The sequence below is a fragment of the Hemicordylus capensis genome, chromosome 3 (genome assembly GCF_027244095.1).
Source record: "Hemicordylus capensis ecotype Gifberg chromosome 3, rHemCap1.1.pri, whole genome shotgun sequence".
NCBI classification, from domain to species: Eukaryota; Metazoa; Chordata; class Lepidosauria; order Squamata; family Cordylidae; genus Hemicordylus; species Hemicordylus capensis.
The window spans coordinates 192,166,854-192,291,864 of NC_069659.1; the positions used below are offsets into that span (position 1 = coordinate 192,166,854).

The window sequence follows — 125,011 nt, forward strand, 5'->3', positions numbered from 1 at the left end:
ACAGAATGAAAAGAAAAAGAGACAGGGACACACACACACACACACACACACACACACACACACAAAAGGTCAAAAGATATGAAGAACACTTAAAGGGGGGGGAAGCTAGCACCCCGTTATTATAACGGGCTTAAAAATACTGGTTTATATATAAGATCCTACAAATGCTCTTTGTTATTAGAGTTTCAAATTCTGTCAGGTCTCTCAACTTTCCACCTTGCTTCCATACTTCTTCTTGAATTATACTGTTAATCTGTGAGTACAATAGCCAGGAAGGATGTTCATCCCACTCTTGATTTAAACATTAAATGGATTTCATTTTTGATCTTCCTGCCATTAGACTTTGCAAATTGTATGCTCTCCATTGATCAAATTGTTTTTCATGTTCTTCTCCATGGAAATACATATTTGATATCAAGGCTATAGGTGACAATGCTGGACTTATCCTTTGTTTATACTTGCCTCATACCTTTAATTGGCTGTGCCTAATGGAATGATTTTTTATTTCTACATCCACTTTCTTTACCTCTGTGCACAAATATCTGTGTAGACCATTAGTCATGTTTGATCCTTCCATATTTGTAATCCATCCATATGGGGCTTTCATCCACTCTGCAATCCATGTTAAACAACTGGCATGGTAATACAGTTTCAAGTTTGGGGTGGCTAATTCTCCATGTTATTTTGTGTCTTGCGTAATCTTAAATTTCACTCTGGACTTTTTATTCACCCAAATACAAGAGTTCACCTGACTTTGCCTTTCATTTAAAGTCTTCTCTTCAATTCTTATTGGTAGCATTTGAAATAAAAAAATTAATCCTAGGCAAGGCATTCATCTTAATTGCTGAAATTCTGCCTAGCCATGAAAGATTTAATGTTAGCCATCTGTTCAGATCAGCCAGTATTTTCTTCCATACCAGTAAATAATTATTTTTGAATAAGTCTTTGTTGCTGTTACATTAATCCCCAAATATTTTACTGTAAACTGTGCTTTCATTGGTGAAGTTTCAAAACTGGACCTGAAAGCCTGGCTCTGCTCTCACTGAGATCTTCTGATAGCACAACAACTTTTGTTCATAGGAATCCTCCAACAAGTAATTCCCAATGAATATGTCATGGAGGACAGACTTTACATGAGCAGCCCTGCTTGGGCTTCCAGAGCCCTACCTGGGTAGGGCTGCTTGTGTGGAGCACCATGTAGCCCGAGTTTCATCCCTGGGCTTTTACTGAGGTAGGAAGGGTGTGAGCATGCCCTTGCACCCCACTCCCCAGCTGTGTGACTGCTCAAGCCTGAGCCTGCCACATGAGCAGCTAAAAAGCCAGGCGTCTAGAGTACCCAGAGACGGGAAAATTCTTCGGTATACCACACACCTCATGTAGTGCATTGTGGGATTTCTGAAGGCTGGGCTGCATTTCCACAGCCTCCAGATGGCCATGCCACTCCCAGCAGTGCTGTTCATGTGGGCACATGAGTAGATGCCAAGAAGGTGAGGACTGTCTGGGGGAAAGCTAGGTGTGATCCTGCCTCTCCCCTCCCTCCCCAGCCCCAAACACTTAGGTCATGTGAATCAGTGTTTTTCAACGTTTTTGGAGTCATGAACCGGTACATTCTTTGTGTGAAGTTTCCTGGACCAGCAGTTAGTAAAGGGGTCACCCTGCCCCCCTCTCCCCCACCCCCAGGCACCCCCTAAAACAATTTCACGTGGGCGGCGCCACTGCTGGGAGCTCTCCAGAGCTCATTTCTAGGCAAGCAGACCTCATTGCTGGGATAACACTCTTTTAGCTTCCTTGAAATGAACCTTATCCCAGTAGTGAGGGCTGCCTGCCTAGAAATGAGCTCTGGAGAGCTCCCAGCAGTGGTGGCCCCTACCAGCTTGAAATTGTTTTGTGAGGGGATTAATTCCTCATGGGCCTACACAGAACAACACTCAACTCCTCACAGACCGCCACCGGTCCACGGACCAGTGGTTGAGAAACACTGATGTAAATGACCATTTATACTAATGTCTTGGGAGTCAGACTGTAACAATCAGCCCTCCCCCCCCCAAAGAGTGAACCAAAAGTGAATCCTGTCTTGACTGACTGACAGTGACCTCTAGGGATCAGCACAGAGTGGGTGGGACCTTGAGGGCCTTGAGGCAGGAAGAGAAGTGTGTCTTTGTTCAGAAGAAGCTAGGCGGGAGGTGAGAGAGAACAGGCGGAAGGCTTAGTGAGGAGCAATGGAGTTTTGCTGCCTCATGATCAACAGCTAGCCTGGAGAATTCGGTCATGGAAGGACATCTGCAGATCCTTGAGAGACAGGATTGCAGGAAGTTTGAATTCTCTCCTGGAGTTTGGGGTGAGTTTAAGGGAGAAGGAAGCCAGGGCTTTTGGCTTATGGAAGTTTAGCCTAGGAACAGTTTGCTAGTTAGTTTCTGTCAGGAACTTGTTTTCCTTTTGTGTGCTTTGCAAATCCTTACAAGTGTTCTATTGTGTTTTATCTGTAATGTAACAAGCTAAGAAATGTTGAGGCTGTGCCCAAATATCCATCCAGGGCTCTGCAAAAGTCTCTGTAACCTTTAAGGGTGCTTTTAAAGGTTTCTATATCCCAGTTGCTTGCATCTGGGGTGCTTTTTGAAGTATTCTTGCAACTACTGAGTGTTTCTTTTACCTGTAACTAAAAGCTGAGAGACCCTCAGACTGAAGCAGTCTGTGGTATTTCAAATAAAGTTTCTTTTTCTTTTTCTTTTCTTTCTTTCTTTCTTTTTGTTCTTTGCAATTTTGATAAGCCTCTGAGTGGATTTTTAACTCAGGAAAGGAGGGCTGAAAAGGGGTTTACTCTGGTGCAACACACATCTCAATTTTGTTTGCTCAGCAACTCTACCAAAGTTTTATTACCACCTGTAAGCTACATGTGGAGGGTTTTTGTACTTTTCCACTAGTAAAGAAAAATAGAGTCTCCCTGGACATTCACCCAAATGGGGGGGGGGGTTTAAGCTCTGTAATTAGGGTGTGGTGGCAGCGATTAAGCAACCAAAGAAACAGTTTAAGTTTAAAGGAACAGCCTTTGTGGATGAAAGCAAGAGAGAGGATGGTTCCTCATTTTTCTTCACCTCACATGAGCTTGCTTTGAGACAAAGGCTGGGTTATATCTGCTACACAGACTCCCAGAAACATAGAAATGTTTCTGGGATTCTCAATAAGCCAATTCCTTTTCCATATGTTCTTCATTGTGGTGATAATTTACAGGACTGCTGTTGTGCACAAAAAAATGTGACATCAGAAATGATCATCTATTATATTAATTCTCATAGACATGCCTCTGTGGGGATGCGTCCCGGCAACCCAGCGGATTGGCTGGGCGGTGGAGGCGCCGAATTGGCTGGTTGGCTGCGTAGGGAAGTGGCCGTTTGGGGAGGAAAAGAAAGGAAGGAAAGCGGGCAAGTGGAGAAGAGAACTGAACGGACAGGGGCAGAAGGGAGGGGAGAGAAAGCGGGGGAGCCTGGCTGGGCAGAGACAAACAGTTGGCCGCTTCAGAAAATGCTCTCTAGAGGGAGGGCTGCAGGAAGGAGCTGGCTGAACGCTTGGCGGCCTGACACCAGGGACTGGAGGAAGGAGGATGCAGCAAAAGCCAGCAGGGAAAACACAAGCAGGCTAAAAAGCGGAGGCAGGGGGGAGCACGAATGAGAGAGAGAAAAAGAGAGAGAAAGAGTTGGAAACGGAGGAGGGAGCAAGCTGGGGCAGAAGGATTGGGGGAGGGGACTGGGGCAGAAGGATTGGGGGAGGGGACTGAGGCAGAAGGCTTCGGGGGAGGGGAGTAGGAGAATTGGCCGGCCCACGCTGGCGGGCCTGGCCTGGCAACTGGTGGTGGCTGTAGACTCTAGCGATTGAGAAAGGCAGGTGGCGGGGGAGACAGAGTGAGCGAGAGAGGCACGCGCGGGGGAGAGACAGAGCGAGCGAGAGAGGCGTGCAGGTGGAGAGACAGAGAGTGAGAGAGGCGCGCGGGGAGGGGGAGACAGAGCGAGCGAGAGAGGCGCGCAGGGAGTGACAGCATGAGCGAGAGAGGTGCGCGGGGGAGCGACAGCGCGAGCGAGAGAGGCGCGGGGGGAGAGAGCGCGAGTGAGAGAGGTGCGCGGGGGAGCGACAGCGCGAGCGAGAGAGGCGTGGGGGGAGACAGAGCGAGTGAGAGAGGCGCGCAGGGAGCAACAGCGCGAGTGAGAGACGCGCGCGGGGGAGAGACAGCGCGAGCGAGAGAGGTGCGCGGGGGAGAGACAGCGCATGCGAGAGAGGCTTGTGGTGGAGTGACAGCGCGAGCGAGAGAGGCGCACGGGGGAGTGACTGCGTGAGCGAGAGAGGTGAGTGGGGGAGAGACAGCGCGAGCGAGAGAGGCGCGGGGGAGAGACATAGCGAGCGAGAGAGGCTCTGGGGAGAGACAGAGCGAGCGAGAGAGGCGGTGGGGGGGGCAGAGCGAGCAAGAGAGCTGTTGTGGGTGGGACAGAACGAGTGAGAGAGCTGTGGGAGGACCAGCCAAACAAATTCTCCCAACTAACCCCAAAAAGGAAGTGAACTACCGCACAGATGCTCTGTGCGGGTTCAGCTAGTTCTATTGATATATACAAAGAAGTTAGCGCTATCACTTAGACTGTCACTAATAAGGGGACAATCAGGATTAAAGAGCACACATCATCGTTTGTCATTTGAGGGATACATCCTAGGGCTTACTGGGCTGTGTTGAATCACACCGGAACGTAGATTCATCCCACTGACCACCCAAATAAGTCTAACCAAGTGCTGCACTCCAGCAAACAATGAGCTGCATTGTACTCTGAAATTTGTGCAAAATGTCTTTCACCATATTATGTGTTAGACACAGGATGCCCATTCACCTGGAGGCATCACATTACAAATTCTGAATTTTTTTAAAGAATTTTTTTAAACTTTATTTCTACTATTGGAGGGAGTAGAGAACAGTGAAAAATGTTCCCTCCTCCCCTTCTGCCTTCATTTCCCTGCTTGGCTACATGCCACACAGAGCTTTGATGCAGTTCCTGTTACACTGTGCAGGATGTCATCAAGTATTCCTCCACAGGTGAGGTTAGATCCTGGTAAGTCATAATGTGGTTTCTCAGCATGGCAGAAGTTGCAGTGGCAGGATAATAAATTCAAAGATAGAGACTGGGACATTTCTGGGGTCTGTGGAATGAAAATTTTGTGGACTATATGGTAAGTTCCTGGCTGTTAAGAGTCTGGATCTCTAATTCAGCTGAGAAACTTCTGAGTGGATCTTCGTAGACTGTGAAATTGTTAGTTAATGGACAGATTTATTTATCTGATATGGTTTCATGTCCTCCTGACAAGAGTCTATTACCTGGGGCGACGTGACAAGGATTTTACTTTCAGTAATCAGTAGTTACTTTCAGTAATTAGTTCCATCTAATGTCTTGAGGCTGGATCTATTACATTTAATGTCAGAGATAAACGAACATTTGCTAAAGGACACGGAATTGAATGTTGATTACAAACTGCTGCCCTCTGCTGAGAACAACAAAGAAAGATACTAGCATGGGATCCATATTATGAGAGACAGCCCAATATTTATTTAATTTATTTACATCTCTGGGCAGTTCACAACATAAAAAAATTAAATAAAACAAGAATTAAAACAGTTTAAACCACAATTCTAGTTAAAGGCTTGGGTGAATAAATGTGTCTTTAAAGACTGTGAGAATAAATAAAGAATGTGTCTTTTTAAAACTGTCAGATATGGGGAGGCTCTTAGTTCAGCAGGGAGCACAGTTCAAAGTCTCTAGGCAGCAACAAAGAAGGCCCATTCCCAAGTGGCCACCAGATGAGCTGGTGGCAACCGCAGATGAACCTCTCCAAAGGGAGATGGGGCTCGTAGTGAAGAAGACATTTTCTTAATTACCCAGGGCTTACGCTGTTTAGGGCTTTATAGGTTATAACCAGCACATTGTATTTTGCCCGGTAACATACTGGTAGCCACTGCAGTTCTTTTAATATAGAAGTAATATGGTCTCTTTGAGATGACCTGGAGATCAAACTGGCTGCCGCATTTGGCACCAACTGCAGTTTCCGGACTACATACAAAGGCAAACATATAAATACTAGTATTTTTAAGCCCATTAAAATAATGGCGCTAGTACCTTTTGTTGTTGTTGTTTCCTTTATTCCTTCTCCCTCTCTCTCGCCCTCCTTTCCTTCCTTTTTTTCTTTCTCTCTCTCTCTCTTGCATTCCTTCCTTTTCTCTCCCTCTTCCACTCTTTCCTTTCCTTACTTTCTTCTCTCCCCCTCTCCCTCTCTCTCCTTTCCTTCCTTTCTTCCACCTCTTCTCACTCCCATCTTTCTGTTTTCTTTCTCTTTTCCTCTTTTCTTTCTTTAACGGGCTCGCTCTTTGGGGCTGGCTGCTCCTCCATCCCTTCTGTGGTTTTTTTTGTCCTTCTCCCTCACTCCTTTCTCCTTTTTATTTCTTCTTCCTTCCTTCATTACTTCTCTCTTTCTTTCTTTTCCTCCCTCCCTCCTTGTTTCTTTTGTCCTTTTCCCTCCCTTCTCTCTCTTTTCTCTCCTTCCTTCTTTCCTTCTTTCCGTCTTTCTATTGTCCTGTCTCCCTCCCTCCCTCCCTCACTTCTCTCTCTGTCTGTCTTTGCCTTCCTCCCTCAGTCCTCCCGATCCCCCTGCTGCCGTCTCTGCCTTCTCCATAGTCCGTTCTGCGCCCGCTGTTTTTCTCCTCTCTGTGGTCGGCGCTAGAAGGAGGAGGAGCCCGCCCGGGAGTAGCTCTCTCTCGGAGCCGCCCGCTTCATCGTCAGTCTGCCTGCTGCGCTTCCTCCTTTTGGGCACGCTTTTAGCTCCTCCAGCTGTTGCCTGCTCCTGGGACCTCCATGGCTGGCCGTGGTGGGTTCCCTCTCTTCCCGCCACCCACTTCCTCCTCCCATGCCGCCACCCATCGTCACCCCGCTGGTCCTCCTTCCCCCGCTCGGCTTCGCCTCCCATTCCCTCCATCTCTGGCGGGGCCACCACCAGTGGGCCCAGTCCACCACCAGCGGGCCAGGCCCAGTCCTCTCCCCGCCGCCGCCATTGGCCCCAGTCACCCTGTAGCGGCCACCGCCGCCAGCAGCCGCCAGCGGGCTCAGTTCCCCCGCTGCCAGTGGGCCCAGTCTCGCGGCCGCTCAGCCGTACCCTCTGCCGCTGCCTCTGCCCTCCCCGATCCCAGCTTCTCCCTCCCCGTAGTTCCTTCTTGGCCCGCTGCTCCCTCAACATGGCCGCCCGTGTCCCTGCGGCCGTATCTTTCTTGGACGTTCTGGGCATGTGCTCCGTGCATGCCCAGAACGGCCGAGAAAGACACGGGCAGGGACACGGGATCAGACTCAAGCTCTTTATTATAGAGGATATTGCAAGAGACCTGCCACTTTGTATCATTCATCATTCCCAGATCAGGTGGGTATGCAGTCACTAGTGCAGCATTCAAATAGTTATCATTCATGTTGGCTAAGCAATAGAAATAATGCAGCACAGTGGAGAGTCAGAAACTTTCCCACAGTTTCTCCAAAGCACATTGGAGAGTCAAACATTAAAGCAGTATGGCAGCAAAGAATAGCTACCTGTTTACTTAAATGGACACAACAGAAATTGAAACAAGAAATCATTTTTACCTTGGTGCAAATCAGCTGTGAAGGCAATGTTGAACATTGTACTACTTTCTGTAATGATGTTGCACAATGTCACAAATTTGCTCACTTACAACTTGCCTTTGTGGCACCCATATGAACAATGCAAGGCATCTTTGCAGGTGCTAGGCACTATCGAAGTCCTATGGTTTGTGAAAAGGAAATTCATCATTACAGTGTTAGCAATCCCTGATGTCACATTTAGTGTTGATTTTAATGAACACTGTATAATATAATGCAGTGGATTGCATTGCATTATATCTCTATATACAATTCTCTAAGGTGTATCTGTGGTTAATTCCATGTGTGGCAGCTCTCGTGAGAGTTTGTGAGCAGAAGCATTGTGGTGATTGGGCAGTGGGGATTCCATATGCAGATAGGGAAGAGGAGCCTGTGAGAGCAGAAGCACCATGGTGATTGGGCAGTGGGGATTTCATATGCATATAGGGAGGAGAAGCCTGTGATGATTAAGGTCAGTTGGGATGGAACAGTTACTGGTCGGAAGATGTTCTTGATTGTAGAGGAGAGGAATCTGTATATATAAAAGGATAGTGGGCAGGGGACTGTGAAGAGAGGGATCATGAGGGAGGAAAGAGCCCCTTCAGGAGAAGGAGGCTGTCATTGTGTGAATTAGATGAGGAAACAAGATCTGTTAATTCAGGAAGGGAGAGAGAGGGGGAAAAAGAAGGGAGGGGAATAAAGACATGGGAAGAGCGAGTGGAGAGAGGAAGAGAGAAAAAGAAGGGAGGGGAAGAGAGAAAGAAGGAAGAGTGAGTGATGGGCCCAAGCCTGTCAGTGGCCTGAGGGGAATGAGTGGCCATGGCAGTGGCAGCAGCGAGGAAGGGCCTGGTCAACTGCTGCCGCCGCCGCTTCTCCTGTGGGGAGGAGCAGGAATGGGGTTCAGGTGAGGGTTGGGAGGTCTCTGGGGAAAGGGGGCTGCAGCTTGGCCAATAGGTGCCACAACACTGCAGCTGCAACTAAGATGGGTGAGGGGGATGGAATAAAGGGGTGGAGGCTCAGATGAGGGTGGAGATATATCTGAGGTGAGGGGGGCTATGTCAGGGAGTAAGGGGAGCAAACAAGTACTAGCATGCAGATGCTTTGCATGGGTTAAGCTAGAAAAATATATTTCCTTACTGCATCAAGTGCCATTGAGTTCCACAGATCACTTTGCAAAATACATGGCAATGGCTATACAGTCTTTTCTGTTTAACATGCTATTTATATATCACTTTTCACATCTGAATGAAGTTCCTCTTAAATGCTTGGATAATCAAATATCAAGATGCAGCTGTCTTCAGTTCCTCAGATGCTGTTACCAGTTGTGGTTGAGATGAGAGGAATTGGTGTCAGCCTGAACAACATTAGAGTCTGCCTATTGAATTCAGAGCAGGTGATCTGAAGACTAACACTGTATAGGAGAAGCACTGGGCCTTGTAGAGATGCATCAAGCGAAATCCATCAGGGGCATCCCTAGGAAGTGATTGGGGAACCTGCACCTGTTGATTTTATGCCTGGATGCATTCCTCCCTAGCCCAATATCCAGCTGAAAGAGCAAGACAAAGGGTACATGAAACCTTATTTTTAAAGTCACCATCAACAAACCAGATTGAACAAAGTGCAGAAGTTAAGTGGGGAACATTGTTGCAATTTCCATGCTTTTTACAGCACTCTCATCTTAAACCCAGTAGTGGTCAAGTGAGTGCCTCTCCGGGAGGTAGGGGGTGTGGCAGGCAGTGAAGACAGGGCAATAGAACTTTGCAGAAGATTCGGTTTAAGTTTCTTACAGTCCGAGAGCAGAAAAGAAACTGAAAAAAGGAAAAATGTAGAGTTAAAGAAAAACCTTATAGCTTACATCATATCTGTTTACAATATTACAGATACAGTAAATCAATACTCATCGATTATCGCTTTCCCTGGGAATCAAATTACAGATTTAACCATCTGACTCCTAATGGAGCAGGCCTTGGAGCAAAATTTTGCTACATTAAGGATAATGTCCAAGTAGGAGTCTGAAAGAAGAAGAGAGGTATATAATTTATTGGACCTGCCTGGAAATTTCTTTAAATTTTGGCTTATTAATTTGCTAATTTGGCAAAGAGGCATCTTTTTAACATGGTGATTCTCTTTATTCAGGGGGAGAGTAACTGGCCCTATCCATTCCCAGCACTGTACCTCTAGTGACTGTTGCTGGTGTCATTTGGGGACAGGGATCCATCTTATTTATTTATTTATTTATTTATTTATTTATTTATTTATTTATTCCTCTGTGTAAACTGCTCTGGGAACTTTTGTTGAAAAGTGGTATATAAATATTTGTTGTTATAAAAAGAAAATGAATGTCTCTATAAAAACTGGCAATATAATACAACATGGTCCACAGTTTCAACCCCTGCCATTGATCTGGCAGAGACAAATCCAATCTGCATAAGGAATTCGGAGGTATCTCCCCTCCAGTACAGCTGATGGCAGCGCATTAAGCTGGGTGAAGGTGAAAACACTCTGGTACTTCCATGTTACAAGATCTGCAAAGATATTTTGCTGGGGAGAAATCTTTACTAAGGTTTCCAATCTCCAAACAAAGGAAGGCCAGACTCCTGCCCATTTGCAGATCCATGTCCCAATCCATGTGTTGTTTCATGGTCTCCTTTGCATTAGAATAGCCCATATACAGCAGGGCTGGGGGACAGAGTCTTCAGCTCTGGAGTTTCTCCTCTAAAACTCTCATCCGACCTGAATGGAAGCTGTCAACCAGAGTTAAAGGGGCTAGTCTCATAGGGCAAGACATTAGTTTGAGCTAGAAATGGATCTTATTTAACTAGACTCATGCCTCTAACAGAATGACTCCGACTCTATACAGAAAGCAGCATTGGGAACAAAGCGTGATACTCCCAAGATAGCTTTCTGGATCACCTCCAGGGGGGGCAAAAATCTTTATAAACATAGGACTATGATCCATACAACAATTGAACAATTATCTTACCCTGGAACACTCTAACTACAAAAGGATTAAATAACCCTCCACTTGAAAAACAGAACCTGATAACTGCTGCTACATTTCTTTGAGCAGTCTCAGTGACATGGACAATCTGGGCTCTCCAGGAGCCAGAGGCCTGGAAGACAACTCCAAGATATTTATACAGCCTAACCTATTCTATGTCATGGCCATTTATCTGCCATCTATGTTTAGTTAAGATCTTCGTAAAGATAATGACTTTTGTTTTAGAATAACTGATGGTCGACCTTTCCTCTGAGCAATAGGTGGCAAAAGCCCTACTGACGAAAAAGAGAGAACAGCAGTATCATCTCCATATAACAGGGCGGAAATGGGCCTGTTCGCCAATCTCAGAGGGTGAAGCTAGGATCAGTAAGCGCCCAGGCCAATTGATATAACAATTAAACAGAAAGAGAGCCAATATGCAGTCCTGCTTCACTCCCCTGTTAGAAGGAACTAAGCACATGACAGATGACCAAGTAGATTAAAATGTACCCTTAGATGTAGGGGTATGCATGGAATCGACTGGCCCGGTTCAGTCCAGCCCCCATCGAACCCTCCTGGTCCAGTTCCAGACTGGTCTGCAAATTTTTTGTTTTTGTTTTTTAAAATTAAAGTATAATTTAAATACCTTTATCCCCTTCGGGGGGCTTGCTGAGGCCATGGGGGTGTGTGTCCACGCAGATCCCCTCTACCCCTGCCAGCCTTCTTCATCACTGCTGCGGCCCGCTGCGGCCAGGTATCTTAGTATTTTCGGCCCTTTCGGGCCTCCGTACGAGCGCACAGCCACAATTTTGGCGGCTGCTGTGCATGCGCCAATGCCCTCTGTGAGGCCGTGGACTGGTCCGAACCGGACCCGGTGGTCCGGTTCCAGTCCAACGGAAGCGGGGGTGGTTCAGTTCGACCCCGAACCTCCAAACCCCCAGACTGGACCACCGGACCACCAGACCGCTGGACCGCCAGACCAGTCCGCACACCCCTACTTAGATGGTTGTTTTAATGCAATCTGTAAATGAGCACAAAGAACCACCAGTCTATTGTAGAGGATTCCAGCTTCTCCCACAGTCTGTCCCTCGATATGGAATTAAATACCGATTTGAAGTCAACAAATGAAGTCGACAAATGAAGTCGACACACATAAAGCTACTCAGGGCTTAGAACTATATTTCTCAGCCAAGTGCTATAAAATTAGATATTGGTCTGCAGTGGACCTACCCACCCTAAAACCTGCCTGTTCTTCAACCAAGATGTTCTTAAGATCCACCCAATCCCACAGCTTCCAACAATGGTGTCTTGCATAAAGCTTGCCAACTTTACTTAACAAGCTAATTGGCCAATAGTTGGTAGGATCTGATTGGATCCCCTTTTTATATAAGGGGATAATAATTGCAAGGCCCTAATCTTTGTGGATCTGCATAGATTGGTTAATATAGGTGAAAAGCACAGCCAACACTGGGGCCCACCATTCACTGTTATTTTTAATCCATTTTAGGGGGATATAATCACCTCCAGGAGCATTTTTGAGGATTCATCTGGGCTTAATTTTTGTCGTAGTGGGGGCCATACAGGGAGGTCTAACAAATAGGGGTCTGGGAGAGAGCCCTGAGTGGAATGTTCTGTATACAATAATCAAAAACATGACTCACTGGTGTCAGAACACAATAATCTGGCCTAGCAGTATCCTGCTGAAGCCCTCTCACTACGATCTGCCAAAACACCGCTGAATCATTGGATTTAGTGGCCTGGATTAGCAGGGACTCTCTTTCCCTTTGGGCATATCCCTTTTTCTCCTTCAACAAAGCCTTGTATTGTCTTGTCTGATAATACAATTCATGGGGAAATGTCTGACAATTATGTGCTTTGTACAATTTGACCTGAGTTATAAGAGAGGTCTTAGCCTTAACACAGTCCTTATCAAACCAGGATTTTGATTTGTGCCCCAAATGGACAGAGACTTGTAGGTCTATGGTCCCAAGACAGAAATTAGTGATGTGCCCAGACCATTCTGGAGGCCATTCTACAGGCCTGTGGACCAGTCTGGACATGGGCGGTTCGGATTCGAGTGGATGGGGGGGGGTTCCTTTAAGGGTGGGGGAGGGTTTAATTACCCCTCCCACCACTTTCCCTTGTCCAGCGCCCATATTTTCTTTAGTAATTGGGGCGGCAGGATACCTCCCTGCTGCCCCTTCTCCCGCTTCACTGCAAAAAGCTTCCCCTGCTGCAGTCAATGCAAAAGGCTTTTAGAAGCCTTTTGCGCCCGCCTGTACTTTCTTCAGTAATCAGGGCGGCAGGTGGGAGAAGGGGCGGCAGTGAGGTATTCTGCTGCCCCAATTACTGAAGAAATTGCATGCGCGCGCACAGACACAAAAGGCTTCTAAAAGCCTTTTGGACTGCAGTGCAGCCAAGTGCCAGGAGAAGGGGTGGCAGGGAGGTATCCTGCCACCCCAATTACTAAAGAAAATACAGGCACCGGACAGGGGAAAGTGGCGGGAGGGGTAAGTAAACCCTCCCCCGCCCTTAAATGAACCCCCCCACCCCAGTGCCGGACCGCAGCTCTGCGGTTCCGTGCACACCCCTAACAGAAATTCCTGTAGATCTGAAGTCAACTTCTGAAACAATTCAATGGTTCACTCTGATGTTTCATCTGACATGATGTCAGAACGGAGGTAGAGGGTGTTCTCTGTACAAAGGAAACCTGGAGTTTCTTTCTCCATTCTTTCCGACCAACTTACTCTCAGGTGGCTCAAGTACATTGAGGAATCAGCCTCAAATTTTCTATTAATGTGAACCTCTTGTTCATTTAACATCAATGACAGGACCACCAGTAGGTGGGTACTGCCCACATGAGGCTCCACCGCAGTCACAAAAATGCAGGAGACTATTACAATATAAACTTTACACTTGATTCCAATATAGACCAATATGTGAGTTCTCCTGGGTAGTCATCATTAACTGTCCAATTTAAAACAAAGAAATCTATTCTACTTGCAAATTGGGCTAGGCAAAAGCCAGCAAAATTGGATCTCACATCTTTAGACTGGCAGGTCAATAGGAGGTTCTCAGCCTCCAATTCTGAGGGAACAGATCTAAAACATGAATATAAAACCTCATCACACGGGCCCAACCTTGCTATTACAACCCTGGCAGCTGGGTACATTTCAATCAAATTGGAAATGTATACTTCCAGTTTTGACAAGGAATCTTGATTTTGGGCCCACTCTCTTTGAAGAGGAAAATAAACATTTACAATCAAAAGACTATCAATCAACCTTTATTACGTTCAGAGACCAGCATGAAATTATATGAATACATATTAATATTAAAAGTGAATACAAGTTAAAAATTGCATGTTATATGATGATGATATGATGATACATATCATGAAAGGCTAAAATTAAGGATGATTGCAATTTAAAAAGAGACAAGTTAAAATTGGCATGTAAATACATATTAGTACTAAAAGTGAATACAAGTTAAAAGTTATGATGGTGATATGATTATACATATCATGAAAAGGCTAAAATTAAGGATGATTGCAATTTGAAAAGAGACAAGTTAAAATAGATAAAAATCATTACATAAACCTGTTACTTCTATAAATGTTGCCAAGTTTTGTTTTGTTGCATCCAAACTTTGTAGAGCTTGTATTAGCAATCTGAATATTTTGTAAATTATAAATGTATTATTTTAAATGTTAAGCTGGTCTAAGGACTGTAATAAATTTACTTACTTACTATTACATAAATACATGTTAATTCTAAAAAACCTAAAACTACTAAAAATAAGAGATAAAATAATGTTATTTCTAATATAAAAATGCACAGAAAAGATTAAAAGGGGAGTATAAAATGGTAAAAATCCAGATTAACATTATAAAAAGCAATAGAAAAGCAATAAAATGCAATAAAAACAATGAGAAGAGAGGCATGGGCAAGTGCGAGGTCAATCCAGAGTAATCAAGAATCAGATTAAGGCTAAAGGGGCTCACAGCCTATCATCCTATGACAGATGACGACTGCAGCCACACAGTACCCGGTAATGCTATACGTAATGGCAGGCTTAGTGTCAGAGAGTAACAAGAAGCTGTAGAATTTAGGGATGTGCACGGAACTGCACAGCTGCAATCTGGCACTGGTGTGTGGGTTCCTTTAAGGGCGGGGGGAGGGTTACTTACCCCTCCCACCACTTTTCCCCTGCCGGTGCGTGTTTTTTGGTAAGCATTTGGATGTAAGCATTTGGACTTCAGAAAGCCTTTTGCTGCTGAGAGGGGGAAGGGGCGGCAGGGAGGTATCCTGCCACCCCAAATGCTTACAAAAAAATGTGCACCTTTGGGGGGAAAGTGGCGGGAGGGGTAAGTACACCCTCCTCTGCCCTTAAAGGAACCCATGCCCCGGTGTTCAAACCGCTAAACCGCCCCAAGATCACACTGGTCTGGAGGCCTGTAGAATGGCCTCCGGACCAATCCATGCACATCACTGGTAGAATTGTCTCAGCTGTCCCAGGCTTAACAATGGGAGAATGAGAGAGGAACGAATGTCTCCATAGAACGGGCAGTATAGGAGGACATGCTCAGTAGTTTTGATCTGTCCTGAGCCACAGGGGCATAGTCACTCTGCTAATGGGATCCTTCTGTAATGGTCTTCTAGCACTGCTGAGGGGAGACCATGGCAGCGGGCTAAGGTGAATGCCCTTCTGTGATTTGGGTCCTCCAGTTAAGTAAGATATGCTGCAGGAGAGGCAATATGTCTAAGCCCCTCACTGATATAAAATTTTGAGACACTGCTGAGATCAGTTTGGAGCTCAATGTCTGTAATGTGCTGTTTAATGGTTGCTTTTGCCTGATTGTAAACAGAGATCTGGTTGGTGCAGACTAGAGACAGGGCCTTTTCAGTTGTGGCCCCTTGGCTCTGGAACCCTCTCCCTGAAGAATTTTGCCATGCTCCTCCCTCAGTTTTTTTAAAAAAATCTCAAAACACACCTTTTTAAGGAGCCTTTTTAATGCTCCATTATTGTTTTGTTATATCTGGTAGGTTCTTTAGCTTATTTAGCTTTTTATAATTTTCAGTTTTAATTTGAACCTAATAATTGTGGTTTTTAATCTGACAAAAAAATTAGTTAATTTTATTACTTTTATTGTATCTGTGTTTATCTTATTGTTGTGGGCCGCCCTGAGCAGTAGTGCACTGGAGGGGCAGGGTATAAATATTTTAAATAAATAATAAACAATATCATAGCCCATGTTGAGCAGAGTCAGTGGGGAGAGGCCCAGGGTAGCTAATTTTGCCTCAACTGTCTGAGCCCAACAAGACTGGTAATCGTTGTGGAGGGTTATATGGGCAAGACCAACTGGGCAAAAGGATAGTCTGAGCCAAAAGCAGAGAGTGGCCATCCACACCCTAGTCTCAATCTTGATCTGGCCTGTCTTCAGGTGCAGAGTGGCATTGGAGACATATCTTGGTACATGGAGCACTGCCCTTGTGATCCAGGGTCACAATATTGGGAAAAGGACCCAGTTGAGCACCAAAGAGTAGTTGAGCTAATAACTTGGCTTTGAACAGTTTGAGAGCTGCGGGTAACTATTGGCCTCCTCCTATATGCATGAATTGGAGAATGGCAGAGGAACGTCTCTGAGCATTTAAAGTCACGTGTTTTCCATGGGCTTTTCTAGAGCCACTGGATTGAAAAACTATGTCCAAGTACTTGAAGTGTGCCACTTGTTCGATCTTATGTCCCTCGATCCTCCAGGAGTGGATTTTGGGCCTCTTAGCAAAGGCCATGATTTTAGTTTTGTGATCATTAATTTCCAGGCAGTCTTCCTTGCAGTGCAACATCAGGGCCTCAGTGCTCTTCTAAGGCCAATGGGAGTCCTTGAGAGGATGGCTGCATCGTCCGCATATAACAGGATGGCAGTATGTCTCCCTGCAAGCTTTGGAGGGTGAAAATCTGTATTGCTGAGCTGGCCCACCATTGAGTTGATGTAGAAATTGAATAAGAGCGGGGCCAGAATGCATCCTTGTTTAACGCCCTTCTGTGTTAGAACCGCACTTGTGAGGTGACCTTGTGGGCTACATCTCACCTTGAGTGAAGTGTCTAGATGCAGGATTTGAAGAAGATATAGCAGGTGCCGATCAATGGAGGAGGCCTCCAGCTTCTCTCATAATTTGACACATGAGATGGAGTTGAATGCTGCCTTGAGATCAATGAAGGCAGCATATAGAGAGGTTGCCCTACAGGAGGAGCATTTCCCAATGAGGTGCTGTAATACTAAGCACTGATCAATAGTGGAGCGCCCCTCCCTAAAGCCTGCTTGTTCCTCAGCAAGGAGATTTTCCTGTTCTAGCCAATCCCTAAGTTTCCCATAAAGTTGTCTTACATAAAGTTTGCTGATAGTATTGAGCAGACTGATTGGTCTATAATTGGCAGGATCATCCTTCTTGCCCATTTTAAAGATGGGGACAATGATTGCTACCCCCCAATCCTTGGGAATTTGTCCATTCGTGTTGATGTAGATAAAGGGTGGTGCCAGGATAAGGGCCCACCAGTCCCGATTGTTTTTAACAGCCTCTGGTGGAATAAGGTCCTCACCTGGAGCCTTTCCTGGCCTCATTTGGGTGGCAAGACTGTGGATCTCTGAGGTTGAAACTGGAGCCCATGCTGGAGTATCCTCAATGTAACAAAGAAAAAAATACCACCCAATACAAGAAATATAAACACATACAAAAGACACCAATGCCAATACTCATATAAATGTAACTTAATAAATCACTTAATTTACATAAATCACTTGATATATGAATCACTGTATATACATAAATCACTTCATTTGACAAGGTTTCGCCATAAGTCCTTGTTTCACAATGAGCTTCCTCAGAAATATGTGAACAATTATTATATCACAAACGAGATAACTTCCCATCTGCTAAATATAAGTCACTCCTCCCTGATGTATGGAGTTCTTCATAATATCCTCCAAAAGTCTTTCTTCAATTCCTCCAAAAGGAGTGTAAGTTGTTTCCAAATGTTCTTAGATTTCTCCAAGGGAGTAAGAAAGAGTCCTTATAGATACAAAGCAGAAACCATACATTAAAGAAAACATTAGTACAACATGAGAGAAAACATTTATACAACATAATAAAATTCATATGTACACATCAAAGATAGTTACCCAAAAGGTGCAACGGTTCACAAGTTGCTGCCAAACTTGACACCCAGTCTTATCACGCCAGCTTGAATAAACTGACCAAACTATCTTACTCCATTTATAACACTCTCAATTATTCAGAGCTGTTAAACCTCCTAATCTGCCACTATCTGGCAATCATCATGCTTAATTAGGACACCACAGTTACAAAAAGCAAGATAAATCTAAATTCGTGTTTAAACCATAAGGTGACAGGGAATTTAATCTATGTATATAAAAAGATTCTTGTCTGTTTAGCCATCTTACTGCACCAACGTTAAAATATCTAAATTTTTATTTCTTAAAAGTGGAGATTACCACAAATTTAAAGTCATCAGGCTGATGATTAGCTAGCAAAAAATGTTCTGTAAGTGGTGCCTCTAATACTCCATTCTTTATTCTGTAGTAATGTTCTAGAATACGTTTTTTAACTGGACGTATAGTGCAGCCAACATGCAGCTTTAAACATGGGCACAAAATGACATATATGGCATAAGCAGAATTACAGTTGGAGAAATCTTCCAAAGGCTTAACATAATTGTCAGTAGGATGTTGAAATATTTTAGTGGGCAATGAAAACTTGCACACAGCGCAAGTACCACATTTGAAATGGCCCTTGACCCTTGACATAGCTGAGCTATCCTGTGGCATATCCGAGTGTATCAAATAGTTAAAGAGACTTTTATTTTTTCTGCAGCCAATCAACGGTGGTTCCTCACAACCTGGAATAATATTAACCAATGGCCAATATTTGAGAACCACTTTTTAAATTTTATTACTTATTGAAATTTTATTACTTAATTCAGTCCCCATGTGATCCTGTGTGGTGTAAACTTATCTTTGATCTGAAATAAACATCTTCTCTGCATACTATCAGCACGTTGTCTCGCTCTCTTAATAATATGGCAAGGATAATCCCTATTCAACAATTGTACCTCAAGTTTCCTGGCAGATTTCTTATAATCAGAGTCCAGTGTTGTTTCTTTTTAGTCTAAGGAACTGCCCATAAGGTAAATTATCCTTTAAATGAGATGGATGAAATGACCTATAATGTAAATATGTATTACGGTCAGTCTCCTTAGTATAAAGTGATACAAAAATACAATGATCTAATCCAATGTGTACATAAACATCCAGAAATGAAACTCTGGATAGACTTATATGACTCTCAAATTTAATCGTTTCATGAATGAGAGTGATCCATTCAATAAATGCCTGAACCTTCTCTTTATCAGAAAAAATAATAAAAATGTCATCAATGAAACGCATATACAAAAGCAAATTATCAAAAAATGGATTGTTATGCTTATTGCAAATAATATGGGATTCCAGTCTTCCCATAAAAAGATTGGCCAAAGATGGGGCAATAGGACTACCCATCACCACACCCTGAATCTGCATTAAAAATTGTTGATTGAATCTAAAGTAATTCTTCTCCAAAACTATATCCAATAACTGTAACAAAAACCAAGTGGGAGGATTTTTAACATGTCTAGAGTCAAAAGTGTCTTCTGCTACTGACCTAGCCTCGTCATGAGGTATGTTAGTATATAATGATGCAACACCCATTGTTAGAAGCACAGATCCTGCTGGCACTAACTTATTCTCAACCGAACTAATGAAGTCTGTGGTGTCTCTAATGTATGAAGGAATTTGTTTAACAAAGGGTCGGAGTATATTGTCCAAATATTGAGCTAAAGGTTCAAGCAACGAGTTATTTCCTGATATTATGGGCCGTCCTGGTGAAGGAAAACCTATCTTATGAATTTTAGACAGAATATAAAAGATGGGCACCCTAGGATAATCATTTAGTTAATGTCTGAACAGGTTCATATCTATATATCCCATATTCAACCCCTCTTGTAAAGTTATTTTAATAATATTATGAATGTGATTAGTTGGATCATGGGGTATCAATAAATATGCTACATGATCTGACCGTAGCCTTTGAACCTCCTGCAAATAGTCCTGTACATTCATAATAACTAGAGCTCCACCTTTATCTGCCTTTTTAAAAATAAGCGTTCTATCCTCCATCAATTCTTTAAGCAGGCCCCATTGTTTCTTGGTAAAATTATAATACGATGCCTGTCGTGCTTTTTCCAATTGTGCTACTTCTCTGAGCACTGTCTGACTAAAGACATTAATGGAAGGTATATCAATATTGGGATTAAATTTGGATTTAGATTTGAACAATGAATCCTATCTAGGACTCTGAGAATTACCAAAAAAAGCTTTAAGTTTAATCATTCTTATCAATTCAAATATATCAATTCTAGTTTGAAAAGACTCATATTTAGCCATAGGTACATAACCTATGCCATAATTAAGCACTTCTATATGTTCCCGAGACAGATGTCTATTTGATAAGTTAATCACTAAACTTTTCTCCTTCCCCTTTGGGGACGCCACCGAAAATCCTATGTTGTACTTCTTTTCACTGCGCTGTCCAGTCTACCCCTTCCTCGAAACTCCTCCCCTGAAGTGGCTGCCGATTTCTCAGTGGAATCATACTCAGATGTACTGGGGGTCTGGTCCTGCCAAGACACTGATTTTCTATATGGTCGCAATCTGCCATTATTCTTATTGTTAACCATCCACTTATAAACATATCCACTGGAATAATCCTGCGCATCCCTGGAAAATTTCTTCTTCTTAAATTCCTTTAATTGTTCCGTATACTGTTTTAATTCTGTATCTATATCCTTAATACGTGTATCAAAATCCTCCTTAACCATCTCTTCTTCCAACTGATTAACCGTATTAACTATCGTGTTGTCGGTTGATGCCACTTCTTCTCTAGATTTCTCTATTATTAACAGAATCAAATCTAGTGAACATTTATTTAATATGGAGGCCCATTTTCTATGAAATTCTTCATTATCAATGAATAAAGCTGGAGGTTTTTGAATTCTTAAACCTCTTGGGATTCTATTGGATTTGCAATACTCATTCAGAAACATAGCATGTAACTGATATTTAGTTCTTTTCTTCCTTAAATTGATTAACCTAACCCATTTCTCATTAGAATCAACTTTTTCAGTATCCAAAGATTCCAAATTAGCAAGAATTCTCTCTCTGTCTTCATCAGTAAAAGCAAAAACACTGCTGAAAGAAGTCATGTTCCCCAATCAACATAGAAGTGTTTCTCCCAGGTCCCTGGATGAGTATGATAGTCCAGATGATTTGGTCCATAGCTGGGAAAGTACTTTGTAAGACGCCAAAACATGGCCGAGTCTCTGGATCTAGCGGCCTCGATTAATCCTGTCCCGGCCTCTTTCATGGCCTCTTTTTTTTTGCAGGCCAGCAAAAGTTTATATTGTTTTTTCTGCTGAAGAAGATTCTGAATGGCCCACAGATCCAGATTTGTAGAATTGGTAGGTATTCACAACACAGTCCTTGTCGAACCACTGCTTGGAGGCCGGTTGACGCTGTGCATGAGGCTCATGGATCTTAGGAGAGAGGAGCTGCTGTAGTTCCTGGACTAGTGCTTTGTATGACTCCAAAGGCATAGAAGTAGGGACATTGTTTAATAAGGATGATTGAATAGACTGCAGGAAATCAGAGGCAAGTAGCTCTCATAGCGCTTGATCCAGCTGTGGTGACCATCTGGTGTGGCAATATGCTCCCTCCGCTGAGGATATGGAAGAATTGTAATGATTCTCTGTGTGTGACTGATGAATGAATGGCTTCAGAAGTAGCGAGATAGGGAGTTGATCACTGTCAAATTTGGGAATAACCTCTAATCTCTCCACTAAAGGAAGTAGGTTCCCTGATGTGATGAAGTAATCAATCAGATTCATTCTGGTGCCGGTGAGATAAGTAAACTCGTCAGGATGGTCATTTTCAAACGAGCTGTTCAGAATGGAAAGGTCAAGTCTAGTGGTCATTTGGCTCAAGCAGAGACCCTCATAGTTTGACTTTTGATCCTTAGCATGAAAGGGAGCCCGTCTGCCTCAGGGCTGGGTGGATAGGCCCTTTGTTGGGAGTCTAAAGTGTAGTAATCAGGACCCAGCCTAGCATTGAAATCACCACCCAGCACCACATATGTGTTAGGAATGGAGTGGATGAGATCTGCTACATAATTTTCAAGTTCAGTCCACAATGTTCTGACCTGTAATTTTCTACATTGGAGAGGGAGATAGATGCTAATTATCAGCAATTCACATAGGCTGAATTGGACCAGGACGGCCATCGCATATTGCTTGATCGGTGGGAGCAGTTTTGAGGATGCACGCAGGCAGGTAGCAACAAGCACACCCAGGCCGCTTTTGCATCTGCCACGGTGTGCCCCAGGTACGGCTCCAACAGTATGTGAGTGGAAGCAATCAAAAGACTATGTTGCCCAAACTTAACTATGCCAGCCATGGCTTGCTCAACACAGAAGTCCAGTTTGCTAAAAACTGGTTGCAATATTGTAGAAACAAAAATTGCCAAACTCCCTTGCCCCTTAGATCTACTCCACTTTTCACTCAGGGAAGCCTGGAACACCCATGAGGCAAATCCATTGATCATCACCAGTTCACGGGTCCAAGTTTCTTGGGACAAATGGATGTCAAAAGAGATTATATAATCATTGAAGGAGGCATCCAGTCTCTTGTATGCCCAGCCAGAGATGCTATATGAAAGGAGCCTAATATTGCTCTGAGTCATGAATTGTCAATCACCTCATATTGTGCCAGACCCCGCAAAGGCTGGGACCTCCCAGGCCTCTACTGCCAGATTGGATGGCAAAGGTGTAACATCTGAAACAGGGCACTCCTTATCTGAAACTCTGGAACCATCAGAGCAAGACAGGTGGATATCTCGGCAGGATGAAATCACGGTGTCTTGAGGGCAACTATGGGCCTGCACAGAGGGAAGCTGCTGTTCAGTTTGATTGATGCTAGGAACAATAGGGTCAGGCTCAATGGTACTCAAAAGATCACTCCATGTCAGGACCAGGGCATTCCCATTGATTGCAGCATGGGCGGGAGGATCACATTCCATTAGACTGACAGAAGGATCCAGCTTATGCTGAGCCTTTGCAGGGTCTGGAGGCCCTTTCTGTTCTTGTAACAGAACCTGAGATGAAAGTTCAATAATTTGGGCTAAACTGTTTTTTTTGGAACAGGCCCCAGGATTACCAGGCCCCAGTACTGAGTCTTGCAACTATGACATAGGCTTCTCGAGAACATCCTTCATGCTCCGACCTTTATCTGGAAGAAAAACAGTGAGTGGTTAGGCCATGGAGTGAATATTAGATAATATGGTCTTAAGTCCATCCAGCCTAGAATAACCTTCTGCTGCCTTGCTGGTGAGGTGCCAAAGGAGGTTTTTGTTTTTGTTTTTTGTTTTTTTAAATCTCTCCTGTGCTAAGACATCAGAATCATTTGGGATGTTGACAGAAGATTTCAGCTCAGCATTTATTTATTTATTTATTATTTATTTATTCGATTTCTATACCGCCCTTCCAAAAATGGCTCAGGGCAGTTCACACAGAGAAATAACAAATAAATAAGATAAACAAAATGGATCCCTGTCCTCAAAGGGCTCACAATCTAAAAAGAAACATACAATAGATTTGGTTTAGCTTGACCTTTAGAAAGTCAAGTTCAGTTGTTGAAACATAGGAATGTTGGTACTCACAGTGAAGGTTTCTTCTTGCTGCTGTAATGGATGTCAGCCAATATGGGCTCTACCCCCTACTTGCTCCAGGAGGCAGGAAATGAAACTGATAGAAAAAACTTCATATAGGCCCCCTGTGGGTGGTTCCTCTCAGTTCGTTGAACAGCTCTAGCCTAAAGTAGGAAAGAGTAAAAATGGCTCCAACATGAACAAAGGAAGTATATGCAGTGTAAGAACACATTGGCCTAACGAATAACATATATAGTATGAAGAATGAAAGCACAGAGTAACGTAATGGACAGCCTCTTCCGCAGATCCAGCCCCATAACACCCGGGGGGGGGGCGGCGGCTTGGGTGAACTACCTTATACCAGCAAGAAGAAACCTTCATGTTGAGTACCAATGTTCCTTTCTCTGCTGGTGTAGGTCATCCAATGTGGGTAATACTACAGCTCACTACCATGTGTGGGAACAGGTCCAGGCTGGATCTAATGACCGGGAAGGACCCATTGCAGGACTCTCCGACCAAATGACACCCTCGATGAGGCAAACTCATCTAGCTTGTAGTACCTAGAAAATGTAGATGGTTACTTCCAAGTTGCCTCCTTTCAGAACTCATCTAGGGACACAACAGTGGTCAGGGCAGCAGACATGGCTGCTGAACGCATAGAATGAGCAGTAATCCTGGAACCAGCATATGTTGTGATTCATACTCCACGGTAATGCAGGACTTAACCCAGCAAGCAATAGTGGCCATTAGTGCCTTCTAACCCAGTGTGGATGGCCGGAACGACATGAACAAAGCTTCTGACTTGCAAAATGTTGCAGTCCTGTCCATGTAAGCGTGAAGTGCCTTACATACTTCCAACTTGTGCCACTGTTTTTCTGCAGAGTGACTAGGTGCTGGGCAGAAAGAAGGCAGATAAATGTCTACAGACCTATGAAAAGTGGAGTTGACTTTCGGTATGAAGGACAGGTCCACAATCAGATGCACTGAGTCCTTGGAGAAGAAACACAAGTTGTCCCTCACAGACAGGGCCTATAGCTCAGAGACCCTCCTTGCCGACATAATTGCCACCAGGAAAGCCGCCTTCAAGGAAAGCATCTTAAGCAGCACTGACCTCAGAGACTCAAATGGAGGTGAATGCAAAAACCCCAGGACCACCTGCCGATCCCATGTTGGAAACCTATGTCAAACTGGAGGAGAGAGCTGAGCAGCCACCCATAGAAACTTCTGCAAAAGTGGGTGTTGAGCATGGGATCCTTTCCCCTGTGGGAACAACATTTGCACAAGACATGCCTCCTGTTGCTTTAGTGTTTTGGCTTTGAGTGCCTGGCAGTCCAGAAAATTTGGTAAATTGAGTGCCTGGCAGCCCAGGTAGTTTGGTAAAACTCGATTAGTCAATGCCTTCCTAGAGGCCAGAATTGTGTCTATGACCACAGAAGAAAGGTGGCTCCATTTCAGCAAGGACCTCTCAGCCTCCACACGATCAATTATAGCCAAGCTGGGTCTGGGTGGAAGACTGGCCCCTGTGACAGGAGATCCTCCAAGAGTGGAAGATAGACAGGTCCAACTGCTGCCAATATCACAATTTCTGAAAACCACAGTCTCTCTGGGATGAAATGAAGGGGGAAAAGCTCTAAATGGTTGAGAGAATCTGCAAGAGAATGCCTTATCTTCCCTTTTTTGTGCTAGAAGCAATGCCTTGCATTTTTCCTTAGTCTCAACAAAGACATCTTTTAGTGCCTCATCTCCAAACAGTTTGCCTCCTACATATGGGACAAAAGTTAGGTTGGATTTAGAAGTGCTATCTAGTTTCCAATGCTTCAGCCATATATTGCGTCTAGCCAGCATACCGAGAACCTAATGCTGTCCAGGGTGGCATTGGCTGTGAATGTTGCTGCCCTTTGAAACCTCAGTAAGTTGCACCTCATCTTTGCCTTTGCATCATTTGGAGGTTTATTCATGAGCTCATCTATCCAAAGTACCGATGCCCTGGAGACCATGGAAGCAGTAGTTTTGGCCCTGATGGCCATAGAAGTAGACTCGTGGGCCCACGTATGGCGGCTTCCACTCTTATCAGAGGAATCCCTGAGTGTGGAGTCCCCATCCCTGGGTACCACTGTACCACTGAGGAGAGCCACTATTGGTTCCCATTCTGTAAGGGGAAACTTGAGCAAATCTAGAGTACACACCTCAACATTATAGAGCTTGTTAGCCAGCTCACTTTGATGTGAAAGGAGAAGTCTTAGGCTTAGGCTTGGGTAGCATGAGTGACCCCTTAGATACGGTGGTCCCTTGATCAGAAGTCTCAGCCTTGAGTCCTAGGGCAGCTATAGACTGGTTAATCAACAATTGAAAGTCCTCCATTAAAAATAACTATTGATTATAGGTATTTGGTGTATTATCATCTAAGATTTCCCCCTCTTTGGAAGAGGAAGAATCCTGAGCCAATTCAGGTGGGGCAAGTAAATCTCTAGGCCCAACAGGGTGAAATAAGACAGGAGAACCTCCCTTCCCACGAGTCCTCAGAAAACCAGTGAACCATATTTTGCCTTTTTTTTTTTTGCTGGCTGCTTTTTTGTGCTTTTTTACAGGGGCAGACTCAAGCTCTGATGAAGATGAAGAGGAGCTGCTCCTCCATCTCCTCTGTGGCTGAAGGTTCTCTTGTGCTTTTAGGGCAGCAAGTACGGATTGCTGAATGGCTTCCTGCATCCAGCCTTTCCATTCTGGGGTAGGTAGGTAGCCCTTAGGAGTGCCTGGGGACCCAGAGCCCTGTCAGGACTGGGGCCTATTGAGGCTGGGCATGGGAGTGGCCAATTCAGTCCTTTCTCCCCCTGTGGCAAGTAGAGAGCTCACCAGGTTCTCTACGTCATCTCCTGCTGCTTCCTCCATCTTGGCACTCTCCATGCTGTCCTTTGCCCTTGACGCTGCCCTCCATCAGGTGTGCATGCTACGGACCTCTCCCTCGTCCAAGTTGTAGTATTGAGGGGCCTGCTGGCATAGAAGCAGGAGCCACCGCACCAGACATGGGCAAGGTGGCTTGTTGTGAGGCTGGCGAGGGGAAGAGCAGGGACAGGGAGCACCTCCATTACTGCTCGGCTTTTCTTCCTTGAGGGCGTGGTCTCAATCACTCCTGATGGAGATTGTTTGTGCCCCTGGCTGCTGTGGGAGTGCCTTTTCTTTTTCTTAGGGGCCTGTCCTGTGGAGCTCCGGTGGCTGAGTCCCTGCTTTCATCCACTTACACCGCGGGTGCTGTAGGGGTGAGCTGCTGTGGCCCACTGGCACCAGCAAAGCGGCCTCCTGCTCCTTCTAAGTCTGCTCAGCATCTTTGCGTGTTCTGCTCCTTGAAGGGGAATAGCTGGTGCCTTGCACACCCTTTCCAGAAAGCCAAGACCCTGAGCTTCTTCTTATCTGACATTAGGTTGGAGGGAAGACAGAGGGAAGCAAGAGTCCAGGAGAGTGGGGTAGACAGGTGGAGGAAGGAGAAACAAACAATTCCCCCTTCCTTTAAGAGAAAAGAAACTACGTAAAGGAGACACTAAGTAAAGGAGAAATTGGGTAAGAGAAAATTGAATGACAAACAGATAACAAACCAGACCAGGTAATGAGTAGGCAAGAACTAGCAAGCAGTAGTGACTTTCTGGAGCACAGGCAGGAAAAGAACTGAGAGAAACTGCCCACAGGGAGTCTATATGAAGGATCTTCAATATGTTTCATTTCCTGCCTCCTGCAGCAAGTAAGGGGGGTAACCACCTACTCTGAAGTGACGCTTACTGGCCACTAATTAATGACTGAATTTCCAGGCTTTTTGAAAAGGAAAATCTGATTAGGCACTCTGGGGAAGAGAAGTGTAACATGGTGCTTACCCATGCTTACCCATACCCATTCACGGGTTGTATACCTCTGATATAGAACCTCTAGGTTCAAAGGCAGTCTGCATAAATCTTGTATGTCTCTGCAAGGCTTCTGACATCTTGTTGCTGCATATTCCCTCACAAGTACAATTGCAACCTTGATACTGCAACACATACTTTTACAAGTCCATACATCATCATTCCGCTCCCACTTCCTCATGAAGCTTCTCAAGGCCCCTGTTACTTTATCAACACATTGTGGTTCCTCATGAGTCCATTTGCCCCACCTTGAGTTCCTTTTAAACAGCTACTCTCCACCTTCTTGCATTCCCTTGTAAGTTCACGAACCAGTCCATCATTGCCATAGGGATAGCACTGAGAGGAAGTACACTTCCTAGTGTCCTTGCATGGCCTCTCAGCCCCCCCTTGGGGTCTGGTTCCCACAGAAAAGGCCCCTCCCAGCACTGAGAGATGGCCATGGTGTAGTGGCTGCCTCATGCAGCACAAGGGGGTGCTGCAGATTCATTGGGAGTAGGAACTGGGATCAAACTGGTTCAAACTGGTTCTGCCATAGGGAATAATGGGAATTTGAAAGGGAAAAAAGGAAAGATGGTGCCGTCTAGTCAGTGTCAGCTCCTGGCAACTACAGAGCCACGTAGTTTTCTTGGTAGAATACAGGAGTGGTTTACCATTGCCTTCCTCCCACACAGTATGAGATTATGCCTTTGCCGTTGTCACTGAAGTAAGCATCTGCCTCCAGCACCGTCCCATATCACTGCTGCCTGATATAGGTGACTACAAATATATATTTACTAGGCGCCATCTGGGAAGCACACCAGTGGGAATTTGAACTAACAGCCTCTTGCTTCCTAGGCAAACTGCTTCCCTGCTGTGCCACCACACTTGATGAACTGGCTCATTATTCCTGATGGGCAGAGCCTAGAGACACCAAAACCGGTTGGGTGGTACATCATGATGGGTGCTACCTACCACAAAACTCACAGAGCAATCAAACAATCAGACAATTTTTAATGATGGGGGGGTTCATCAGTAGGTCAACCCCAGTAGTGCCACCAGCACCCAAGGGGTCCAGGACTGCTGGCAGCACTGTGTGGGACCACTTTGAGTGCTGCCAAAGTAAGCTTACACGTGCTGTCTGCATACACTACAGGGCACAGTTCAGCATGGGAAAGGATGCCAAGCATCTGGACATGCCATAGATGTGGAGGCACATCAAACAGCATCACGCAGGCATCCTCACTCCTGCTGGCAGTGCCAGGTCGCCTGCTGTGCCCTCGACTAGCAGTGGCAAAGCAGTGGATTATCCATCTGCCATTTTATTTGGATTACCCTTCTCATGGATTGCCTGCCTCGTTGTCATGTCAGATTGGTGGGACACCAATCTTTTTTATTCCCCCCCCCCGGTAGTTAGTTTTGTATTTTGGTTCTTTTAGGTTTAGAGTTTGTGTGTGTGTGTGTGTGTGTGTGTGTGTGCTTTTGGTTTCCTCTGGTTATGTCTAGTTCTATTAATTGGGGTTTTTTTTAGTGCTGTTGTTTTCGAAGTCTTGTTGCTAATGGTTTAAGGTTTAGTTAGTTTGAGTAGTGGTCTGGGTGTAGTTTTGGTTCAGTTTTGTGTTTTGTGTAGTTTTGGGTTCAGTCTGATTTTGTGTGCTTTTGGTGATTCTTTGCTGTTTAGTTGATTTCTTTTTAAATAGGGCCTAGTTTGGGGAAACGATTTCCAGGAGAGGGCAGGGCAGGGCTAGGAGCAGGATTGCAGGGAGAGGGAGGGGTGAGGCTGGTTTAGGGTGAAGGTGGCAAGAGGGGCCAAATCCTCCTAGAGGTTGTTGCATGCAGTCTCACATTTCTGGTGATGCCTGCTCCCGCAGCGCAGCTGCCTATGGTGGCTGAGGTGGAAGTAGTAGGGGGAAGCCTTGTCAGTAGGGATGGACACAAATTCATTTTTAAGATTTGATTTGTTCCCAAAACAAATCACCTCTGGTTTGTTTTGTATCCAAATCTACCCCCTCCAAATCACCCCAGATTCAATTTGGATTTGCTTTGATTTGCATTCTGGTTTGGACTGAGTTGGACCACTTAACAAGGTCCTAGGGGCACCAAATTTGGGTGGTGGGTAGGTCCGCATGGGTGCCACCTACCCCCAAATTTCAAGGCAGTGGGACACTTGGTTGATTTTTAATTCTTTTTTAAAAAACGTTTTTACTGATTTTGAACATTTATGCCATAGGAAATAATGGGGATTTGAGGTTGCCCTATCCTAACCCAAAAACAGATCCCTAGCTTTCTTTCTTTTTTCTTTTTTCTAGAAAAGCTAAGCTCTAGCCCTTGTAGAAGTGGAGTTATGCAGCAAAATGTGCAGTCATTATTTTTCAAGTGTTTGGATTCATTGGTGTACAATAACTTTTCCTCATAATGAATCCCTATGAGGATTCATCACACACCTTCATTTATTCTGTTCAGTGCCGACTGCCATGTTTGCACAAACTGCCATGTGCCAACTGCACCCTCTCTCCTACCTGCAAGGCAGTGGAGTACTCATTTTAATTTTTAGGAATATTAAAATGTTTAGGTTCTTTGGTGTCTAATAACTTTTCCTCATAATAAATCCTTATGAAGATTCATTATACGCTTTCGTTTCTTCTGTTCATTTTGACTACCATTGGACAGTGCCAACTATCAACTGCCAGGTGTCAACTACATCCCAGGTGTTTAGATTATTTGGTGTGTAATGAATCTTTCTAGGGTTTCATTATGAGGAAAGGTTATTAGACACTAAAGAGCCTAAACACTTGAAAAAAATCCTAGAACATAAACTGAGTAGTACCCCACTGCCTTGCGGGTGGGAGTGGGATGTAGTTGGCACATGGCAGTTGACAGCTGGCACTGTCAAAAAGACAGTCAAAATGAGTAGAATGAAGATGTGTAATGAAGCCTCATAGGGATTCATTGAGGGAAGGTTATTGTACACCAAAGAATCCAAATGCTTGAAAAATAGTGACTACAAATTTTGCTCCATAACTCCACTTCTACAAGGGTTAGAGCTTAGCTTTGTTTAAAGAATGAAAGCTGGGAATCTGGGCGAATTAATAGGAGGGATCCAAATCTTGAATCAATTCGAATCGAATCAGACACAATTCAATTTGTACCCGAATCTAACCAATGGACCACAGGGGTTATTTGTTTCATCTCCAAATCACCCAAATCAGCTAGATTTGGGTACAAATCAATTTGTACCCAAATCAATTTGCACATCCTTACTTGTCAGGGTGGCAGAGGAGGAGGAAGTGATGCACAAATAAAAAGTTCACACATTTTTTAAAAAAGGGATTATCCCAAGTTCCAGTGGAACACTGCACAAAACAGACCAAAAAAGAACCACTGACGCAGATTCTGCCAGGCACGCAGTGGCAGGTGCCCTCCCCGCTGACACATCATTGCCACGTTGCTCTCCAGTCACACACAATTATTATTCCTTAGCAGCAGCAGCAGCATTAGCCTTTTAACAGAAGAACTTAAGAGCAGCCCTGCTGGATCAGGCCCTATCTTGTCCAGCATCCTGTTTTACACAGTGACCCACCAGGTGCCCATGACCCTGAGTGTACATCTAGAATGCAGAATGCACAGAGTCAGACCACCAGACCACAATGTGCTACGAAGACACACACACACGGAGCTAATCTCACACTAAAAATCAATTAAAAACACAGAGATTTCACCACAGACTAAACCTCAGGTCTCAGGAAGGAAGGGTAAGCAAGGCAACCAAGTTCTTCTGGTTTTGTCCATCTGAGATCAAGCAAAAGCAAGCATATTGCATTGTATGTGTGTGCATGCACAGACTGAAAAGAGTAAACCACTGCCCCAATATAGTCATTCTAGATGGAGCAAGCTTTCCCAGTGAGCCTGACCCTCTGTCAGTCAAGGGTACAGGCAGCTTTGTTTTTAGTATTCTGTCTGGTTAGCCAGTCTTAGATAATAGCTATAACTCAACAGGTCCTGAATTGATTGGCTTCACAAACCAAAGCTTAAAGCACTGAAATTAGCTTTCAACTATCTCTTCATATTGCTGCAGAGTAACTTATTTGAATTGTGAAAGAAGGATCACAGTTTTAATTTTAGCTCATGTGATTTCAAGGTCAGGGAAGGTTCTCAAAAGCCTAATCTTAATTGGAAATGGCATACAAAGCATCTTAATCTGAGCCATCACCACACACACACACACACACACACACACACACACTCTCTCTCTCTCTCTCTCTCTCTCTCTCTCTCTCTCTCTCTCTCTCTGTAATATATTGCTGGGATGGTATTTCAGTTAACATATCAGTGTTGAAATAGTGCAGCCAGTGGGATTGCCTCCATGCTTAGGTTATTATGTCCTTTCTGCTGTGTTAATTCCTTATAGCTGCCTTACATGTTTCTGCTTTTGACAGAAGAGTTGGTTCTACATTACTTTACAGTCAAGGTCTCAAAGATAGGACAAATCCACTGAAGTAGACAAAATAATTCCACCAGACCTGCTATTTTTCTGAGTGAATACATTATTTACTACTTCAGTTTGCACCCCATTTCCCAACTGCAGTCCCCAAAGTACAGCTCATATCCCAGATTTATCCATTAATGGAGGCTAAAAGACACTGATATGCACATTTCTAGAAGAAAAAAACCGAAGAGTGCACGACCATGGAAAACACGGTCTGCTGAAAATGCAATGCATTGCTGCTTAGTAGTTTTGACACTAGAAGTAATGCTCAAAGAGCATTTAGAAAAGCCAAAAAGGCTGGCCCACAATGGTGAATGGGACAGTGCCCCACCAGTCTCAAACAGCCCCTTTCTGCCTGCTTCCTTCTTTACTCCCAGTGGCAGGCTGTCAGCCCCCTTTGTTTCAGTCTTCTTTTTGTGGAACTTGGCAAGCAAGTCCCTACAAAGGGTTCTAATATTGGGCCAAAACCCAACAAAATGTAGTTCAGTAGAGACAAATGTAAAATCGTGCATTTGGGCAAGAAACACCAAATGTACATGTAAAGGATGGGGAGGACCTGGCTGGGCAGCAGAACCTGTGAAATGGGTCTAACTATCTTAGAGGACAAGAAGTTTAATATGAGTCAGCAATGTGACACAGCTGCTAAAAAAGCTATCTTAGGCTGCATTAACAGAAGCCTAAGATCACAAGTCCTTTCCAGATCACAATAGGTTTTATGGCCCCATGATCATCATGGGCCATTGAATTTCATCACTTTTTTACAGTTCAGTTGGGGCTGCCACGCCTCAAACTATTCTGTAAACTGTGGGTTGTTGTTGTTGTTGTTTTTTTTTTGCTTTAATTAAATTTGCTTGCATTTTAAAATGGAGGATCCCATATACACCACACTGTATATAATTTATACAAGAGAACTGAAAATATGCTTTGGCATTGCCAGGCATAACAAAGAGGCAGATGTGTGCTTGGGTTTAAAATAAGCGATAACTTTATTTGACACACAGGGCAAATATAGGAAGCTGCTAGAGCAGTGTGGAGGGGAACAAAAATCATTGCTAAATGAGATGCCCCAGGATGGGCTGGTGTGGATGCCCAGCCAAAATGCCCAGTGGGACACCTCTCCTGAATGGTTGCTGAACCTGATGTTAGTCAGGCATAAACCAGCATAAAGAGAGGTAAGTCAATCAATCCATCATCTTTATTATAGTCCAAGACCAGCATAATATAAAGCCGTAGAACATGATTAAATCAAATTATGAAACCATAAAACTATCTATCAATCAATCACCTTTATTATGGTCCAAGACCAGCATAAGATAGTACAGCGGAGCATGGATAAAAGCAATTTTGAAGTGGCATGGACATACATTAAAATTACTATTAGCAATAATTGCCATGACAATTATAGCTATAACAACTATGGGCCTATCCCAAAGGGTCTCGGGACCAATGCACATTGCAGGTCACATACTTGATCTGGTCTTTCACTCTTATCAAGGTGGGGACTCCTGTGATTTCCCCATTGTCATGGATGGACCACCATCTGGTTAAGGTTGGATTCACAGTCACACCCCACCTTCGCTGGGGTGAGGGGCCCATTAGAATGGTCCGCTCGGGAAGGTTATTGGATCCAATAGGGTTCCAAGAAGCCTTGGAGGGATTTAGTGTTGGCTCTGCTGTGATCCTGTTGCTGCCCTGGTGGAGAATTGGAACAGCAAACTCACCAAGGCAGTAGACATGGTTGCTCCTAAGCGCCCTCTACAACCCACTTCAAAATTGACTCCTTGGTATACAGAAGAACTATGGGGGTTGAAGCGGCAAGGTAGATGACTGGAGTGAAAGTGGAGGAAGACTTGACTTGAATCTGACAGATTACAACATAGAGCACATTTGAAGATCTATGCTCTGGCAATACGGGCAGCAAAGAAGTGATTCATTTCAGCCCATATTGCATCTGCGAGTTCCTTCTGGAGCGTCTAAGGGGGTTGGGGGTGGAAGGAACTGCTTTGCAGTGGATCCACTCTTAGCTCTCGGGCAGATTCCAGATGGTGTCCCTTGTGGACTGTTGTTCTTCAAAAACTGAACTTCGGTATGGTGTCCCTCGGGGCTCTGTATTGTCTCCAATGTTGCTTAACATCTACATGAAACCGCTGGGAGAGATAATCAGGAGATTTGGTGCAGGGTGTTATCAGTATGCTGATGACACCCAAATCTTTTTCTCCATGTCAACATCATCAGGAGAAGGAATAACCTCCTGAAATGCCTGCTTGGAGGCATTTGTTCACCCAGGCTCTTAATTAATTAATTAACCCAGGCTCTTAATTAATTAATTAGAAACACAAATTAATTACTTAATTAACAATTTAATTAATTAATTAATTAAATTGTCAATTAAGTAATTAAATTGTGTTTTTAATAGTTTTAATGTTTTAAATTTTATTTGTTGTAATGTTTTAATCTTTTTATCTGTTGTTTTTATTGTTTAGTTGTAAACTGCCCAGAGACTTGCCTTTTGGGTGGTATACAAATGTGTTTAACTAACTAACTAAATAAATAAATAAATAAATAATTGCTGCCAGTTAGGTACAACAGATATTCTTTAAAAGTACTAGAAACTGCTAATATTTAATGTAAGCCATGATTACTAAAAAAATGCTAATAAAACTATAAAACTACTACTAAAGCTTCAATACATATTATAAAATACTATTAAATCAGTAAATGTCACTACAACATATGGAACTATCAAACTGCATTACTTTAAAATTATTACTCTAATATTAAACGTCATTATATTATATGATACTTCAAAAACTGCTACCCCTTCAGGGAGCTATGAGATTATTAAAATTACATAGGAATATAGGAAGCTGCCATATACTGAGTCAGACCATTGGTCTATCTAGCTCAGTATTGTCTTCACAGACTAGCAGCAGCTTCTCCAAGGTTGCAGGCAGGCAGGAATCTCTCTCAGCCCTATCTTGGAGATGCCAGGGAGAGAACTTGAAACCTCAGATGCTCTTCCCAGAACGGTTCCATCCCCTGAGGGAACTGTCTTACAGTGCTCACACTTCTAGTCTCCCATTCATATGCAACCAGGGTGGACCCTGCTTAGCTAAGGGGACAAGTCATGCTTGCTACCACAAGCCCAGCTCTCGTGACTAGAACAGAGTAGGGATGTGCACAGAACTGCGGCGGGGCAGTTCGAAGGTGGCGGGGGGTCTCCCTTTAAGAGTGGCGGGGGGTGCACTTACCCCTCCCATTGCTTTCCCCCTGCCATCGTCAGTTTTTTAAAAAGCCCATTGGGGTGGCAGCATACCTCCCTGCCACCCCGTTGCCCTTGTTTTCCGGATATGACTGGAAGTCAGATGCGTGGGTGTGTGAGACGTGCGCGTGCCCATGCCGGCACGTCACGACTTCCAGTCATATCCAGAAGATGAGGGCAACGGGGTGGCAGGGAGGTACGCTGCTGCCCCGATGGGCTTTTAAACAAACTGACACCAGCAGGGGGAAAGCAGCGGGAGGGGTGAGTGCACCCACCCCCGCTCTTAGAGGGAGACCCCTGACACTTTCGAACTGGCGGAACTGGGCCTCCGAACTGGTTCCGTGCACATCCCTAGAACAGAGAATACAGGATAAGAGCTCTAGAAAATAGTGGCATAGACATAGTTCAAAACTATGCAGAGCTGATGCGAGGGAAAGGCCTGGTCCTCATGGTCTGGCAGATCTTTCATACTGCCACACAGAACCTACGAAGCAGCGGAGAAATAAGCTTAGCCTGAATGTCTCTATAAAATATTCTGTGGTTTCATGTTCTGTGGTGTCTACCTCCCCAGTGTCACAGGGGTAAAGCATTTCTGCCTTTGGGAGCATTCTGTATTTGCCTTCCAGTACAGTGGAGGGGAGGGGAGGGGATGATAGGGTAAATATCCTTCTGTGGCTTGGGGTTTCTAGCTGTGACAGGTATGCGGTGCGAGAGGCAGAGTCTCTGAGGCTTTCTGGGGATAGGGAGTCTGGGACCCTTCCAGTGGCACTTAGTGTCCATTATCCTCTGTTTGATGGCTGTTTTTGCCTGATCATGGCCCATAGCAAGTAGGAGAGGGGGAGAAAAGCCCAAGAGGGGCAGTTTAGACCACACGGCCCTTTCCCAAGAAGACTGAAAACTGTTCTGTAAGGTCAGAGGAGCCAGACCCTGAGGACAGAAGGATAGTTTGAGCTAGAGACGCACTCTGGCCTCCAACTTAATCATGCCCGTTTCCAAGCGTAGGGCCACATTTGAGAAACATCGAGGGCCTTGAAGGGCCACTCTTAGAAATATGGACTGCACTCACTCCAAAGGGGCAGGATTGGAGGGAGGGGGGCACAGTGGGCACCACAGAGGAGTTGTGCCAACTCCTTTGCCTCAAATAATTTGAGTGCGGCAGGTATGTATTTTCCTCCTCTGGTCCATAGGAATTTTAGTATGGCATTAGAGGTCTTCTGGGCAGTGAGGGCAACATGGTCGCAGTGGGCCTTTCTTGAGTCTGAGACATGCAAGACCACACCCAGATATTTGAAACAGCTGACCTGCTTGATCTTGTGGCTGTTTATACTCCAGGAGAGAATCTTGGGACTCCTGGCAAAGGCCATAACTTTGGTTTTTTGGTCATTGATTTCTGAGTGATCATTTATGCAGTACTGATCTTGGCCGTCAACGCTCTTCTGAGGTCCATCGGTGTCCTAGATAGAATTACAGCATTGTCTGCATAGAGCAGGGAGGAGATGCTTCTATCCACCAGCTTGGGCGGGTGGGGAAGAGGCTGAAAGTCTGGGCTACTAAGATGTCTCACCATGTCATTGATGAAAAAGTTGAAAAGTAGCAGGGTCAGGATGCATTCTTGTTTAATTCCCTTCTCCCTTCTGGGACAGGGTTTGTGAGGTGCCCTTGTGGGTTGCACCTTACCTTGAGGGTCGTGTCTGCATGAAGGATACGAATCAGGTAAAGTGAGTGTTGGTTGATCAAGGAGGCCTCCAACTTCTCCCATAGCTTGACTCAGGAGATGGAATCGAAGGCAGCCTTGAGATCAATAAAGGCAGCATAAAGTGAGGCTGAATTGTTAGAAGAATATTTTTCAATGAGGTGCTGAAGTACCAGGCATTGGTCAGTTGTGGATCTACCCTCCCTAAAGCCAGCTTGTTCCTCTGCAATCAGATTTTCTTGGTCTAGCCAGTCCTTAAGTTTGTCATGCAGATGTCTAGCTTACAGCTTGCTGATGGTGTTGAGCAAGCTGATTGGCCTGTAGTTCGCAGGGTCATCCTTTCTCCCCTTTTTGAATATGGGTATGATAATCATCAACCCCCAGTCCTTAGGAATGTGGCCATGAGTGTCAATATATAGGTGAAAACTGTGAGGTCAAAACTGGAGCCCACCACTCTTTGTTATTCTTTAAAAGCTCCGGGGAGATGAGAACTTCCCCAGGGGCCTTCCCTGCTCTGATTTGGGAGATGAAAGACTCGATCTTGGCCATTGAGACCGGTGGCCACCCAGACAAGTCTCCACATCTGGTAGAGAGGAGCCACCATCCGCAGTGGGGTCTTCGTACAGCTTCTTAAAGTGCATTTCCTAGATCTTTGATGGAATTTATTTATTTATTTAACATTTATTGGGTGACTAACTGGGCCGAGCCATTGCCAATGTGGTTGTTCATGATGTACCAGAATAGAGCTGAGTCCTTTGCTCTGCTTGCCTAGATGAGCTGTGACCAAGTGGCCTTCATTGCCTCTCTCTTCTTGCGTACAAGTAGGTGTTAATATTGCTTCTTAAGGTTGAGGAGACATGGGAGGAACATTGCAGCGTTGATTCCCATGCTGGATTTGTGGATATGGTAGGCAGAAACAAGAGTTTTCCTGGCGTCAACACAGTCTTTGTAAAACCATGGTTTGGAGTGGTGCACAGGCAGCTTTGTGGGGGGACTGGCCTTACCAATTAGATGCTTTTGTAGCACATGGACTAGGGTTTCATAAGTCTCCAACAGGACACATGGGGGAATCTGCTGATGTTAGGTCTAGCTGACATCAGCTAGACCTAATCCCTGTAGGGTTTCCTCAGCTAGCAGTTCCTTCATCGTTTCATCTAAATGGGCAGTCCATTTGGCAGGAAACTTGGCATGTCCTGCAGGCAAGATTGTGGTGGGGGGCGGCGGGAGAAGCAAGCCTCCAAGTGAATCTGCTGGTAGGGTGACGATAGTTGAAGGCAGCTCGGGAAATGGTCACTGTCCAGTTGAGGAACTACTTTAAAATTCTGGGCAAAAGGTAGCAGGTTCCCGGAAATAGTGATGTAATCAATGATACTTGTTTTGGAGCCAGGTAAGTACATATATTCTCCAGGATGGTCCTCTGCAAAAGTGCTGTTTAATATATGGAGGTTGAGCCTAGCAGTCAATTTTGCAAGGCAGAGGTCTTCATAGTTTGATCTTTGGGTCTTTGAGAGGTGGGAGAAGAGGGGGTGCTCGGACTCCAAGCAGGGCGGTGGGAGGGGGTGTCGGGAGAATAGTGAGTAGTCATTGGGCCCCAACCTGGCAATCATCATCACCATCACCATCACCATCACCATCACCATCACCATCACCATCATCATCCATTCTTTCAATTTCTATACCGCCCTTCCAAAATGGCTCAGGGTGGTTTACATTAAATCTAAGTAGTGTGTACCATTAAGATGTGGGATGCAGATATCTGCTTATTCAAAATAACACTTAAGTAACTAGATTTTGAAGTCACCCCCACCACACACACAGAGTCACTACCAGGGCATCAGGGTTGGCCAGCAAGAGTTTGTCTGTGTATTGTTTGAAATCAGCCCATGCAGCGCTGATTTTGGATTTCCAGCACTGTGGTGGGAGATGTGTGGTGGAGAGGAGAGCTGGTCTTGTGGTAGCAAGCATGACTTGCCCCTTAGCTAAGCAGGGTCCACCCTGGTTGCATATGGTAGCAAGCATGACTTGCCCCTTAGCTAAGCAGGGTCCGCCCTGGAGACTAGAAGTGTGAGCACGGGAAGATATTCCCCTCGGGGATGGAGCTGCTCTGGGAAGAGCAGAAGGTTTAAAGTTCCCTCCCTGGCTTCTCCAAGATAGGGCTGAATGAGATTCCTGCCTGCAACCTTGGAGAAGCCGCTGCCAATCTGTGAAGACAATACTGAGTAGGGATGTGCGAAATGTTTCGGATACAGAATGATCTGTACCCAAAAGTGCGGCGATTTATTGCCGAAACGAACCACCCTTTTGCCCTCCTGAAATCTGGGGTGGAAGAATTTTGGAGCCGAAATGAATCACCCCCGTTTCGGTTCAGAATTATTCGGAGTTTCGGCCTCCATTTTGTGGCCAATAAAGTGCTTCTTCCTCCTCCTCCATTTTGAGTTCTGACATCTATTTGAATTTCCCGCCTTTTTGCCTCCCATTGACCTCCCATTGGGGTGGTAGTGCCTAATGGGTGGAGGCTACCACCCAAATTGCAGAGGGATTGGGCAAAGGGCTGATTTTTGGTGAATTGTTGAAGTTTACACGTCTTTAAGGTTTTCCCCCATAAGGTATAACGGAGGTGTATCGCTTAAAAGGATTTGGGCAGAGGGCTGATTTTTAGTGACCCATGGGGTACAGGGTTCTATTGTTTCTGAGGTGTTCTGAGTGTGGATTCTATGACAGCAAATGAGAGTGGATTCATGGTGTCTCATTGAAAATCTCATGGAAACCCATGGGGGTGGTTAGAAACCCAAGGGGGTGGTTCGCACCCTATGTTCACTACACTACCACTCACTCTGGGCCACACCAGCACCACCCCAAGTGCAGTTATGGGGCTGCTGAAACCTCCATTATACCTTATGAGGAAAAACCTTTAAGAAGTGTAAACTTCAACAAATCACCAAAAATCAGCCCTCTGCCCAAATCCTTTGAAAAAATTCTGGTAGCTTCCTTGCCCCCCTTGGGCACTACCGCCAACCCCACACCACTCTAGGCCACCCCTTTCACCCTGACGTGAAGCAATACACCTCCATTATACCTTATGGGGGAAACCTTAAAGATGCGTAAACTTCAACAATTCACCAAAAACCAGCCCTTTGCCCAATCCCTCTGCAATTTGGTTGGTAGCCTCCACGCATTAGGCACTACCACCCCACCACACTCTTCTACCCCAGATCCCACTTTATGCCCCAAATCTGCACCAAAGACACTAAAATTTCAACAATTCACCAAAAATCAGACCTTTGCCCAATACCTCTGCAAATTGGGTGGTATCCTCCACCCATTAGGCACTACCATCCCACCCCACTCATTTGGCCCTAGGGCCCATTTTCTTGATCCAAATCTATTCGGATTTGAATTTGGATTAATTTGGATCTGAATCTAATCAGGGTTGATTTGGATGGGTCAGATTTGGACCCAAAAACTAATTGGGGGTGTTTTGATTCAGATCTGAATCAAAACACTGAAAATCTGAATTGCACACCCCTAATACTGAGCTAGTTAGGCCAACGGTCTGACTCAGTACTGTGCAGTGAGTCTGCATCTCTGCAGCGGAACCACCCAGCCACATTCCACAACTAGGCCTTGACCTTATGCTGGTCTGCGGAATATCACAAGGCTGAAGTGGTAGTTGAGCTTTGGGCAGGAGAACTTTCTGCAGGAATTGGATAATCTCCATCGGTCAAGCTGGGGAACTGGAGCTCTTGTCGAGATGGGGAGCGGGGACATCTTCCGGCATCCGCATTTCTGGTCCTGGGGGCATTATTGACCCAGAATGTTGGGGGCAATATGCTAAATCATTGTAAACCGCTTAGAGAGCTTCGGCTATAGAGCGGTATATAAATGTAAGTGCTATTGCTATTGCTATTGAGGCACTCGGTTGGTCTAACATTTCCTTCCCAGAAGTAAACTATCCTGGATCCAGACCAGGGAGGTCATTTGGAAGGTCCTGATTGCTTACTGTCTCAGGTAGACTGCCTTGGGTACTCCGCTCGCTAGTGTTCTCGAGATGGGGATCATTGTCCAAAGATACAGTAGTACATAGGTTCTGCAAGGCATAGGGTGCATCCACAGCTTCACCAGATTCATGATGAGGAGATGCTGAAGCAGGGGTGTGTGTGCTATGAAGCTCTGCCCTTTACTGCCCTTCCATTGGCTGCTAAATTGTTTGTGTGAATTCTTCCATCATAGAAGTCATCCCCAGCGACGAGTGAGGGGGCACTGTGGAGAGGTCTTGGTCCTGAGAGGGGCAAGCCCTGGCAGGTTCTAAAGGATCACTTCCTGGTTCTGAACATAGTTGCCTAATAAAGAGAACCTGTGAGCACTCTGGCCCTTGTATAGTTAAACAACCATTCCCTTTCCCTCCCTTTCCTTTTATGGGCTTTTGTTTTTTCCTTCTGCAGTCTTCCTCATAATCAATCCCTATGAGGATTCTTTATATGCCTTTGTTTCTTCTGTTCATTTTGACTATCATTGGACAGTGCCAGCTGTCAACTGCCCTGTGTCAACTACATCCTCTCCCACCCCCACCCCCACACACTGGGGTACTCAGTTTATTTTTTAGGGATTTTTGAAGTGTTTAGATTCTTTGGTGCCTTCATTACACACCTTCTTTTCTTCTGTTCATTTTGACCCCACTGCTTTGCAGGTGGGTGTGGGAAATTAGTGGCATCCCACATTCCAACTATCAACCCCCAACCCACAAGTCACTGGGAAATCAGTTTATGTTTTAGGATTTTTTGAGGTGTTTAGACTCTTTGGTGTGTAATGAATCCTAAAAGGTTATTAAACACCAAAAAGCCTAAACACTTGAAAAAAATCCTAGAACATAAACTGAGTAGTACCCCACTGCCTAGCGGGTGGGAGTGGGGTATAGTTGGCACATGACAGTTCTCAGTTGGCACTGTTGAAAAGACAGTCAAAATTAATAGAAGAAATGAAGATATGTAATGAATCCTCATAGGGATTCATTGAGGGAAAGTTATTATACACCAAAAAATCCGAACACCTGAAAAATAGTGACCACACATTTTTCTTCATAACTCCACTTCTACAAAGGCTAGAGCTTATCTTTTCTTTCTTTCTTTTTAAATGAAAGCTGGGAATCTGGGCGAATTAATAGGAGGGATCCAAATCTTGAATCAATTCAACTTGAATCAGGCACAATTCGATTTGTACCCAAATCTAGCCAATGAACCACAGGGGTGATTTGTAAATCACCTGAATCAGCTAGATTCGGGTACAAATCGATTTGTACCCAAATCAGTTTGCACATCCCTATTGAGAGGTATCCATATGGAAAGCCTATCCAGTCAAGGAGATCAAAACTGCTGTGCATTCAATTATATTCACTCGATGTATTGAACAGATCCCTCTGTCGATAATAGAAAAGAGAGGCTGCTATGATGGGCAAACAAAAGAAAAATGACACATCACAGCCTTGGGATAGGTTTTATGAAAGGCAGTATATAAATCGAACAATAAATACTACTAGTGGGCCCGGGTGCAGAGCATCTGCGCCTCTAGCTGGGCACAGCCGTCCCCCGCTGTCTCGGGGACTGGGGGCAGAGCCAGCCATGCCGCCGCCGGCTCCCTCCGCCTCGCCCCCCCACCATGCTGCCGCCTCCTCCTCCCTCCACACACCCCTTTCCCCCCTTGTGGCGGCGGCGCTGCGCCCGCCGGCCCAACCGGCTCCTGTCGCGCGCTCTTCCCTCCCACCCTTGCGGGGCGGGGCTTGCAACATCCCGCGCATCCCCCCTGGCCCGTCTTCAAGAATCTCTTTCCATAGCCGCTGCGGCCGGGCCGAGTCCCGTGGCCGGGCCAGGCCCGCCGCCACCACCACCGTGCTGCCAGGCTGGGCTGCCCCCGCCCCGCCACTGCCGCACCACCATCACCGCGCTGTCGGGCCGGGCCGGGCCGCCCCCGCTGCCTCACATCTGCGGCCGGGCTGGGGCCCGCCACCGCCTGGCCCGCTGCCTTGCCTCCGCAGCCACCCAGCCAGGCCATGGCCGCCGCTGCTGTTCTCCTGGGTGCGCCTTACCCAATCAGGCACCCCCGCAGCCCAGCCAATCAGCTGGGCTGCTGGGACGCACGTTCGAAAGGCACACCCAGGAGAATTATATATATAGATATTTTCTGGTAGAAAGGTCACTGCGCATACCTTTAAAAAAAGTTACTTTAAGGCACCTGTGGCCTTTACACTGATGTGGCATTTATGTCAGAATTAAGAGGTGAGGGAAGGGGGTGTGACGGCAGCACGGCAAGACCCTCCGACCAGCAATAGGCTCCACATGGTCAAGAGGGCCTGGAAGGAATAGAGGCAGCGGAGGAGGGTTTGCATGCGCCCCAACAGTCCCCACATTACGTGGGATGTCCCTATTTCCTGGGGAGAAATGCTCGTCTTGTTCAGGACTCAATTTTTCCCGCTTTTTGACTATTTTAAACTTTAAAAGCTGCTGCTGCTGCGTGGCAGCAGCAGGGCAACAGGGAGGGTGGCAAGACCTCCACCCGCCTCCCAAACGATGACAGGTGATGGGAGGTTGGGCGGGCGAGTGAGCTGGAGGCAGGCAGAGAGACAGTAGTGAAGGAGCTCCTCACTCAGGCCCACCTTCCTTTTAAATGAGGAAGATTGGGCCAACTTCAGCCTGAAATCGGCCCGATATGCCTCATTTAGGAGGAAGGCAGGCCCAAGTGAGGAGCTCCTTCGCAGCTGTCTCCCCGCTTTCCCCCATTGCACTTGCCAGCCCGCCGGCCCTGACCTTACCTCACCTGTCATTGTTTGGGAGGTGGGCGAAGCTTTCACTGCACGGCTGTCATGCAGCGGCACCCACAACCACTGGTAAGCACACCTGGCAGCTGGCTCCAGAGGGCCTGGCTGCACCCTTGCCAGCAGGGGCCAAGTCTCACCCCTAGGTGGCCCCGCCCCCAAGACTCCTCCCCAACTTCCCCCCTTGTGTCCCAATTTTGGCCAATCTAATGCTGGAAACCCTAGCTCCCCCCTGCTTTCCATTTCCCATGGAGGACTATTTGTGCTCCATGAGGGGGCATTTTGGCCCCTTGCTCTCCCTCCCCCCCAAGGCATTTGCTCAAGTAGCCAGGTTGGGCCTACGGTGAGGTCATGGCCATATTTAGTGGCCAGTGTGGGCACTGTGGGGGCAGGGGGAGGCAACTTTAAGTGGCAATTAGAAGGTGCTTAGCTCCCGGTATCACAGGCCCTGAAAGTTCTTCCCAGCAGCGGCAGAGGATCAGCTCTGCCACTCAGCTGGGGCGTGCTCTGCTTGGAATAGCAGCTCTTCCCAGCAGCAGCGGAGGATCGGCTCCACCACTCAGCTGCAGCCACTCTTCCAAGCAGTGCATGCCTCAGCTGAGTGGTGGAGCCGATCCTCCTCTGCTGCTGGGAAGAACTTTCAGGGCCAGTGATACAGGGAGGTAAGCATCTTCTAATTTCCATTTAAAGATGCCTCCTGCTGACCCTTCAGTGTCCACACCAGCTGCTAAATATGGGCCCAACCTGGTCACATCTTCCAGGAGGGGAGAGAGCAAGGGGCCGAAATGCCCCCATGTGGAGTGCAAACGGCTATCCATGGGAAATGGAAAGGGGTGGTGTACTTCGTGCTTTAGCTGCGGCCTTTATGCTGATGCAGTGTTCCTGATTTGATTGTTAAAAATTTCAGCCATTTTTCAATGGTGCGGCTTTCATGCCGACGCAGCCTTTCTACCAGAAAATACATTAAAGGAATTTGCACAACAGCCTGCAAAATTTGCCGGGATCTGACCACCAGCAAGAACTAATTAGGCCCAACATGGTTTATACCTGCACTTGCGTCTCTCCTACCCTGTCATACAGTTTTCATTTTATCATATTTTAATCAAATTTTAATTCTAATCTTAACTCTCTTATAGTTTCACATCGATTTTAGTCTTATGCTCATAGTTTTAAACTTTATGCATTTTGCCTTTATGCATTTATTTTATATTTTAATTAATTTTGTAACATTCTACAGTTCTTAGTTCAAACAAACTTTATAGTTACTGCTTTCCTCAGTAAGTTGCAATGCTCAATAAAAATCATTGATTTCTCTGGGTCTTACTTCTGAGTACGCATCTGAAGGATTGCAACCAAGGATCAAGACACAGTGCCCTGCTTTTAACGCCACTGTTCTTATGCTTTATCTTATACTGGTCAAAGACTGAAAGAAAGATTGATTGATTGATTGTTTGAAATAAATAAATTTGCATGAAAATCTGGAGACTCCAGGGTGAGTGCAAACCTATCTGATTGTCTTGGCTTGTGTTTCTCTTCTGCTCAGTATTTTCATGTGTGATTATTTATCTTCTTCTGCATTTCCCTTCCTATTTGATAATTCTTCCTTATTTACTTTTTAGGTGAGTCTTGCCCTTTGAGTGGACAGGTGTGCATTGCTTTTGCAGACTTCACCACTGGTTTCAGTGGTTCATATGCAAGGATGGATAGGACTTACTGTGAATGTCTGAGAGGGAAAGTGCAGCTCTGAACAAGAGAAAGTAGTGGCTGCTCATTCTCTATTTTACATTTCTATCCTGCTCTTCCTCCAAGGATCCCCAAGTGGTGTACACGGTTATGTTTATTCTCACAACTCTGTGAGGTAGGTGTGGCTGAGAGAGAAGTGACTGGCTCAGAGTCACCCAATGAGTTTCATGGCTGATTGGGGATTTAAACTCAGGTCTCCCCAGCCCCAGTACAACACTCTAACCATCTCTCGGAGTAGCAAGGGAAGGGAGAAAAGAGAGAATTCCGGCCAGAAAGGCTGCCCAAAATAAGCACTTGTTTACCCTCTCTATGGATTGCATGGTGGATAACATTAGGTTCCACTGTTTTGCCCATAGAAGGAGAGAGATGGCAAGTATGATCTACTATTTTTGCCTACTCATTTGCCAGTTGTCACACCAGGTGGGGCAGGATGGAGCACTGTATCATCCTTGCATCATCCAGAGGAAGAAGAGCACTGGACCCATACTCCATTATTGTGGTGACCAAAGGAAGAAAAGAGATGTGAGTTTGGGGTGGTACAGAAATTTGATAAACAAACACAAACAGATTAGCATGTGGGCAGAAGGAGCTACTGGGGTAAGGAGAAGCTACCTCAACCTCTTGCTTGCTCATGTGCACGCTGAGCATATTGGTGGTAGGAACTGAGTCCAGTGGACCCAGTCTTTCAACCCATCTCACCCAGAGAGATGTTAAATGAGCAGGCAGAAACAGTGGATCACACCTTTTCACCCTTGTTAATTGGGCAAAGAGGCACCTTCGAAATGTGGCGATTCTCTTTATTTAGCAGGGAGAGAGTAACTGGCTCCATCCACCCCCAGCAGGGATGTGCACAGAACCGTGGAGGTGCTGTCCGGCGCCAGCGAGGGTCTCCCTTTAAGGGCGGAGGGAGTCTGCACTTACCCCTCCCGCCACTTTCCCCCTGCCTGCGCTCCATTTTTGTGAAAAGTTTTGGTAGCGGCAGCGTTCCTCCCTGCTGCCTCTGCCCCCGTTATTGTCCAGAAATACACGTCACGCACACAGCGTGCGATGTGTGCAGCGCGCGCACGGTAGCAGGAACACGCAGTTGCTACTTCCGGTATTTCTGGGCAATAATGGGGGCAGGGAGGAACGCTGCCGCCCCCAAAACCTTTCACAAAAATGGAGTGCCAGAGAGGGAAAAGCGGCGGGAGGGATAAGTGCAGACCCCCCTCTGCCCTTAAAGGGAGACCCCCCCCTCCTGGCACTGGACCACTGGACCAGCCCAAGTTTGAACCGGTTCAGAGGCCTCTGGACACATCCCTAATCCCCAACACTGTACCTCCAGTGACTGTTGCTGGTGTCTATCTTATATTTCTTTTTAGATTGTGAGCCCTTTGGGGACAGGGATCTATCTTATTTATTTATTATTTCTCTATGTAAATCACTTTGGGACCTTTTGTTGAAAAGCAGTATTGGGTCACTGCAGGGCAATGGGGAAGCAGATGGGAGTCCTCAGTCCTTACTCAAGAGGATTCTAAAAAATAATTAGAGGATTCCATAGAAGTCACCAGTGTTCCCTCTAACAGGGATTCCCAGATGTTGTTGACTACAACTCCCAGAATCCCCAGCCAAAGGTCATTGCAGTTGGGAATGCTGGGAGTTGTAGTGAACAACAGCTGGAACTCCATTAGAGGGAACAGTGTAAGTCATCACATAATTGTAAAATCTGAAATGAAAACAAGAGTAAACTGTTAGTGTGCCTTACAACTGAGATCCTTCTAAAGTCTCTGCAGATGAAATGAAAGCCAAGCATTCAGACCTCAATAAGGTATATGCAGTTTGCTGCACTTTGGTGTTCATGGTTCTTCTCACACCAACCCTGTGAGGTAGGTTAGGCTGAGAGATAAGTGACTGCCCCAGTCACTTATATTGTACTGAAAGCAATTCCATTTCAGAGAGAAAATGTGTTTTAATCTATAACATACTTTTGGGACACACTATCATTTTTCAGACAGTCCATAGGCAATGATTCCACTAGGAAAGAACCAGGCTCGGCCTGCTTAGGGCTGCAAAGTCAGGCAAGCGACTGGGTCACATGAGTCCCGGGATCGCCACCCCCTGCCCCCTCCCGCAGTTGCTGGCGTGCAGGCGATGGTGAACACTCGCCCGCGTGCCCGCCTCCCTCGCTACCGCTACCCGCCAATTTCACAGCTAGTGGAGGCAATGGCGAGGAGAGCGGGCAAGCCAAGCGGGTGTTCCCTGCGAGGAGCAGGACTTGCCCACGGCTCAGAGGCGCCCCTGACGAAGCCCTTCTTCTGTGTTCCTGCGCCGCTACATGCCACTTGACGGAGGCGGCGAGGAGGGCAGGTGGGATGGGTGATGGGGAACACCCAACTTTCCCGCTCTCCTAGTTTCCACCTCCATTAGCCGCCAAAGTGGCGGATGGAGGTGGGGGGGGGCAGCGGGTGTTTGTTTCCCATCGCCCGCCGGGAGGGAGCAGAGGGCGGTGACCCAGGTCCCACGCGCCCCAGGCTATCGGCACTCTTGCTCTGGCTTTGTGCCAGCTTTAATGGCAAGGCGGGCGAGCGGGCACTTTCCATCGCCCACTCACCTTGCTGCCCACTGTGGCCAAGAAGGGGCCCGGGCGGATGACAGGCCAGTGGAGAGCAACGGCGTGTGCTCTGAGCATGTATGCTCTGTTCTGATCTGCTCTGAAGCTATTTTGCACCATTGCATTTGTGCGTGTGCGCAACGAGCAGCATTAGACTTAGCATCTTCTACAAGCTATTGGGTACGAATAATATACTGCCCAGTGCCCAGTCTTTGATCCTCTTTCCGCCAGTAGACATCCAAGCGTCCGCAGCTTAGTGAATTCTGATTCCCTCTGTAGGTGAAAATGAAAAATAGCAGTATCTACTGGGCATGCTCGCTATCTCGCGGGCATGCTCAGTAGCATTAGGTTGGAAAAAATGTCGGTTTGGGTTTGCTATACCGGCAACAGGAGGAAGACGAGCTGCCCTTCCTTTCTTCCTCCTCTCCGGCTCAGCTCATCGTCCAGCAGCAAGACTTTGAAACGCTGCAGCCTGCTCGCAACAGAAAGTGCAAAGTGTAGTGCATGAGCAAGTAAGCGCCCCCCTCTCCCTCCCCCCCCGCCTTTGCTCTTTGCCTCCCAGCTCAGCTCGCCGGCCAGCAGCCGAGGCAGGCAGACTTGGAAGCGCCCTGGAAACGACTACCCTGGCCCGTGTTGGGCCAACCAAGGGGTGAGCGAACGGCAGAGCTGAGGCGAGGCCGATCTGCCGCCGAGTCCTGTAAGGGTGGAGGTTGGTGGGCCACTCTCTTGGCCTTTTGGGGAGGAAGGTAGTACAATGTTCTCACAACCAGTGCTGGAGTGAGGCGGCTCCTGCACGGCTTAAAGCAGCGGCAACCTCTTTAAGAGAAGGGATAGATCCGTTTCCTCGGGAAAGGCCTCATTCGGATTGGTGGGGAAGAGGGAAAGACAAATGGGGCCCTGGTGGTGCAGAGACGCCTACCTGGAGGTGTCCCCCCCCGCCCCCCTCTCACCGCCGGCAGCCAGAGCACAGCAGCTGCTCGCCCAGTCTGCTTTCCCTGCGGTGCCCTCTGGTTTGCTGAACTGTGCACGGTACGGGGCCCAGCCGAGTTGGAGGGCTACCATAGGAGGGGGTCATTCTCGGGGGCAGCGCCTGTGAGAAATCTCCAGGCCACGTGTGGATCACACCTCCCACCTACTGCAGCAGCTGCCCTCCAACTTAGCTTGCTGTGTAGAGGATGCTCTGGTTTGCCAATTGCCAAGCAGAGCATGCCAAGGGGCTGGTTGAGTTGGAGGGCAACTCCTGTGACGAGCAAGAGCTCTGCTCTGTCAATGGCAGAGGGAAATCTCTGTGTTGCTGCCACTGGTGAAATGCCGTTCCCACCCTATGGTGCAGCTGAGAAGAGTGTGCTGCTGGGCCTGACCAAGTTGGATGGCAACCCCTGTGACAGGCAGGACTAACACTCTGAGTTAAGGATGGTGAGAAAGCTCCATGCCGCTGTTGCTGACAGAGCGTGCATCTCTCACCCACCGCAGCAGCCATCCTCCAACTCAGCCAGGCCCATGCCACTCTCTGGTTTGCCAAGCAGAGTGCACTGCAGAGCCTGGTTGAATTGGAGGATGGCCACTATGACAGGCCGGAGTTCTGCTCCAAGCTGGCAGGGATGAGAAATCTCCATACCGCTGGTGCTGGCAGTGCACTGCTCCCGCTGCAGCCACCTTCTGGCTCAGCCAACCCTGTAGTGCTCAGTGGATTGCCAAGTAGAGCACACCATGGGAGCCGGCAGAGTTGGAGGGCAGCGGCTGTGAGAGGAGGCTGTCATGCTCTGAGTGATGGGAAATCTCCCCATCGCTGCTACTGGCAAAGTGCAGCTTCTGCCAGCCACAGCAGCCGCCCTCCAACAAAGTGCACTCACACTGAGGCAGGGGATTCCAGCCTGGAATCTCTCCGCTGCTGGAAGGGGCACAGGGTCTGGGGTAATACCCCTGTTCACCCACCCTTAAGGATGGCACTACAGCTAGTAAAAGCATTCAGTTTCCTCCTACCTGCATTCTGGTGGTACAGCTGGACAGGAAGGAACCCTGGAGGTTCTGCAGTACCCTTGTTAAGAGCAGCAGCAGCAACACCACACAGATTTTGAGACTCCTCTCCTCCGTATCCAATCCTGCACTATGCGCCAGAGGTGGAGGGAGTTAGGATTAGGGGCCCCAGCCTGCCCAGTAAAGAAAAAGCTGTGTTGCCTGTCTGGCCAGCTCTCCTAGTACCAGAAGCAACACAGCACCAGCAGAAATAAGGTATACGTGACAAGGTATATTAAAAGGTACCCGGGCTTCTAAGTTGGGAGGCATCAGAGTGCTTGGCTGTTTTTAGATTTAAATGGGCCTGCTCAACCACCCCTCCCACACTGCTCAGAATGCTGGTCATCATTAAAAGGTAGGCAGGCACCTCTCAGCTCATATAGGAGAATCCACAGGGTTATTTTGGGTTAAGTGCATTGCCCCACTCACACACACTCTAAAGGATGGCACTGCAGAAGGGAATCCCTTCGCCAGATGCCTCTGGGAAGCCCACAGGCAAGAGGTAAGGGCATGCCCTCTCTCTTGCTGTTGCTCCCCTATGGTCTGACTCAGTATATAGCAGCTTCCTATGTTCCCCTGCAACTGGTAATCCACATTTGGATCTTTGTGTATTTTAAATAGCTGGAAAGGACAATTTCTTGATATTAAAATGGCTACACCTCTTGATTTCAAAGTTCCTGAAGCAATTAACTGCTCAGGGAAGCAAGATGAGCTCAAAAGTTTAGTTGTAGTATTTTTTGTGTGGGTTTCTTGAAGGAAGACCACATCAGGGTGTTGTTTGCGTATTATCTTATGAACTCTGGATCTTTTAATGGGTGCCCCTAGTCCATTTCCAAGTATTGGAAATATTGATACCAAATTAATGTTTTTTCTATAGAGACACCGTATAAAACAGTAGGCATACATTATTTTTATTTATTTATTACATTTTATATCCCGCTCTTCCTCCAAGGAGCCCAGAGCAGTATGCTACATACTTAAGTTTCTCCTCACAACAACCCTGTGAAGTAGGTTAGGCTACATTGTAAGATTACTTAACTGTACTGGTGATTGGTGAGACATTTTAATTTTTGAAGTTAGGTTCATTTGGCTGGCTGTGTGAACTTCTGTAATCCCATCCCCCGCTTAACTCCCCAGTCAGGATAACAAAACAGTTTGACAATACTCAAATGTACAAACATTGGCGTCTTGATACAGATCTTTAACTGCATAGGGAGGAAAACCTAGATCTTATTCCTATTCCAGGTGATGCAAAAATACCGAATGGCTAATATAAAAGAAAAAAGGAAATAATAACAATATCAACATCAACTATAGTAATGTAGTAAATATATTATTCCACCTGTGGATTCAGTCGTTCTGAATGTGGGGTTCAATCATTCTGAAGAGTCAGGAAGATGAACATTGAGATATGTTAATTAGAATGCTGTTGAGTTTGCCATTTGAATTTCTTTGGGAGGCTTGCCCTCTGCATTTCTGAAGATTGCATTTGAAGACCTAAAGCAGCAAGGAGATCTTTAAAGATAAAGCTGTGCCTTCAAGTCAGTGGCAACCACAGAGCAGTTTTCTTTGGTAGAATACAGGAGGGGTTTACCATTGCCATCTCCCACGCAGTATGAGATGATGCCTGTCAGCATCTTCCTATATCATATAACTTCCTATAACTTGCTCCTTAGGCAAGTTACTTCCCCGCTATGCCATTAGGTGGCTTAAGGAGATCTTTACCCGAGTCAATATCATTAGTTGGCAGCAGTTTTCCCTTGTGCCAGTAGAGAGAAGGGAAATCCCCATCAGTAAGCAATTTGAGCTGTTGACAGAGTCTCAGATATAGGGCGCATTGATCTTCTCCTCTTTAGTGAATCTGGAGAGATATCTGGGGAAACTAAAATTGAAACTTCTCTCTCTCTTGCTTCTTGAAGAACTTTGGTTTTTGAGTGAGCATCCACAATTTTTGCCACTGTATCAGTTGGACAGTCGTTAGGGTTAGATACCAGGGATCCCACCCTGAAGGTATTAGTAATAGTTGGATAAAGACTGTCTTCCAAGTACAGCTCTTTGCTTAGCCAATTAGAGATAAAAGAAATAATATCTAATCCCTCAAGATGTTCATCAAAACATCTGAAGCACAACAAGTCTGTCCAAATTTTCTATACGAAGAAGATAGTCCTCCTCTTCATTTTGGGGGGTAATTTTTGTATTTCCTTCTGAAGGGTTGTGCCTAGCTCCATAGCCATATCGGATACTTGAGCTATCCCAGCGGTTTTATGTTCAAGTTCAATTAGTTTTGTTTGTAATGGTTGCAATAATAATCTGGTGGGGTTTAGTTTGACTGCTCCATCTGCCCTCTGCGTGGGTGGTGGGCCGATTAGGATGGTCTGCCCCCGGAGGCTTATGAATCCACTTGGATTCTAGACGGCCCTCGGGGAGTTTCCAGTGTCCAGAGCTGGTGACCCTGTCAAGGCCCTGGTCGATCTCTGGAATGGAGAAACAGCCCAGGCTGTTGACATGGTTGCTCCTAAACGCCCTCTCTGGCTTTGTGGAGCCCGATCTGCTCCTTGGTTTTCCTCGGAGCTTAGGGCGATGAAATAACTCAGACTACGGCTGGAACGACGCTGGGGGAAGAGTCGTGATGAATCTGACCAAACATGGGCTAGAGCCCATTTTAGGGACTACTCCGTGGCCGTGGGGGTGGCGAAGAAACGTTTTTTCTCCGCCTCCATTGCATCTGCTTTGTGCAGACAAACAGAGATGTTTCATGTGGCAAAAACATTGCTCCACACATCCCCCCAGGTAATGGGGGAGGAATCATCTACAGCTCATTGTGATCAGTTTGCTTGCCACTTTGCAGATAAAGTCGCTCGCATCTGTGCTGACCTGGACTCCAGAGTTTTGGCAGTTCCGGCAGACGTGCCTCTGGTCCCATCTGGTCCCGTTGTGTTGGATTCTTTTCAGTTGGTGCAGCCTGAGGATGTGGACAAGCTCCTGGGCAGTGTGCGGGTGACATCATGTGCTCTTGACCCTTGCCCTTCATGGCTAATAAAAGCTGCCAGGGAGGGTACAGGTAGATGGTTGGAGATGACTATTAATGCTTCATTAAGGGAGGGCAGGATGCCACCGTGCCTCAAGGAGGTGGTGGTAGGACCATTATTAAAAAAAGCCCTCCCTTGATTCCTCCAACCTGGATAACTATAACTCTAACCTGCCCTTTTTGGGCAAGGTGATAGGGCGTGTGGTGGCGTCCCAGCTGAAGAGGGTCTTGGATGTTACAGATTATCTGGACCCTTTTCAATCTGGCTTCTGCCCCGGGTATGGGACTGAGACTGCCTTGGTCGCTCTAGTGGATGACCTGTGCCGGGAACTAGACGGGGAGTGCGACCCTGTTGGTTCTGCTGGACCTCTCAGAGGCATTCGATACCATCAACCATGGTATCCTTCTGGGCCACCTTTCGAATATGGGAGTCGGAGGCACTGCGTTGCAGTGGTTCCGGTCCTTTCTTGAGGGGAGGGACCAGAAGGTGGTGCTGGGGGACTACTGCTCGGCTCCATGGCCATTGGCCTGTGGGGTCCCACAGGATTCGATCTTGTCCCCCATGCTGTTTAACATCTACATGAAACCGCTGGGAGAGGTCATCCGGGGACTTGGACTGAGTTGTCAGCAATATGCGGATGACACTCAGCTCTATCTCTCCTTGTCATCTGATCCTAGGGAGGTGGTGGATGTCCTGAATCGGGGGCTGGAGGCCGTGATGGGTTGCATGTGGGCTAATAAACTGAAATTGAATCTGGACAAGACGGAGGTACTGTTGGTCAGTAGGAGAGCCAATCAGGATGAGGAGATTTTACCAGTTCTGGATGGAGTTGCACTCTCCTTGAAGGAGCAAGTACGCAGGTTGGGGTTACTACTGGACCCAACTCTGCTTTTGGAAGCTCAGGTGGAGGCGGTGGCCAGGGGTGCCTTTGCACGGCTTCGGCTAGTGCGCCAGCTGCGTCCCTTTCTCGAGAAGGCAGATCTGGCCACAATTACCCATGCCTTAGTCACGTCACAGCTGGATTACTGTAACACGCTCTACGTGGGGCTGCCCTTGAAGAATATCCGGAAACAGCAGCTAGTGCAAAACATGGCAGCTAGGGTTTTATCCGGAGCTGCCCTATGGGAGTACATCACACCCATTCTGAAAGAGTTGCACTGGCTGCCAGTTCGTTTCCAGGTCCAATTCAAGGTGCTGGTTTTGACCTTTAAAGCCCTTAACGGTTTGGGCCCAGGGTATCTGAGGGACTGCCTGCTTTTTATCCAGGCTCTTACATGATTGTTTTTATTGCTGCTTCTATGTGTTTTTACTCATGTATAGTTTTTTATGATTGTATTTTACAGATTTTAAATTTGGTTTGTTTTTATATTTTTAGCTTAATATTTTTATTGTCATTTTATTGTAAGTTTTTTAACTTTTGTAAACTGCCTTGAGATTGTTTTTAATGAAAGGCAGTATATAAATCCAACAATAAATAAATAAATAAATGATAGCTGCTTGTGTTCTAAGGCATCAGATTTCACCTGATGTAACTCTTTCAAAACTAGCTGAGTTTCATTAGTATGCACATTTATATCAATTGAGGTGCTTGGGAGTTCTTTCACTGCCATTTTGTCTTTACCTTGTTGTTGGAGATGCAAAAAGATTTCAACCATTTGTAGGCTTTCTAGCCTACCTTCCAGTAGGCTTATGAGATCACCTGGCATTCCATGTGTGTGTGAGAGACAGTGTTCTCTCTAATTTTTTTCATTTGTGTGCGGAATGAGTTTTCTTCTGGGTGACAGTATCAAGGCAGTGTGCACACACATGCATTCAGAGTGGGGCCTTCCTGATTCAACCTGAGTGGGATCTAAAATTAACGGAGCGAACATCAGAAAATGTGTGAACGCACGCACGTTCGCACGCCTTAAAAGGAATAGTGGTGTGTGTGTGTGTGAGAGAGAGAGAGAGATTGTGAGAGTGTTCGTGAGAGTGTATCTCTCCCCCCCTCCCCCCCCCAACTTCTCAAAGCCTGGACCATTATGAACCAAATTGGGTACAGTTGTAGGGATACCTCAATGGCATAATTTGTGATGATGCCATCAACCCCAATTTAAGATGGCGAACGTGTAAACTTTTGCAGCACAAGTGAGCTAACTTGTGAACTACCTAAACAATTTGAACCAAATTTGCTACAGCTGTAGGGATACATAGGGATGACTCAATGGGAAAAGTCTGTAATGATGATTCACCCTGATACAAGATGGCAGACACATGAACGTTTGAGATGCAAGTGGGAACCAATTTGGACTAAATTTGGTACAGTTGTAGGGACACATAGGGACATCTCAAATACATAGTTTGTGATGATGTCATCCACCCCAATTAAGGATGGTGGATACAGGAATGTTTGAGGCACAAGTGGGCTAAATTGTGAGTTGCCTAACTGATTCGGACCAAATTTTTCCTGTTGTAGGGACAGTAAAAGGAAAGTAGTAAGATTAGTTCTTACTAGAACAACTTGACTTTTGTTGGTGAAATCTTTGGGTATTTTATCATCAGATGCCTATTTTAATTAACAAAGAAAGCTATTCAGTGCTAAATGAGGAGATAATTAACTTCTGGGAATTGGAGCTTTGGAGCTCCAATTGGAGCTTGGTGTTCGTCATCTTGGGTGGCATTGCTTCCCCACAATCTTGGTAGTTGTGTGAATTTTTTTCTGCTCATTTAATTGCCCATATTCCTGCATACCATGTATTCAGTGATTCCATGTCACTCATCCTCCCAGTGCCAAGCAGTTTCCATTTTAGATGCTGCCAGAAGAAGCATTACGAAGAGATCTGAATCTGGATGGTCACAAATTGGCTGTAGAGCAACTCAGGGATCTGTAATGGGTCTTGTAATGGTTGCCACTTCCTGAAAGACAATCTCCTAGTATTTTACTCCCGCTGGGCATTCCCACCATATATGAAAGTAGGATCCCTTTAACCTGTACCCTCTCCAACACAAGGGACTGATGGACTTATTTATATTGTGTAATTTCTGAGGAGACAAATACTGTCTGCAGGCCACTTTAAGTGCATTTTCTCTTAATAGGGATGACATAGATCTCCATGGCAATTTAGATCACATTTTACTCCAGGGCTGTGGTCATATTTCTTGTTTCAGAGCAGTTTCTCATATTGTTTTAACTCCATCTCCTGTATCTAATGTATTTAGCCTACTTTCCTTAAGGAAAGTAAGCTTATATCACCCAGCTTTCTCTCTGTGTGTGTGTGTGTGTGTGTGTGTGTGTGTGTGTGTCCCTATTAACTTTGCAGTGCCTGAACCAATTTAAACTAAATTTGGGGGAGTTGTAGGGACACCTCAAAGGTGTAGTTTGTGATGATGCCATCCACCCCAGTTCATGATGTACATAAAATGAAGTAATATTATTATTATTATTATTATTATTATTATTATTATTAAAATGAAGTACAGATTTAAAGTGAAAACAAATTACTGCTTCTTGATTTATCGTTCATTGCTGAATAATCATGAGGTGGGATCGCACTGTCACTATTACTGAATTTACTAATTTTATTTCCTTGTGTTCTTTCAGGCCGTGTGAGTGTGTGTGACTTTATCTTAGTTGAAGATTTTACAACGTTTTTGGTGTTCAACATCAGGAAGTTTTACCTTGTGGTTTGGGTAAGCTCTTCTCCATGGTGTCTAATCATATTTCCCTTTTCAAAACACCTGGAAATTCAGTAATCCAAAAACCTGTGGTTTAAAATGAGAGTTAAGCTGCTTTACATTTTCACTTGTGCTCTCTTAAGAAAGTGCCCATCTTAAACTTCTGTGCCTTATAAGCTGTAAAGACTTTTTATTGTCAAGTATATGATGATGGCTTTAGAAATGAGGCCTCGTGCACCCACACATTACCTTGATCAGAGATGTACCAGGCAAACATTCATCAAGGGCTTGATGGAAGTGCTTAGGGAAGTTGCACCTGTCTAATGTCTGCCTAGATGCATCCCTGCCCAGCCCAATGTCCAATTGAAAGACCAAAGCAAAGTGGGTGCACATAGCCTCATTTCTAAAGCCATCATCATATACCAAAATGTACAAAGTCTTTACGGCTTATGTGGCATGGAAGTTAAGACTGGCACCTTAACTTGCAATTTCCATTCTTTTGAGAGCATGAGTGACAGTGTAAAGCAGCTGAACTCTCATTTTAAACCAGTTTTTGAATTACTGAATTATCAATTCAAATTATAGTTAAAGGAAAGAAGGCAGATTAGTTCTTACCAGAACTTCTTGTTAACAAAAGAAATGGGTAGATTTTGGAAACAAACCCAGGGGCTAAAGACTATTCTTTATTTCCAAGCATTTCAAATAATGTTAAAGACCTTGTGGCTTGTTCTTGGATTGTGGGTTTAAGCTGAAGTATGTGAACCATTGTACTGGAAGGTAAGGTAAGTTTGCTGTCAAGTTGGTGTCGACTCCTGGCGACCACAGAGCCCTGTGGTTGTCTTTGATAGAATACAGGAGGGATTTACCATTAGACTTGAGCCCGGAACATTTTGGAAGCCATTATAGAAGCCTCCGAAATGTTTTGGCCACTGGGGCCATTTTGGGTTTCAGATGCGGCGGGGGTGCTCCCTTAAGGGTGGGGGAGGGTGCACTTACCCCTCCCGCCGCATTTCCCCCGCCGGTACTCCATTGTATCAAAGCCCCTCGGGGTGGCAGCATACCTCCCTGCCACAAGTCGTTTGCCCGCTGTGCCATTAAGTGGCTGTACTGGAAGGTACTGCTGTAAATAACTGGAACCATTGTACTGGAAGGACTGCTAACCTGTATTTTATTTCCTGTCCTGCTAATGGTTTCAATTATCAGGTCAGGAAATAAAGGTTCTTATAGTGGCTTCCAATTAAATTAAAGGCTTTTCATTGTAGTCAGTTGGTTTTTGGAACATTTATTAAGGTTGTCAGTTCTCCCAGGATTTACAAATTTTGAATGGGAAGTGAATGGTAACAATGGCGAAATATATGATGTCTCTTTGCCCATTGTCTCCATATATGTTTCTCAAAAAAGGGTCACATATTGTGGTCACCTGTTTTCTTCTGCTCAATAGAAATAACTCTTCCTCCAGGTTTCTCCCCATTAAAGCATGTACATGCATGCTCATCTGGTGTTTTTCTGTGGAGTCCATCCACAAATGGATTGCCTGAGCCAGTTTGTATGCCTGGAACTATGTTGGGAATAAGCTTATGCCGGGAATTCCCAGTCCTCCCTGTGTGGTTAGTAGTCTGTACAATGATGTTTTAGTTAACCTTTGTCTTTTACATGTATGAATGAAAGCATTAATTTTCCTTTGCCAGCAGGCCAGTCATTTTGGTGAGATTTCTATTGGCAGTGTATAAAACAGAAAATTAAGCCTGGGCAAAAGTATCATTTTGATATAGACTGTCCTAACCAGCAATGATAGTGGAAGCCCGCCCCCACCAATATTAGTTTGCCCAAAGTAGATCAAAATTTAATCTGCACTGTTCTGAGACTTTTGAAGGAATCTGAATTCCCAGGTACTTTATAGAGCTTTGTGTTGCTGGTTTACCTAACAGTTTTCACTTGTGCTAGCGCTGTTTCTGACAGATTACAGATAGGGATGTGCACCTGTCCGGGGCCATGGTAGGGGCCTCCGAACTGGTCCTGATTGGGGCCGGTCCGGCGGGGGGGTGTATGGAGCTTTAAGGGCGGGGGGTTAGTACTTACCCCTCCCACCGCTTTTCCCCCTCCGGTGCTCGACTTTAAAGCAAAGTTTTTGGGGCGGCAGCGTTCCTCCCTGCCGCCCCTGCCCCCATTGTTGCCTGGCAAAAAGGGAAGTTGAGTGCACACATGAGCCCGTTGCCGCGCGCGCGCGCCTGACACCACCATGCGCGTGCCACACACGTCACACGTTGCGTGCTCATGCAACGTGTGACGTGTGCGGCATGTCACAGCGGCGATGGGCGCATGCGCGCCGCAACTTCCCTTTTCGCCATGCAACGATGGGGGCAGGGGCGGCAGGGAGGAATGCTGCCGCCCCAAAAACTTTGCTTAAAAGTCGAGCGCCGGAGGGGGGAAAACGGTGTGTGTGGGGGTAAGTACTAACCCCCTGCCCTTAAATCTCCATACCCCTCAGTGCCGGACCGCACCTCCGTGGTTCCGTGCACATCCCTAATTACAGAGAGGTTGATTGTGTGTAATTAATTTGGAGTTCTGCTACCACCATTCTTCCACCATTTGTTTTAGTTTTGGTATGTCTTGAGTGAGATTGTCTTGAGTGAGATACCTGCTATTTCCCTTAACTGCATCATTGGTGTTATTTTTGCTGCTAAAGACTTCAGTGTTAAAGCAAATAGCAATGGGGACAAAGGGCATCCCTTTTTTGTGCCTTGAAATAAATAAAATGGTTTAGAATCTAATTGTTTAGAGTGTATCAAGGGTGGATTCAGTTGTCTTATTATATGCAAGAATCTATCCCCCACTGACATTCTAGTTCGTAAACTCAGGATAAAATTCCAATTCAGGTGATCAAATGTTTTGTAGACATCCAGTGAAATGATTGAAACTGGACTTTTGGAGAGATGATATATCACATTAAGGATCCTTCTCACACTATCTGACAATTGCCTGCCCTGTATAAAGCCCACTTGATCACATTTAGAAACCACTAAGTCCAGCTGGTGTGCCAGTATTGAAGAGAAAGGTTTGCGGAGAGATACTGTGCAATAGTTATCTGGGTTACTCAAGTCCCATCCCATTTTTGGAATGACAGTAATCTGCAACACCTTCCACAAATTGCGATTTCTCCCTAATGCAGAATATTGTTAAAAAAAATGGCCAAGTTGAAAAGAATGACCAATAGGTCTGCAAAAACGTTTGTTTTTCCTCACACCTCCCCCCCCCCACCACAGCCCTTGTTATTCACAGGGGTTCCAGTCTCATGAATACAGAAACCACAAATAATGAAACCTTACCCCTTTGGGAAACTAGTGGTTAGGTTCCTACATAGACAAAAAGGCTAAAATTTGGGGGCGAGGAGCATAAATAAGAGAAATGGCAAAATCTATCTATCTATCTATCTATCTATCTACAAAGACATATAATGTCAGAGGGAAAACCATCAAACCCAGGGGATTTATAGTTTTTGAGCATAGACATTGCTATTTTGAGTCCTGTACCTGAGATATCGAAGTTCAACATCTTTATGTGATCTGAATCAAATGCTTGGATTGGTGCTGTATTCATATAATCCTCTGGCGTTTTGTCAGCAGGTGAGTGGAATGCATATGATTCCTCTTAAAAACCTGTCAGTGAAAACAAAACAGAAGCTTCCCCACTGAAAGTTTAAGAGGAAAGCAGCCTTTCCTCTAAGTCTGATAAGACTGGTGAGGGATTCCTACTATCAAAGGATTTGTTCTCTGGAATAGTTTCTGGAGAAAAATGCTCTAATAGGGCTTGTTTCACCTTGGATCCAGTTATTGGTTCAATGCGATGCAGAGCCCCAATACAATACTTTTTCCTGACCCACCAATTTTAGGTAATAAAGATATTCAACAAGAATTCAATATTCAACAAGAGGAAACAAAGCCAAAATTTAGCCAGTGGATTTTGGATCAGTGATTCTTTTTTGGCCATTTTTGGGCTGTGTTCTGTGTTGAGAGGGACATATTCCTTTTTACTATGTGCTTCTGCAGTGTTTTTCAAGGCAGGGTTGCAAAATGCATTGCAGATTGCAATGTAAAACTTGTGTGTGTGCTCTGTGATCCTATGGTGGAAAGGCTAAAAATGTGTTAAGAATTGCCTGCTTACCTATTTCTTTTGTGGGTTGGGTAGTAGGTAGCACCCATCATGCTCTACTACCCAACCCAATTTGGTGTCCCTAGGGGCTACCCATGGGGAACAATGGAATTTCCCCATTGATCCCTATGGCCAAAACACTTGTAACGTTTCAGTCTTGTTCAGTTGAAACAACCAGTTTGACCGATTGTTTTGAATGAATGTTTTGGCCATTTGTGTTTCGTTTTGAGCTTGAAACAGAATGCAAAATCCGTTTCTGCACATCCCTAAAACTGCACAAATGTGTGAGTAGGCCCTTTGATAATAAAAGGCATACTGGCATGTATGCCTATACTGGCACGTATGCATACTGTTCATTGTGCAATTTTCATATTTAGTTTCTTTCTAAACCTAGTGTTTTTGCAGGAGTACTAGGCTCTCCTGCTATGGTGCTAGGGATGTGCATGAAACACATATAGTGTTCCATTTCTATCTCCGAACGGAACGCTAAATCCCCAGAACGTTCTGTCAAAACAACCAGTTGAGCCAGTTATTCTGACTGAATGACCCTGTTCCACATCGGAACATTCTGAACGTCGTTTTGGAATCCAAAATCTTCTGGCTTCTGTACACGAGCGGCAGCCATTTGCATGGTGGTGCTGACCATGCAAATGTCTGCTACACATGCGTAGAGGCCAGAAGAATGCCATTTTGGATTCCAAAATGGTGCTTTGATGTTCTGACTAAATGTGCTGTTCCAAGTTCAGAAGAGGCCCTTCATTTGAAGGGTGTTCTGTTCTGAGCTTAGAACACTCAAAGCTGCCCGTTTCAAGTCGGGACGTTCTGACCTCGAAATGTTCTGAACATCCCTACGCTGCACACTATGTGAACCAATGTGTCTGCTTGTTTGTAATTGATCCCTATCCTGCATCCAAATGGCAGCCCTGCACTTCTTCAAGACCACAGAAAATGCCAGCATGAAATAAGAGACTGAGACTTTTAGCCTGTCTCATAGCAAGTCATACTACTCAAATAAGAAGTCCGTCAGGAAAAATTCTGGGAAAACGGAATTTCATTTTAAAAAACTTATTCTTTTTTAAAAGTTAACTTTTTTAACTAGTCAAAGATAAAGTTAACAGGTAAAAAACTGAACTAGTTAAAGTTAAAAGCTAGCAATTTCTTTAACATTTAAACTTTTAAATTAGTAATTTACTAGTTATTTCCTATGACTGTCTGTTAAACACATGTGGCCATGGGAATATCTCTCTTGATATCTACCAATGAAAACACTATTAAGAACCAATATTTTATTTATAACTGCAGTAATATATTTTATCTTCAATTTCAGAATTGGGAAAAATTACTACTATAAATATTTGTATACATATCAACAAAAGTTTTCAATAAATAAAATATGTATTTAAATTAATAATAAATAAGATGGTTCCCTGTCCCCAAAGGGCTCACAATCTAAAAATAAACTTAAGGAGCTGGGGTTGGATGGGAACTGTACCTTGCTAAATAGAAGAGTGCCACCACTTTAAAAGGTGCCATTTTGCTCAGTTAGCAGGGGTTAAACATAGCCTTTTATGAATGCAAAACAAATGTCTAAAAGTCTAAAAACTTTTAGACATTTAATAATAACATAATAATAACATGGACTCTAGATCTTTAGAGTCCATGTTATTATTAACTCTTCACCCATTACAAACTGTATAAGATTTTGAGGGACCCTAAAGTGTGGAGCCCCAGGCAGTTGCCCTGGTTGTGCCCCCTCAAGGCTGCTACTGAGTGAGGAATAATTCCCTCTGTTCTTTATTAATGCATCTGTTCTGAAGTTGGGTTGTACTTTCCTTGTGGGAGAAGAGAAATGTAAAATAGGCATTAAGCAGTTCAGTCACACATTACTATTTTTTCATCTTCTCCAAGCAACAGATCCACAGCTTCCTTGTTTCCTCTTATTTTGGACATATTCATAAAACCCTTTCTTGTTGTTTTTGGTATCCATTGCAAGTCTCTGCTCATTCTGAGTCTTAGCTTTCCTGACACCATCTCTACAGGTTCGGGCTACTCTTTTGTATCCTCCTATTTCCTATATGTGCGCTTCTCAGCTGTTCAGAGAGCTCTCTTGGATCTACACTGGTTTCTTGAGAAGTCTCCCATTTTTCTTCCTAATGGGAATGGTTTATGCTTGTACCTTCAGAATCTTGCACTCTTCTTCAACTCTTTTTCTTTAGGATTTCTGTCCACAATTCTACCTACTTTGTTTCTGAGCTCATTAAAATCAGGTTTCCTGGAATTTATGGTGCACTTTTAAAAAGTTTTCTCTTCCCTTGATATCATTAATTCTAACATGACGCATTCACTTTTCCCAAGGGTTTTCCCCACTTTCACTTTGTCAACCAGTTATTCCCTGTTGGGTCTGGGTAGTCAACCTCCTCATTCATCCCTCCTCCTGCTTTCTGAAAGATGAAGTCAGCAAGGAGCTTAATGGATCCCCTATTCTTATCAGAATTAGACTTCCAGAATAGTTGGAAGTCTATTACATGTTCCTGCCTCTTTGAAGATTTGGTAATCTGACTAAGGAAAGGGCTTTCTTTTTATTTCTTTTTCTTTTTTCTTTTGTAGCCAGTAAGGTGGTGCTGAGCTGGTTTGTGATTGGACCGGGCCACCATGAACTGATTCGGCACATCCTGGTTCGAGTAGTTCGACTGGTCTGAGTTGGTTCATTGTTTTGACGAGTCAAGCAGGTTGGTTCAACCAAACCAGTCCACAGAGCGTGGACTGGTTTGAATTCGGTTTGAATTTGGTTTGAATTCGGACCGAACTTCTGCTGCCAGTCCATGCACACCCCTACTAGCCAGAGATCATCACACCAAATTAAAAAACAACCAGCCAAGCTGAAACACATACAGCTTGGTACAAAACTCAAACTGACTAAAAAGACCCCCCTTTCAGTCAACTACCATAGTCTTCAACAGGGTGTATAAAAATCAATGATTTTTTTAAAAAAAATTTTTAAAAATTGGATTTTTAAAATTTAGATTGGATTTTTTATTTAAATCAGATTTTTAAAATAAAAAATAAATTTTTATTTTAAAAATAAAAATAAAATAAAATCTATCTAAAGATAATTTTCTATTTAAGATACAATATAGTCCAAAAGTTATCCATCATGAAATATGGATTAGTTTTTAATTATGTAGCATGTATATGGTTGCATATATGCAATGTTTAAATTTTTTGGTAAATGAATTCCATTAATCCATTCACAATGTCATGCTCTTCCAGAGATTTCTGTAAGATATTTTGGGCAATTTTTCTATCTAGAACATATTATCACAGATGCTTGGTTTTGCAGTTCTCAAAAGTGTGATTTTGTGTCTCCAGAGATAACATTTTTCTTCTTCACAGCAAAAATGTTATAAAATAAACATACCGAGTTGAGAAAAAGACCTCTTAATCCCATTGTTCCTTTGCAAGTCTATTTAAATTGCAAGTCTATTTGCAAGTCTATTTAAATTGTTATTAAGGAATGACTATTTTTCTCCTTTCAGTAAAGTACGGCAGAAAAGTTGTCCAAATATGAATGATTAACCTATTAAACTGGAGATAGTTCACCTCACAATAATTTCATAATTATCTGTGTATTTCTAATAGTATAACCAAATCAGTAAATTTTGATATAACTGTAACTAATCTGAAAAGTTATTATTCCAAAAATGAAACCTTCATCTGGTTGTAAATATTAAGATTATACCAGCAAGAATAAGTCTTTATGTAAAAAACCATGATTTAAATCTAGTCTTACTGACTAGTGATTTAAATTGTGATTTAAATTGATTAGATTTAAATCAAATCCACCCTGGTCTTCAAATAATTGAAGACCTAATAATTGAATAATTGAAGACCTAATTGCTTTAGGGCTGCTTTAGGACTGCTGAAGCATATGAAACTACACATTGGGACATCCCAGCACATTGACCTGATAACAGAAAAGGCACTCTTCTTCCTCTGAATCAAATTAGTGAAAGGACGTAACTTTTTTGAAATATTTTTCTCATACCCTATTTCATTTCATTTCATTTTTTTTTGTGCAGACCTTGAGTGCCTGGCCTGGCTACTCAAGATGCCTGCTTCATTTTTTGTATGAAGTACAGAAGCTACAGAAGGTCTTGACATTTCTTTATTTAGACTTGTAAAGGAGTGTTGGATTTTGAATTGTTTATCCTGTAAACTAATAATGGGAAAGGACAGGCAAATCAGCTCCCCAGAAGGAGGAAGTGAGTATATTATCCTAAGGCTAAATGAAAAGGGATTGAGGATATTTTTGCTCTCTAAAGAAAATTCCCATAATTTAGTGTACTCAGTCCCTGATGAAAATAGGTTTGATGTGCTGACCACAGTTTCTTCAAGTACATCTTGATGGAAAATTTTACAGAGATACATCACCAAATAAATAAATTAGAGGATGATTTTAAAGATTCCTGAGAGCTGATAAAGCTATATGGAATTAAGGTCATTCTTCATCAATTGTTGCTGGTTTCTGAAACTGACAATTATTGCTGCTTCTATGGATCAATTATATATGGCCTCTTGAAGCAGATTACTGATGATAGGAAAAGGGCAAGGATAAAGGACATGGACTCTCAAATAGGATGAAAGTGTGACTTTTAAATCAAACTTTGTACTACAATCAAATGTAATCCAATAAGGTATTTCCACTAAGGGGTCCCCACACACACCTTTTAGTCCATAGTAAGACAATATTTAGCATCCCTACTAGATGTGTGGCCTGAAGAAATTTATCTTACTAAGATTGAAAGGATCCAAGGCACCATGGCTCCTAAGATGTTCTTACTTTATTTTTTATCTGCATCAGTTCCAGTAAACATGATGAATCTGAAAGGTTTTTTAATGAACTAAAGGGGTAATCCCAATAAGGTATTTAAAAAATTGATATCAATCAAAACTACTAGCCAATCATGGACAGGATTTAAAAAGAGAAGATTTTGATATACTGGATGCAGGTCAGGATTTAATACAGAAGGAGGATCCCTTAAGAATTGCAGTGGATCCACTAGCCATGATTCTGGCTAAAATCATATGGAGAGGAAAGTTGTGAATTTTATTTCAGCAGAATCTAGTGTGAATCTGGAAGATAATATGCAAAAAGCAATGACTCGGCAATGACCACTGTATTCAGGCAATTGTTGAGACATGATCTTTTCCAGATGAGATAGTTTGTTAAGCTCCTTTAAAATGCTTCCTGTATATTTCAAGATGATATCATAAATAGACTGAAGAAGACACTAGCTTAGGGATAAAATTCAGAGCAAGGTGCCTTTACCATTAGGAGATTGATTCATACAGATACCCTTAAGGAGAATTGGGGAAAACGAAGAGTGTTGCAACCTCATTAATTAGGGTTTTCTGAGGAAAGGGAAAGAAAAAATAAGTGGCATGTCTGCTGGCTCTGAGGTGTATCCTAGCTCTTTGGGTCTCATGGCAAATGGATCGGTACACAAAAAAGATTATCTGATAAAAATTGATCAGGTTTTTTGAGATAAAGTAGCTCAAGGTAACGGCAATTTACTTAATAGCGGGGAGGAGCCAAGATGGCGATGGGACAGCAGCAATTTCAGTGAGCTAGCAGTCTATGAACTGCTTTAATTACTGGGTCACACAACTCCTGTGAGAGCCCTATCCTAGAATACTATAACAATTTGGTCCTACTATTACAGCCCGTATTAGCCACCACGAAACCCTTATCCAACCTGACCAGGAAACTCTCTTTTCGCCCATGATTTGATGCTGGTTGCCATGAGGCGAAAAGAAACCTTATCAATGTGTTTAAAGTGTATGCTGAAGGCTCTAATATATTCACAGCCCAGGATTTGATAGAAATGAAAAGACAGTATAAAAAACTATTAAGGGAAAAGAAAGCATTGGCTATTAGGGAGACCTGGAATCTTCTAATTGCTGCTACTAAAATGAAGAACACAGCTATGTTTTGGCGTCTCGTATCACAACCCTTGGGGAGGGTTCCTCTTAACCCATCCTCAAGTCATACCAGCGGAGGTATGGGAACAACACTTTCACACACTCTACACACAAGAAGGGCCTACCGTGTTCAGATTAGAACTAGATGTCGAACTTTTGCCAATTTGGGACTCTGAAATTGAGGGGCTGGTGAAGCAGTTTAAGCCTGGCAAGGCTCCTGGGAATGACTTCATAACTATTGAGGCAATACGTAACAATTTGGAATGGTGGGCTCCTGTACTTGCCTCTCTCTTTACGTACATAGACCGCACTGCAAACGTACCCAAAGATTGGGAAGTCGCCATTATAGGGGGAAAGAGACGTCCTAGGTAATTATTGCCCGATTAGTCTTTTTAATATCATCAGCAAATTATATGAGAAACACCTACACTGGAAACTCCTGGACTGGCTCGAATCTAATAGCATTCTGGCAACCGAGCAGGCTGGTTTCTGAGAGGGGTGCTCCCCTATTGATCAGGACCATGTTTTACAACATCTAGTCGAGAAATATACTAATGGCCCAAAGACTGCTCTGTATGGAGCCTTCATAGATCTCATAGCAGATTTGACCTAATCTCAAGAGAAAGATTGTGGTCAAAACTCAGGGACCCCAACATAGACAACATTGTTACTCATCTACAAACTCTATGAAGATTCCTGCCTGAGGGTCCGATGCAGTGCCGATGCAGTGCTCTGACCTATCGGTAGAGGTTGCAACTCAAAGGGGTGTCAGGCAAGGTTGTATCCTGGCCCCAATTTTGTTTGATTTCTGAATTAATTCTTTGGTATCCCATTTAAATAAACCAGAATTTCATCTACCCAAATGGGCAAATAAACACCTGTCGATTTTGCTTTATGCAGACGACATGGTGGTGTTAGCACAGACCCCAATTGGGTTGAAGCAGGTGCTTTCTTCACTAAGCTTATACTGTGTTGAAGAGGCATTAGAAGTTAATTATTCTAAAACAAAGGTGCTGATCTTTGCCAAACGACCCAAGTTCCACTCCTGGTCTATGAATAGCCATGCAATTAAACAAGTGAGAACCTTTAAATATCTTGGGGTCGTTTTTCACTCTACAGGAGGGCGAAGAGTGCACCTCAATTATGTAACTCAAAATGCCCAGCAATCAGCCAACGCTATCAGGTCCTTTTATTTTACCAGGGGAGTGCTCTTCATTCCAGCTACTATAAAGCTCTTTACAGCCAAAGTTTATACGCAGCTTCTGTACGGTGCCCAGCTTGGCCCTCTTGAGAACTTTATCCCACTGGAAGCTGTTTAAATCAAAATTTTAAGATCAATATTTCAGGTGCCATGCTGTGTCCCTAATACTGTCCTTAGATGTGAGGCAGGAGTTTTTAGATTAGAAACAAGATCTTGGCTAAGTATTCTTACATTTTGGCTGAAGCTGACATTTTTCCAAATGGGCTTGGCTCCCCTAACCTTCGTAGACAGTTATAGCAATAGCAATAGCACTTACATTTATATACCGCTCTATAGCCGGAGCTCTCTAAGCGGTTTACAATGATTTATCATATTGCCCCCAACATTCTGGGTACTCATTTTACCGACCTCGGGAGGATGGAAGGCTGAGTCAACCTTGAGCCCCTGGTCAGGATCGAACTTGCAACCTTCTGGTTACAGGGCGGCAGTTTTACCACTGCGCCACCAGGGGCTCTGCACCACCAGGGGCTCACAGTTATGCCTTGAAATGGAAGGTGGCGCTAAGACACAAGTTACAATCCTATGGTCTGTCTCAGGAAGAGCTCGTTAGGCTAGGGCAGGGGTGGGGAACCTTGGCCCTCCAGTTATTATTATTGTGGCTGGGGATGGTGGGAGTTGTAGTTCAAAACAGCTGGAGGGCCAAGGTTCCCCACCCCTGGGCTAGGGTATGACCAAGCAACACAGGTTATCAAATAGCGTGTCTTTGATATAGAACTGAAAGAAGAGCTAGCAAAGCTGCCAAGAGGGATATATATAGGTAACCAGTCATTAAATATAAGATCTGCTGAATACCTAACTAGTTTAACTCCCCGCCACAGTTTTAGAGGGGAAGTTTAAGAAACTACCACACTCAGCCCACATTTGCCCATGTGGCTCAGGAGAAATTGAAACAACTGCTCACGTAATTCTTTACTGCACATTTTATAAGAATATTTGAATCAGTTTTATCTCTTCGCTTTTCATGCAGTTTCCTGGCTACACCGAGGAGTATTATTTAGATTACCTGCTGTCAAATTTTAAAGATAATGTGTCTGGGAATGTGGCCAAGTTCTGCTATGTAGCTTGTAAAACCCGTTAAAAATGTACTACTTGATTATTAGCAACATAGGAACATAGGAAACTGCCATATACTGAGTCAGACCATTGGTCTATCTAGCTCAGTATTGTCTTCACAGACTGGCAGTGGCTTCTCCAAGGTTGCAGGCAGGAATCTCTCTCAGCCCTATCTTGGAGAAGCCAGGGAGGGAACTTGAAACCTTCTGCTCTTCCCAGAGAGGCTTCATCCCCTGAGGGGAATATCTTGCAGTGCTCACACATCAAGTCTCCCATTCAGATGCAACCAGGGCAGACTCTGCTTAGCTATGGGGACAAGTCATGCTTGCTACCACAAGACCAGCTCTCCTCCCATTATTAGTGGCTGTTGTTATTGTTTTGTATCTACAGGCACTAGTCAATGACTGAAATAAAGCTAGCCACCTACCTACCTACCTACCTACCTACCTACCTTATTTAATAGAATATTGCAGGTTTGGGTCCCTTAATGGCTTTACCCTAAATATCTTAGCAACTCTTATATGGACGTATAAAGTCATTTTTTTTACTGAGTCATACTACTGGTCCATCTAGCCCACTTCTAGTAGCAGATCACCAGCATCCGAGACAGAGAGAGGACTTTCACAGGACCTACTGTCTGATCTTTTAACTGGAGGTAATTTAACCTCGGACCTTCTGCATGGAAAGCATGTGCTCTACCACTGGAAATATGAACCTTCCTCATTGGAGATTTTTTTCTCCTTTGTAGGAACAAGCACTTGAGCTGAGATGATGTTGAGGAAGTGCAGACTTATTAGGAAATTTGTCTCTGTAAGATTGTCAGGGTTGAAGGTAGGAGAAAATGCTAGAAAGTTAATGCAATGTTCTTTCTGTGTTTGCAGGTTCATGACTTCCAGATTAAACTGTTCAGCCAAGTTAACATCATGAGCAGAAGTAAGCGTGAAAACAACTTCTACAGTGTAGAAATTGGAGATTCTACCTTCACTGTACTCAAACGATATCAGAATTTAAAACCTATCGGTTCAGGTGCACAGGGCATAGTATGGTAAGAGCTTTTCTCATTAAAAATATCTCAGTGATAAAATCTCACTTGATTTAAAACAGGAACACTGAATAATCTGAAACTGGCATGTTATACAAACTAAGTAACCATGGTGGGAGAAAACTGTTAGCTATACTTTCTTTGTTTCTTGTAGTCAATTCCTGTCGGTTGCAGTGCAAGGCAAAACTAGTGCAATGGCATGAGTTGGCCTTGCACATATCAGATGTCACCAGAAAGCAGATGTGGCAGGTACAACAGTGATATATGCAAACTCATCCACATGAACAAGAGCAAATCTCCCTCCTAAACCAACACAGTGTTGCACCCTGTAAAATGTGAGGGTAGGGGGAATAATGAGCATTAAGAGTGCAGAAACTAGAATGCTGACTAGTTTGCACTGGTGCAAGTGAGTGGCTTGTGCTGGGAATTCATGGTTTGTTTCTATTCAAGTATGATCATATGACTGTTCTTGGATTGACTTGGTAGCTCCTCAAAAGTGAACTCTTCGCACATGCTGAACAGATGAAACAAAAGGGTTAAACTAATGTTAAAGATTTGCCGCCCAAGATTTGTCTTACTATTTCAAATCATGATATGAAATTGTCCACCTTGGCCAACTTCTCTGTACCCACAGACTTGTAGTTCACTGTTTTTTGTGCTTCCCTTATATTTTTCTACCCACCTGCTTCTTCACCAACGGCCTATTCTTAGGCTCCCTATGAGGTTTTTCCCCATCTGACTCTTTATTGGCCTGCACTCCCCATATTCTGCTCCCCGCCATCTTTCATTTACTTTCCCCTCAAATTCCTACTCTGTGTATGCCCTGAAACTAGCAATGAGAATAAGGCTTGTTCTCTCTAGCCACAAACTGGCATAGTTCTTTGATATGGTAACCATGTATGATCTGGACACACAAATGGGGGAGGGGGAGGAAACAAAGTTTTAATGGGCTTTATTAAGGCAATGGTGCTGACCAGGTAAGTCAAACAGGTCAATAAGATTGCTCAGGTTTCTCAATAATGTAATCAAGAAAATCAGTTAAATCAACAATGTTTCCCCATGCAGTATAGTATAGTATTTCTAACTCATGAATGTGTTGGTTGCATGTGAACTCAGTGTTAAATCTAACTAGTAAAACCTAACAAAGGATAGAGGGAAATGGAAAGAGATGCGGGGTTTGCTTAGGAGAGGAGTGGCAGAATGCCAGAGTTTAGTAAGGAAGAGGGGGCAAAGGCTGAGTTGTTTTCCAGAACAGCATATTACTGGCTCCAGTTGTGGCACGTGGAAGAGTGTGGAGCAACAAACAGGCTTCAAACTGGCATGCTGGTTTGCAGATGGAAATAGAGTAGTTTCAGCTTTCTCACCCCATGGCAGAAGCTGTGAACAGTCTATTAGCGGGAACTCCTGCCCTTTGCTACAGAGCTAGGCAACAAACTCTTAGCATGAGCCAAAGGTTCTATCCCGCCATGTCCAGAAGGCCCAGTTCTTATAGGCCCTTTGCTCCTTAGATCTGGACATAAAGTTCTTTCAGAATGGCAATATCCATCATGCATCTAAAAAGTGTCACTTAACTTGTGTCAGAAAAAGTTGCTCACTCATGACAGTTGTTTGTCAGAGCTGGATTTCAGCAGCTTGAGGGTCATCTCCTGAGTGCTGCAGTCTGTTATGAGAAAGAAATGGTTTCTTGTGTTCTCAAGACAATCTGCATTTCTGAGCTTGGCAGATTTGTCTCTTGAGCTTGAACTCTCTGCCCCAAAGAGGTGTTAAGAAGTCAAAAACATGTAAAGGGAAACACTAATCCTATATGTGAGAAATATCAATCTAAATAACGTGTGTGTGTGTGTATAAATATACTTAGTGTGCATTCTAAAACCATTCCAAAGTGATTGCATGTAAATATATGTGAAACAAGAAATCAGTGATGACAATTGTAGCAAAATCCTGCATGAAAAACAGGAGTACTCCTACTTTTCCCAAGGCAATTCACAGTTGTAAGGACAGGCAGTCAAACCAGTTCACTCTGATGCCAGGCATCAGAGAATCATTCAATGAAATGATGATTTCAGACACAGGCCTGAGCCTGGCCTTTTTGGGCCTTCAACTCCTGTCCATTTGGGGTGACCTGGGTCATAACAACTTTTGACTGCACCATTGCCTCATGGATTCTTATTTCCTGGGGCTCTGCATACCCAGTACTCATGCCTCTTTCTCTTGTTACTATCGGCATATACAGCTTATGTGTGAAATTATTTTTCCATCTCCAAAGGATGGGGAATATTTTATTTGTCTTATGTATATAAGATGTATACATCTTATAATTATACATTATACATTATGTTGTCTTATGTATCCCTGCTAACTGGGCAAAGAGGCACCTTTTACTGTAGTGATTCTCTTTATTTAGCAGGGGGAGAGTAACTGGCCCTATCCACCCCCAGCACAGTACTTCCAGTGACTGTTGCTGGTGTCTATCTTATGTTTCGTTTTAGAATGTGAGCCCTTTGGGGACAGGGAGCCATCTTATTTATTTGTTATTTCTCTTTGTAAACCGCCCTGAGCTATTTTTGGAAGGGCAGTATAGAAATCGAAATACTAATTATAATTATAATAATAATAATAATTATTATTATTATTGAAAGGCTGTGGCAGAAAAAGACCAAAATAATCCCAGTGGTAATTGGCACCCTGGGTGCAGTTCCAAAAGACCTTGAAGAGCACCTCAACACCATAGGGGCCACAGAAATCACCATCAGCCAATTACAAAAAGCAGCTTTACTGGGAACAGCCTATATTCTGCGAGGATATCTATCACAAGAGCAACAACATTGACAATAAAATTCAGCCATCCCAGGTCCTTGGGAAGGACTCGATGTCTGGATAAAACAAACCAGTCAATAACACCTGTCTGACTGTGTAAACAAGAAATAATATACTATGTTTTAAATTTATTTTTTTAACTAAAAATTTAATAGTGCCAGTAAACCAACAAAGAAAGCAACTAGAACTAAAACCAGACAGGCAGCAATTCTTACAATGGCCTCAAAAGCTAGACAAATCAGACCAATTGTTAATTTCCCAAAAGCAGCCAGTGATGAAATTGAGCACACTTTCCATGAGAGGACATTTCACGCTATTGGGATAATTACTGAGAAGAACATCATCCTACTAGTGGATGCCAGTCTTGTATCACTAAAACATAGAACTCTGAGCAGGGCCTTGCTGGAAGATCTCAAAGTGATGGGAATTGGTACAGAAGATACCTTTCCTGGCCTTCACATAAACTGCAGTGTTCATTGATACTCTGTGACTGAGCCTTATACTTTGAGGTAGATTTTTCAAAAACATTATGTAATATCAAAGCATGGCTTGAAAAAGATTATGATCCTGACTCAAACTTTTAACTGAGGGCCAAAGTATATGTTACTTAAATGCCTTTTTTACTCTTGCACATACATATTTTTCTTTTAAAATATCTGCAGAAAGGGAATTATCAGAATTGGAACTGCAGCCTGTGAGGGGTGGGGGATTAACCCTTTATAGCAGCTTTGTGGTGGCCTTTTAATATTTTTAGATCAGTTTTGTGGTGGCACAATTTTCATCAGAATTACGGCATGGGGTAGAGGGTTAATCCTCCACATGTGCCACAGTCTCAGCCTTGATCATTGTCCTCCACTCAGCTGCTGTTTTACAAGAAAAGCACATAGGCATTGTTTGGCCCTGACTGTGTGGTTTATGGATAACGCTTAAATCCGTATCTGACTAGTCTCTAAAAATGACAATAGCATTCTTCCAATTCAGAGAGGAATTTTATATTTTGTAAAAAGCCATTTTTGGAGGGGTGGTATATAAATCAAATAAATACATAAACAAACACAATAATAAATAAAATAAAACTGTTGCATAATTATTGTTATGGCGGTTTACTTTTTTTTTTTTACAGTGCAGCCTATGATGCTATCCTTGAAAGAAATGTTGCAATAAAAAAACTGAGTCGACCATTTCAGAACCAAACTCATGCCAAACGAGCTTACAGAGAGCTTGTTCTTATGAAATGTGTAAACCACAAAAATGTAAGTACATTTGTTTATAATTTGCTAACTGAACAAAAGAGAATGGTGATTTTATAGTGGCAAGCAGGGGGAGAGCATCTGGCCCTATCCATCCCCAGCAAAGCACCCCTCCAGTGGCTGTTGCTGGTGTCTATCTTGTGTTTCTTTTTTAGATTGTGAGCCCTTTGGGGACAGGGAGCCATTTCATTCATTCATTCATATCTATCTACGTAGATATGGGAACAGCCTATATTCTGCGAGGATATCTATCACAAGAGCAACAACATTGACAATAAAATTCAGCCATCCCAGGTCCTTGGGAAGGACTCGATGTCTGGATAAAACAAACCAGTCAATAACACCTGTCTGACTGTGTAAACAAGAAATAATATACTATGTTTTAAATTTGGGAGCTTTTGTTGAAAAGCAGTATATAAATAACTGTAGTAAATTGGGAGAAGCAGAGAGGATGAAGCAGGATAATGATAAGGATCTCCTGCTTCTCCCCCGTCCCCTGCTTCTCCTCCTTCCTCTGTGTATTCAGTTTGTGTTTGTAAGCTTGTGCTGGGCTTGTTTTCAAAGTTCCACCTCACCTCCCTCCTCTGAACACCCTTCCATGTGTTCTAGTCATCCCAATGTGCTTCTGAAAGTCCCTCATCCTGGCCCATTCCTGTCAGCTGTGGGAGGGAGATAGGAATGTGCAGGATGGCATGATGAGAAGGAGCCAAAGAGGAGGGTTTCAAGATAAAGGGAGCCAATTCTGAAATCCCTCTGTGCGTTCAGCTTGTTCTTTTGTAAGTTTTGAAAAAAGCTTTACCTTCTCTGATCCCTGCCCCCGGCTGCTCTGCATCCCTGCTGAGAAGTGGGGGTGGGGAGTACAGGTCATGAAGTCTCACTGTGATATACCAGCATCACATGTTCACCAGACAAAGAAAAACTGCTATTGAGCAGGTGAATACATTTGTTGAATGCTGTTGATGACCTGCTTTGGAGCTGTAGAACTTCAGACTTCTCAAAGTCCGTGCCTGAGGATCTCTGGATTGGTCATTGGCATAATGTGTGGAAGTTTTAGTCAAGTTTTCATGTGATCAAATTTTATTGTGCTTTGCTCTTTCCTTTGTCTTATTTTGCTTTGTTACCTGCCTTGTTTATCTAAAGGTAATCAAAATCTATTTGAGGGCTGTCATTGTGACTTTCTTTTTCCCTATAGATAATTGGCCTATTGAATGTCTTTACCCCACAGAAATCACTGGAAGAATTTCAAGATGTGTAAGTGTTTGTTTTCAAACAGAGTTTAAAATGTGTTCATTTACTATTTTATGTGTACTGTATAGTGTGCTAATGATGGGATGATCAAAGGTGCTTTTTGTCATCTAATTTTATTTTGTGATTTACTTTAAAAGTTACATAGTGATGGAGCTCATGGATGCAAATCTCTGCCAGGTGATTCAGATGGAGCTTGACCATGAACGGATGTCCTATCTCCTCTATCAGATGCTGTGTGGCATCAAACATCTCCACTCGGCTGGAATTATACATAGGGTTAGTGAAATAATTGCATTAACACCTATTTTAGGTGTATTTTCCTCTTTCTTGTTAAACCAAAAAAGATGTGCCAGTCCTTATTCAATGTGCCACTGGCTGTCTTCGTGCATAATGCCAAACTGGGGGCAAAGGGGCAGAGTTTCCATTTCATGGTCATCTGAATGTGTGAAACGGTGGTTTCATTACAAGAGCAACCCAAGGTTTCCCTCCCCAAACTTTAATTTGAACCTTTGGTTTGTAGTGTGTTTCACTGCTCCAACTTGAGATTTGAAGGTGGGATTGTGTCATCTGAATTCCGAGGCTGCGATAACCCAGGTTTTGTGTTGTTGCCTCTGCCAAAACCATAGAGAGGGCAGCTCAGACCAGCCCAGGAATGCAACAGCTCTATTCCTGCTGCGCCTCACACTGGCCACCTCTCCAAGCATTTGCCCTGCCCCCTGCTGTCTCCTCCCTCAGTCCCAAACTTCAAAGCATGCAAAAGGGGAAAGCTGTATTGGGGGATGCCTGCTTCGCACTGTGTCTCATGTCCTGCTGCCCCCTTGGCAATCTGCAAAAAGAGGGGATGAGATGACAAGACAGCACTTTGTAGAGAGGTCTCCAGAAATCAAGTGATGAATAAGTACTGGCACAAGCATGTGGCATCCCGATGGCACCATCAACCGGGCAACCTGGTTGTTTCCCGACAAAGATAACAAATGCCAGGAGAGTGATACCCGGGGTTGGGTTGAAAGGCAGCCCCTGGAATTCATGAGTGGCTTTGCTCTAATTTTTGTACAAATTAGTAGGGGAAGGGGGGCCCAGCCCCTTCCCCTTGGGTGCAAGCAAGCACTCTGTGGCATTACTAACGAGAAGAACCATTTTGGGATGGCGATTAGAGGGCTGAATTGTTGTTAATGTGGGATGATGCCCATTCTCCCAAGGACCACTCTTTCATGAGAGTGGCAGGTCATAGACACACACATGTGGGCTGGAGGGCTTTCACTGCCCAGCCCCATTGCTAGATCCATGCAAGCCCCGGGGAAGGGTACCACACCAACAGCGTTCCAGGTCGTGGTGACTGGCAGACAGCAGAAGTGCAAGTGCTCACTCTGCCAGTCTGGTCCTCCCTTGGCACATATGCGTGTTGATTTTTGCCCAGTATGGACATCTGGCTTGCCAGGGATTGCTGAAAATAGGGGCTCCCCTCACCCACAGTTCCCTGTGGTGGCCGATATGCATATGCCGCAAAGCTAGTCCCAACCCAGGAATTCTGAGTGTGTACTAGGAGCCATCACCAATCATGGCAGACCAAGCCCAGAGGGGAATGGCTGGACACATGGAGCAGCCTGTCTGTCTGTAGGGGTTGAGTGTATAAGGGGAAAGCGAGTAGTACAAGTTCTATTTTTATACAGATCTGCCAGGTCCCCACATTAGCGAGGGGCCCTATGGTTGGATGCTCTGGCTCATGAGGGCACAGTCTGATGGAGATCCAAACCTCATGGAGCCTCTGGCCTTCCCTAGTGGACTGGCCCTCTTATGAGAAGGCTAATCCCTGTCCGGCAAGCCAACATAGGGGCAGGAGTTTGTTGGGAGTTCCTGAATGCTTTGACCGAGTCTGCCATCACAAGAGCATCCTTTGTCACAGTGGACCATACCCCAGGATCCTTTGCCCGCCCTCATATACCTACTATCTCCTAGGATGTCATCATGTTCCCTTCACTCTCCACCCTCACCCCTGTTACCAGTAATCGTTCTTGTGCGAGACTGTTTTGGCCATGGGGCTCTTGCGAGGGCAGCCACACAAGTGTTGTGAGGGAAAAGGTTTAAAGTCTCTTCCCCTTCCAAGGGTGGGCAGTCCATGCAAAAAAGGCACGACTGTGCTGGTCATGCCCCCTTGAAGATCATGGCCAGTGGCTGCTGACCTTCTGATGCCTTGCCAGTGGTCTGGTGACGCAAGTGCTACAGAGCATCCTGGGATGCAGCCTTAACAGACCAGGGAGAGGGAGGGACTTCTTTGACCTGAAACCAGAGGTTGCCCAGCCCAGGTTGGAAGTTTGCAAGATGATCCCTGATTTGTGCCCTTAACCTTGGCTAAAGGCCGAGGTTAAGAGCAGGGTTAGGCTGGTGCCAGGATCCGCATGAATCCTGGTGCTGCACACAAGCAGCTTAGCCCAGACTGGGTGAGGCTGCTCATGTGAATAGCCTCGATGTGTCTTTATTGACTTTAATTCCATGAAACATTGCTATTGACAACTAGCATCACTCAGCATATTTTTTTTCTGGTGGTAAAAGTCTTCTGCAGAGTCAATTGCATTTCTGAACTACAAGTATTGACCCAGTTGTATTATATTTTCAAATGCATTGCTTGGTTTTATACTGGAGATTCTCATATATGTCTTAGAATGTTGTTTCTTTCTTTTTTCTTTTTAAGGATTTGAAACCTAGCAATATAGTAGTAAAATCTGATTGCACTTTGAAGATTCTTGACTTTGGACTGGCTAGAACAGCAGGAACCAGCTTTATGATGACACCTTATGTAGTGACTCGTTACTACAGAGCACCAGAAGTCATCCTAGGAATGGGATACAAAGAAAATGGTTAGCAACTTTCGGTTCTTTCCCTTAACGTAATGTTTTATATATACAGTTATGTAGTTCCCCCTTCTGCATGCCACATTTTACATTTGCCTCAGCTTCTGAAACATTTTAAAAAAGACATCATTACTTTAAATGTCCAGTATTTTAAATACGATAAGGTTGTGCACACGACCATAATAGGAGTGGTGAGGGCAGACTGGGGATGGGGGCAGGCAGGGATGGACCCACCTTCCCTCCAGACAATCTCCCTGCACCTCTTCAGCCGGCTGGCACACGCCCACACGATCCATGCTGCTCCATGCAGTGTGGATCTCTGGAGGCTGGGACTAGTTTTTCTGGTCTCCAGAAATCCCACAGGGGGGGGGGATTCCCCTAGGAGTCAGGTGCTCTAGGTGCCCGACTGTGTGCTCGGGCTGCACACATGGCTCCAAGGTGAAGGGCACGCTAAAGGCTGGGACTAAAAGGCGGGTTAGGTGGGGCGACAGCACCAGGATTGGCCTCGGTCCTGGCACTCCACACGTGCAGATTACCCAGGCTGGGCTGCCCTAACCTGGGTTGTGCTGCTCGTGAGAATAGCCTCAATATGTTGTGCTGAAATCCAGTTAGGAGATGCTACTATACATTGCTGGTTTTGCTTTTATAAAATATGGTTTTAGGATACTGTTTTGTTCTACCCATGACAGCAAGAAATCCAGTGTCCTCTGTTAAAAAAAAGTTCCCTTGATTTAGTACTTACTTAACAATGGCAAACTTCTAAAATTGAGCGTAACTGTTTATAATTGATGATGCTATACAAATATAAAAAACCTGTATGAATAATCCAGTTCTTTCTTGTTTTCATCCTGGATCCTTAGGCTAGAGATAGTCCAAGCAGTTGCCAAACTAATTGAAAATGAAGTTAAAAAGCAAAACAAACCACATATAGCATATTTTTTTAAAAAATTCAGGTTTTAATGTAGCAATTTTTGGAATTGGTTTTATTTTTTTAGAATGTGAGCCCTTTGGGGACCGGGTTCCATCTTATTTGTTTGTTGTTTCTCTGTGTAAACCGCCCTGAGCCATTTTTGGAAGGGCGGTATAGAAATTGAATTATTATTATTATTATTATTATTATTATTATTATTATTATTATTATTATTATTATATTTGCAAAGGATGTTAAAACAAGATGAAAAGTTTAAATATTTGATTACTAATTATTTAGTTAGTATTGCACAGTGCTACCACAAAACACAAAATTTGAGTTATTTTGAAGAGCCTTGCATTCCTTTTTGAAAAATGCTTTCAATATTAGCAATTTAAAAAAATGTTTTGAACATGAGAAAAGTGGAAAAATAACACAAGCAGAGCATCTGTCTTAAGAAAACAACAACACTCCATCAGTGTTTGTAATACATTTTTGCTAGTCAGGGATATTTGCTGATACTTTTGTCACGTTTTAGTTAAGTGAACAACTATACCAAAGATACACTGGACAGACTGATTTTAATAGATTCTTGTGTTTATTCAGCTTTAAAAAATGATTATTCAGCTTTTAAAAATGATTGAAGAAAATAATGTAAAAACATCTATAGAATATACAAATAGATTTTCTGTTAGTGGTCCTCTTTCTTCTGGCTTTGCTATACTGGGGCAATGTTTATTTCTTTTTACATTGAACAAAAGGAATGACTGGAGAAAGACTGAATTATTTCATGCATACCAACTGGGGACACACAAAATGCTTTCTCATTTCATGTTCTCTTGTTGAAAGGGATATGTATTAAAATAGAACTCTAATTATATGAAACCAAACTTCTAAGGATGTAGAACACTGATGCCTTTTGAGAAACCTGCTGTTTAAATTTCAATCCATTCCAAGCCAATTGCTTGCTGAAATAATTCTTATTGTCTGATCCTTGGAACCTTCTCTAAACAGGCTTTAAGATGCTTTGTGTGTGTGGTCTCCTCTGTCATTTCAAGCTCCGCAAAGAATTAAGTTAAAATTGAAGTTTATCTTTCCATTATGAGCTGAATAATACAATGATTATCCTTAAAGTCTTAGGAATTTAGTTCGCTGGGGTCTTCATCTGTGCATGCCCTATTAAAATGTATGGGAGCTATGCTGTCACACAATTATTGCTTCCACTGGGTTTCCCCAGTTGTTACCAGCAGTAGATGCTGTGCGTGTGTTCTAAAATTATGTTCACAGCTTGATCCCATGATTGTGTTTTCTTTTGGTGCTTTCTCTTCAGTTTAACAGGATGCAGTCATGTCCTGCTGCTACTTTAATTTTCAGTGATGGTTTGCTTTGCTTCTTCTTTTTGTGCTACAAACATAGTGGATTTATGGTCTGTTGGGTGCATTATGGGAGAAATGGTTTGCCACAAAATCCTCTTTCCAGGAAGGGACTGTATCCTTGTGCTGCTGCAGCATGCTGAATTTTTGGTAACTAATCTCTTATGGTGGATCCCCCCGCCCCCAATTCCTTCTTGAAAAATGTTTATGGTACAACTTTTATTTCCTTAGAGGGCTTATGATTATTTCTGTTATAGAAGAAAATTGGTTCTATTGAGGCTGCATCTAGCAGTAGGAAATAGTCTCTGCTGGGATAGTAGCAAGCACATCTTCACTCATTCATTTTCTTCCTGCACTGCTGTTTATTATCACTGTTGGTTCCCCACACCCTTTAAAACCCCTTTTTCCTTTCAGTCAGTTAATGTCATTGCATTTTGTTTTCAGTTGACATTTGGTCAGTGGGGTGCATCATGGGAGAAATGATCAAAGGTGGTGTATTATTTCCTGGTACAGACCGTATCCTTACTGTGGGCATAGAACTGAAATCTAAAAGGTCAAGGGTATTCTGGCGTTTTCCTTTTCAATATCAATAACACTGTCTCTAAGTGCTGAAAATTAAACTGTTTGCTGTTTGTTCCCATTAAAAGCATCAAATATATTTATGGGCTGATTTGCTTTGAAAACAAAGAAGTTTTGTCACACTGTAGAGTACTAAAAGGGTTGTGTTGATTAAAGGAAGATCCTGGACAATTGTGTCCTTGTGTAATTGAGCAGGAAATGCTGTTGGAAGGCTTCACATGCAAAACACACAGGATCTGAGATACTTACCTTAAATGTCTGTCTTGTTTCTGTATCATTGGTGGTGGCAGGGTGGGGGGCATTCACTTCTCTCTATTGTACCCAAGTAGATTGCTTTAATGATTTATGTTGCAGTTCTAACAGAATGAATATCTAACATCCTGTTAATCTTCATTTGTGTGTGAATACTTTATTTGTGATGCATTCTAGCAGTATTAACTAGAATGAGATAACGGAGACCCGTGCCATGGAGGTCTTCTGTGAAGAGAGGTGCAAAATGAATATCTCCTGGACAATGATTGGCCAGGGCCAATCCAAGCATAATGTTTGCTTTTCTATTTTCTCTCTCTGACTTTTCAACATACTAATTAGCACTGTTCCCTCTAAGGCGTGCGCATGTGTGCACACTCACAAGTTTTTGGATGTCCCCAAAATGTCCCCAGATGTTATTGGACTTCAACTCCCATAATCCCCAGCCCCAGTGGCCTTTGGTTGGGGATTATGGGAACTGAAGTCCAGTAACATCTGAGGACCCAACGTTGAGAATCCCTGGTATATAGCCTGGAACCCCTGCTAACTTGGCAAAGAGGCACCTTTTAACGTGGTGATTCTCTTTATTTAGCAGGGGGAGAGTAACTGGCCCTATCCACCCCCAGCACAGTACCTCCAGTGACTGTTGCTGGTGTCTATCTTATGTTTCTTTTTAGACTGTAAGCCCTTTGGGGACAGGGATCCATTTTATTTATTTATTATTTCTCTGTGTGAACCACCCTGAGCCATTTTGGAAGGGCGGTATAGAAATCGAATAAATAAATAAATATGCATGTTCCCTGCAGTGTTCCCTCTAATTTTTTTCAACAGTAAGTGGAATGAGTTTTGTTCTGGGCAGCACTGTGAAGGCATTATTATGTGCCACTATAGATACAACACACATACAGAGACCAAAAATATGGAAGGAAAGAAGTGTATTTTACAATTCTGTTTATCTGTCTTCTGTTTAAAAAAGAATTGCATTTGCATTGTAGGGATTAATGTGCTACGCAAAGCACGGCACACAAAATTAATTTAATTTATTATTATTATTTGTTCAATTTTTATACCACCTTTCATAAAGCATCCCAAGGCAGTTTACAAAAGTTAAAATACAATAAAACTCTATAAAAATCACATTTAAAACCTTAAAATCAGTTAATCAGTAAAAACAATGAAACACCAAAAAACCCCAAAAACCCAAAACCAACAACCATAAAAAGACTAACAGAAGCAGGAAAGCTGAAAGAACCCGGCAAACTAAATTGCAATCATATTTACCACTTTAAAGCTTTACCACTTTAGAGTAATTTAATTTCGAAGTGAAGCTTAACATTAACAAAGCTGCCTACATTTAACTACATCACTTCTGAAGTGTCTCAACAGCATAGCCACATTTAAAATAGCAAATGAGTCAAACTAAAAAAAGCAAAGCACAAATATCAAGAGATTTTCTTTTTTTGGAAAGATCTAAATAAATATTATAATTTTATGCCCTGCCACTAAAAATAATGTATGACCTTGCTGAGATTTTGCATATATATTGCACTCACAAAAAGTGTATTAACTTGATGTGAGACCATATATTCTACCAAGGCAAACTTGCAAAAGTAAGTAAATGTGCCATGCCGTGGTGCTGAGGAGGCTCTGGGCTGCCAAGAAGAGCCACTTCCACCTCCACCATCTACCCCCTCCTCTGGATCCATCTACAGATTTTGATGGAAATTTTGCAAAAGGGGAATTTGGACTATCCCAACGAGACTTTGGAGGGCATCTGCATTCTGCAGGCGGAGCTGGTGGAGCAGGAGGGAGACCCAACTGGGAGGAGGAGGAGCAGGCAGCAGCCTGGCCGGGCAAGAGAAAAATCAGGACTAAGGTTGTGCACTGAGCCGGTTTGGAGGCCCTTTATTGGTCTCTGAACCAGTTCAAAAGACCATTGGTTCGGCTGATTCGAAGGTGGGGGGATCTCTTTAAGGATGGGGGAGGGTGCTCTTACTCCTCCCGCCATATTTTCTCCGCCGGCGCTGTCTTTTTAAAACAGTCCGGCGTGGTGGCAGTGTACCTCCTTGCTACCCTGGTGCCTCCTCAGACTGGAAGTGACCAGAAGTTGCTGCTGCACATGTGCATGTCAGGACGTGCAAGCAAATGCAACGTGCATGTTCCTCTGTGCACATGTGCAGAGGCAACTTCCAGTCTGAGGAGGTATTGGAGCAGCAAGGAGGTATGCTGCTGCTCCGCCTTACTGTTTTAAAAGGCAGCACTGGCGGGTGAAATGTGGCACCCTCCGCCATCCTTAAAGAGGCCCCCCCCTTCAAACTGACGACACCGGTTCCGTGCACACCACTAACCAGGAGCTCGGCGGGAAGTTTGTTGGCAGGAGCAGCAGCACAGCAAGACTGTGTGCCTGCAAGAAACAACTGCATAGGGGGCTGACATTTTATGCGCGTGTGCGCACATGTGTAGCTAAGAGGGAACAGTGGTTCCCTTTGTTTAAAGGTGTGGTAGGCAAGTCTGACATCTTTCAGTCCCCTTTCCATAAGTTGTGTCCTATTGAGTGGACTAGTAATGGGAGAACTCAGATCAACTAGGAATTGGCTTCGTATTTGCAAGCTTTCAGAAAAATTGTCTGGTTTTGATCATTCTCTTCTGGCTTGTAATGCTGGTGCAATCGGATGTGTATGGTGCCACACACATGTGTTTTATTGTATTGTCCCCCTGGAAATTGTAGTGTCCAACATCACCCATAGCAGAGAGCTGCCTGGAAATTCAACCCTTCCCCCAGCACACACTATCAACTCCTACCCCGCACCCCAGTCCGCTGGGAACAAGAGAGGATTTAGCGCTGGTTAGGCACATAGTGAACCTATTCAGCTGCTTTATACTGAGTCAGACAATTGGTCCATCTAGGCCAGTATTGTTTACTACACTGACTGACTAGTGATGTGCACGGTCCGGAGCAGTCCAGACCGGCACCGAAGGGGGGCCTTCCTTTTAGGGCGGGGAGGGCTTGCTTACCCCTCCTGCCTCTTTGCCCCCTCCAGCGCCCGTATTTAACAGAATAACGGGGCTCTGGAAACCAGCCGCCCCCGCCACCACCGCCCCCCACCGCGAGCAGATTTTGCACAAAAGCTACCAATACCCCTGCTGCCGCCGGTGTCGCCCGCCAGCCCTCCCTCCCTCCTTCCCTCCCAGCTGCCCGCCCGCCCGAGTCCTCACCCGATGTTTTCGTAAAAAACGAGAGGAGCTCCCGGACAGAGCTCCTCTCGCTAGCACGGCCTCCATCATACTGAAGCTTTGCGCGCGCGTGCGCATGCGCGCGCCGCAAAGGACACCGATCGCCGGAGGCCCGGTCTACCTGCCGGGAAAAGGCCGAGTAGACCTTGCCAGTTTAAGACGAGAGTTGAGATTATGTCATTTTGGCTCGAGCTCCACAAAGGCAGGAAATGGGAACCTAAGACTGATGCCTAAGACATGCCATGTGTTCAGTAATGATGTGCAATGTCTCAAATGGTGCTTGCTTACAACATGTCTTCCATGCACCTACAACTTTTCCTTGATCTATGAGGCCCAGATTAAGATGGGGAGTGCCTGGCACTAGCCCAGTTTGTGATATTGCACAACATCACTGCTGTCTGTCTGTCTGCATAATTGTTTTTGTTTGGAGTAAACAATTTACTTTTGTAAGGTTTCTTTTAGCTGTAGAACTAAGTTAGTTGGTTCTGCTTCCCCCGTTCCCTGAGAGCTTACATTCCATCACTAGGGGGAATAGGCCTTACACTTGTAATAGGATCCATTAGATTGCTCCCCCTGCAAATGTCTGAGTATTGGCAACGTATCAGCATTCTGACCACGCTCTGTATAGCTTTCCCCGTACTTGCTAGCCATAGGCTTTAACAGGGTAAGAAAACTTAATAATTTTTGAACCACTGCTCAAAACGTCAGGAAATCCATATCAAAATTGAACAAAATATATGATACGCCTGTCTAAAAATTGAACTCAACAGGATAAATATGTCAATTTTCAGCACTTTTTAACTTCCTGTACCTGTGGCAATATTGACCAGATATTTTTGAAATATTTGATTCATTTGTAGAACCTTTCAAATAGGTCATGCATGCCAGGTTTTATTAGTTCAACAAATGTTGTATTTATAAGCAATACAATTTTGAGGCTTATAATGGAAACTATTTTTGACTGTTTGCTTTAACTAAAGGGGCATTCCTGTGCCTTTGAAATGAAATGAAAAGTCTTCCACACATTCGTGTACATTTCAGCTGGCTTCATGTTTATGGACTTTCACAGTGATCAATGAGAATACAGGATTAACAGTATGTGTGTGTGTGTGTGCGCGCGTGTGCGTGCGCGTGCGCATGCTTACAAAGCAGCTGGTTCACCTGAATCTTGACTGCTATTCAAAACCTTGTTTAGCATTATAGCAATAGCAATAGCACTTACATTTATATACCGCTCTATAGCTGGAGCTCTCTAAGCGGTTTACAATGATTTAGCATATTGCCCCCAACATTCTGGGTATTATGTACCAAAGAACAGATTAGGGAAATGGTGCTGGATTTGTAATGCATCCAAGGTTTACAAACTAGGCAGGTTCCATAATTATGAACATTGGTGACATCTATAGTTAAGGCTAGATGTGCAGTTTACTTCAAGTGGTTGGTAGAGGCATGAATTATCTCTCCTCCATCTAGTTCTTCAATGTGGTCTCTGTCTTCTACACAAATAGGCTATGCGTCTGCGCAGAGACCTCGTCGGAATCTGACAAGCTCAATCCTCCTGCTTTGGGCAGGAACCCCGCCCCCAGCTGCTATATGCAGCTGCATCACTCCTCAACCTCTCAGTCTTCCTTCGTCTACGCTTCAGTGAACATCGTGGAGTCTGCAGCTCAGCAATGAGTAGGATTCAGCTATCCCCATGTTGGTTTTTCTTCCTGCTTCTTTGATTTCTTTCTTATTTTATTTATTCTCTGTGTAGTAGTGTTTTCTGTTCTTTGCGTTGTGTTTTTTGCAGGTTTCCCTCTACCTTGGAGCTCGGCCAGCCTTCAGCGTTTATGCCGGGTACGACGAACTTTAAAAAATGTATCTGCTACAGATCTAAGTTCCCATCCCCCAATACTCATACTGAGTGTCTATTGTGCTTGGGGGAATCCCACATTGTCGAAACCTGTCTTCATTGCCAGAAGTTCACGAAGCAGGCTCTCAAAAATAGGGCTTCTTGCCTGCGCACAGCCCTGTGGGATCCGGCTCTCCATTCTTCAGAAGCCTTGTTACTGAAGCAGTCAGTGAAGATGGCCTCGTCGATGCAATTGGAGCATGCGGAGACCGAAACCTGGCCTCAATACTGGTTTCGACATCCTCTGTCGCTCAACCATCAGCGACTTCAAGTGAGCCCTTGCGCTTGGAGGATCTTCCTCAGCGCCCGGTCCCTACAGTACCTGTGTCTTCCCTGTATCCCTCGAGATCGGTACCGAAGTTGAAAAAGAAAAAGCTGAAGTTACATCGAGACTTGCTGGTGGGTTGTCATCTTCTTCCTATACCCAAGAAGAAGAAGGCGGAGGAGGTTCCTGCATCAGAGGCCCCTGTGGCCAAGAAGACTAAAGTGGCCTCAGATTGTACCATGCAAAAATTGTCCGTGTCGACAAGGCATAGCTCGCCTGTGGTGATGGAATTGTTCGACGTGGCCCACAATAGCACTTGGTCAAGTAGAGAACTTTCGGTGGCGACGGAGGAACCCAGATATGCTTCGTTGGAGGAGGCATATTCGCTGACCAGGCCTGCAGAAGATGCTTCATGGCAACCTAAGAGATGGTCACCCCCTCAGGCCCCAACAAGAGCACATTCCCCTTAGGGACCATTGTACCTGTTGGAAACCGGAAGAACGCTCCTCAATTTACAGACAAGACCGAACCTGGGACCGGCACGACTGGTCTTATCAAGATTGATATCGGGCACCGGAGTATTGCTCCCCCTTGAGTGCAGTTGAACTGTCGTACGGTGAATGGTGCTGGGACTCTGAATCGTACGCTCGATACCAAGCGGACTACCGATCTGATTATTCCGATTATGCCCGCTTCCGCTATGAGTCCCGTTACTCAGAGGATCCCACATATGGGAAACCCTTGGCTATGAGGGTTTGGCGAGAACCCCCCTCACATTCGGAAGGGAGGCCACGTTCCCGCTCACCGCAACGCTCCTTGAGGGACTGTGCAGAGTGTCGCGAACTGCTCTCTTCAGTTCTGATGATACCTTCAACTGCCTTGCCTTCCCAGATGCCGCCGACAGGACTTTCCACTTCAGTAGCCAACAATCAAGGTAGGAAGCCGGGCTTCTCTTTGGATGCGACGCCCGTGCCCCAGGACTCTTTAGCTCCACTGGAACCAGAATATGAGAGCAATGATAGCTCACAGGACTCTGAAGTGGTTTCTCTGGGATTGTCCCTGCTCAACGTCCAGTCGGATTCGAAGTCAGTCTCTCTGTCAGAGGACCTCAATTGTACATGGTGTATGTGACGCAAATGGCTTTAGCCCTGAGCGTGAACCTGGGGAACAAACAGAAAGGAAAGCTGGACCCATTGTTCAGCCTTACCAATTCCGAGACCAAAGTACCGACCGCTTTGCCTCTGAATCAGGCATTGCTAAAAGTCATTTGGGGTCACTGGAAGAAACAGATGACACTTTCCCAGCCTAACAGGCGTCTTGAACATTTCTATAGGGTGCAGTTGGACAATGATACATTCTTTCTGAAAAACCACCCCACCCCGAATTCATTTGTCATGGAGGCATCCCTGCAAAGGACAAGAGGCCACAGCTGGTTGGCACCCAGTGACAGAGGGCAGAAAATTGGACTCTTCCGGGAGGCAACTTTACTCCTCCTCAGCCCTAAATTTGTGGGTGGCCAATTATCAGGCTTATAACGCCCGATATAATCATTTTTTTGTGGAAGAAGGTGAGTCTATTTCTAGATCTCCTCCCACAGGACAATCATTTGCCCATGAGGCTATCCAAGTGGACAAGCAAGAACTTTATTCAGCCCAACATTCAGCGGAATGCGCCACTAAAGTGACGACAAGGCCAGTGGCACTCAGACAACATGCTTGGTTGCGGTCCTCGGGACTGCACTATGAGGCCTGGGCTAGGATTGAGGACCTGCTCTTTGAAGGCTCTCGCCTCTTCTCTGAGCAGACCGATGATACACTCCAGAAGGTACAGAAGTTGAGGAGCACAGCGCACTCCATGTCCTATGCTTCCCTGACTAGCAAGACACAGAGGACTGCTAAGTGGTCGCCTTATCAACCACAGAAGGCCCAGTCCCAGCAACAGTTGCCTTCAGAACGGTCCTTTCGTGGCAACAGGTTCCAGCCAAGATACAAGTCAGGTGGCCAGCCCAGTAAGCCGGCCTTTCAAAAACAGTGCCCAAATATCCCCCAGAAGAAACAATGACTCTGGGTGCTTTAGGACCCATCTGGCCCCTTTCTCAGCTAGCTGGGACAAAGTTACTACAGACCAGTGGGACCAGTGGGTCCTCACGGTTATACACCTGGGCTATGCCCTAGAGTTTTGCAGGCCAAAATCTGGGATTTTGGTGACTCCTTGCACCCTGGAGTTGGATCAAGAGGTTGCTGCTCTCCTGGAAAAGGACACGATCGAGAAAGTCACCAACCCCAACAGCCTCGGGTTCTATTCTCAGTACTTTCTAGTGCCCAAACCAGATGGTGGTCAGTGCCTTATATGAGACCTCAGGGCTCTAAACAAACATTTGGTCTACAAAAGCCTCCGAATGCTGTTGGTACCGACCATTATGACCATTTGGGACAAAAACATGTGGATGGTCTCCCTGGACTTAAAGGATGCATACAATCACGTTTCGATACGCCCTCAGCATCCTGTGGTTTCAGATCGGGGAGATCCCCTGTTAATTCAAGGCCTTGCCATTCGGCCACACAACTGCACCGAGGGTCTTTACAAAATGTCTGGCCCCGGTGTTGTTGTTGCAGGTGCTGCTGTTTCTTGATGATTGGCTGATCGTGGCGAGCACCAGGCGGGTGGATCTGACACTCTCGCGATCGTGATAGGTACTCTGCAGGATCTGAGTTTCCAGATATACTTAAAAAAAAAATTCAGCTGGAACCCACCCGTCGAATTCAGTTCATTGGACTGATATTCGACACAACCTTGGAAAAGATCTTCCTTCCAATGAACCACATCATTACTCTTCGGAGATTTGCAGCCGTTTTTCTAGCCGGTGGCCCACGGACTATGCATTCCATACAGCGCCAGTTGGGCCACATGGCATCGAGTACTTACGTTCTACCTCAAGTGCGTCTTTGGATGTGTGTCATTCAGAGATGGTTCTTGGACGTGTTTGATCCCTTTGGGATCCAGGCCATCTAGAGTGCACACCTCTTCCTTGGGTACGGGCAGCGGCAGAGTGGTGGATGGAGTTTTGACACTTGAGTGTCGGTACTCCCTTTTAAGCCCCTTGAGCCTGCTGGATGGTCACGACAGACACACCTGAGCTTGGTTGGGGAGCACACCTGGACAGGCCTCATCTGAGTGGACACTGGTTCCATGAGGAGAGGACTTGACACATCAGTTATCTGGATCTGTTGGCCATTTTCAACGCTCTCAAAGGCTTCCTGCCTCTGATTGGGGGTCATTCATTGTTTACAAACAGACAATACAACAGCGAAAGCCTATGTCAATCGACAGGGTGGCACATCCTCAAGGAGCCTACTGTTTCTGGCACTGGACCTATGGCATTGATGCATGGCACATATGGTGTCGCCTCAGACAGTCCATATTCAGGGTGTGCTGAACGTCCAGGCGGACACTCTGAGCAGAATGACAGTGGTCTCCCATGAGTGGTCATTGCATCAAGGTGTTCTGAGGGACATATTTGTAAATTGGGGGGTCCCAACTCTGGACCTATTTGCTTCCCGGGACAAAACACAGTGTTCCCTCTACTGCTCCAAGCGAGGGGAAGGCAAGGGTTCTCTGGGCAATGCCTTCGTCCTGTCTTGGACGGGTCCTCTTATATGTCTGTTTCCTCCATTTCCCCTCATTCCGAGGATCCTGTGAAAACTGAGGGTGGATTAAGCTATGGCAATTCTGATAGCCTCATGGTGGCCCAGGAGGCCTTGGTTTCTGACTGATGTGCTTGGTGAGGAACTGGCAATGCCTACCTGTCCAGCCGGACCTGCTGTCTCAGGAACAGGGATGGGTGCTCCACCCGGATGTTCAGTTCCTCCATCTGACTGGGTGGCAGGTCCTGCCGACTTCCCATTGAGACTTAAGGAAATGGTTGCTGCTAGAAAGCAGTCCACATGAAAGTTGTATGATCATAAGTGGACCTGTTTCACTTCCTTCGCTTCCCTGCATGGGTTTGATGCCCTTAACTCATCTTTACAGGATATCTGTAATTATCTATTGTCCCTTAAGGAAGCTGGTTTAAAGCTTTCATCCCTTAAGGTGTATTTGGCTGCCGTTGTGGCACAGTCTCCCTCTGACTGGACTTTGTGGTTTAGAGATCTGGTGGTAAAAAGTTACCTAAAAGGTTTAACATACATGTTCCCGGACGATCCTTATGTCACCAGCTTGGGACCTGTCAGTAGTTCTGGCTGGTTTCCTACGGCCGCTGTTTGAGCCTTTGGCTTCTCTTGACCTGGAATGTCGCCTTTTTGGTGGCTATTACCTCTGCCAGGAGGGTGAGTGAGTTAAGAGCCCTGAGGGCTGACCAGCCGTACCTTCAATTCCATAAGGACAAGGTCGTGCTTGGGACAGATGTCAAGTTCCTTCCCAAAGTAGTGCCTATGTCTCACCGTTCGTCCCTGCTCACTTTGCCCGTGTTTTTCCCAAATCCTTCACTGGATGCGGAAAGGAGGTTACACCCTTTAGTCGTTCGAAGGACATTGTCCTTCTACATTCAGAGGTCTTCTGAGTGGAGGTCTTCTCCCTTATTTGTTCTGTACAATGGACCCCGTAAAGGTTTCCAGGTCTCAGCCCAATCCATGTCTAGGTGGATAGTTTCGATAATTGAACTTTGTTATCAATTGACTCGTAAGCAGTTGTCTGCAACTATTATGGCACAATCTGTCTGGTCAATGGCGGCCTCTGTGGCCTTTGATCAGGCGGTCCCATTGGACACTATATTGGACTCCCATTGGACTATATTGCACTCCCATTGGACGCTTGGGCTTCACCGCATTCATTTATCCGTCATTATGCAATTGATACCAGGACACAGAATGATGCTGTATTTGGCAGGAGTGTCCTGCATTCTATTTTCAATTGATATGTTTGCTTCTGAAATAAAAATATTTTTGGTTGATTATATATTGCCTCTGTTTCCCCTCCTCCTTGGGTGCTTGCTTGTTATCGCTCATTTGTGTAGAAGACAGAGACCATGTCGAAGAACTACAGGTTACTCACCTGTAATGTTGGTTGTCTAACAGTGGTCATCTGTACTTCTGTCGCCCTCCCATCCTCCCTGCGGGGTTCACTGAAGCTGGACTCCGTGACCAGAGGCGTAGCTAGGGGAGGGGGGCCCGTGTTCATCCCTCTCTCTGGCGGCCCCCCAGAGTGAGGGAGATAATGAAGAAAATAGGGAGGGATGGAACTGGAGGGCCCTCAGGAGCTGGGGCCCCATGTTCTTTGAACCCTTTCCATCAATTATGTCCGTGACTGAGGGGATGAGGAATGGCGCAGCCACATATAGCTGCTGGGGGTGGAGTTCCTGCCTGAAGCAGGAGAATTAGCTTGTTAGATTCCGACAAGGTCTCTGTGCAGGCGCATACCCCATTTGTGTAGAAGTACAGATGACCACTAGAAGAACCAACGTTACAGGTGAGTAACCTGTAGTTTTTTCTCTTATCTTTAATGAGAAGGCTACTACATTCAGATACTGAATGTAACTGGCCCGAGAAGGGCACTTAATTCTCTTGCTCTTCATTGCAAGGAGCATGCCATTCAGATTAACTATACCAAAACTAAAATACTGGCTTGGTCTGTCAACGTATGCAGGATTGAGCAAGTCAGTTGTTATAAGTATTTAGGTATAGTTTTTAATATTCTTGCAGCCGTAAGGCCCACTCCGAGTATGTGCTACAAAATGTACGTAAGTCTACATCAGCCATTCTGGCTTTTTTCTACTCTAGAGGGGCCTGTTTCATTCCTGCTTCAATAAGGCTGTTTGAATCCAAACCCCTGGCTCAACTGTTATACGGCCCATACTCCAATTCTGTTCTTACTATTACTCCAATTCTGTTATACGGCCCATACTCCAATTCTGCAGTTTTAGAAGTGGTACAATCCAAATTCCTCAAGAAGTTATTTCAAACAGCTCATGGTGTCCCCAGCTCTGTTTCTTGGCTGGAGGCTGGTCTTCCCAAGGTGGAATCCAAGATCTGGCTTTCTATTCTTAAGTTTTGGCTCAAGCTAAATCTCTATCTTCTGGGGCTGACCCCACTGATGCTTGAGGATGAATTCACTTCCAGTTGGAAACGCTTATTTGAGCAGAAGCTGCTACTTATGGCCTATCATCACAAGTACTAACAATGATGGTCTATGACTGGTGGTTATCGAAAGAATCTTAGATACAGAACGGCAGACAGACCAAAGATTCATCCCAAAGGGAGTAGTGCTGGGAAATCAAATTCTAAACACACGCCCTGCTAGATATTTTAACCACATTATATTGACCTAGTATCGCAGGGCATTTACCCAAGCACAGTTCAGTGTTCTGCGCACTGCAGTGCTTGAGGGCAGATTTAACAAAGTCCCATTTGCAGAGCACTTGTGTCCTTGTGATTCAGGAGCCATGGAATACAATGGCAATACATGGAATGTATTGTAATTTTTATAGGGATATCCGTAATACACATATTACTGCATATTTATGAAATTTTCCAGGTTACTCTGGTTATTCCTACATATGCTTTCTTTTATCAGACCATGATGATAGGATCGCTTATGTAGTTGCCAGGTTCTGCCTAATTGCCAGCAGAATTCGTAAGACCATGCTATGTACCTGAACTACTATGTATCACTATCTATCGTAGATAGCTGTTATAAACTGAGTCGGTTTTTCTTTTCTTGCTTTCCCACAAATGATGATGTTTCCCCTCAATACGTGTTACTGTTTCTAGGAACTTTTAGGAACTTTATGTAATTGATTTCCTTTACTTTTTCTCTTCTGTATTTGCTGGTCAGTGACCGAAATAAAAATTACCACTACTTCTACAGATGCTGAATGTTACATTTAGTTGACCTTCGAGTTAGCTTCTGAGTGCTACACAGGTATGGAATGCTTTGAGACCAGTGCCAGTAAGAGCCATTAGAAGTTTTATTTTCAGTTCCATGTACAATAGTTCAAGAAGAATAGAGATATTTTTGAAAGGATTGAAAGCAGTACCATCAATATTATAAAGAGGTCTAATTCATGTACATTATGAGAGAAGAGATATGTATGGTATGCAGAGGTGTAGGTTTTCCAGAAAATTTTGAGTTAGAAAATATCCCAGAAGGTTTTCTGGAAAAATTTCCTATGCAAACGTTCCCCTCATTTGCAGTAAACCTTTTTCTAAAACAAACAAAAATGGTTTTCCTGATTGTGATCTGATTTAGCATGTTATTTGACCTATTTATACATTAAGAAAAGCATTTCCACCATATTAATTTCCCCTCATTATATTTTAGTTTTTCAAATAGCCAAATAGAAATTTTAGAAGTGCAAATTGTTCCACAAAAAAGTGGACCCTTTTTCACCCCACATGATATGTTAAAAGAAGGTTAAGTTTTGAAGGTACTGATTCTTGAAAAGGATATTGGAATAAAGATGGAAAAACCTAACCATCTTTTAAAGTTACTGGAAGACTGATTAAACTTTAAAGTATTCTCAAATTGTTAAAAACAGTCCTATAACACAGCAGATTATATAGAGATATGTCATCTCCTTTGGAGGTTCAGAAGAGATATGTGGGCAACCAGGGGTCCTGAATATTTTAAGTACAAAAGGTTCAGCTATATAAAACAATTCAGTTATATATGAATTGTTGTGTCCGTTTTTAATTCTGCAAAGATAGACAACCCAAGAGCCCTTTCTGGGCTTAAATAGGATTTGATCTGGTCTTAATGGTCTGTTCTGTTGTAGTTTTCTGCCTTTGAATTGTATCATTTTAAATTAGGTTATTTTAAGTGTGATGGAGTGGTATCAAGATACTCTTAAAAAGAAAGCTGGTAGTGCCTGAGCTTCTGTCCATATGTTTTTGAGGCTTTTGAATTTCTGAAAATAAAGTTGGTGGCTTGTAGAATTCTCATGTATTGCTTGAACATCTGTTCAAGAGGACAGTTAGGGGCGTAACTACTATTAGGCAAGGGGAGGCGGCTGCCTGGTGCCCCCCACGCCTCGAGGGGCCCCCCATGCCTCGAGGGGCCCCCCAGAGGCAAGCCACATGAGGCAAGTCACATGACTATATATTGTGGTGTGTGTGTGTGTGTGTGTGTGTGTGTGTGTGTGTGTGTGTGTATCAGCGAGGGGCCCATTTTAAAATTTTGTCTCTGGGCCCACTCCAGCCTTGTTACGCCCCTGAGGACAGTTAAATTCACACACGAATGAAATTTGGTGAATTTTGCATTCATCCTAGGCACACTGTAACCACATTTTATATACCTGGAGCTCCTGTTGTAATGCTGGGGGCTCAGTGTTTCCCCCCAACCAGGACCCAAAGCATGGTTATAAAGCAGGCAGTTTCCCAGAAGAATTGACAACTACACAGGTTTATAACCCATAGAAAAAGATTTTATTGAATACAAAATGAGGCTTAAGTAATTATTAAATCATGTAAACATGCAGGGCAATTCCCACTTAAATAGGACACATGTCTAGGCACTACCACTTACAGTGGATTATTGAATATGTCGTAGACTAATGGATTTCTTAATGAAGCCTAATCAACATAAGTTAGTAAGTTAACTGCTATAGAAGGTGGACAAGAAAAGTGGTGAGGAACCCATTAGTAGAAAATGGAAGAGATAACCAAGGCCAAAGAGAAATCAGTGTCAAAGGAAGGATCAGGAAAGAAGTGAAATCTGAAATCACTAGATACTAAGCATACATTAATTAAGTGTCTGTTCTAAAAGAGATAGGGAAGGAAGTCAGATGAAGGGTGGTGGTATTGAGTGGGGAAATCTGGTTGTAGCTAAAGGACAGGTCTGAGCCAGCTGGAAAATCAGAGTCAGAGAAAGTAATAGAAATAGCTCTGAGAAGGCATGAAGGGCAAGCAGAGAGAAGGAGAAGACAGGCCTATTAGATAAACTAGGAAAGTTTGGGGAGAAACAGCTTCATTCTAAGAGCAGAGGGCCACTGAACAGCTCTCTGGCTGCAGAGCTGTTCTGAGGTGGGGCTATACGGATGAAGGGGAAGCATTGCATTCTGGAAAGTAAAATATGTGGAGTTCTCTGTGCCTGTGTTGCCAGGGGGCCACCAGTAAGAAAATGGATGACTGAAACAGAAAAAAGGGGATTTAAACTACTTGAACCCATTGTGGATGGGTTCTGATTACCAGAATCACTGAAACCAGGAAATACACTGGATTGGGACCCTTTCCAGGGAAATCTATGGCTGGGTGGTGAAACATTAAATCAATCTCTCTCTCTCTCACACACACTCACACACACACCCTCCCTTCATACATGCTTGAGATGAGAAAATGGAAACATGTAAGAGACTCTCAAGAGCTCTGGATTTACATTCTATATAAATCCCTGTTCCTAGAATATAGGCTGTTCCCAGTAAAGCTGCTTTTTGTAATTGGCTGATGGTGATTTCTGTGGCCCCTATGGTGTTGAGGTGCTCTTCAAAGTCTTTTGGAACTGCACCCAGGGCGCCAGTTACCACTGGGATTATTTTGTTCTTTTTCTGCCACAAGTCCCATAATATTTTTAAATCTTCATTTTCTTCAACTTTTTCAATTTTATGGTCTCACCAATTTTTGGCTACAGGTAGCTTGTATTTTTTGCAGATGTCCCAGTGTATCATCCCTGCTACCTTGCCATGTCTTTGTTTGTAGTCAGTTTGTGCAATCTTTTTACAACAGCTGATTAGGTGGTCCACTGTTTGATCTGCTTCTTTACAAAGGCGGCACTTGCTGTTTGTACTTTTGCTCTTACTGCATTTGTTCTTAGTGCCTGTTCTTGTGCAGCCAGTATTAAACCCTCAGTTTAATAATAATAATAATAATAACAACAACAACAATAATAATAATAATAATAATAATAATAATAATAATAATAATAATAATAATAATAATTATTATTATTATTATTAATTTATTCACTTTCTATACCGCCCTTCCAAAAATGGCTCAGGGCGGTTTACACAGAGAAATAACAAATAAATAAGATGGATCCCTGTCCCCAAAAGGCTTACAGTCTAAAAAGAAACATAGTCACTGGAGGTACTGTGCTGGGGGTGAATAGGGCCAGTTACTCTCCCCCTGCTAAATAAAAAGAACAACCATGGTAAAAGGTGCCTCTTTGCCAAGTCAACAGGGGTATTTTTCTTTTCTGACTTTGTGTTTGGGTTCAGAAAAGGAAAGTAGTAGTGCAACAGTTTCTCACTGCTTCTTTTGAGCAGAGAATCTGTGGGAAGAGAGGAGAGGTTGTCCAGAGCCCAGCATGAAATGAGATTCACACACACACACACCCATTCTCTGCTCAGATACTGGGGAAAATATTGTCCCATCAGCCTAGCACAAATGGAAAGTCACCACACCACCACACTGTTTTTTACAATTCACAACGAAAGGGGAGAGAAGCTTTAGTTTGAGCATCTATAGAATAGCAAGGGCCGTTTCTAGAGGAGGAATGGTGGTCATTACTCCAGATCATGGTCTCAGCTGCACAGATTCATAGACTTAATTACTAAACTTGCACAATCTGCCTGACTTCCTGTTCTTTTAGAACTCTCTTTTCTCCCCTCCCCTCCCCTCCCCTCCGGGATGGAAGTGAGAGCTGTTTATAAATCTGAGATTTGAGAGCAGCTGTGATTGGATAGGGGCATGTCATTCTCCACCCCTCAGCCCAACAAAAGCTAACAGCCAAAACAGGACTTTCTGTCTTTGGCATTCAAGGTAAACCTGAAAGCTCCATCTCCATACAATGAGATGAGTTACTCTAATATTTCCTTAGTCCTGTGCCCTCAACATTCCATATGTTTTGGAAGCTAATAAATCCTGTAAGATCATAGGTATTTTTAAATTACATTTTTCTTTTAATTTATAAATGTGTATATCACTGCATGCCGAGAGAGTCCTCTGAATATATAGAAATAACGTATTTTTCCCGCAAGAGGCGTCTTTTCCGCCCCAAGCGCCAGTTCGGAAAGAGGCTTTGCAGAGGGAGGAGCACTGCTTGTGAGCTCCTCTCTCCCTCTTCAATTTAGGTCATCCTTTGCTCAACTGTCACGGGCCGGGGTAAGGTGGTTTCGGAAGTTGGGAGGGAGGGAGGGTGGGACTTCGGCGGCAACGGCGGCATCAGTATTTTTTTTTAAAAAAAAAACAGTAAAGGGGAGAGGAAAAGGCTAGTGCCCGTTATTATAACGGGCTTCAAAATACTAGTGCATATATGTATAAGGTATGTGCACAAGCCAGCTCAGCAGCTGTGGGCAGAGATAGATTCCTTTAAAAAGGAAGAATGCAGGTGCTTATCTGTTCCTCTACTACCCCACTGCACATCTGGGACCAGAGCTGGCATGCAAAAGACCGTGCATGGCTGCTTCCTTGTTCCCTGCATGCCTATGCCATGGAAGCAGCCATACATGATCTTTTGTATGCCGATCCAGGATGAGCAGTGGAGGAGCAGGTAAACACCTGCTTTCCTCCTTTTTAGAGGAATCAATCTCTAACCTACCAGACTGGCTCGAGTGCACCCACCTGAACTGGTTCAGCACTTCCATCCTGAGGCACCAAACCAGTTTGGGCACATCCCTAATGAAAGTAAGGCTAAGGAGCTTGTTCTGTATCTGAGTGGACAGGAACCCACTGTAGGCTTCCTTAAGGAGGGCTATGATGTGATCAGAGCAACAAATGATTTTGTCAGCAGAATGCTAGATGGAGCTGAGTAGCTGAGTTGAGACAGTGGAAGACCAGAGAGGAGAAGGTTGTAGTTGTGAAGGAGAGGGGATTATCAGGGCATAATCTAGAGTTTTTGTTCAGGGGCCAGAGTAGAAGAGCCTTATGTTTGTAATATTTTAAAAGGAGAGGCAACATAATCCAAGAAGGAATGTCAGACAGATATTAGAGATACAGGAGGGAGAAAGCAGGGGTAAAAATCAGATCTATGAGGAATCTCGATGGAGAGAGAGAAATAAGAGTAAGAGCTGCCTTCTGTGAAGAATGATTAGACAGAAAGAGAAATAACTCTTTCCTCAGACAGAATCATGGAAACCTATGGCATACAGAGAGTGAAGTAAAACAAAGTGATCAGCTTTCTGAAGGAATCTGAGTGAAGTAGTACTGAATGTTCTCATTTGTTTTGAATGAGAAAAGATAGCAGTAAAACTCCATAAACACCCTGTTTGCACCTGTTCATTGGGATAGGGATATAGTGAAGAAAATACCTCATCCCTGCTTGAGATTAGGGATTAGTATTCAGTCCCCTAAAATTGAACGTTTTAGCTTTAAATCAAGGTTAAATCAAGGTCTTTAGTTTCTTCACATACTTCTTGCTCTGGAGGAATATTTGCCCGGGTGGGTAAAAGTACCGTGCAAATGATAGATGTTAGTGTAATGCCAAGCTTCTGTAAAGGAATGGAAATTTGGTTACAAGAAAGGAAGGGCACGGAATGTTTTGAGGAAACAAGGAACAAATGGAGTCATTTGCGGGGGAGAGAGAAGTGGGCAAAAAGATACTAGAGGAAGGCACTGAGCTCTGTAAACTATAAACCCCAGAAAAATTAGTATTGTCATATTTCCCCCAAACCTCATCCAGACAGTTGCTTTAGTTTTGTGACACAAGCCTCAAGTTTTGTGCCACCTCTTTTAAGGATGTAATGGACATCTCAAGTTCCGGTTCCTAGTTAACAGCTGCGCCCCCCCCCCGGATATTGTCATACCCCTCTTAGCCTCATGGGGATCCATTCAGAACCTCATCCAGAGTTTTGTGCTATTTGGGGCTACAAATCCTGAGTTTTCTGCCACCTCTTTAATGGTAAATATCTCAAATTATACAGCACATGACAAATTGTTAATTGTCGTATCCTCCCAAAGCTTCAAACTGAGTTTTGTGTCACAAACCTTGAATTTTGTTCCTCCCCTTTCCAGTAGGCTCAGAATGTCTTACAGCAGTTTTTAAAAATTCACAATCATTTTTTTAAAAAATAACAAAAAATAAAAAGGGAAAAATATTCTCAGAAGGGAGGGTCCAGAAGGTAGTAGATTCTCTTCAGAATGATGTAGAGGTCTCACTGCTTTGCCTCATCTGCTTTGCTGAAGCCTGATGATAATGGCTGTGGGAGGAGAATAAGATTCTTCTCAGAACGGAGTGCCCAGATGACAGTTGGTCCTCCTCGGGCTGCTAATTAGCACACACACAGACACACCCAATGAGCATAGTGATATCCCCCCAAAACCTCATCCAGTTTTGTTTCTTCCATTGGAAAAGGGTAAAAACCGACCTTTTCCAATGGAAGCACAGGACCTCAGGGGAGAGCTAGAGTGTCACATGAATTCCTTCCAAAGCAGCTGCTGCACTTTGCTCATATGTGAGAATACCCCGGGATCACTCAAGGATACTTAATTACAGGTAAGCAATCTGTTTTTTGTGCTGCTCCTTTAAAAGTGAGATGTATATAGCAGTTCTAGGTTAAGTTCTGAAAAAACAAACGTAATCATAGAGCCTCCAGTGTTTTGTGTCGCAGACACAGTTTTGTGCAGCCTTCTTTAAAGGTGTAGCTGAGGTTCCTAGTTAAACCACCACCACCCCGCACACACACACACACACACACACACACACACACACACACACAAACATCAAAATTCCCCCATGAAATGGCAGGATCTTAGACAGTCAGCCATGTAAACTCCCAGAATGAACAAGAAGTGTGGCATTCAGATTTGTTCGAAAGTGAGTTATTCCCAGTGTTCCTCTGGAACCAGCATAACCAAAGGGAGTGTTTCTGTGGTCACTGGCCCAGAAGACAAAGGTAAGCCATCATTTCCTTCTACTGGGTAGTCCTTGGGATCTGGAAGTGCTGGGAGAATTCTGTGTCCATGAAACTGGAGGATGCCCAGAGAGTATCGTGGCTGCCACAAAAAGTAATGCTCCATTAAGGGGAAAGATTTGGACTGGAAGCAGAAAGTGGGGGTGCAGCCCCCAGGCATGCTCTTCCTAATGCAGTTTAGGGCTGGGTATTTCCCATCTTCCCCAGTGACTGAGACTTCACAGGGCAGGTTGCTGCATGTTCATGCTGACCACAGTACCTGATCCCGTCGGCCCTTTTCCAAATCTGTGATTCACCTCTGGGAACCATCTATCTGTTTGGGTTCAGGTTGGGGGCAGGCAGAGGTCTCAGAAGGGGGTTTCTCATGCCAGGCAGAGTGCTAGGGTCAGCCTTCTCACTTCTCCTGGACTTATTTGATCAGATATCAGTGGATAGTGTGATGAACTCATTTTGGCCAGCACAGCCAAATGGTGAACACAGCCATCTGAGCAAGCTTGTCCTTGAATTCCACCAGACATAAGTGCTGATGGAACTGAAATATTATGAGGCTTCATTCCACTGTATTTACCACCAGACACCATAATTCAGCTGCGTACTGAGAAATGAAGTGCTTCCCCCAGCTGCACGCATCTGATCAGGCATCAAAGACACTCATTAGGGCCTGCACATCTGATTCACATCATTCAACAGAGGGTTATCTGATTCAAGTAAAGGAGAGACCCTGGGTAAGGGCGGCCCCTGTGAACAGGCTCAGCATAAGATATATGCAGCTTCAGTCAGAGAGGTATGCTGCAGGACACATCTGGAATGGTAGCGGGCACTGATTTAGGAATCCCCAATGTTTTATCATGTTTTCCATCAAAACATTCTGGCAGGGACACTGCTGGTGGAGGGAGTGAGCAGACTGTGGCTGAACCAGTGGCTGTTGGTTCCATTCTGACTCTGTCAGGGTGAAGTTTGGTCTCGCTATAGTGTATAGTGTCAGGTAGTAGAGCCATGTACTTGGTGGCTGGATATTATTAAAAATGACACTGGAATGACCATGGCGGACTTAAAGGAAGCTGTTCAAGATAGGACGGCATGGAGTGCAGTGATCCATAGAGTGACCAAGAGTCGGACACGACTGAACAGATAGAGAGAGAGAGAATAGAGCCATGGGCCGCAGACACAAGGAAGTGCAAACATAAAACTGGGACTAGGAGCGCCAGAGATAGGCCAGAGATCAAGACATTTAGTTGATCAGAAACCAGAGGGTCTAGACAGGAGCTGGAAGTCAGGAACAAGTCGAAGGTCAAGCCAAGTAAGTAATCAGGAGCAAGATGAGCAAGAGGTGATCAGGAGTCCAAGACAAGCCAAGGTTCAAACCAAGGAGACAGGAAAGACACTGCCTCAGCCAAGAAGCCTCTTATACTAGAGGAAAAGGCCAATAAGATCCAAAATGACAGTGCCTGTCCAAGGCTTTGGAAGTCTAGGAGTCTGCAGTAGTTTAGCAGACTGCCACAAAGGGCAGCCATGTCCAGGGCAGGCAGTACATGACAACTCCAACTTGATATGTCAGCTACATCCTTAAAAGAGGCAGCACAAAACTAGAGGCTGGTGGTAGAAAACAGCACAAAACTCTGGTTGAGGTTTTGAGGGAAACCCCATGAGGTAATGGGAGGATATGTCCCTTTAATTAAGGTGAGTAGCCAAAAATGTTTCCACCATTACAACCCTCAATTCTATTGCTTATAAATATATTTATTGAGAATAATTTGAAACTTGGCATGCATGATCTACTAGACGAGGTCCCACAAATGTGTCTAATCAAAGTGATCTGTTAAAAGTTATCACAGGTACAGTAAGTTAATTGTTGAAAATTGATATACTGACCTTTTTTTGTTCAATTTTTAGACAGGCATATCAGTAAGTAAGTAAAACTTTATTTCAGTTGTAGACCAGCAATGACAGGCATATTATATATTTCTTTCAAATTTTGATGACAATGACTGATGTAATCTATTCAAGGCAATCCTTTATTGGTTTGATGAAGTTTTGATCATCCGTTCAAAAGTTATTCAGATTTTCCTGCCTCACTAAAGACTATGACTAGCAAGGTTATACAGAGCGTGACCTGTTTGTAGATGAAGCCAGATTGCTGACACATTTGCCAGTACTCTGACATTGGCAGTGGGGGGTAACCTAATGGATTCTATTGCAAGTGTAAGGCCTATTTCATTACTTATGGGAGGAGTGGGGAAATGGGGAACATGGGAATGGACAGGTGGGGAAAGTCCACATACTCCGTGTCTTCCATGTCCACATGGACTTCATGGGGTATCTTTGCTGGTGCCAGGCACTCCATCCTCCCCATCTTGATTTGGGCCTCAAAGACCAATAAAATGTGTGGGTACAAGTTGTAAGCAAGCATGATTTGTGACATTATACAACATCACTACTGAGCATGTGGCGCGACTGTTAGGGCATTAGCCCAGCTTTGTGAAACTTGAGCCAAATAGAGATCAGATTCGGGGGGGGGGGGTTGTTAATTAGGAACCCCAATTTGATATGTCCATTACACCCTTAAAAAAGGTGACACTAAACTTGGAGTTTGTGGCACAAAATTCTGGATGAAGGCTTGAAGAGGTATGACAACTTTAATTTTGCAGGGTGCTGGTTAACAGAACTAAGGCGCTAAGGAAATAACCTGATGAGAGATAATAAATAGGCTGCTGGAGATTAGTGTTGGACAAGAGGTGTGGTAAAAAGAGGGGCGGTGGGGACACACAATGAGAGCTCCTGGTTGAGAGAAAAACACCTAAAAGAAGGATTTATGAAAGAAGCTGAACTAATTATATGATGGTTACCAAACAGTCTTATTTAACTAACTGTTATTGAGTGGGTTGAGTTGTTTGTTTAGTTGTATTCTCCCACTTCTCATCCTCATCTTTATTGTAATAACTCTGGTTATTACAAAAGTTTGGTAAAATTGCTACCTCCTTTCTTTGGATATTTGTCTCTCTTTAGCTTGAGCTTTGAGATGCTTTTTATTTATTTGATTGATTGATTGATTGATTGATTGATTTATATGGCCAGTCTTCAAACCTCTCCTGTGTGCAGATGTGTGTCAAATGTAATTAAAAACCAGCATCAATAAAGAGGAGAACAGCTGTTAGGACTTGCACTTAACTAATCATTGTTGCTTCACTAAGGCCAAAAATAACCTATTCGTTGCCATGGTTTTATCATAGCTTTGTCCTGAGCACCAGTCATGTAATGTTTTTCTTAGCTGTTTGACCTCAGATATTGATCAGTGGAATAAAGTCATTGAACAACTAGGGACACCATGCCCTGAGTTCATGAAGAAACTGCAACCAACAGTGAGAACATATGTTGAGAACAGGCCTAAATATGCTGGCTATAGTTTTGAAAAGCTGTTTCCAGATGTCCTGTTTCCAGTTGATTCTGAGCACAACAAACTGAAGGGTAAGATTTCTGTGCATTGGTACCCTTGTATTTTCTCTTATAATCTCAGAAGGCTTGCAGCCTGGAAAGGTGGAAGGTAAAACATTTATCAGATTGTGAATTCTTGCAAGTGGGGTTTTTGGTTTTGGTTTCTTTTCAGCAAGAAACCATAACAAACATATTCACTTTCTTCAATGCTCTCCTTTTAATGCCTGTGAATGTCCTCTAATTTGCTTCCCAAATTGGGATGGAAATTTTCCATGGAGAAATTTCTCATATATATATTTTTCTGATGGAAAATTTCCCATTTCTAAAATTTCATTGCCTGACATCTGGACTAGCATTGAACACACATGCAGTAGTGCAAGTTCCAGACTGTTGCTGTACTGTTACTTGAGCGGGGGAAGAAGCAACTTCAGCCAGTCTTCCCTTCCTTCTCAAGCCCACCAAATGGACCAAAATTTGTCCCTGAGGGCTGTGTGACCTTCAGGGACATATTTTGGTGATACACAGTGAGCTTGAAAGGGAAGGGAAGATTGGCTGAAGTTGCTCCTTCCCCCTGTCCAAGTAATAGTGCAGCAGTAGTCTAGAACTCACACTGCTGCACATGTGCAATGCTAGTCCAGATATCTAGTACTGATTCATAAAAATCATTCATAACAATGAATATTAGACAGGTTCAATGCAATATTAAGTTCAGCAAGTTTCAGGTGATTGTACCTAGGAAGAATGTGAGAGTACATATGTTTTGTTGATTTGTTGAGTACTAGCTGGGCCGGGCACAGAGCATCTGTGCCTCTAGTTCTCCCCCATCCCCGCCCCACCACCCCTACCCTTGGTGCTGCTGCTGCTGGGCCATCCTTTCTTTTGGCCGGCAGACAGGCCGGAGAGGGAGTGCACTGCCCTCTCCGCTGCCTGCCCACTGGTTTTGCTGGCCAGCCTTTATCTTCTTCCACCCGGCAGCCAGGCCATCCTTCCTTTTAACCAGCAGGTGGTCCAGGGAGAGAGTCTGTGCCTCCGCCTGCCCATCCACCGCAGTAGTTTACTTCTTCCGTCCCTCCCCCCACCTGCCCGTCACTGCTGTTTTCTCTGTTTGCTGGCGGCCGGCTGCCGCTGTTCACCACCATTCCCCACCCCGCCAGCCAACCAGCTGCCACCACCATTTTCTTTCCCCTGCCCATACCCATCGCCATCTGGCTGCTGCTCACGAACTCACACGAGAGCTGCCACACATGGAATTAGCTATGAGTACGCCTTAGAGAAATATATACAATAAAGATAAAGATTCCAATAAATTATTTCCACATAAAGTTTTAAATTTGTTTCAGTATAACAGTTAAAGCACATGGCTTTATTAATTTCCCTTCCACACATCAGATATTTCAGTTCAACTTCAGTTCAAATACTTCAGTATTTGAAAAACCTTTGAGGTACAGTGTAGGAAAATAATATGCTGGAGCTATATTCCCCCACCTCCCATATAAATATGTCAACTAACATGGCAAATCAGATCATAATCTGTTTATGCCAAGAGGAAAATTTGTTTAGTAATTTTAGAAAAAAAATTACACAAATGAGGGGGAAATTTGCATCATTCAAAAATGTCCAGAAAACCCATATCTCTGCCCAAGTGTGAGCAACAACATTATTTTCAGCTTGCAGAACTTATAAACTGTATGGAAGTGGGGGGGAGGGGATGATACAACATTTGTGAGAATAGTTGTGAGCAGCTTTCATACTTCTGGAAGGTGTTGGAGGCTGAGGAGCCATGTTGGAGGCAGCTTTTCTTCCCTACTTTCCAAAACTGTGTTCTGTGGACTGCATAGTTTTAGTCTAATAATGCATCCATTGGTCTACATTAATATTAAATTGGTCATAAATTGGTCTACATTAATATTAAATCAGAAATTACTAAAAGGAAATGGTTTAGCTGTACCCCCAAATAAGCTATTAATAAATTTCCCCCCTCTTTTTGTTTGTGTGATTTTCTCCACTTACCCCATGCCCAATTTTTAAATATTGCATCCTATATTAAATGTTACTCCTGCAGCCAGTCAAGCAAGAGATTTATTATCCAAGATGCTGGTGATAGATGCGTCAAAAAGAATCTCGGTAGATGAAGCTCTTCAGCACCCGTACATCAATGTTTGGTATGACCCAACAGAAGCAGAGGCAGTAAGTTCTAGACTTTGGATTCTGTGCCAGTAAGGTTGCAGATCACATTGTTGGGTGCCAGAGGGTTCCCCTATCAATCTGCTTTTTTTGCTCTACAACTAGCAGTTTGCTCACTGTATGTTTCTCCTCACTGTAGGAGAGGAGAGCTGGTCTTGTGATAGGAAGCATGACTTGTCCCCTTAGCTAAGCAGGGTCTGCCCTGGTAGCATATGAATGGGAGACTAGAAGTGTGTAAGATATTCTGTCAGATATATGTAAGATATATGTAAGATATGCACTGTAAGATATTCCCCTCAGGGGATGGAGCAGAAGGTTTCAAGTTCCCTTCCTGGCTTCTCCAAGATAGGGCTGAGAGAGATTCCTGCCTGCAACCTTGGAGAAGCTGCTGCCAGTCTGAAGATAATACTGAGCTAAATAGACCAATGGTCTGACTCAGGACATGGCAGCTTCCTAAGTCCCTATGTTTATATTTGAATTTTAAAAATATTATTCAATGGGGCTACAAATACTCGGAATAAACCTAACTTTATTGAATTTGGGGTTTTTGTCTAATTTTTTTTTAGGTTTTTGTCTAATGCTGAGCCTAAATGGGGTGGTGGAGGTGGGGGGAGAGTCAGTTTGTGAAAAGTTCCAACATAATTGACATAATTAACCTCTCCCAATTGCGTGATTTTTGGAACCCCTTTTTGCAAAAGGCTTGCAACACTGTTTGTTTCTTAGAATTGATCCCTGAGTTTCATTTGTCCTTAGTGGCGATGGCACATAGCTGAATGTGGTTGTCTGTATAGCATTGTGCCATCATTGTATTGAGTTATCCCTTCCTGGCTAGAATCATTTGCAAAGAAATGAAAGAAAAAAATTGGCTGCCCCAAGCAGCAAATAGAGAGACTGTGCAAAAAGTAGCAAACAACCAAGAAAAAAAAGGTAGGCCTTTTTCATTGAGGCAAGGGGTTGTCCCCCTCAAAATCTTTCTTTTTGAGGTGGACGTTGAATCTGGAGAACGTCTGGCTTGGCTCTTGGGTCCCTCCCACTTTCCTTTTCTGATTCCTGTAAAGTATTTGCAAAGTGCAGTTCTCAATTCATGTTTACAGTGTAATTTATTTGATTATTTCCATTTTGAAAATTTGATCTGCATTGCTGCTTCTTGGTGTAGTTTTCTCTCACTGTCTGCCCCATGAGCCTAAACCAGAGAATATCCTAAACCAGAGAATATGGACATTCTTAAGCTCAGGCTCAACCATCATCTCCCTTTGTTGGGTGCTAACATCGAGTTCTTGTTCCATGTGCATCATGGGGCAGACTGGCACTGTGATTTTAAACATTTGCTCTGGTTTATTTATCTGCTTGCAATATTGGAATAGTATTCCAGATGGTTGATAATAGCACGATAGTTGGCACTTCTCCATCCTAAACATTACCACAGATATATTTAATGTGGCTTACTGAGTGTTAGAATCCAGCTGGTAAGGTGTCATGGCAAAACCCAGGAAATTGAAAGTGAAATGCCGGCCTTATATTCCTAAAGAACAAAACAAAATGTTAAAAAAATTAAAACACAGATATAGTTGCACCAATTTTTGCAGTAATTATGTATTTGAATACTTTGTGCTTGGGCTCATCACAAGAGCCAGCCCAGGAAAGAAGTCCTAGATGGTGAGCAGTGCTTCCTAGGCTGTTACCTGATACAAAACTACTAATAAGCTGTAGTGCACCCACCAGTGTATTGGTATGGAAAGGCACCAATACATATACATGCCTTTTCTGAAATAGAGAGATTATATTTAGAGTGCCATCTGCTGCCTTTTGTTTAGTTTTATCTGCTCTGTCCTGTTCCCAGCCTCCTCCAAAGATACCAGACAAGCAGTTAGATGAAAGAGAACACACAATAGAAGAATGGAAAGGTGAGAATAATATATTTTCAATTGTTGATGAGAGCCTAGCTGGAGCTACAGAGCAAAAACATTTGCTGTGCAGAACATTTTCTTGTAAGTTTCTGTTGAGTGACTGGAAACTGCATTTATTATTACAAGCATTGTTGGGAATAACTGACAATTTGAACAGTTTCCTAAATCAGCAGGCTTCTGAACACGCACCCCCCCCCCCCCCCGGCTTCTTCTTTCTTAAAGGTGTTCATTTTTTGTCAGCCTCTTCTCCTACATAAATTGTGCAGGGTCATGATTAATCAAATGCAGACTACTGATACCTTAATGAGTTTTAATGACACTGTTGTGCTCATGATCAGAGTGCTTCATATTATATGTTCCCTATTCTTCTTTGTGGTCTCTGTGCATACTAAAATCACCTATGGGGTCGTAGTATGCACGGAGCTAGTTTTGAACATTTCAGAATCTTTAGCCAGGGTACTAGCTCCTCCCCTGAGAGCAGAGGTTCATGTGCTCTAAGATATGAGGTGAGTGCCTTCCTGCTCAGTTCTATATAGTCACCATGCAGGTAGCAGCAATGGATAATGCCTCTGCAACAGCCCATGGCCGTAGCTTTAGTTGGTTGTTTTTTATTTATATTCTTTCTTTCTCTCCTTTTGATTTTTCCTCCTTTTGTTGAGCTACCTAGTTTTTGGGTTTTTGTTTTTGTTTTTTGTCTTAAGTAGTTAGATTTTTTTTTCTTGACTGTGTGCAGCAAGCATCTTTCAAGAAGTGTCATTCTTGTGAGCGTAATCTCTCTCCATGGTTCATCAAGCAGGCAAGATGAAATAGACGTATCTGGCTCCAGACTTTCCTTTGGAAGCAACTTTAGTTGCTTTGCTCTCAGTTCTTTGGACAGGCTTCTGTGGACAAGTCCCCAGATATGGCCTCAGCTCCAGCCTTGCCCTGGGCTCTGCTGACATCAGTCTTTGGTTCTCCAACCAATCAACCCTCTGCACCCCCCCACCCAGGTGCCATATTGGTTTCACAGGTTCAGTATTGAACACTCCACCTCATCAGTGTTGGCCTAGAAGACTCACAAACACTCGTTGAGCCCAGGATCTAGAGTAGAGTAGGCATAACAAGAAGTACTGCCAATAGTCATGGCTTTTTCTAATGTACAACATCATCGCCAAACCCCTAGCTTCCACCAGGATTCAGCTGGTCTCAGTGGAGTCTGTACCTCACTTGACTGTCACTTTTGCTTTTCTGGAACCTTTGATTACTTCATCATATGCACTTCTGCCCATGGCTCCAAACTCATTAGTTCCACTGGCTTCAGTCCAAGTAGCTTCAGTCTTGATGCAGCCCTCTCTTCCAATGGCAGTGTTCCAGGAAACATGACTCCTAAAATCCAGGTTTGTTCTGTTAATCTCATTATTTGTCAACTTGGCATGTGAACCCGTATTTATTTATTTATTTATTCATTCATTCATTCATGCATGCATGCATGCATTCATGCATTTATTACATGTTTATCCCACCCTTCTTCCGTGAAATTCAGGGTGGCCTTGAAACTCCACCATTTTTTCCTTCACAATAACTTTTTAGGATAAGATCGTCTGTGAGTGAGTTAGCCCAAGGTCAAACAGTGAGTTTCATGGCTGAGTGGGGATTTGAACCTGGGTGTCCCAAGTCTTAGTTTGATACTCTTAACTACTACAGGGACTCCATCTTCCTCATTCACCAAACTCTACTTTCAGTGGCTTCATTACTGTCCTCTGCCAGATCCTCCAGCCTGTGCACCCTTGGGATTGACATCCACTGAGCCAAAGGTCTTGGAGCTTCCTGTAGCAGAGGATCAAAGGGCTCATTCACCCCGTTATTGCCGAATGCTTCCGCCATATCTTCTTCATTGTCCTTGTCTTCTGCACTTGCCACACTAGCACGTATAACCTCAGAACTTCTTTTGACTCAAATAGTGGACTTTACAGTTGTTTCTCTCTCTTATTGTTTGCTCTGACAGCCATCCCAGACTAAATTAGCCTTCCTGCCATGTCTGTGTTCTTGATTCTACTGGCACCTCCCATTCTATCTACAGCTTGACCCTGTCAACAACTCCTACCACTCTGCCACTTCAAGGCCTCAAAGGGCTTGTGTCTAACTACAGCAAGAGTTGGGGACTCTTTCCCAATCCCTTGTTGACTCCAATATGGACTTGGAACTGACAGGTCGACCTGAAAGTGAAATCTTCCACTTTTGATAGAGCTTCAGAGCCATCACCAGATAATTTTATAGAAGACCAGCAGCTTCCCTTTTCAGGTGAGGACTTACGTGTCTGTGCTGGCTGAATACAGTGCCAGATCCTCTGCCTTGAGGTTATAGATCCAAAGCCAGCTGTTATAGATCCAGTATTCAAGCTAATGCTTTCTGTGCTGTTTCCTATCGTCTTGGGTCCTTTTGGTGTTATCAAGGAGTTCTAGGAGAAACCTTCATCTGTAGCACCCCACAACCTGAAGACCCAATCCACAACTGTTTTTCTTCAGCTACCTGCCTCTGAATTCTGTGCTGGTCTGTACCACTCTAAGAAAGGATTATCTGGTTCCTACTCACAGCCACTTTCTTGATCCACCATTATGAGACCTACATGGTCTCTTTCCAACTGATTTTGATAACAGATGCAGCTTCACCTAGAACACCTTCCCTAAAGCATATTGCTCATACATCAATCTGAACTAGGGATGTGCATGAATCAATTTTTTGATTCAATTTGTGCCTGAATCGAATCACCCCTGATTTGTTTTGTGTCCAAACCCGTTCTCCTGAATCTTCCCAGATTTGATTGGGATTTGATTCTTATTTGGATCGATTTAGACCACTTACAAATATCCTAGGGGCACCAAATTTGGATGGTGGGTAGGTCCCCATGAGTGCCACCAACCACCCAAATTTCAAGGCAGTGGGACACTTGGTTGATTTTTAGTTATCCCCCCCCCATTTTTAACTGATTTTGTATATTTCTGCCATAGGAAATAATGGGGATTCAAAGTCGCCCTATCTTAACCCTAAAATGAATCCCCAACTTTCATTTTTTTAAAAACAAAAAAAATAAGCTCTAGCCCTTGTAGAAGTGGAGTTATGGAGCAAAATGTGCAGTCACTATTTTTCAAGTGTTTGGATTTTTGGTGTCAAATAGCTTTTCCTCATAATGAATCCCAATGAGGATTCATTGCACACCTTCATTTCTTCTGTTCATTTTGGCCCAACTGCTTATAGGGTGGGGAATTAGTGGCATCCCATGTGCCAACTATCCCCCAACCTGCAAGCCACTGCATACTCAGTTTATATTTTGGGAATTCTTGAGGTGTTTAGACTCTTTGTGTGTAATGAATCCTCATAGGCATTCATTATCAGGAAAGGTTATTAGACACCAAAGAGTCTAAACACTTAAAAAAAAATCCTGGAACATAAACTGAGAAGTACCCCACTGCCTTACGGGTGGGAGGGGGGTATAGTTGGCACATGGAAGTAGACACTTGACAGTATAAAAGTTATTATAGACCAAAGAATCCAAACACATGAAAAATAGTGACCACACATTTTGCTCCATAACTTCACTTCTACAAAGGTTAGAGCTTAGCTTTTTTAAAAAAACAAAAGCTGGGGATCTGAGGGAATTAATAGGAGGAATCCGAATCCCAAATTGATTCGAATCAAATCTGGCGCGATTTGATTTGGACCCGAATCTAGCCAGTGGACCACAGGGGCAATTTGTTCTGTCTCCAAATGGTCCAAATCAGCTGGATTTGGGTACAAATCAGTTTCTACCTGAATCGATTCACACATGCCTAATCTGAACCTTCTATTTGACTAAATAGCAATTCAGTACAACACTGCAAAATGAAGCCTCTGTTTGTCCCTGCTGCTGAACAGTAGGCATGTATTGAGGACTCCTGTTCAGTGACTCTTTAGCACTGGATTATCTTCAAAATACTAGAAAGATGGCACATTCCCTTGATACCATGAAGCTAGTCAGTCTATCAGGGCCTGAACCTGGTTCAGGAGAGTTGTAGGACCAATCCAATTCTCATTTCCTATACGATCATTTTTTCGCAAGTTCAGACAGTACTTTTTTAGTGCCATAGAAGTCTAATTCCATCCCCTCTATTTCCCACTCTAAAACTTCATTGACCTCTAAATAGGCTGTTTACTCCCTCGCCAGGCCTCAGTCAATTGCATGTTTTCCTCCCTTTTGATTTTCACCTTCAGTACTTCTTCAAGGAAAATTTGGTACTCACAATTTTTCACATAGGCTGTGCCATTGAATTCAACTTTCTGCCTACTCAAAGGTGTGGTACCGAAGGGGCAAGGCAAAAAACAGCCCAGTGATACTCCATTACCCGAGGGCTTACACAAACTTAGAGTTGGGCCTGAACCAGATGAGGAAAAGATGGCACTGTTTGTTTTTTAAAAAATGTTTCTTCAACATGGTCTCCGTCTTTTACACAAATGGGCTATGTGCCTGCTCAGAGACTTTGTTGGAATTCAACAAGCTCAATTCTCCTGCTTTGGGTGGGAACCCCGCCCCCAGCCGCTATAAGTGGCTACACCACTTCTCATCCCCTCAGTCTTTTGTCATCCGTGCTTCAGTTATCATTGTGGAATCTGTAGCTTAGCAACAAGTAGGATTATTATCTATCCCCTTGTTTTCTTTCTGCTTTCCTTCTTGTTTCTTCCTTTATTTCTTATTTTTCTCATAGTAGCGTTTTTATTCTTGGTGTTTTGTTTTTTATGGGTTTCCCATTTTCTTTGGAGCTCTGATCCCGGCTGGGACGGAGCGTGGTGGCCGGCCAGCATACGGCATTTATGCCGGGCACGACAAACTTCAAAAAATGCATTTGTTGCGGATCTAAGATTCCTTCCCTTGATCCTCATACTGAGTGTCTTTTTGTGCCCACATTCTCGAAACCTGTCTTCATTGCCAGAGGTTTACGAAGCAGGCTCAAAAGAATAGGGCTTCTCACTTGCGTGCAGCCCTGTGAGACTTGGCTCTCCATTCTTCGTACGGTTTATCGTTGAAGCGGTCCATTAAGATGGCTTTTTCGGCAGAGTTGGAGCATTCGGAATCCGCTACCGTAGAAGTCAAAAATGCAGTCTCAATACCGTTTTCGGTGTCTCCTGTCATCAATCTCTCGATGGTTTTGAGTGCTTCGGTGCATTCTGAGGACTTGCTTCAGCGTCCTCTGCCCACAGTGCTGGATCCTTCTCCGACTCCTTTGATGTTGAGACCGAGGAAGAGGAAGCCAAAGTTGCCTCATGATTTGCCAGCAGGTCAACACCTCTCTCCTATCCCGAAGAAAAAGAAGACTACGTCGGTTCCTACATCGGAGGCCCCGTTTGCCCAGAAGCCTAAGTTGGACTCAGGAATGGACCATGCATCCCTGGATCGCCCAATAAGGGCTTCAGCCCCACCAGTACCGAAGTCAGTGGTTTCCATTTGGCCTAGTTCGCTGCAGACTGGGGACTCCTTCGCCTTGGCGCCTGATTGTGCCCACATGAACAGTCAGTGGTGACTGATGAACCTTGATATGCCTCATCCGAGGAGGAGGCATATTCACCGGACAAGCCCACAGAAGACATGTTGTGGCTACCTCTGCGTCATTCGCCCCCTCGGCAGCGCCAGGAGCGTCTCCCTTCTAGGGATCGGAGTTCACGTTGGGACTCAGATGACCACTCCTCTGGAAGGTATGGGAGACCAGGAATTGTTCAAGATTGGCATGAGCCCCACTTGCACTCGCAAGGGAGGCCTCATTCTCGATCCCTGCAATGCCCCTCTCAAGATCGGCCTGTGCACATGATTCGCCCTCCGTGACTCTGGGTCAGCAACAAACGTCGCTGCCTGCTCAGGTGCTACCATCAGAGCCTCCAGTCTTGGTACTAGATATCATGGGAAACAAGCTGGACTCCCCTATGGTTTCGACGGCCATGGCACAAGATTCTCTAACGCCTCCCGAATCAGACTGTGAGAACAATCCTAGCTCCCCAGGATTGGAGGCTGTTTCTCCGGGGTCGTCCCCTCTGGACATACAATTGGACTCTAAGCCCCTTTCTCCATCAGAGGATTATAAGCAGTACTCCGCGTATGTGGCCCACATGGCGTCTGCACTGGGCATGAGCCTCAGTACACAGCAGAAAGGGGAATTGGATCCCTTATTTAGCCATATTGATGCGGAGGCCAAGGTACTGGCTGCTTTACCCCTTAACTCGGCATTGCTGGGGGTCATGCGGGGTCATTGGAAAAAGCCAGCGACTGTTTCTCAACCCAATTGGTATTTGGAACATTTTTATAGGGTGCAACTGCAGGATGAGACGGTCTTTCTAAAGAACCACCCCACCCCTAATTCTATCATTGTAGAAGCATCTCTGCAAAAGACCAGGGATCACAGCCAGTCGGCTCCGGGTGTCCGGGGTCGTGACTACTCCATGCACTTTGGAGTTGGACCATGAGGTGTCCACTGTCCTGTTGAAAGATGTGATAGAAAGAGTCGCCAATCGGGAGAGTCCCGGTTTCTATTCCCGGTATTTTGTCATGCCGAAATGGGATGGAGGTCAGCATCCTATACTGGACCTCCAGGCCCTGAACAGGGACTTGGTTTGCGGGCATTTCCGGATGCTGTCGGTACCAACAATACTGGCCATCCTAAAAAAGCACATGTGGATGGTCTCCCTAGACTTGAAGGACATGTATTATCACGTCTCGATATGCCCTCAGTATCGACGCTTCCTGTGCTTCCAGATAGGGTGGATCCCCTGTCAATTCAAAGCCTTGCCGTTTGGTCTCACAACAGCACCAAGGGTTTTTACAAAATGCCTGGCCTTGGTGGTGGCTTTCCTGCAGGAACAAGGGTTGCAGGTCCTGCCATATTTAGACGATTGGCTCATCGTGGCGCGCACTAGACAGGTGATCCTGGACGCCCTCGAAATGGTCGTGGATACCCTGCCGGTTCTGGGTTTTCAGCTCAATCTCAAGAAATCTCAACTGGAACCAACCCACAGGATACAATTCATAGGGCTGATCTTCAATACGACCTTGAAGAAGGTCTTTCTCCCAGATGCCCACATATGTACTCTCAGGAGGCTGACCACCGTTTTTCTAGCTGGGGGCCCACAGACTATGCGCTCGGTGCAGCGCTTGTTGGGGCATATTGCAGCCACCACTTACATGCTTCCTCAAGCATACCTTCGGATGCGCTTCATTCAAAGGTGGTTCTTGGATGTATTCGATCTCCTTCGGGGTTCAGCCCGTTTGGAGCACACGCCCTGGCGGTTGGTGCAGGCCACTGTGGCATAGTGGGCCGAGATTTGCTATCTGAACATCGGCACCCCTTTCCAGGCTTCCTAGTCACAACTGATGTGTCGGAGCTTGGTTGGAGGGGGTGCACTTGGACAGGTTTCACCTGAGCAGACATTGGTCCTCCTGGGAAAGGACCCGACACAACAACTATTTGGAATTGTTGGCCATATTCATTACACTCACAGGGTTCTTGCCCATGATTGTGGGTCACTTGGTGATGATCCAAACGGACAATATGATAGTGAAAGCTGTCTTTGAGGAGCTTTCTGTTCCTGTCGCTGGACCTTTGGCACTGGTGCGTGACACATGCGGTGTCGCCTCATGCGGTCTACATCCAGGGTTCCCTGAATGTTCAGATGGACAAGTTGAGCTGAATGACGGTTCCCCTATCAAATTCTCCTATTTGTAAAATGGGGAGTTCCAACTCTGGACCTGTTTGCTTGCCGGGACAACGCTCAATGTGCCGTCTATTGCTCCAGGAGTGGGGAAGGCAAGGGCTCTCTAGGCGATGCCTTCGTCCTATCTACTGTACATTCTATGTTCCCCCTCATTCCGAGGCTGCTGCGCAAACTGAGAGTGGATCAGGCCAGGGGCATCCTGATAGCCCCATGGTGGCCCAGGAGGCCTTGGTTTCAGGCCCGAGGTGGCTGGCGGTGGCTTGGATGTGCCTTCCTGCACTACCAGACCTGCTGTCGCGAGAGGGGATACGGGTGCTCCACCCGGATGTTCAGCCCGGTTGTTCAACCCCTGCACCTGACGGCCTGGAAGGTCCTGCTGACTTCCCGCTGAGACTCAGGGACATTTTGCTTGCAGCCATGAAGCAGTCCACAAGAAAATCCTATGGCTATAATTGGACTCGCTTCTGCTCTGCATGGGTTCAATGTATTTAACCCTTCTGTGCAGGATGTCTGTAAATATCTGCTCTCCCTTAAGGAATCTGGTCTAAAACTTTCGTCCCTTATGGTCCATTTGGCTGCCATTGTGGCACATTCCCCGACAACCTGGGTTTCTTGGTTTAAGGACCCGTTAGTTAAAAGTTTCCTGAAAGGTTTGTCCCATGTCTTTCCGGACAACCCTGTTATGTCTCCAGCCTGGGACCTGTCTGTGGTTTTGGCTGGTTTGCTACGGCCTCCCTTTGAGCATTTGGTTTCAATTGGTCCCCGTCTCCTGACCTGGAAGGTCGCCTTTCTGGTGGCCATCACCTCCACTAGGAGGGTGAGTGAATTGTGGGCCCTGAGGGTTGATTCACCATACCTTCAGTTTCACAAGGACAAGGTTTTACTCAGGCCAGATATCTAGTTCCTTCCTAAAGTGGTCTCTGTGTTTCACTGTTCTCTGCCACTCATTTTGCTTGTGTTTTTCCAGAACCCTTCCTCGGATGCAGAGCACAGGTTATATCGTTTGGACGTTAGGAGGGCATTATTGTTCTGTGTCCAGAGATCCACTGAGTGGAGAAAAACTCCTTCCTTGTTTGTTATCTATGACGGGCCACTTAAAGGTCTCCATGTTTCTGCCCAATCCATGTCCAGATGGATAGTCTCCACAATTGAACTTTGCTATCAATTGGCTCATAAGCAGTTGCCTGCAACAGTTAAGGCGCACTCAGTTAGGTCTGTGGTAGCCTCTGTCACTTTTGATTGCGCGGTCCCCTTGGACGCTATCTGCCAGGCAGCTACCTAGGCTTCGCCCCACTCATTTATCTGTCATTATGCTATTGATGCCAGGGCATGGAATGATGCTGTATTTGGCAGGAGTGTCCTGCAGTCCATTTTCAGTTGATGTACTTGTTTCTGAAATAAATACTTCTGGCAGATTACATATTGCTTCTCTTTCTTCCCTCCTCCTTGTGTGCTAGCTTTTACACATTTGTGTAAAAGACAGAGAGCACGTCGAAGATCTACAGGTTGCTTACCTGTAACTTTGGTTCTTCTAGTGGTCATCTGTCCTTTTACATGCACTCCCATCCTCCCCGCAGGGTCTACTGAAGCTGGACTCCGTGACTGAGGGGATGAGAAGTGGTGCAGCCGCATATAGCGGCTGGGGCGGGGTTCCCACCCAAAGCAGGAGAATTGATCTTGTTAGGTTCCGACGAGGTCTCTGCGCAAGATGCATAGCCCATTTGTGTAAAAGGACAGATGACCACTAACTAGAAGAACCAAAGTTACAGGTAAGCAACCTGTAGTTCTTAAGGGTTTGTTGATCTTTTGCCCATGATACTTCCATTGTCAGCTTGGACTTGATCTGTTGTGGTGTCCATGCCTCCAACACCTGTAATGTTTTTAAAATAATAGTCATTACACTGTTGGAAATCTCTTGCACTAAGCATTTAAAGATAGTAATGTTAGTGATGATAGCATTGCACCTGCATTTGCTTGAAATACTAAACTAGCAAGACTCTTAGGACTTGATGGAAGAGGGTACTGCGGCAGAACACAAAACATCTTCAGGTATTTGCAGCACAGTGGCAGGCCTTTGCACAACAGCTCCTCTAGCTTTTCACTTGCTTCAGTTTCTTTCATCTTCTGCACAAGTGAAAGTAAAAAATGACGTTTTGAAAATGTGCAGGGATAATCAAGGAGCAAGCTAAAGTGAAACAGTTGAGAAGCTTCTGCCAGATTATGCAAACTTTCCATTTTCTGAAGTCCACAATGTTCATAGAGAACATTCAGAATCAGAAGTTATAGGTCTAGGTCCTACAGACATTGATTAGAGAAATTACACTTGATAAATCAAAAATATATCATTTGGATATATGTGCAAACATGTTCTTGCAGCTGATATTCTAGCCATTTGATTGCATGGCCATATGTGATTTTCATTTCATGAAAATACCTTTTCTTGTGGCTATCACTTCAGCATGCCAGGCTGTGGAACTATTTGCCTGTATTACAACCTTCTATATCGGCACCTCCACAGTGACAAGCTGGTCTTGTTTCCAGACATTGCCTTTTTACCTTTCCTCCTTTCACCTGTTGTTGGGCATTCTGTCTACCTCTTTTCCATTCCCAAGAATGATCAGGAATAGACCTTTCATGCCCTAGACAGACTTGCTGATATCCAGACTAACACTGCATGCATGGAATAACAGTTCACATGTGCAATGGGGGAGGGACAGCTTTTTCTGATCCACTTCTTTCCTCTGTATTTCCTGAAAATATATCCCTGATCTATTTATTATAGAACACCCAACTATTTTCATATAAGGCTGTTTTTCTGCCTTGTTTAAGAAACTGTGTAAATAACATTACATCTCATGAATTTTCAGAATTAATTTACAAAGAAGTCATGGACCTGGAGGAGAGAACCAAGAATGGGGTTATACGTGGACAGCCACCTCCTTTAGGTTGGTTATAATAAAATAACATGTAGCTTTAGTTACAGCTAGTTGTTATATGATAAGGACAGGCAGATTTAAGTTCACAGATGTGGTGAACCAAATTTTATACTGTATAAATCCTTGAGCTTATGTCTGCTCTCATTCATATGAAGAACGGAACCAGGGACCAGAAGTAAATTCATAACATATATGGTTGTCATGATAGTAGCATTCTTTTCAGAAGTTGCTGTAATCATAAGGATTGCAGCAATGGTCTGTAACTAGGCACACAGGTGCTTCTGGTTCACCTTCTGCTTCCTTTGTAGCAAAAATAGATAAGTGTAAATGCTAGGACATCTGTGTATAGGAAACACAGTAGCCTGCTCCAGTATGAATACACTGAATGAATTCAAAAGACCTCGGTGAGGGAAAGTGACTTTGAGCTCAGTTTCTGTTGAAAACCTGCTTCCCCAGAGTAACTCACTGATAGCAGATCAGAGATCCCCACAACACAGTCTTCTAGAGATTTAAGGGGATTGCTAGGAAAAACAGAGTTTACTTTGATTAGGAATACCCCAGGTTGTTGTAAAGTTAGTTGGTTAGGATTGTCATCCTGTATCAATATCCCTTGTTTACATAAATGTTGAGTATCAGGATGCTTCCACCACATGCAAGTTTGCTTATCACTTGTAGTGAACTGTGAACACTATTCTCTGTGTGTCCCAGATTATGACCATCCTGGACATTACAGGGCCCACTGTCCAAAATGAAGCAAGTGAGTTTGAAATTCTCAGCTTACTCAGGGGCTCTTTTTGTTATTTGCATCTCTTTTCAGTCTCTAAAGTAAAGTTGTGTTGTTGAGTCGGTGCCAACTCCCGGCGGCCACAGAGCCATGTGGTTTTCTTTAGTAGAATACAGGAGGGGTTTACCATTGCCATCTCCCGCACTGTATGAGATGATGCTTTTCAGCACCTTCATATAGCTCTGCTGCCCAATATAGGTGTTTCCCATAGTCTGGGAAACATACCAGTGGGGATTCTAACCAACTTGCTCCCTAGGCAAGTTACTTCTAGGGCACCCCTTAATTATGTCAGTAGATCAGAGACTGATGAATTTTATGGGATTGTTCTCTTAGGTATCTAGTCATGTTAAGTGAGTAGGGAGCATTAATTGCCTTCTAGGAGGAGACAGATTAGAGCAAGCAGTGAAGTAGACCAATCTCTTTGTAACTGAATTGATGTTCTGTTTCTCATAGCACAGGTGCAGCAATGATCAATGGCTCTCGGCATCCATCTTCGTCATCATCTGTCAATGATGTGTCTTCAATGTCCACAGACCCAACGTTGGCCTCAGATACTGACAGCAGTCTAGAAACATCAGCAGGACCTCTGGGTTGCTGTAGATGACCACATCTACAGATGTAGATGCATTGGGAGTACGGGTTTCAGTTACAGAAATCAGTGGTATTATTTTGGGATGTTTCCAGAAGTAATTGTGGGGGTCATTTCAAAGTGCTAATTTTAAACTGTAAGTTGTAAACCACAATGCTTTCCTGTAATTGATTGTACAGTATTAAACCTAATAATTTTTATCATGGATTTTAAAATTACATATGTTTTACTACTGTGATACTGATTTTATTTTTTTAAATTGCATTTGTAAGATTTGCTTTATTAAATGTAACTGCCGTTCAGACTGTTATATCACAGCTTTATTTAATGGTAGGTTTTTGTTTTGTTTTTTCAACATAATTTGGGGTAGGTGGGTGTCTGTGTTATCTTTTCAGACTTTTCCAGTCCATAAATAAGCTTCATATTTTCTTTTAAGCCATGTGGCTGGTTAAAAAAAAAACTTGAACAATACGTTCAAGTTACAGATACAGGGATGGCAGCCTTGAACAAAGAAAGCTTCTGTGGTGTATGGGGAATATTATGTAAATTCTAGCAATCTTGCATCAGACAGCAACTTATTGTGCAGAAGTTTGGCATGATTCAGCCATCATGAATCAAGATGACACTTGATTGAAACACAACTTTGCAGTGCAAATACATTCTTTACTCCAAGCTGCCATTAGCCTGGCTCTTCACTCTGACTCATCCACAATTAAATTGCTCAACAACACGGATTAATATTTTCCACATTGCATGTTATTCTGTGGAATTTGTTTCTCTACCTGTTCATAAGAAAGTGTTTTGTAGCACCTTGAAGATAAATTATTTTAGAATACACATTTAGGGGCTATAATCTACTTCACCAAATGCATAAAGAGTAGTCCAGTTCTTGGTTGGAAGCCCCCTCCCCCTCCCCTTCAGTGTTTTTTCCTCTCAAATACTCCTATAGCTTCCAGTTCTTTTAGTGAGTGTGTCTCAATAATGCGTGCTGCTGCAAACAATGTTGATCCATTGTTCTGGATCAACAACAAACACTTCTGGATCAACAACTTTGATATTTTGACTTACAACCTTATTGGACCAGCATAGCAGAAATTCCAAAAGCTGACAAGTCAAAGTAGTTTTCAGCACTGATACAATTTTCTATAAGCCACCTTTAAAAAAAAGGAAAGGAAAGGAAAGGGGGGTAAAACAATTCATTATGTAGAAATGTTAAATAATAACATAAATGGTGCTGCTCCTCACAGAAGTATGTTAATTGTTTACAGCGTACATTATTGAATGGTGTGTGTGTGTGCACGTGTGCACACAGCTGACTTAAGTTCTATGTATGAGTAAAACAGTCGTTGAGAAATTATGTAGTAGAAAAATTCAATGTTTTTGTGAATTTAGGCTGTGATGATTAACTGCCTTGTGTAAATAGAAGTATTTTATGTAGTAGATTTAAATATGAACTAAAGTGTACATCAGTACTGCCTACAGAAAACAAATATTAAACAGAATAGCACAAGCATCTTTTGGACACAACCATGAAGACTGAGATAATTGATGTTTAGTTCCCCAAGGTCTTTTAAACTACTCTACCTATTCAGTTCTTAGAACAAATGGAACGGACAGCACCACGGTGGGGTGGCAGGGGGAAGCTGAGAAGCAGATAGGGACCTGCATGCCTCTTAAAGCTTTACTCATCACCACCCTGGGATGCATGAAATGCTTGGTGCACATCCGCAGAAGAGGGTCAATTCCATAGCTGCTGAACAGGTAGGTCAGAGATCATGAGAGCTCATCTCTATCTCAGAAGGCAGCAACACTTATGGAGACTTCCTGTACCTAGCAGCCTATCTACCAAGCTTATCTCCATTAGCTTTATCTTTTGGTTTCTCCTCAGCTCAAAGTATTCAGTCTGTTGATACATCCTGTTGCTCCTGCTTTTACAACATTGCAAATAACTGCTTGCTGTTTCATTGACCAACAGTGCTCTGATTGTCTCATGTCTGGATTACAGCAACCTTCTCTATGGCCTTCCAATGTCCTTACAGATCTGTCCAAAACGGATGTAATTACCTCTGTAATCACTGACCTCACAATAGAAATGTACCTTCATTTGTTCCTTTCTTTCTCCTCTCCTGATGTATCCTCTTAGGAACATAGGAAACTGCCATATACTGAGTCAGACCATTGGTCTATCTAGCTCAGTATTGTCTTCACAGACTGGCAGCGGCTTCTCCACGGTTGCAGGCAGGAATCTCTCTCAGCCCTATCTTGGAGAAGCCAGGGAGAGAACTTGAAACTTTCTGCTCTTCCCAGAGCAGCTCCATCCCCTGAGGGGAATATCTTGCAGTGCTCACACATCAAGTCTCCCATTCATATGCAACCAGGGCAGACCCTGCTTAGCTATGGGGACAAGTCATGCTTGCTACCACAAGACCAGCTCTCCTCTCCTCTTCAAGGGCAAATTAAGGCTCTCTCTGCCTCCCCAACCCAGGACCTTTCAAAACATTTTAAAATCCCAGAATGGTGCTCAGTTTGAGCTCAGATCACAGTTGGTTCGATTTGAACTTTAATCAGGCCTTTTATTCTAAGGGCAATACAATTCAAGTTCAAATCACTCAAATTGGCCCAATTTGAGCTCAAATTGAATCAACTCGATTTGTACATCTTTGCCATGCAACATTGCTTCTCAAAAACCCCACAGTAGCTCCCCATGCCCTTCTACATAGACTGCAAACTTCTTGTCCTTCCAAGCTTTCCACAACCATGCCCTACTGTATATTTTTGCCCTGATTTTCCACTAAATTCTTCCCTGTGACCGTTGCTCCACCATCTCTGTTGCCCACTACTGTCCAAACCTCTCAGCTAACGAATCTACTAATTCTCTTTTGCTGTCCCTAGTGCCTGGGACATGAACTCTTGTATGATGCCACCTTTCTTCACCAGATCCTTTCACAAAACTCACCTTTTTCATGAAGACTTTGGCTTATTTTTATTGTCAGATTTGTATATAGCACTTACATTTATATACCGCTCTATAGCTGGAAGCTCTCTAAGCGGTTTACAATGATTTAGCATATTGCCCCCCCCCCCAACATTCTGGGTACTCATTTTACCGACCTCGGAAGGATGGAAGGCTGAGTCAACCTTGAGCCCCTGGTCAGGATCGAACTTGTAACCTTCTGGTTACAGGGCGGCAGTTTTACCACTGCGCCACCAGGGGCTCTTTATATGTCCTTTCATTAAAATAATTCCAGTATATTTTAAACAATATATAAATATATTAAACACTTAATACACATATTAAATTTCAATATTAAAAATAGTAAGTGTGCTGTCAAGTTGATTTTGACTCCTGCACCCACAGAGCCTTGTGGTTTTTGTTGGTAGAATACAGGAGGATTTTACCATTGCCTCCTCCCATGAAGTATGAGATGATGCCTTTCAGCATCTTCCTATATTGCTGCTGCCTGATATAGGTGTTTCCCATAGTATGGGAAACATACCAGAGGGGGAAATAGTACAAATTTATTAAAGTTAAAAACGTATGCACAATAAAACAATATATACAGAGCAGCAGCAACAGAACATACTACTAAGAATATATATAGTTCTATCCTTAAATTGGACCGGGAAACAAATTAGCAGCCAATATAGCTCTTTCAGAACATGGGTAATTTGGTCCTGATGGGCAACGCCAGATAGAATCCTAGCAGCGGAATTTTGCACTAGAGGCAGTTTCTGAATATTCTTTAAGGGCAGCCCATGACGTGACTGAGGCTTGGATAACTGGCCAGATCTGCCTTCTCAAGAAAGGGATGAAGCTGATGCACTAGCCAAAGCTGTGCAAAGGCACCCCGGCCACCGCCCCCATCTGAACATCCAAAAGCAGAGCAAAGTCCAGCAATAACCCCAAGCTGCCAACTTGCTCTTTCAAGGGGAGTGCAACCCCATCCAGAACTGGTTGAATTCCCTTATCCCGATTGGCTCTCCTGCAGGCCAGCAGCACCTTCGTCTAGTCTGGATTCAATCTCAGTTTACTAGCCCACATAAAGCCTCCAGCCCCTGATTCAGGACATCAACTGCCTCTCATCCACAAATGCAATGAAGTCTACATACATGACTTACATCTTCACATATTTACCCCTGTTCTTTGTAATCTCTGTGCAGAGTAATCTACAGAATCTTTTAGAATTTCAGCTACAGAACCTGCCCCTCTCCTCTGTGGAACAGGATTTCTTCTACACATGCTCAACTCTTCCACCCAGTTATTTTCTGTCCACTACAAGAGTAGCATTACTTAGAATTTTATTTTCTGGCCTTCATTATTTTTCTATTTCTGTTTAGAAGCCTTTCCTTTCTCTTACATTATGGTACCTTGTGTGGGTTGAAAAATAAAGGGCAAAAACAAAACACTGAGTATTGCCCCCACTGCTAGGGATGTGCACAGAACCGCGGAGTTGCGGTCCCGCACTGGGGTGGAGGTTTCTTTAAGGGTGGGGAGAGGGTGTACTTATGCCTCCCGCCACTTTCCCCCCGGCGGCACGAGTATTTTGGTAAACATTTGGGGCAGCAGGGTTCAGAAAGGCTTCAGAAAGCCTTTTGCACATGTGCATGTTGCGCACACGTTACGTCTCCACAACATGCACGTGCGTGACGTGCGCACGCGCAAAAGACTTTCTGAAGCTTTTTGCTGATGACTGGGGGAAGGGGCGGCAGGGAGGTACCCTGCCACCCCAAATTCTTACTAAAATATGTGTGCCGCCAGCGGGAAAACAGCGGGAGGGGTAAGTACACCCTCCCCTCACCCTTAAAGGACCCCCCGTGGTGTCAAACCACTGAACTGCCCCATGTCTGGACCAGTCCAAAGGCCTTTAGAATGGCCTCCAGAGC

At 44.3% G+C, this 125,011-nt stretch overlaps 1 protein-coding gene across 10 annotated transcripts; it reads left to right on the forward strand.

Moving 5' to 3' along the window:
* The first annotated feature begins 48,220 nt into the window (after positions 1-48,220).
* On the forward strand, positions 48,221-121,654 carry MAPK8 (mitogen-activated protein kinase 8). 10 transcript variants are annotated; one of them, XM_053305955.1, is made up of 15 exons: positions 48,221-48,406; positions 56,520-56,608; positions 58,053-58,200; positions 69,920-70,083; positions 74,021-74,150; positions 75,340-75,398; positions 75,533-75,671; positions 78,085-78,250; positions 80,972-81,043; positions 103,868-104,050; positions 106,080-106,204; positions 108,042-108,105; positions 118,686-118,763; positions 119,463-119,511; positions 119,997-120,132. In XM_053305955.1, the coding sequence occupies exons 3-14, from the start codon at positions 58,171-58,173 to the stop codon at positions 119,504-119,506; spliced, it is 1,254 nt and encodes a 417-aa protein (XP_053161930.1). In that variant the 5' UTR covers positions 48,221-48,406; positions 56,520-56,608; positions 58,053-58,170; the 3' UTR covers positions 119,507-119,511; positions 119,997-120,132. The 10 variants fall into 10 exon arrangements, with proteins under 10 accessions (XP_053161930.1, XP_053161929.1, XP_053161931.1 ...); XM_053305954.1 differs by having other exon boundaries at positions 119,992-120,129; XM_053305956.1 differs by lacking the exon at positions 119,463-119,511 and having other exon boundaries at positions 119,992-121,654.
* The last annotated feature ends 3,357 nt before the right edge of the window (positions 121,655-125,011 follow it).

Excerpts from the sequence above, each read along its gene's own strand:
- MAPK8 (XM_053305947.1), top strand. The coding sequence starts at position 58,171 with ATGCCGGGAATTCCCAGTCCTCCCTGTGTG. Across the intron at positions 70,084-74,020 it reads GGTGCACAGGGCATAGTATG|TGCAGCCTATGATGCTATCC; the intron begins GTAAGAGCTTTT and ends TTTTTTTTACAG. Across the intron at positions 75,399-75,532 it reads CTGGAAGAATTTCAAGATGT|TTACATAGTGATGGAGCTCA; the intron begins GTAAGTGTTTGT and ends TTACTTTAAAAG.